Source organism: Metopolophium dirhodum, chromosome 1, assembly GCF_019925205.1.
Source record: "Metopolophium dirhodum isolate CAU chromosome 1, ASM1992520v1, whole genome shotgun sequence".
NCBI classification, from domain to species: Eukaryota; Metazoa; Arthropoda; class Insecta; order Hemiptera; family Aphididae; genus Metopolophium; species Metopolophium dirhodum.
Genome location: NC_083560.1, coordinates 112,773,450 through 112,889,456, shown reverse-complemented (window position 1 = coordinate 112,889,456; position 116,007 = coordinate 112,773,450). Strand labels below are relative to the sequence as shown.

The 116,007-nt window shown below is 31.5% G+C and overlaps 9 protein-coding genes and 1 long non-coding RNA gene across 10 annotated transcripts; 7 read left to right on the top strand and 3 right to left on the bottom strand.

Annotated features, from left to right (window-relative positions):
• The first annotated feature begins 23,347 nt into the window (after positions 1-23,347).
• LOC132951162 (uncharacterized) lies at positions 23,348-23,722 on the top strand. Its single transcript, XM_061022911.1, has one exon. The coding sequence runs from the start codon at positions 23,348-23,350 to the stop codon at positions 23,720-23,722; it is 375 nt and encodes a 124-aa protein (XP_060878894.1).
• Positions 23,723-25,250: 1,528 nt separating this feature from the next.
• Positions 25,251-25,937, top strand: LOC132951154 (uncharacterized). Its single transcript, XM_061022901.1, has one exon. It carries the CDS (start codon positions 25,251-25,253, stop codon positions 25,935-25,937), a length of 687 nt encoding a protein of 228 aa, XP_060878884.1.
• A 17,357-nt stretch (positions 25,938-43,294) lies between these two features.
• LOC132951141 (uncharacterized) lies at positions 43,295-44,446 on the bottom strand. The gene is made up of 3 exons (XM_061022875.1): positions 44,360-44,446; positions 44,292-44,298; positions 43,295-44,157 (listed from the first exon to the last, which is right to left on the bottom strand). The coding sequence occupies exons 1-3, from the start codon at positions 44,444-44,446 to the stop codon at positions 43,295-43,297; spliced, it is 957 nt and encodes a 318-aa protein (XP_060878858.1).
• A 7,704-nt stretch (positions 44,447-52,150) lies between these two features.
• On the top strand, positions 52,151-53,885 carry LOC132937066 (uncharacterized). The gene has a single exon (XM_061003895.1). The coding sequence runs from the start codon at positions 52,337-52,339 to the stop codon at positions 53,336-53,338; it is 1,002 nt and encodes a 333-aa protein (XP_060859878.1). The 5' UTR covers positions 52,151-52,336; the 3' UTR covers positions 53,339-53,885.
• A 2,021-nt stretch (positions 53,886-55,906) lies between these two features.
• LOC132933651 (uncharacterized) lies at positions 55,907-60,245 on the top strand. The gene is made up of 8 exons (XM_060999916.1): positions 55,907-55,945; positions 56,038-56,139; positions 57,203-57,256; positions 58,003-58,149; positions 58,395-58,657; positions 59,685-59,843; positions 60,008-60,084; positions 60,157-60,245. The coding sequence occupies exons 1-8, from the start codon at positions 55,907-55,909 to the stop codon at positions 60,243-60,245; spliced, it is 930 nt and encodes a 309-aa protein (XP_060855899.1).
• A 9,000-nt stretch (positions 60,246-69,245) lies between these two features.
• LOC132933620 (uncharacterized) lies at positions 69,246-69,888 on the top strand. The gene is made up of 3 exons (XR_009662913.1): positions 69,246-69,318; positions 69,407-69,601; positions 69,666-69,888. It is a non-coding gene; the product is annotated as an uncharacterized LOC132933620 (long non-coding RNA).
• Positions 69,889-69,910: 22 nt separating this feature from the next.
• On the bottom strand, positions 69,911-70,349 carry LOC132951136 (uncharacterized). Its single transcript, XM_061022862.1, has 2 exons — positions 69,984-70,349; positions 69,911-69,940 (listed from the first exon to the last, which is right to left on the bottom strand). The coding sequence occupies exons 1-2, from the start codon at positions 70,347-70,349 to the stop codon at positions 69,911-69,913; spliced, it is 396 nt and encodes a 131-aa protein (XP_060878845.1).
• A 7,074-nt stretch (positions 70,350-77,423) lies between these two features.
• Positions 77,424-78,514, top strand: LOC132934286 (uncharacterized). The gene is made up of 2 exons (XM_061000571.1): positions 77,424-77,655; positions 78,396-78,514. The coding sequence occupies exons 1-2, from the start codon at positions 77,424-77,426 to the stop codon at positions 78,512-78,514; spliced, it is 351 nt and encodes a 116-aa protein (XP_060856554.1).
• A 6,349-nt stretch (positions 78,515-84,863) lies between these two features.
• LOC132936631 (uncharacterized) lies at positions 84,864-98,297 on the bottom strand. The gene is made up of 2 exons (XM_061003384.1): positions 97,374-98,297; positions 84,864-85,641 (listed from the first exon to the last, which is right to left on the bottom strand). Exons 1-2 carry the CDS (start codon positions 97,400-97,402, stop codon positions 84,942-84,944), a joined length of 729 nt encoding a protein of 242 aa, XP_060859367.1. The 5' UTR covers positions 97,403-98,297; the 3' UTR covers positions 84,864-84,941.
• A 3,608-nt stretch (positions 98,298-101,905) lies between these two features.
• Positions 101,906-105,397, top strand: LOC132951119 (uncharacterized). The gene is made up of 12 exons (XM_061022839.1): positions 101,906-102,012; positions 102,096-102,319; positions 102,745-102,873; positions 102,948-103,007; positions 103,079-103,219; positions 103,294-103,374; positions 103,465-103,509; positions 103,605-103,724; positions 103,805-103,873; positions 104,027-104,274; positions 104,339-104,501; positions 105,243-105,397. The coding sequence occupies exons 2-12, from the start codon at positions 102,121-102,123 to the stop codon at positions 105,395-105,397; spliced, it is 1,410 nt and encodes a 469-aa protein (XP_060878822.1). The 5' UTR covers positions 101,906-102,012; positions 102,096-102,120.
• The last annotated feature ends 10,610 nt before the right edge of the window (positions 105,398-116,007 follow it).

The following is a 116,007-nucleotide window of genomic DNA, read 5'->3' as shown; positions in this document are numbered from 1 at the left end:
AATAATTTTCTTGACAAAGTCTGTTTCTAAATCTTCGGGGTACATTCTTACTAGTTTTAATGCTTGTTTTCTTAAATCATAAGGCTGCACACTGAAGAAACTTGATTTAGAAAACAATTTAAGAAATCATTTTCATGAAACTAATTTCATATTTGCGTACACCGGTGAAACTAAAATGTATAGTTTCGACAATGTTGTCTGATGATGAGGATGTGTTTATGTTATATTGGTGGATTCGTAACAAAAAAAGAAAACGTAGGTATTGGATTCATCCACTTTTAAAAGATAAACAGCATAATAGCTATGTAGTTGCAAAGGAATTAACCGCCGATGAGGATAAATTCCAAGTTTCTATAGAATGTCTCCACTTGCTTTTGAACGTTTAGTGCAGTCAGTTGGACCACATATAACAAAGAAAGATACTAACTGGAGAATTGCGTTGGAACCTGAAGAAAAACTAATAATAACATTGAGGTAAGTTTAATTGTATATTTTATTTTAGAAACAGATATTCAGTAAAAAAAAATTATAAATTTAAAAATTTTCTGGGTTATAAATATAAATGAAATTCAGCAGAAAAAAATACAGTATCCTAAATACAAAATACTAGTTTTTGTTATTCAATTTTCTGGTCTTCTAAGCAAATATGGTTGAAGTTCTTGGTACAGCATATTAGGGTGGTCAATCTCAGAATAATTCTGTTCTGATGTGTGAGAGTGACCATCATATGATGAGGAATCGGAATGATGTTGAAAAGTTGTTTGATAGTTGTTACATGTCAAGTATGGTATTAGTGGTTGTCCAAGTGTTCTGTCAATAAGATTGCCCACATCGCGTCTGAAAGCTCTGAATTGCACTGTACTCATTTCTTCTAAATCTGGAAATAGATTTAATAAAAAAAGTTTTTTCGCATTATCTTAATTTGGTGGTTTATTTGAATTTGACTGAATGTAGTTGATTATGCAATCGTCTGCAGTATCAACTTGTGTTTTTTTTCTTTTTCTTTGGATGCCCCATTGCATATTGGCTGGTAGTTTTGGTATTATCTGTATTGGTATCTGCACTAATACTACAAGACGAAACATCGTATGTGGAATTTTCAATGTCATTGCGTATATTCGATCTGTTTAGTTCGGTTGAGTTTTCTTCTTCAAATTCTTGAACACTTCTTACAAAAGTAATTGACAGTCTTAGAAAAAAAATGACTTCCAACTCAATAAATCATGCCTCTTCCTTATCAATTTTCCTATGGAACGCCAATGGATTAAAACAACACTCCAATGAACCTTCTTCACCATAAAAACATTGATATTGCCCTTATAACTGAGACTCACCTATCCACTACTTCCAATATTAGCTTCAATGGTTACTCAATTATTAGAGCTGATCACCCCGATAGAACTTCTCATGGTGGGGCTGCAATAATTATAAAATCCTCACTCTTTTATAACGAAATGCCTAGCACAAATGAATCATACCTACAAGCTGCTAATATCAAAATTAAAATAAATAATTTCAACATCACAATTTCTTCAGCCTACTTCCCTCCAAACCAACCCATTTCCGAACCTAAAATTCATTCTTTTTTTCCATAGCTTAGGCAACTTTCTTATAATTGGTGGTGATTTTAATGCCAAACATTCTCAATGGGGCAGTAGATATACTAATACAAGAGGCAGGCTATTCCATACATCAATTCTAAAACATAAATTATCATTCATCTCCCCTGATGAACCAACTTACTGGCCATCACATGCAAATAGATCCCCTGACATTCTTGACTTTTTTATTACACGGTTACCAAATAGTTTAAACAAATCTATAACAAGCCTTAACCACCTATCAAGCGATCATTCTCCTGTTTTATTAACTTTAGACGCCGAAATTGCCTCTACCACTACTAACCCGTTTCTCTCATCCGGCCCTGTAGACTGGAAACTTTTCCAAGCTAAATTAGACGAATCTTTGTCCCTAAATACTCCTCTAAAATAACCCTCTCAATATTGACCTAGCAATCTCCAAATTAACAAAAACTATCCAAAATGCAGTTTCTCATTCTTCATTGACCACCCCAAAAAAAAAAACCAATCTAAATCCCACATCTCGCTCCCCTCATACTTAGTCAACCTTATTAAAGCCAAACGTCGTGCTCGATCCTTGTGGCAACGATCGAAATACCCTGAACACAAAACTGCCTATAATCATCTATCAAACGATCTTAAATCTCAATTAGCGAAATATAGATCCGAACAATTTAGTCAATACCTAAGTACTCTGTCTCCTAATAACGGCTCCCTCTGGAAAATAACTAAAAAGCTAACAAATCAACGTGAAATATCCCAAATTATCCAAATTCAACAAGAATTCTACAACCAGCCGACGTTGCTGCTTTCCGTCCTCTAAAAGAGGGTTGGAAAAGGGGAGTTTTTGAATAGCGAAAGCAAAATTCTTTAAGCAGTGCAATAACCAAAAAAGATTTTGCGCCAATACTTGAAAAAGTCATAAATGAAACTATAAGACCAGATATATTAAAAAATGGGTTTAGAGCATGTAGGCTTTATCCATGGAATCCGGATAATATTAATTTTAGTAAATGTCTTGGTAAAGAACAGGTTGTAGTTGAGCCAGTTGATTTCACAAATAACTTATCCAGTGAAATGTTGGACCTAAATGAATTTTGTGATGTTGTTGGTTCTGAAATTGTAACACAATTAAACAATATTGACTTTACTTTAGAACCAATAACTCTGTCTAAAGAATCAGAAGCATTATTCAAATTGTATAAACTGATAAAAAGTAAAACAGAAAAGAAACATGAAGACAATATTAAAATACATATAAATAATAATGAAATGGATAATTTGGCTGGAGTTGGAAAAATTCAAGATAGTATTGGAACAATAAATATGTATGATGATTATTGTTTTATGGATCATGATTTTGTTCAAGTAGATGAAGAAAGTATTTATATAAGATCCAAAAATAATACTGAAATTGATCAATTACTGCCAGAAACTGAACCTATAGAGAACAATCATATGAATACTGTTGATGATAAAAATAATTTGAATACAGAGAACAGTAAACCAAGCAACAAGCAAATCGAGCAAAACCCCATTTACATGATATCAGAAAATAATTTTGCCATTCCAAATACATTAAATCAACAATTAGTAGAAGAATCTGAAGATGATTATAAAATGACACCATTTAATAAAAAAAAAAAACTACAAATATCACCAATAGACGAATGTTTATTATGGCCAAAAACACCTGAACGCAAAGGAAAACGAAATACTGAAAGAGTTCTTTATTAATATCTTCTAAAATGTGGCAAAATATGTATGAACAAAAGGAAGCAAAAAAAAAAATATTGAAGATGAAAAACAAAATAATAGAAAAAAAAGACTTGAGAATAAATTAACAAAATCTTTCAAAACAAGTAAGTCTGTAAATAAATGTTGTATAACTAAGCCAAATATTGTTAGAAATATTTTTAAAAGTGACAACCCTAAAAAAAAATAGAAACTATTACAAGTGGTAGTCTTCAGAATGAACCTCAAAAGATTACAAATGATAGTATGATCTCTAGTTATGATGATTCTAGTTCAAATACTTTTTATAAGACTGAAGGAAATTGTTTAAAATGTAATGATATTATAACAAGTTTCCATACTGGTATTGAGTGTGAGTTTTGTTCACACAAATACCATTTAAAATGTTTAAACTCTACAGAATACTGTGATTTAGATTTAAAAGAAACAATTTTATTTAACTGTAATGTATGCCAAAAAGAGTTAGGTCAATAATCTACATAAATACATTTATAACATTCAAGTATTAAAGGGGTTTGAAAGCGGAGACTTTTTGTGTTAAGGAATTTTTAACTGTTTAATAAATTATTTTATTGTTAGGTATTGTTTTATTCTTAAAGGTATTAACACAAAAAAGAATTTGTGATTTATTTTTATTTTATTTTATTTTATATGCTTATATTATCACAAAAAGAAATTGTGATTGATTTTATTTTACTGGTTTTGTTATTTTATTATTATTAAAAAAAATTGTAATTGATTTTTTATGACTGTTTTTGTTATTATATTACTATTAAAAAAAATTGTAATTGATGTTATTTATAAAAGCAATTGTGATTGATTTTATTTTACTGTTTGTATAATTATATTGCTAAAAAAAGAAATTGTGATTAATTTTATTTTTTTTTTATTTTTTATTCTTATATTATCACAAAAAAGAAATTGTGATTGATTTTATTTTATGGTTTTTGTTATTATATTACTATTAAAACAAATTGTAATTGATTTTATTTTACTCTTGTTCTTATTTTACATACCTACCTATTATAAAAAACAATTGTACATGTTTCAAAGCAGTACTCAAATAGGTACCTAGGTATAATGTGTTATTAAGTAAAATATTCACTTGTTGCATTTGGAGTTTGAAAGGTAGGTGTAATATAAACATTTTTATTTTATATAATTATTATATTTAAACGATAGGTACATTTTAACTATAATAGGTAAATAATATAATTTTCAAGTAATTTTATTTTTATATATTTTTAATTACCTAAATAATTAGTAAGTACCTACTTAGGTACCTACCTATAACAATTAACTAAATTAAATAAACAATTTAAAGAGGGTGTCAATAACTGAAATCTAAAAATCAATAACTGAATTATAGTGCCAATAACTGTAGTTTTTGGACATTTTATATTAAAGTATTAAAAACAAAATATATATTAAATTGATTTAAAATCTGATTACAGATTATGATAGATTACAATATTTTGATTATAATCAAGGAGGTCACAAATATATTAATCACTAATAAATTAATGATAAAATGCTTTTAAATTCAATTTTTGCCAATAACTGTATACTTTACCCTATTATATAAAATCGTAAAAAACAAGAAAATTTGTTTATTTTGTTAACCTATAAATTCACAACATTTTTAAAAAAATAAAAAAAAATGTTAAAACCTTATTATTATATGTTCCTTAGCTCAAATATAAAATTTTACAAACCTACATTTATTTTTACCATGTGTATAATTATTTAAACATGGACAATTGTACGTTTTATACGATTTTTTCGTTATTTTTAATGAAACTTTATTTTTTATTTATCAGGGAAATACAATTTTTTTTTTTTAAATTATTTTTTTGATTTTATTTCCTATATGTGTATTAATTTTATTAGACAGGTAAAAATATATTTATTACATTTTTTTTTTTACAGTCCAAAGTTATTTGGAAATATTTTAAATTTTAAGATTTTTATTTTTTTTTTTGAAGCGTGTAAATAAAAATTACTCAATTTTACCCAAAATCTGATATGTACATAAAATAAAGAATATTCCCAGGATTTTGAAAACGTTATTTTTTTTTTGCGTCCATAGGGAGTTATAGCGTACAGAAATTATTTCTGTAAGGTTTATCGTAATATTTGCAACAAAACATGAATTTTTTTATTTTTCGTCCACACGTCATACATGTACATAATATTTCAAAATATACAAATGAAGTGTATCTATCTTTGTATTTACATATTCACCTATCTAATATGTTGTACATTTATATTTATAAATTATTAAATATGTAAATTTATGTCACGTATCTATATAATTTATTTTCTGAAAACGACGAATTTAATGCATTTGTACTTTTATCTGAGTACACAGGAAACATAAATAAGTTTTGTAAATCATTACTGAATGTGAGTCGACATTTATTCGGCAGTTCTCTAATGGACGATATGTATGGATCTGATGAGACGAGTAGCATGTGTATTAAATCTTTATTGGTATTTAATCTACTATTTTTTCTTGAATGATTTTGCCTTTTATGTACATGTTTTGCATTTGGTTACTGCAATAAGAATCCTTGTTACACCTGAAACGTGTGTTTCTTTAAATGCAACTGCCAAAATATTACTTGACACCTTTGTAAAAGATTATGCTACTCTGTACAGCCAAAAGTTCGTCAATTACAATGTTCATAGCTTAATACATCTACCTTTTTTCGTTCTAAAACATGGGCCACTTGAATCTTTTAGTTGTTTTAAATATGAAAACTACTTGCAAGAAATAAAAAAATTCATGAAATGTTCAAGGTTTCCTCTGCAAGAAGTTTCTAATAGAATTTATGAAAAACTGAACCAAATTAAAAATCTCTCAAAAACAGAATATCCTAAATTTTCTAAAGAATAACATGTAACACAACATTTATCAAGTGACAAAGTTTATGAAAAAGTAGTTTTGGAAAATTTTTCAACAATAAACATAAATTCTATAAATAATAACTTTATCATGTTAAAAAATAATGATTTGGTTTTTGTTAAACAAATTATAATTACTTCAAACAATGAAATCAAATTTCTTGTCAAGAAATGTAATAGTTGTTCATCTTTTTTTGATTTACCTAACTTTTCTTCCAAAGATATTGGCTCATACAGTATTGATCTTCAACTTATAAGTACACCTTATCTTGTTCAAGTATCTGATTTTAAATGTAAGTGTTTTTATATTCAAATATCAGTGCATAAAGCTGTAGTTATTGCATTATGCCATGATTTAGATATACCACAGTAGCTTTATTAAATTACATTTATAAAATATATTGAGAGTAATAAAAAGTAAAATATACTAGGAACTATAATATTAAGTTGACATGTTGTATGATGTCTTATAATGTTATTAAATGTTACTTTGTGTCAATAAAAATTTACTTTGTATGTATGTAATCTAATCTAATATTGGTAAATTCATTTTATGTCTTATTAATTTATATGATTTTAAATGTAAATGTTTTTATTCATTAAGTTTGTTTTGATTGTTTAATGTGAATATTAAAATATTTGATATTGTATAGTATATTAGGTCATATCTGATAAATATCTGTCTATCCATAATAACATTATTTTAAATTAATTATCTTTTAAAATACTAATTATGTGTCGTATTGATATTGATTAACAATTATATAATTATATTAATATTTTATATTCTACTATACTTTGTATTAAAATATTTTTTTCTCAAATAAAATAAAACAATTAGTCATTATTAATTTGTTTCTAAACTATAAATACAATTGTTGTTTCTTTTCATATTTTATAGTAATTAGTAAAAAAAAAAAAAAAAAATGAATACCTGTGAAGAATTAGGTATGAAATTTAACTAGGTATATTATTAAATAGTGAATATTCCCCTAACGAAGACCTCTCAATTGTTGAAATTTTTATGAATGGTGAGTGGTGACAGATTATAACCGGAGTGTCCGCTATTCAGAGGTTTCACTGTAATAATATTTTATTTATATTATTATTCTGAAACATTTTTAGAGTAAAATTGAAGTGTTTTGAAATGTTAATTGGTAACATATATAAAATATTATTTGTAATGTTATACAAATGTTATTTGGTAACATCCATTGAACATTACATGCAATGTGCATGGATAGTTACTTGTAACGTGTTTGGGAACTTACTGGTAACATGTATGGAATAATACTTATAACGTGCTTGGCATATAACCGTATAACTTGTATGGAATGATACTTTGTAATGTGCATGGAACATTAAAATAAAGCATTGTATTCATATTACAATTAAAGTTACTTTCTCCGGACATAAGCAGTTCCATACACATTGCAATTACGCGAATATAACATGAAAAGTAACATTACAAGTTCCAAATTAATGTTGTAAAAACATCGCCGAAATATTCCATTGCACAGTGGGTATAGACCTGTTTACATCCAGATACAAATGCGTTGAAAAACATTTCAGCACGTTATCAACAACTATGGAGTTTGCCTCACTGTTTGGGATCGATTGATGGCAAGCACATAAGAATTAAAAAAATTGGAAATACTGGCTCACGTAATTTCAATTACAAAGGTTATTTTTCTGTTCAACTTATGGCGTGTGCAGATGCAAATGGTTATTTTGTTACTATTGATGTAGGCGATCTTGGTAGAAACAGCGATGGGGGTGTTTTTCGTTCATCTCGTTTAGGTCAATGGTTGCAAGCTGATGGTCTTAATTTACCACTACCAGAACCATTACCACTTGACGAAAATGAACACAGCTTCCCTTATTATTTTTCAGCAGGTGAGGCATTCCCTCTTAAAACCTATATTATGCGACCATATCCTAGAAGCTCTTTAACAGATAACCAACGAGTTTTCGATTTTAGGTCTTTAGGTCATAGATTATTAACCTTTTCTGGTCCATGGACCCCTTTGGAGTATAAAATATAATCACGGACCCCACACCAAAAAAAAAAAAATATATCTAAATAAATGTAAAAATGAAATTTTATTTTTATTATTTTTTAATGATAAATCTAATACATAATACTTCTAATAACGAAATCTATATTAGATTATTATGAATAATCACTTTCTTATAGTCAAATACAATTTCTAATGTGACATTTGTTGTTGTTTTGATTGCAATATTGCCTTGAAATCTGGGACCGTATTGGACAGAGCAACGCGCATATCGTCCTTAATGTCCAATCGATTTCTTGATTTAGTTTTAATTGTGACCATTGTGGAAAATCCAGACTCACAAAGATAGGTAGTAGCGAATGGAATCAAAAATGTCATTGCTGTGGATACAGCTCGTGGATAAGCCATCGTCAACGAACACCAAAATTCGATTAGATTTTTTGTTTGAAAGTCGTGGCGTGCCATTTCTTTTGATCTTAAATCAATTAGTTCATCTTTAACGAGATCTGAATCATCAATTGTATTTAAGTCCATGAGAAAAGGATTGCGTAACCATATTTCTGATTTCGAAAATGTAAAATCGAAATAATTGCCAAATGAATTTTCGAGCACATCAAGATGTTCACAAATTTGCGCTTTCATGGAACTGGATAAAGCAATATTATTTTTTGATAGCTCCTGTTCAAGTGTTGGAAAGTTCGGTAAATTTTCCGATTGAAGTCTTCTTTTCCACAGGGAAATTTTACTAACAAATGCGTTTATTTTTTCGGACGCGTCCATAATTGTTACTTCTTTTCCTTGAATCGATATATTTACTTCGTTCAAATGACTAAAAATGTCTGTTAAATAGGCCAATCCATGAACAAACTCAATACTATCAAAATATTTTGAGAGTGAACTTTGCCTTTCTATTAAAAAATAAGAAATTTCTTCTCGAAGTTCATACAAACGTTTCATAACTTGTCCTCTGGAAAGCCAACGCACTTCTGTGTAATAAAGAAGAACTTCGTGTTCAGATTCCATTTCTTGACATAAAACTTTGAAAAGTCGGTGATGTAAGGCTCTAGCTCTGATGAAATTTACAACTTTGACTGCAGTCGTCATAACTTCTTTTAAATTGGTTGGTAGAGTTTTTGATGCCAAAGCGTGCCGATGAAGAAAACAATGAGTGATGATGATATCGGGAATTTCCTTCTTTGTCGACGCTGTGAAACCAGATGATTTACCAAGCATCGAAGGAGCACCATCCGTGCACAGCGAACCGAGTTTTTTTTATAATTTAATTTATGTTTAGAAAAAAAATTAGTAATCATTTCAAACACGTCAATTGCCCTTGTAGTTTTCAAAAGTGGTTGACAAAATAAAAATTCTTCTTTACTAGTTCCAGAATATATGTAACGTACAAAAACTAATAATTGGCTGCATTGAGAGATATCTGTACTTTCGTCCAACTGCATACTGAATGGGAAAAGGGGTTGAATCTAATTCCCGAATTACTTGTTCCAAAATGTTAGTGGACATTTCAGAAATCCTAGAGATAATAGTATCATTTGATAAAGGTATAGCTTCAATTTTTTTTCGTTGTTCCAAACCACATAATAATTCTACCATTTCTAATGCACATGGTTTTATTAGTGACTCGCCAATTGTATGTGGTTTTTTACTTCTAGCAATGCGGTAAGCTACTTTGTTAGATGCTTCGAGACACGGTTTTTGCGGAGGTACAAATCCAAGTTTGGGTAATGTACCGGATTTTTCAAAACGTGCTTTTTTTATTTAAAATACTTCCAGACTATCTGACGCATGTTGAGGATGTACCGAAGCAAGATGTTCTTTAAGCTTTGTTGGTTTCATGCTGTCATTTGCTAGTATTTTTCCGCAGATAAAACATTGTGGTTTTTGTGTACCATCGCGTTTGGTAATAGATGTAAAACCAAACGACGTATAAGAGTATTTTTCGACATTGTAATAATTATTAAAATGTCAAAAATATAAAAATAAAATGGTGTGAAAACTAGAGTGAATATTATAACGACGGTTGAGACGGACAATGCACAACGCGACGGCGACAGGTCAACTGAAGTGATGGGTATTGGGTTTCCATGTTCAATTGAAATGCTCGTTAGATTGTATTGTTATATGCCCGTATATTATTTTACGATTTCGATAACTTTATCGTTTATATGACATAATATAAGATTATCGTAATCTAAATTATTTTTCATATGGCAGAATGCTGCCCGCATTTTTATTGTTATCTTAAAAACACTATCAAAACAAATTTAGTTTTGGCTTTTTAAAAAAAAAATTCACAGTCACTCCGTGGACCCCCGAGTAATCATCTACGGACCCCCAAGGGGTCCATGGACCCCCGGTTAAGAACCTATGCTTTAGGTCGTAAAACAGTCGAGTGTGCCTTTGGAATGCTCACATCTAAGTTTCGTGTATTTGAAACGCCTATAGGTTGCACAGAAAAAACCGTGATATCTATTATAAAATGTGCATGTGTTTTGCATAATTACATTCGCAAAACAGAAGGGAAAATGTATACGCCAAGAAATGATGTTAATATTGATGAAAACACTCAGATGCCGAATGTAAACTTAGAAATAAACAGAAACGTTAATTTAACAACAGCAAAGGGAATGAGAGACTACTTCAGTGATTACTTCTTAAAACCTGGTGTTGCTATTCCACCTAAATGGTCAAGAATTATGGGAAGTATAGAGTAATCACATGGTTATTAAATATGAAAAAACATATACTTATATTTATATTTATACTTTTACTTGTATATATAATAAAGTAAGTATATGACTAAAAACCATTGTAATCATTAATATTAACAAATATATATCGAAGTTATTTCAAAGTTGCTTACTAACCTGTTCGTCCTACCTCCTTTGAAACATTTTCCCAGGCCAGGTCGACCTTATCTCTATTTCTATAGGTAATCCTTGTTTTTGTAATCGTACAAGCAGACGTATCCTTCGATTGCTTCTATTAATTTTGAATTAAAATCTCGATCTCCTTTCGACATCGTATTTAAATATTTAAATAACAATAAAAATATATAAAATCAATTAATATGGAACTTATATATTTAATTTTTCACTAGCACTGAAGTGAACTCAAGTCAATACTCTGAACGACGTGCGTTATGCTATTAAATAGTAACATTGTATATTACGAGTCCACAAACGATGTTTTGTATAAAATAAAAAAAAAACAAAGATAATATTGGTCAAAACATCGATAACGTTTCTATTATTAATTATTATTTCTATTATGGGGATTTATGTTTTTACTATGAAGATTATTATGGGGATTTTTATGTCGTATATAAACACTATTCAATTAGTACGATAAATACTATTTACTATTGATACTATGCTGTATATACTAGGTAGGTACAGTGTATAGTGTATATAATAAATACCTATAGCATAAATAATATGTATAAAAACATGAACATGTAGGTATTTACAAAATGTATAATATAATTATATTATTTCGTATAATTTATACGAAACTTTATTGTTAAACAAAAATTACAAGTTTCATGAAACCGTGGTTGCGCAATTATGAGAAATTTTTGTTTCATGAAACTAAGTGTGCGTATCTATTTGATTTTCAATTGAATGGTTTCATAAAAAATAAAAGTTTCACATTTCATGAAATTAGTTTCTTAAAACTAGTTTCTTCAGTGTGCAGCCCGGTCTAGACTTCATTTTTTAAACGTCACTAAAAAATTTATAATACAATTCTGTATATGCCATATTTATTTTCTTGAGTTGCGTGATCAATGCGTTCATGATTGGAATAAATGTTTCATTTTTCATTTTGTCTTAACTAGAACATAGTATTTCACCTTCCAAATTTTCATCAAAAAAAGTTTTTCTTCATTTTTTTCTGGCCTTGTCCCCGGAAAATGTTGCTGGGTCTTTACTAAACAAATTATTGTAAATTAAAGTATTGTAACGTCACGGAATTTTTAGCCTTATTTATTATAATATTATTCCCTGAACACACCTATTGCTAACGTTGTTGACAAGTCAACGTACCTTTATTATTATAACCATTAGTAATAAAACGTAGATATCGCGCGCTAATGCACTAATGACCACAGTGTTATGCAATAATTGTTTCCCATTCCTCCCTTCATCATGCAGTGACCGTCGATGACGTGCCGCGGTTGTCCGCCACCCGTCGCCACCAGCGCTTTTGTCACGTCCGCCGGCACGGCCGCAGGCAATACTGTCTCGATACACCAATAATGTAACAAATCCCGCATCAACACGACACTGATCCACCCCACCACGGCAAGAAAGCTCCGACCAGAAAAGCGGCCTAACGGCGTACTCACGTCTCACTGTCTATTCACACTTTTTACTTTTCGCACGGCCCGTGCAGCGGACGTCTTCCCGATCGGCCTCCGAAATATTATTTTTTTTGGCAATACATCACCTCGTGGCCAGTTTTTCGCTCCACGGCCCTGAATCGGTTCAATGACACCTGTACATGAATATCTACGCGCTGTTCTACAACAACATGATGGACTGAGACACGACTACAGGCCCGATGTTAGGGCGAAGTATTCGTCACCCACGTCGATATAGTCAGTAGCAGTCACGTCCATGTATCGTAATTATATTTTCCCCTTGGTCCCCCCTTTCAATGCACGATTTAGAGGCGTCGCAAGACGTGGGTCCTTCTTTTTTTATCCCCATTCCCCTTAGTATGAAACATCCCGGCTGTAACGAGCCTCCACACACACATTTTCCCGGTAACCCCGTGAGGACACACCATGAATAATATGGTGTGCCGCCTCCAGTGGGCCGGACAAAATGTACTGAAAATTCTTATACTTATTGTAATTGCCATGTGCCATTTTATACTTATATTATATTTGCCATGTGCCACCTTATACTGTATTTTGTAACGAAAGTCTGAAAATGTTATTATTAAATTATTTATTATTTAACTTATGTAAAATACACCCACGTGATTACCTTAAAATTATAACTTATTATATCTTTATTCATCCACCCTTTCCCCAAAATGAATCTTGGAGTTTCAATACCCCATGCGTGTATCAAAGCCTGTGAGTTCCACCGACTTGACCCTCGGGTCTCACGCGGTGCGGCTCACAGGTCACGAGGAAAGTGTTCCCCTTTCTTCATGGGTAGTTTTTGTGGAACTAAAAAGCCCAAATCCTTACAGTATAAAAACCTAATTTTTACATTGATTAAATATTTAAATTTAATACAGTTACATCAATAAGCATTATACATTTATTATCCAAGTTTTATTTACAATTCTGTTTTCAATCTAAATATTTATTGATTGACCTTAAATGTGTTGTGTAATTAACTATATATTTCATTAAGTATGTAATACTTACATTTTCATCAGCTTTCAATTTGATTTCCTGAATAGTGTTATCAATTACTTCTGCAGACTTTTCATTTAAATTTACACTATCTTTTTCAATCTAAACACAAAAAAAAATTACTATTAATATTAACTTATAACAGGTATCTAAATTTTAAGAGAGTACTTTGGTAATATGAAGTATTATAAAATATTCTACTATTGTCCAGTCCAAATACACTTAAATTTAATATTGATACCTATAAGCTATAGTAACTAAAATATTCTATACTTTCATATTTAAATTTTAACGTTACAATTTTAAAGTTATTTTTCTCCAATTTTGGAAAAACTATTGTGAATTTCGAAAATCGTCAATAGATATTACATTTTAGGTATTACTGTCAGTAATATAAAATATTATTACTTGATATATTAATTTACTGTATTAGTTTTAAATATTATCAGTTCAAGTTTAGATATATAATATGGAGGGTAAGGTGGTCCTTATTTTTTAAACTTAATTATACTTGGTCCGTACCAGCTAGATTTATTAAGTCACATTAGAAATTGATTTGGGTAAAATTTGGAACACATTACTCAACCCCTTCTGGTGCCGATTTAGGGTTGAAAAATTGCAAAAGAGGGTAGTTTAATTGTTTTTCAAATTTATTAAAAAACTATAGTAGTTAGCATAAAAATGTATAGAAACTTAATTATAAAGCGTAACTATGTTTATTAAAAAGTAAACAAAATTTTTCGTAAATTCATTATTTTCCAAGAAAAATATTAAAAGACAAAATACAAAAAAAAATTTTAATAATAATAATAATAATATTTATACTCATAATTGATATGGTTTACTCATCGTTTCGCGGTTGTGATTAGAATACTTTCTACGATAATCTTGAACTGTCTGTAAAAAATTTTGAAATTTAATATTAGCTTAAATAGTTATTGAAAAAATGTATTTACTTGCAACAAAAACTGCTTTTGTTCTTCATTTTTGGTAATTTTCTAATTGAATTCTTCCATCAGCTTAACATGGCGTTCAGCGGTATCGTTAACGACTTTTAATGATCCAAATATTTCTTTTCCTTTTTTATACTCTTCATTTTCTTCCCAGTATATTGGATCCAGTGATAAAAAATTAGTCTGAATATTAAATCTATTAAACAGTTTTATTGATTTATTTGTAATTAAATCAACTGGTAAATCTTGGCGTATGAAATTAGGGATGTCTTCAATTTTCAATAAATGCTTTTTTTTAATTTAACTTCCAATTATTAACGAATCTCTTAAAAAGTGGTATATCTGGGCCAGATGATGGTGCAAATTTAGCTTCAATAAATACTGCTTTTAATATTATTTCGAAAATATGGTGGCGGCAAGCTAGAAATAATACATTTTTTCCTAATTTTTGCTCTAATAGAACGCAAGCACCATTTAATCTACCAGAGTTGGAAGCTGTTGTATCAAACACAAATCCTTGTATTTTTTCTAATAATCCCCAGCTTTCTAATTCATCATATACTGCCGAACATATTTCATTGCCCGTGCCACTTGAAAGGTGAGGAACCCCCAAAAGCTGTTCAGTTTTTAGGGACGTTATAACAACGGGAAGTCTATCACACTTTTCTTTTCCAACTAAAGTAGGCAGAATCTTAGAGTCCCAATGTACAATACCATAATTTAAATTTAGATCAATAAACTTAGATTTTATGTTACTTGTGTTGTTTTTTCGAAATATTTTTCGGGCAATTCTTATTGACGTTCGGTTTACTGCAAAATCATTTGTATCTAATGCTACTGCTTCAATGCATGCTGTTATTAAATGAACAGCGTCTCTATCGCTTATTTTACATTTGTCAAGACATGCTGAAAGGCGAGGTGTCAAAATATCTCTTCTTGCTCGTTTTTTAACTGGAGTACTTGAAGACGGAATATTTAATTCAATTTCAGATTCTTCAATTATTGTTTCTTCAAACTCAGATGTGTCAGAATCAAACTCATTCAAAATATTTGCTAAAACAAAAATAATTTATATTTATAAATAAAATATAATCTAAAATGTAAGTAGTTATGATTTTAAACAAATAGTGATTACCAATTTTTAAATATCCAGAATTTTGTTGTATATCTTTTCTTTTATATTCTGCGTCTTTCCGTGTGGCTTTTCGTTGTTCCTTTTCAGCTAATTTTACATCTCTACCAAGCATACATCCAACACGTCCTTTTTGTCGTTGTAATAATAAAAATTCTTTGTCTTCATCAATTTTAATTGTGTTCATTGCATTTGAATGTGCGATGTCAAATAAATCATCCAATGTTTCTTCAAATTGTTTTTCTCTCAGTCGATATAAATTTCCAATTTTAGTTTTATTTTTTTCTAAACTGAGTAAGTCTTCATACAACTTTTTCAACTTTTTTGCACAATTATCACGATCTTGATTTGGAATTCGTGCCTTCTTCCAGTATATTAAACATTCGTCAATAGTTAGCAAGACACTCGAGTTCAAATTTAAATGTACATTTTGCATATTATAGTATAAAACACTTAAACAGTTTCGTTTTGAAGGCAATTTACTACCTGTAATTTGATTATTCATAGTACCGACTATAAAAATGTTATTTCGTGACATTTTAAACATTAAACACTACCATAGAACAATGCTCTCGTGAGACACTCGAACCGTAATGGCGTAAGGATTAAATACGTTAGTATTAAACGTCTATCTACGAATAATCAGTATATTATTATTATCTGAAAATAAATTCATATATACGATAATAAATGAAATATAAATAATATCAACAATTGTAGATTATATTTTATTGAAATATCGGCCAGTGAACCGTAATCTATTTATAATCAACGATAATAAGTATCTTTATGACGGTATAATTATATAATAATTGAAAAAATCGACTTGTCAAAAAAACATTTTATTTTTGTTTTATTTATATTTTTCTTAGAAAATAATGAATTTACAAAAAATTTCGTTTTATTACTTTTTATAGACATAGTTACGCTCTATAATTAAGATGCCATACATTTTTATGCTAGGTGCTATAGTTTTTATAATAAATTTGAAAAACAATTAAACTACCCTCTTCGGCCATTTTCAACCCTAAATCGGCACCTGAAAGGGTTGAGTAATACCTTCCAAATTTTACCCAAATTACTTTCTCATGTAACTTAACAAATCCAGTGGGTACGGATTAAAATATATTTAATAAAATATATCACCTATGTATATAAGGACCACCCTAATGGAGGTAGTTTATTAAAATAAGAGTATTACATTAAATTATGCATTATGTACTTACAGTATCAGTTAGAGAAGTAAAATAAGTATGTAATTTTGGTATTTTTATCTTTAGTTCTTCTTTTTCAATTTTTTTTCTTGATATTTTTTTATTTTGAGCCCCAGTTGTTCTTTTTTTGGCCATTTGTAAATAAAATAAAATACAAAACTAATAAGATAAATATCAATTACTAAAACAGAACTAATATTATGATTATTACGCCACGAATGTATAATGTTAATAGCTAGGCATAAATCATACGTTCTGCGCTGCAGTGTGTGGTATGTCCGTCAAGTTGGCACCGGCATTTTCTCCAAACAACTCAAAATTGGTATCAACATTTTGCTACACTATTTTTAGAATTTGCTACAATTTGGTTTTTTCCGAAATCCGGAAACAAACATGCCGGTGCTATCTTGACGTAACACCGGCACTTTCTCCAAACAACTCAAAATTGTTATCAACATTTTGCTAAGTATTTGCTACATTTTGCTACAATTTGGTTTTTCCGGAAATCCAGAAAATAGAAAATTTCCCAGGACCGGCACTTTTTACAAACAACTAAAAATTGGTATCAACATTTTGATATGAATTTGCTACATTTTGCTACGTTGTTCTCGGAATTTTCTACCCCCTGGTTTTTCCGGAATCCCGGAAAATAGAAAATTTCCCAGCACCGGCACTTTCTCCAAGCAACTCAAAATTGGTATCAACATTTTGCTACGAATTTGCTACATTTTGCTACACTATTTTCAGAATTTGCTACAATTTGGTTTTTCCGGAAATTCGGAAAATAGAAAATTTCTCTGCGCCGTCACTTTAACCAAATACCACGATATAATAGGTATTAACATTTTTTATTTTCATAGATTATTGTTCCATTCATGCGCTATAATGCGTTTCACAAATAATGAGACATATTAAATTCAGAACTTTCTTCAGCTTTGTAAGTTTAGAATCTTGAAATACTTTTAGCGCCAGCACTAATTATACATTTTTAAAGCCTATAGCATGGGATATCAACAACAAAAAATAAAATAAAATTTAAATAGATGTTATCAATACTTTAAATTTCCAAATTAAACATATTCCAGCCAATATAATATGTTTAAACCTATTTTCAACATATTCATTTTATAGTACTGGACAATCGTTGTCTAAATATAGTATATATTATAAATAAATGAACTATAGAAATTTAATTTAGTTTTACCATTTATTTGATTCAATAAAGAATATAGTAATATAAAAGTGACCGTATTATTTAGTAAATAAATAATAACAATCAAAAAGGAATAATAATATTAATAATAAAACAAATAAACAGCTTGGTTGGCATATAACTAACAATTAAAAAGTGAATATTAATTAAACGGACAGCCTAATTGGCATATAACAGTAACAAACAATAAATATAATCTAAAAATGCTTAAAAATACTCAACTTGGTGAAACAATTACAACATAATAATGGTAATTAGATAAACAGTCTAATTTACATATAACAATATCAATCAAAAAATATAGTCATACAAAAGCTTAAATGGGCTTCAAAAGGTGTAATAATTACATGGAAATAATAATAATGCTAATGAAATATACAAAACATATCATAAAACAAAATATATACAAAAGATTAATAAACAGAAATATAAGTACTTTAAATTTATTTAAATTTAATATTTCAATTATTATCATCTATTCTTTAAATTAATATAATTTTACTCTTTTACATAAAATAAAATATGGGGTTGACCTTCAATTTTTTCGGTGTTTTATATGTTAATATTTTGTTTACCAAGTCGTCGTGAATATTCCACAGGCCATTAGCTCTTTTAACATTTGAAGTGTAACGAAACCACGATGTACACCTGTCTAGACCATGAATACGACTAAAAATGGCATTACCGTACAGTTCAAAATATACCACTTATTAAGGCCTGCTCTTATCTTATCTCAGGCTAATGAGCTCATTAAACTCGTCAGTCGGCTCTGCCGCACCCAGTAACAGTTTAAAATATTTTATAATATATTATAATATTCCTGAGCTCCCAGATGAATTACAAATTAGGGATTGGATTAAAAATTATATACAATTAATTTACAATCGTTTACAATTTGTCCGAAAAAATTTGCACAAAGTGGGAAAGTGGGGAGCCCACTTCGTGTACGTGGTGCGGCCACGTGAATATGGCCTTGGAAAAACCAGGGAGTAGAAAATTCCAAGAACAACGTAGCAAAATGTAGCAAATTTGTAGCAACATTTTGATACCAATTTTGAGTTGTTTGGAGAAAGTGCCGGTGCTACGTCAAGATAGCACCGGCATGTTTGTTTCCGGATTTCTGGAAAAACCAAATTGTAGCAAATTCTAAAAATAGAGTAGCAAAATGTAGCAAATTCGTTGCAAAATGTTGATACCAATTTTGAGTTGTTTGGAGAAAGTGCCGGTGCTGGGAAATTTTCTATTTTCCGGGATTCCGGAAAAACTAGGGGGTAACAAATTCCGAGAACAACGTAGCAAAATGTAGCAAATTCGTATCAAAATGTGGATACCAATTTTGAGTTGTTTGTAGAAAGTGCCGGTGCTGGGAAATTGTCTATTTTCTGGATTTCCGGAAAAACCAAATTGTAGCAAATTCTAAAAATAGTGTAGCAAAATGTAGCAAATTCGTAGCAAAATGTTGATACTAATTTTGAGTTGTTTGGAGAAAGTGCCGGTGAACAACAGACAACACTACAACACTACAGTCAACATTGTAGATTGTACATTTGTACAAGTGAATAAGCGATGATTATTTACAGAATTCAGTCGAACTACTCTAACTCGATTTATTTTTAGAAGTGGGTAAAATTGATAATGAGTTTATTATTGAATACTAGTATTTATAATCAATGATAAATTGATAACTAATAATATTAATACCTCTATACATTGTAATAAAAAATAAAGAGGTAGAAAGGTATACCTATATTTTTTAATTAACTTTTCCTATCAGAGGAAGTATTATTGTTGGGGTCGTGAATTATGTTACAAGCAACTACAAAATTACCTATGAAGAACACAACTGTTCTTCTAAGGAACCCAGTTTATTATATATATGAATATAGAATACCTTATAAAACTCACCAATATATATATGATTGAATTTTAGAACCAAATTGCCAATACAGAGAGATTAGGTTTGTAAGTAATACAACCTTTTACCTTTTGCGAAGATGAATGTGTATTTGCTTCGCGCTGCACTGATGATGAAAGTTGACGAGTTCCAGGGATAAAAGGGAGATAGAATCTGAGTATAATTATAAAGAAAGAAAGAGAATACACTTCTTTGAATTAAAACATAACTACGATGGTGACGATACGTGAAAATAATAACTGCAGCCTTCATGGGCGTCCTTTACACATTTACGCACTGAAAGTGTACGTATGTAAGACGCTAGAAGACTGTCTGACAATGAGCCAGTGGGATGGCGTTTTATGCTACTTTTTTTTTCGTCACTATCGTATTTTTATTTTCATTATACTAATTGTTATTGTGAAACAAAGTATGTTTACTGTGATTATAGATTATTTAGAATGTCAATAGTAATTTGATATGTACAATGATTATATCATGACATTTTGTACTTAAACTTTAAAAATTAGTAAATTATACATAAGTGAATAATAATTACAATAATATGTCATATTAATTGACTATAAAAAAAATATTCATTGTGTATGATATATGGATATCATTACAACATATATATATATATATATCTTTGTGTAATAAACTAATATTAATAATATTAATAATCATGATTCACAGTCAATCACAGATAATATTGATATTTATATATAATTGAAGGCATATATAATTTGATAGGTACTTATCTTCGATATTACAATATAAAATGAAAATTAATATCTAAAATAAAAACAACATTTTTCTTTTTATTATTTTTTTTATGACGCCCCCTAAGTTCATAATACTTTTGACGCCCTAGGGCACTTGCCCCATTTGCCCCCCCCCCCACTTAAGACGGCTATGTTATTAACAACATTTTTTGCTTTTATGTCTCTTAGTAGTTAGTATAGTTCGTAACATTGTGCGTAAACAGTTCGTTCTTATGCATTTTATAACGGATATAATAGAAATAATTAAAACAAAAAGAGGTGGTAAAAAATCATATTTCAAAATTTTGTATATGTTAAACAAAAACGTGCTAAATTGGGGATACGTTGGAATTGTATAAAAAAATCTAAAAATAATGAAAATAGTTGTCAAGGAAGTATTACAATCGATGACTGTATTATATTTATTGTTTCTACAACTGACCGTAATAACCATAGAGCCTGCCAAGTTGAAGTTGAGTTAATAAAAACGTTATCATCAATGAAGAATAATGCAAAAAATCACTCTGAGCCGCCTTCTATTCTATTTTCCAAAGCTACAATAAATTTATCTAACGAAGCAAAGTTGTTAATGCCAGCCGAAAACAGTGTAAAAAGAAGATAAAGAAGAATTAAAAATGCATATTATCCACCCTTAGTACCAGTAACTGAGTTGAAAGTGACTGGTATATAGGCAACAACAGGAGGTGAAAAGCCATTGTATGACAATGAAAAAAATGAAAAGAGAATTATAATTTTTTCATCTCCTGAAAGTTTGGTAGTATTGAAAACTTCAAAATATTGGTTAATGGACACTAGTGCATTCACCCCAGGCATCCATCGGGTATTGCCGGAAAGTATCTGGTATTTATTCTTCGATTTTTTTAGTTCTGAAACCGGAAAACTATAGTATCAGGACTGCTGATCAATTTTTCCATTTGACATTTTTGGGGGAAAGTAATATTTAACACAGTTTTTGGCGATCCTATGTACATTTTACCACGTAATCCTGCACCAGGTACCGTCTTCTGGACAACTCGACCACACCACCACTTTATGCAAATTTTAAGTATCCAAAATGCATTTCCCAAAAAGGGGACGTCTCTCACGAAAGCACTCTTCCGACATCGTCAAAAAGTAATACATTAAATGTAATACTAACACAAATACAGTTTTGTAAAAAAAGCTTTTTTGTTTCAGGTATACATAATGACCTCAAATGTTGACACCTGACGCATTTTACAACTCCGCACATATTTTCCTAATCTAGTCTTTGACTAGATAATGCACAACTTTTATCGTGTATAAGGTTAAGTCATAACTAATAATAGGAAATAATTTAATAGAAAATGTATACTACTTATTTCATATTTATATAGGATTCTGATACTGATGATGATATTATTCCTTCGAATAATTCACCTGAAAATCATGAAAATTACGCTTCTAATACGGATAATATTATTGCTTCAAATAGTAATACAAATGATTATGCTTCTGCTTCAAGTTCGTCTGATTGGGGTCCAATAAACAATCATACTTCTAGTCCTGTGTTCAATCCTGAGTTTTTTGGAATTAACCCAGACATTCTCGAAACACTTTATGATGGTACCCCATATGACTTTTATTGTTTATTTATCGATGACGAAGTTTTAAATTTATTATTAATTGAAACTAACAGATATGCTCGTAATTTACTTTTAACTCCTCGTGCTCCAAAATCAAGACTCAATAAATGGGTTGATGTTGACATATCGGAAATCAAGACATTTTTGGGAATAGTTATGTGGATGGGGTTAAATCCACTACCATCTTTGGCAAGATATTGGTGTAAAAATGAAATGTATCAATCAGATATTCCTAAGTATATGACCAGAAACAGATTCGAGTTACTTTTGAGAACTTTTCATTGCTCAAACAATCAAACATGTCCTAGAGGTGACCGATTGTATAAAGTTCGTGGTTTGGTTGATATGCTAGTGAGCAAATATAGAGTATATAACATACCAGGGGAAAATATGTGTATTGACGAATCGGTGATTCCATTTGTTGGACGTTTGTCGTTCCGCCAATACATAAAAAATAAAAGGCATCGATACAGCATAAAAATATTTAAATTATGTATAAATGATGGGTATACTATTGGATTTAAAATATATGCTGGTCAAGAAGCTATCCCGGGAGTGGCAATTTCAGCAAAAATTGTAATGGAGTTAGCTGCAGATTATTTGGATGAGGGAAGAACCATGTTTACTGACAACTGGTACACATCAGTCAGTTTATCAAATTAACTTTTAAGCCGATCTACAAATCTTGTAGGTACATTACGTTCTAACAGGAAGTTTAACCCAAAAAACGTAATAAATGCTAAATTAAAGAAAGGTGAAATAAAATCAAGCCAAAATGATAATAATATCGTAGTTATGAAGTGGAAGGACAAGCGCGATGTACTTATGTTGTCAACAAAACACAAAGACAATTTAGTAGAAACAACTAACAAACGTGGTCAAAAATTATTCTAACCACAAATGGTAATGGATTATAATAAGGCAAAAGGTTTTGTTGATATTTCTGATTTGAGAAATTCTTATCATTCACCATTTCGACGATCTATAAAATGGTATCGAAAAATAGCATTCGAAATTCTACTAAATTCAAGTGTATTAAATACATTAACATTATTTACTGCTGTGACTGGTAATAAAATGGGTGTGACAGAATTTAGAGAATATATAGTTCAAGCTTTACTAACGAAAGCCAACTTCCCAATGATACCCACACCAACTGAAGGAGAAATGCATAAGATTGTTAATTCTAAACGTGGTAGATGTTCAAATTGTTACTTCGAAATGGTTCAACAGGGTGGAAGGAAACACGCACAAAAAATTACACGCAAAGTATAAACAATGTGTCCAGGCTGTTCTAAATATCTCTGTTTGGATTGTTTTTTCAAAACGCATTCAGCGAAGCATTTAGCAAAACGATTGTAATTTTAAAATTCGTATTATTCTTTTGTAAGTTATATTTAATATATTTATGTTTGATTTATTGATATTTTAACTAAAAAAGTTGAACGAGTTAATATTAATACAAGTTGTATATTATTTTTTTTTTTTATAATTACTTTTTTATTTTAAAAAACATTAAATTTGGGCGCTGTTTGCGCTATTCAGTTTGAAATCTTCTCCTCTTTCTCTTCCATTAAAAGAATTGAGCATCAGAAATGGTTCTCAGTGACGTAATCATGAAAAGATGTGAGTACCAAAACTGACCCTCAAAGCCTGAGAGTCAAACCGTGTGAGTACCAGAATTGATACTCAAGGCCTGTAGAACAAAGCGTGTTTAAAATGTGTGGCGCAGGAGACAAACCATGTGAGTACCAAATATGGTACTCATGGCAGTCAACTTGTTAAACAAAATATTTTCAAGAACACAAGGAAAACATATGTCTACAATATAAATATTTTCAAATTGCTGTGTGGGTAGTATTTATTAAAAGTATTATTATTATTCTATGATTCATCAATCAAATATATATTATATTATACAATATTATACATATCCGTAAATGAACGGACTTCATTGCGAACTACAAACAAATAAAGACTTTCATAATCCAACACTCGTGTTTTAGGTTACTGCTAATTTATATCACCTCATTTCATCCCCTCAATATAGCCAGTGTTTCCCGATTATTGCGTGATGCTGTCCTGGAGTCCACGTCACGACCAAAGAGATGTGATATTAGATTGTACTCCTGAAGTCAGCCATTCTGAAAAAATGTAATTTACTATAAGATTTGTGGACGAAAATAATGGCAATTGCCAATTTACAAGTAGCTGAGCATTTTATTGGTTTTAGAAAAATTAGTGAATCTACTGGAGTAAGCCTTACTGAGTTATTGCTTAAGACGCTAAAAGAAAACAAGCATGATATAATGAACTGTCGTGGTCAGGGTTACGACAATGGCGCGAATATGAAAGGTCATAAAAAAGGAATTCAAGGAAGAATTTTAGCTTTAAACCCTAAAGCGGCATTTATGTAGTTGTCATTCTCTTAATCTCGTTATATCTGACGCAGCTTTGCAATCCAAAGAATCTATCACACTTTTTGGAATTGTACAACGGATATTTGTTTTATTTTCGGCTTCTGTTTACCGTTGGCAAGTACTAAAATCACACTTACCTAACTTGACGGTTAAGCCATTGTGTACAACCCGTTGGGAGAGTCGCATAGACAGTGTAAAAGCAATTCGATATCAAACCAAAGAAGTATACGATGCATTAATTGAAGTGGCAGATGCTGGTACAAGAAATGAAGCCAGCAGTTTAGGAAATCAATTACTTGACTTCAAGGTATTGATTTCATTAAATGTTTGGTACGATTTATTGTTTCAAGTAAATCTATGCAAGGGTTCACATGGATATAGAAATGGCGTCTTCATTATTAGATAATTGTGTCAAATATATTAACAAGTATCGAGAAACAGGGTACACAGATGCGTCAAACTCTTCAAAAGAAATAGCAGAGTCATTAGGTATAGACCCAATCATAAAAGAAGTACAAGTACGACGTAAGAAAACTGTTTTTAATGAAAACAACGATCAAGATTTTTCGATTAGCGCCGAAGAACGTTTTAAAAGAGAATTTTTCTACACTCTTGTAGACACAGTCAGAGAATCTATAAAAGAAAGATTTACTCAATTTGAAAACCATAAGCAATTATGGGGGTTTCTGTACAATTTAGAAAAATTACCACCTTCTGAACATCTTTTTGGGCATGCTGTAAAGATCTGCATGGAGCACTCTCGGAAGGGAGATAGTGCTGATATAAATTCCGTAGAGCTTTTCAGTGAACTTAAACATCTGAGCTCACTTTTACCAATTGGCAAAGGATCACCTAAATCAGCGCTCCAGTTTATACATGATATGAAATTAGTTGATGTATTCCCTTACACATGGATATCTCTAAGAATATTGCTGACGATTCCAGTTACTGTAGCGTCCGGTGAACGAAGTTTTTCTAAACTTAAATTAATAAAAACTTATTTGCGCTCCTCGATGACAGATGATAGACTTTCTTCTTTAGCAATATTTTGTCAATTGAAAATGATTTAGCCCAAAAAGTAAACTATGTAGAAGCCATCAAACAGTTTTCGGAATTAAAAGCTAGAAAAATTAAGTTTTAATATTAATTTTAATTTTAATTTTTTCTTTTACGCAATGCGGCAATTTTATAAGTTAATAAAATAATATGTGTAACCTTTTTACAATATTGTACGATCAGGTAATTAAGTTCAAAATTATGATACAAAATACATTACTAATTTTATTTAACTTACTAAAAAACTTAATTTTACTACTACTCAAACTATGTGTGGGAGGGGGGGGGGGGGGGGGGGGGTAAGGGCGCCAATACTTCTTGCGCCCGCCCTGAATGGAACGGGTGACTAACTAATTGTGTCCCGCGGTTAAAAATTTCTTCCGAATTGCGGCCCGAGTTTTTTTGGGTTACATACGAAATGCGGCCCAAAATTTAACATTAAATTAATTTAAATATGTAAATTTAAATTTAAAAAGCTTCATTTTCCTTCACATTTTTATACAGACTTAGGGGACTGGCTGTAGCATCAGTTGATACTGCAAGTAGGTTAAAAATGATGTTTTGTTTTAAACATTTTGGCACTGGTAAAAATATATATGATATTACTAAAGGTTAAAAAGTTTTTTTGACATAAAAATCTGATATTAAAAATGTTTTTTTTTTTATTAAAAAATTTCGGCACTGGTAAAAACGTTTATGATATTTATTGAAGTTAAAAATGTTAGTATACTTTAGTATAATGTTATATAATTCTTAGGTATTATGGCACTGGTAAAAACTTGTATGATAGTATTTGTATAAATTCAAATTTGTCAATTTGGTTTTCTTCTAACCGTTTCATAGCATTTCTAATAAATGTTTCTTTTTCTATTATATTTGTTCTGCGAGTATTTAAGTGAGTGCTTTCTTAATTTTATATAGGTATCCTTCTGTACATTTTTCAGAACATCGACGAATACAAAAATATTAGGATGAGCACTGTAGAAAAAAGCGTTGAATTTCGAATGAAAAGCCTCACAACTATTAGTAGTGCGCATAGTAGACGCCGAGTATTCTGCCCATAAAAAAGGAGGCAAATTGGACTCGTTTGAAATGTATGTTTTCCAATATATAATCAACAAATATTTCTACTTTTTCATTTCTTGGTTGAATAGCCATTATGTAATCTGTTAAAACAGTCACTCACATCGTTCAAATTTAAAACGGTAAACCAAAAAGTATTTTAAAAATTACCGATTTCGATATTTTTTTTATACTCACTACTTAAGCCAATTGTCTGTATTTTTCGCCACCAGCTTTAGGCTAAGTGAAATCGGCATACTTTTTAAACTAATAGAAGGCCAAACTTTTAATAGAGTTTAATGAATCGCCTTTTCAAATACAGCAAAAACTGTTTTTGGTGAAAATTTTATGTTGAGTTTGCTACATTCAGATATGATGTGCATAAACGCCTTTTCATATGTTTTTAATTTCTTTATTGGGAAGTATAAAAAAATAAGAGTGGTACATAATTACCATTTTGTAAACCATGAACTGTAAACATTTGGGTAAATAATTTCGGACAACTTTTAAAGGTCCCATCTACAAAAATTGTATCAACTTTTCTCAAAAATTTTAAGTTTGTTTCAGTAGAAAATAATAAAATGTTTGATGTGTTTGTCATTTACAAGTAAAAAATTTTCGTTACGATTTGTAACTAATAAATGACTCATATTATTTAGAGAGATGTGTTATTCATTCAAGTCCACAGGTAACTTTGGCATAATAGATGATCGAGCATGATGAATATTTTTCCTTATTAATGTTAAATCGTATGTTGTCAAAGTGTTTACGTCTTGTGTAAGGTGCTATGAATAATTTTACTTGGCTTCTCATTAATATCATCAACAGCTTTACGTTTCACTTGATTACTTACAGTCTGCCTATTTATTGTTTCAACACTATCTTTCTCGTGGTTTTCATGATTTAAAACTTTTTTAATAATTACGTTATTATTTAAATGAATATATATATGCCTTACAAGTCTTTTTAGTACAGCAATATCGATCAATATCATTTTTTAAATTTTTATGGAAACGAAATTTATATCCATCGATTACATATATACTACGATTTTTTTCACTTAACATTTCACTCAAAATCTCAACATTCGACATTATAAATAAATTAAAATAGAACAGCACAGAAAAGCGACGGAACGTTCTTAGCGGGTAGTAAAGCGGAGGCTAAGGTATACTTATTTGGTATACTTATTGATATCTACATTATATTGTGATTATATTTTATCAGTCAAGATTAAATTATCTAGAGTTAGAAAACCCGGGCCGCAACTCGTCTGTACCCAAAATAAACTCGGGCCGCAATTCGAATTAGACCTTTTTTCGTTGATATCTTTGGGACGCAACTAGTATGCAGCCAATGGAAGTATGGCGTAACGAGTTCTGACCGCCGATCCAGCCCGCGATGCATAACCTGTTCTTTATAATCGTGGCAGTGATACAAACATTGATAATGCTCTAATTTGATTATTGATAACACTATATCGTTTGTACTCAAGTTACCTACCCATATGTCCAAAGTAACCCGGTTTGACGGTACATAGATTTTTTAAATATTAAAATATGTCCTAATTGTTATAAAACTAATTTCATTATAGAAGTAAGTTGTTTCGTAGCTTTATTATTCTTTTAAACTTGTATACAAGCATTTTGTTTTTCATTGTTCTGATTATAATTATTGTTAGTTGTTACTGCCCCTCTTCACACTTTCAGTTATAATTGATGTATACACTAGAACACAAGATACACACTTAAGGGGACGTAGTACCGGCGTTTTTGGTATCAAAAACATCCTCGTTTAGATTTCAAATTAATCACTCCAAGAAGGTTTTAGGACAACAACACCTATTATCAAAATTAAAGATAACAATATTATTGAGGGCCCCACGTAGCCTTTTTTCAAAAACTTTATTTTATGAAAAGTTATAGTCATTTGAAAATGTTTAAAAGTCGATACTTCTTAACGTTGTAATGGGCCTTAAATTTGGAATACAAAAAAATTACTACGTGGGGCCCTCAACAATATTGTTCTCTTTAATTTTGTTCATAGGTGTTTTAACAATAAAACCACTCAGAAATCTATAATCTTTGAACACGCAAAACATGTTTTATAAGAAAATCGCATTATTTACTATCGACTAGTGCTGCCCCTTTCCTATTACGGCAGCGTTCGATAACGTTCGTTACCCACGACCCGCAAAAACTACCGCCTAAAAGTGTATGACCAGTTTTTGTCTAGTACGGTGCGCCAGCGACAATCTATAAATAATTTTACAATTATCGATAACGGCGACATAACAATAATAACTATATTTTATTTTATCGAAACCATTACACGCACGATTAAAGATATATCTTTAATCGTGATTACAGTTTTACGAAAATAACGTACGCATCGCTCCGTGTGTAACCAGCTATTTATTTACTGTTTTGTTCATCGTTTTTTTTAAGTATGGCAAATAAAAAAAACAAAAAAAATAAAAATACCAACAATAAACGGCTAACTGGAAAATCACTTGTACATCGACGTTACAGTAAAACTAATAAGTAAGTTCGTATATTCCTAGTTTAAGCATGCAAATATCATCGAGTGTGAAGTCGCGGTTATAAACTAAAACACAGGCGACAGACACATAGCACAATGTAAACACATTCTATAGTCTTTCTGATAGTAGCATTGAAGTAGTCAGTACTAAGTAAAGTAGTATAGCTTATATAGTAGGTATGGTAGGTTTAGCTAATAACTATGGTATAGCTCCTAGTATATTGTTTCAAACGCAGATAAAAAAAAATTAAAAATCCCTAGTCACAATTTTTTTTATAAGCATTTAAAGTTCAAATATTGACAAAATACGTAAGAATGACGAAAATGTGCAAATCAAGTATTTACAAATTATTTAGTAGTTAAAAATTTATAACATTTTCAACTTTTATAGCTAAGGATTTAAAATGTATAACAAGGTTCCGCGTAATTAGGTTAAATATAAACCACTTTATTCACAATAATTTCATCAAATATACTTAGTTATATAAATATAACATAGGCTGGCTGACCGTCTTCGCTCAGAATCGTTTTTCGTATACAATGATATTATATCATTGAATTCAAATTAAATACCATCCATTATGCAGTAACCAACTTGTAACCTACTGTACAGCAGAGCGACATCCACTTTCCCACCTTTTTTTTCTAAATTTTAAATCAATAAATAAATGTAACTATTAATTATATAAGTAAAATATAACACGCCACTGTCTACCTACTTATTTTATTTTATCAATAACGAATACTTAGATAGGATTTTACTATACGTATTTTGTAAGTGTTATTGTATAAATATTTAGCTCAAAACAATGTATCTATGAAGAGGAAGAAAATACTCATGAAGTTTCAGCACCAAATGAAAATGGTAACTTCAATATTATTGACTGTCAACCAAGTACATCAACACAGTACGTTAGCTCGTACGTTCACTCATCTCCAATGTAGGTCGCTAATCACGTATTATACATACCTACGTGTTCATGTAAAAATATATTTTTGGCATTCAGATTTAATAAATTAATTATTTTATACGTTTCTGAATTTATTATTTAGTGTAAATTTATTAGCAAATAATAATTACATGACTGGCATTAGCCATTTAAGTCCGATCGAAAATGTATTGTGCGATGATGATGATAATAATTTAGATATGCGAGAAGATTTCAGTGGAAATTCATGTGAGAAAACAATGTCTCTGTTGAAGTACACAGATATACAGAAGTTAAAAGGTAAATAATAATATAATCGGATATATATAATATAATAATAAGTATAATGATACGATGTACAATAGTGTTACGAGGCGTAATATAAATCAACGACTAACTATGTATACCCGGCTACACTACGCAGGACATATAATATGCCGTAGTATATAAAAATGTATAGTCAGCGTCTGATGAACTACAGTGTGAATATATTACTTATACACTACATTATATAGGGTGTTTTGTTTATAATTCCAAACACTTTCCCTTAAACAATATACCCTTATACATCAATATTTATAACTCCTAACATCTCCCTTAGCTCATTGAACCGCGTTCGTGGAGTTGGTTTTGTCATAATGTCCGCAATCTGCTCCTTGCTGGATATGTACTCCAATGAAAACAATCCCTCATTGAACTTTTCTCTTATATAGTGGTAGCGAACATCTATGTGCTTCGTTCTTCTATGAAACTCTGGATTTTTTACGAGTTTAATCGCACTTTGATTGTCTCCATACATTGTTGGCACCGTTTTTGGCTGGTCCAGCAATTCACCTAAAAACAATTTTAACCAAGTTAATTCTTGTACTACTTGACTTAAAGCTATGTACTCTGATTCAGTTGTGCTAAGGCTAACACACTGTTGACGACGTGAACTCCATGCTATACTTCCAGATCCTAATGTAAATACTGACCCTGATGTTGATCTTCTTGTATCCAAGTCACCTGCATAGTCAGCATCACTGTATCCTTTTAACATGAGTTTTTGTCTATAACTAAATACCAATCCAAAATTAATAGTTCCCTTTAAATATTTTAAAATTCGTTTCACTGCTGTCCAGTGTTGTTCCTTTGGATCCTCGATGTATCTACTAACTAGATTTACTGAAAAAGTTATGTCCGGTCTTGTAATCTGACTGAGATATAATAAGCTTCCGACTGCTTCACAATATGGGACTTTACTAGTTAAATTAGTATTTTGTTGCTTGTCATCTAATGAATGTTGAGGGTCTGCTGGTATTTGAACTGATTTTGCTTCAGTCATATTGAACTTCTCCAATACTCTTTTACAATACAACCCTTGGTGCATTACAATTGATCCATCAGATTTTCGCTCAATTACTGTACCTAAAATTGATTCAATTCTCCTTCGGTAATATTGAAATGTTGTCTCAAATATTCCATTAATGCATGTACATCCTGACTCGATGTAGCTGCAACTAGACCATCATCAACAAATATAGCGACGATTAATACTTTGTTATTTTCTCTATTAACAAAAACACAGGGATCTGCTTTTGTTTCTAATAGATTAAAGTTAAGAAGAAATGTTTTGAACTTTATGTTCCAACATCGTGGTGACTGCTTTAGGCCATATAAACTGCGTTGAAGTCTGCACACCATTTCGGTACCATCGTTGAACCCTTCTGGTTGTCTCATGTAAATTTCTTCGTCCAAATCTCCATATAGAAAGGCTGTTTGAACGTCAAATTGTCGAAGTTGTAATTGTTCTGCTGCTGATATAGCTAATATAGACCGAATTGAATCGAACTTTACTACAGGACTAAAGGTTTCATTAAAATCAATACCGAGCATTTGACTATACCCTTTTGCTACTAGCCTAGCCTTGTATCGATCAACATGTCCATGAACATTATATTTTGTTTTATACACCCAACCACAATTTACAATAGTTCTGTCCTTAGGTAAACTTACGAGCGACCATGTTCCGTTTTGTTCAAGAGATTCCATTTCATTGTTCATGGCTTCTATCCATTTTTCTGAATTTTGTGACTCCACAGCTTCCTTGAAATTCACTGGATCGGATTCGACCACGAAAAAGGCTGAATTATCATAACGTAATGGTTTCTTAATATTACTTCTGTCTCGCAAGTTGTACACGTTGACATTTGATCCATTTTCTTGTTCATGTTCTTGTTTTTCATTGTCATCTATACTTATTGACCCAAATTTATTTTCCATGACTTCATCTCCTTCTGATGTATTGCTGTGTTCTAAAGAGCCGTCTTTGTGTAAGCTAAGAACATCAATGTTATTACTATCATTTAAATTATTAGAACCTTCTACACGTTGGTCATTTACAACACTTTCATCCTTGAAAATAACGTCTCTACTAAGTGACACCTCGTTATTTTCTTTATACCAAATACGATACCCTTTTGAAGTTTCTGAATATCCAACAAAGTATCCTTTTCGACTTTTTGCATCCCACTTCTTTCGTCGTTGTTTTGGAACTAAACTATATGCATTTATTCCAAATTCTACAAACTTTTCTATTTTAGGAAGTTTATCAAACCATAACTCATATGGAGTTTTACATACTTTCCCTGAATTACCAGTATAATTGAATGAGAACACTACTGTATTGACTGCTTCTGCCCACAGTGATTTTGGAAAATTCTTGGCATAGATCATTGTTCTGGCTGCCTCACAAATAGTCCTCATTGAACGTTCAGCTTTTCCATTTTGTTCAGGAGTATAAGGTACACTTGTTTCATGCTTTATTCCAAAAATATTTAGAATTGATTGAACTTCAGAATTCTTATATTCTAATCCACAGTCACTTCTAATAGTTTTAATAACATTTTTAGTTTGAGTTTTAACCATACTCAGAAAACAATTAAGTTTTTCTTTAACCTCAGATTTATGTTTCATATAATAAACATAAGTATATTTAGAATAATCATCTTTAAAAATAATGAAATATCTTTTACCTCCTAATGAATTCTCTTCCATGGGTCCACATACGCCGCTGTGTATTATTTGCCCTGGTTCAATAGTTATTGTTTCGCTCTGAGTGAACGTCTCCTTATGCTGTTTGCCATAGATGCATGGTTCACAGAATAACTGTCCTTGTATATCTTTAAATTGTATTTGATTGTGTTTTAAATACTCACGAACATGTTTGACATTCTGATGACATAGTATTTTGTGCCAGTGTTCTAATGTTAATTTCTTAACTGCAACGTTAGCACAGTGTCCAATTTCCTGTGAAATATCTGTTTTGATTAGCATTGAAAACCATTTATTCTCACGAACACCGACTGCAATTACACGATTATCCATTTTAAATGTACAACCTTTACTGTCTGTCACCATTGTAATTCCTTTATCAAGGCATGCCCCACAAGAAAATAAATTTACTTTTATATCAGGTACATATAAAACATTTTTTAAGTAGCCTTTTATCCACTTATTGTTAACATAAGTATGAATATTTATGTTACCTTTTCCGACTGCCATAATGTGCTTACCATCTCCAATACGTACAGGCGAATGCACATCAAAATTTTTATAATCGACGAACCACTCTTTCCGATTTGTCATGTGGTCGCTCGCACCTGAGTCCACATACCATTTGTCTGAGTCGTCGATTTCTTCAATTTTTCTTTGTACACCAATAAGCGCCAAACCAGAAGTTGATTTCTTTTCTTCTTGTTCCCTTTTGAATATCCTGCAGTCCCTTTTCCAGTGTCCTGGTTTTTTACAGTGGTTGCATTTTCCTGGTTTTGTATTATCATTTTTGTTCCCATATTTTTGACTTTTACTATACTTGCCTTTGTTTGCAGTCAAAGCAATACTTTCAGCACCATCGTTACGGACCTCCTGTCCTTGCACTTGTCGTGTTTCTTCCACCATCAATCGAGTGGTTAACTGTTCTAGCGTTCTATTTGTACTATTCATTGAGTCCCATGCACTGTAGAAGTGCCTATAGCTATCAGGTAATGCCATCAACATTTTTGTAATCAACATTGATTCTGAGATAGGTTCTCCCAATTGTTTTAGTTGTCTACTTAAATTTTCTAGTTTCGAAATATGACCGGCTATATTGTCCTTAGGATCCATTGTATAACGATAGAATTTTTGTTGTACTATTGTTATGCTTATGTCCGACATTTGTTCGTACACATTAAGTAATTTGTTCCACATACCATTTGCTGTGCCACAGTTCATAATGTATTGTAGAGGTTGTTCATCTAGCGAAGTGACGATACATTTTTGAGCCTTATTATCTGCCCTTTTCCATATTGAAAAATCAACATTATGCCTTTTTCTCGCTTCATCTTCAGTTTCATTACCGAATTTTGCTAAAATTGGTTTCTTTGATTTTCCTGTTACTACATCAAATATTTCAGCTGCATTCATGATAACCTTAATTTGAAATTTCCACATGTCCCAATTTGATGCATCTTTGAGTTTGTTGATTTTATATTGTTCGTTCTCCATATTTAAACAAAACGTAGATGTACACTATCTGCACACTAAGAAACGCACGCACACTACACTGCACTTACTTCGCGAATTATTATTGCTGTACACTGTCTGTACACAAAAAACACGCAATTCGTTAATCAATTATTATTTTACTAATTATTCACGACTTTATTATAAAGACCTTACTCTGGGCCCATAACCTGTTGAAGTACACAGATATACAGAAGTTAAAAGGTAAATAATAATATAATCGGATATATATAATATAATAATAAGTATAATGATACGATGTACAATAGTGTTACGAGGCGTAATATAAATCAACGACTAACTATGTATACCCGGCTACACTACGCAGGACATATAACATGCTGTAGTATATAAAAATGTATAGTCATCGTCTGATGAACTACAGTGTGAATATATTACTTATACACTACATTATATAGGGTGTTTTGTTTATAATTCCAACAGTCTCCACTATCACATAAATTAGCTGTCGAAACTGAAGATTCTAACACGTACCTATGTTTTATTTTTATATTCTCTGTTTTTAAAAATATTTTCATCTATTGACCTATGTATATCAATTTTAAAGTGAAACGCACAATAAAATATCTGGGAATAGAATTGTTGACATATCGTATCTATTCAATCAAATTCAAAATAATAATCACGATGGTGGATTTGGATGTAATTTTATTAACATGGAATTTTTATATGAGATTCGTTTAGGATTTTATTCTGAATATTGGTTTATTTGCAAAATGTGTAACATAAAACAAAAAATACAATCTATGAAAAATTCATCTGAGTGGTCAATAAATAAATCTGTTGTTAACAGTACAATAGCTATCGGTGAGTATGATAAAATATTATTATTTAAACTACATGAGAAACCTAGTTTTTACGTGATTTCGTATCAGTTCAATACTTTCAAACGCTCATACAAGTTTTTAGTTTTATTCAGGAGTTTTGTTTATAGATATTTAAAGAAAACTTATGGAGAACCTTGTACCAATTTTTTTTATAAGCATTTTAAGTTAGAACTTTTAAAAAAATACGCAAAATATTTTGAGTCGGAAATTCAGAAAAAATTTTATTTTTAAATCTAAGTTTTAGAAATTAAATGCAAGATTCCTTATAAGTTTTTCTACCTTCACTTAAAAAACAATGTCTACTGGAAAGTCAAATTAAATTTTTATGAGCGTTTGAACTTAAAATGTTTACAACATTATTTATTCACTCCATTTCTCATATAGCGATTTTCTTATGTTGTTGTGCTTGTGACTCCATTCAGAATATAAAACTAAGAAATAGAAACTATATAAATATTTGCAACCGTTAAATTCATTTTTTATAAATGTCTAACCAAAAATAATTTTAATAATTTAAAAAAAAACACATAATTACTGAATAAATATTTTTATATCGCTCCACTAAGAATCTCAAAATATTATTTTTAAAAAATGTATAATGATAATATTTTTTGATAGGTATTGGCTATACCCAAATAAATGAATTTTGTGCTGGAATAGAAATACCGTCAATGTCTCCTAAATCATATACTTGTATTGAAAATGAATTACAAAAAGACATAAAAAAAACAGCTTGGGTAGAAATGCAAAAAGCAGATGAAGAAGAAAAAAGAATAGCTTTGGATTTAGGTAATGTTGATACAGATGGCGTCCCTCTAATAACCGTAGTAGCTGATGGACAGTGGTCCAAAAGAAGCTACAAAACAAAATATGACGCTTTTTCTGGAGTAGTAAGTAATTATTATCCTGATCAAATTTAATTTTGAACAAAATTAAACATTTTTAGGCAAGTATAATAGGCTACCAGACCAAAAAAATTGTATTCGTTGGTTGTTACGAACACGGAATACCTACATAAAAGACTAACGACGCGCTACCTAACCATTGACCGCAGTACAAATATATAGCTAGCCGCTCACCGTTGCCCGTAGAGCGCGCCCTTTTCAATGAAACAATTGCGTATCAATAACGAACGCATTGGCGAGCATAAGAAATCTCGTTAATTCAACACGCACGGTCGGCTGTCTAAGTACATATAAGAGAGCCCGGCCAACACCGAAACTGACTATCGTTAGCTCCAGTAGCCACTGGTTAATGCTAAAGCGGTTCTCGGCCACCCTTGGGAAGGCTAGAACCACCGATGCGTTCGGCCTAGACTACTCGGAGATAACCCTCACACAGTGACACCCGCCGCGTAATACGGGTCAGAGCGAGCAGAGCACCTGCCGTCGCCGCCGATACTCGCTTTCCTCCCACCACCGCGTACCACGTTCTCGGCTACCCTCCGTGGGCAAGCTAGAGCGTGCCGACCCATCGCTGCTACGTACATTGTAATAATATCGGTCGAGCACGTCTTTTATTGACGACCACCGTATTTCCCTGCGATCGTTCCGAACAGTATCCAACGTTATCGCGTGTTCCGCCGCCGTGATTGTAGATCGTCAATCTTATCGGTTTTAATCGCTTCCATTACCACCGCCGTAGAACGAATTGATATCATTATCGTTTATTACGACATCGAGTGCGACGCCCAGTGTTGCCAATTTAGCCATTTTATGGCTAAATCTAGCATATTTCGATGCTGACATAGCCACTAGATTTTACATCTAGCAACTAGCTATAAATCTAGCATATTTAAAAAAAAATATTTGGCATATAACTACTTTTTTTGCTTTAAAGGGACATTCAACTAAACAAAACATTTTTTAAAAATGTGTGTCACGACTCACGAACGCAGATATATATAATATGTATTTTATGCATATAGATAATAAAAGATCTTATCTGTGATTTTATATTATATCAGCCTGCAGCTGCAGAAAGCTGTATCAGTTCTAACCTCTTGTAAATGATAAGGGAATTCGTGATAAGCCAACTTCCCCCCCGAAAATATATATTTAAATATCTTTGTATAATAATAATTATTAAAAGTCGTAAAAGTCACAAAGTACTGAAGTAGTTATGTAGTCTGAGTAGTCAGTTCATACTACACACATAATTCTTTGATATCATTTATTCGTTAATGTTTTTACATTTTAGTTTTATTTAATTTTGTACATGCTAATTAAATATAAATTTGAAATGGGTAAGCCTACTAAGCCTCAGTACACTCAAAAGTTCCGAAAAGAATGGTTGCAGAATACATTATTTAAAGATTGGTTGGTAGCAGTTGAAGGTGATGATTGCAAAGGTCGGTGTCGGTACTGCAAAACGGAGGTAAATGCCAAATTGTATGATATTAAACAACACGCTAAAACTTCAAAGCACATTTCGACTACACAATTACTGTCCAGCTCAAGAAGTTTAACGAATTTCTGTAAACCTCCGTCGATAAAAGTTAATGAAGCTGAAGCAAGTCTGAGCTTATTTATCGCAGTATACTGTTCAATCTTACCCGTTGACCATTTAGGAACTCTTTGTCATAATACATTTGGTGACAGTGTAGCTGCTAAGGATTTTAAGCTACACAGAACCAAATGCACAAATATTATTAACAATGTCTTAGCACCTCGTTTTGAAAGTTCTCTGATGCAAAGTATTGGTGAAAATCCATATAGACTCCTGATTGATGAATCAACAGATATCAGTGTCACCAAATTTCTCGGCATTACAATAATATATTTTGACCGAGAAATGGGTAAAACTATTTCTACATATTTATCATTGGTTGAGATCACAAACTGTGATGCTCAATCAATTACTGATGCATTAAAGGATGCAATTCAAAATAAAGGGCTGCAGTTAAAAAACTTAGTAGGAATTGGAACGGACAACGCATCAGTTATGGTTGGTGTAAACAATGGAGTTTACCAAAAACTTAAACTAGAAATCCCGTCACTTATACTAATTCCATGTGTGTGTCATTCTCTGCAACTTGCAGTTTCAAGTGCTGCATCTGAAGCCTTACCAAGGTTTATAGACTTTTTAATTAAAGAAACATTTAATTGGTTTTCACATTCGACACTTAGGCAAAGTCAGTACAAGCATCTTTATAAGGCAATAAATAATGGACATAACCCTTTAAAAATTGTAAGAGCTTGTGGTACAAGATGGCTATCCATAGAAACTGCAGTTTCTAGAATTGTGGAACAATGGCTTGAGCTTAAGACTTTATTTGGTATTGCTAGACTAAAGGAAAAATGTTACACTGCAGAACTTCTGTATAAAATGTATTCTGATAATAAAAATTTAGCGTATTTAAGATTCTTAAAGCCTATACTCGAAGAAGTGCAAATCGTAAACAAATCATTCGAGTCAAATAATGCTGATCCATGTAAATTACTTTCTGATTTAACAAATTTAGTCAAATCAACTGTAAGAAAAATTGTTACACCTATGTGCAGGGAAGATTTCCTAACTGTAAGGATTGAAAATTATTTAAATCCTAAACCTTACCTAGGGTATAGTTTTGAAAAAACTGTAGAAGACTCAAATATTAGCCCTGCGAGTGAAAAGGTTTTAAGAGATAGATGCGTGTCGTTTATTTTACACCTAGGTAATTAATTACAACAAAGACTCCCGCATAACATTAATATACTAGAAAATATTTCATTGTTATCAGTATCAAACACACTCTAAGTAGTAAAAGATACACTTATACCACTCATGGAAATGATGGATATTGAGATTGAAACCATTGGTAAAATAAATGTGCAATGGAATAATATAACAATTAAATGGCTGGAAAAAACTGATACACATTCATTTTGGTATGAAGTGTCAATATACAGAGATTCATCGGACACAAAACCATTTTATGAATTGAGTGAATTTGCATTGAAGCTATTAGTGCTTCCATGGTCCAATGCGGAAGTTGAAAGGCTTTTTAGCCAAATGAATATAATAAAAACAAAAGCCCGCAATAAGATGGGTACAAAATTGTTGGACTCTATCCTTACAATTAAATCTGGCCTAAGGAGAAGAAACACGTGCTGCTTAAAATATCAATTTCCACCAGATGTACTAAAAAAAATTGGTACCTTACAGACTTATAATTCAATTTCAAATCCCAATTTAGTTACTTCAACAATGTATGCTCCTTAGGGTGGCCCTTAAAAATAAATATTTAAATTTTCTTTGTGGCACCCACCTGTTTTTTGTAAATGCCCAATTTAATATTAACTGCAAAGTTTGAAATCAATTGTTCAGTTTTTAGCCGTGCCCCCGGGAACTTGAAGTTCAGTAGTTTTGTAATTTCTTACAAAAATCACTGACATTAGGTTATATTTTTTTTTTCAACCAAAGAACATAAAATATCAATTGATATAAGTAGTCAAGTTTACCCTACATTTTATGACGATTTCAAAAATGTCACTTTTTCATTATTACATCATTTATTACTGGCACAGTTACAATTTTAAGCAAATAAGTAAAAACTAAACATATCTGGCTAAACCATTTTTTATTGTTTTATATGTATGTAAGCCAAACGATTCATTAAAATTACAAATGTAGAACATTTTTAAAACTAAGTTTTCTATTAAAATGTTTAAAAATAATTACTTATATGCTTTGTCACAATTTTTTTTTTAATGTTTCCTTTTTGCAGTCAGGAAATATTTTTCTGTAATCACTTACAACTTGTAACACAAACTGTTTTTGTTCCTCATTGGTGGTGAGTATTGAATTGTAGTCTTCAATCAATTTTATTCCCCTCTCGGCCGTATCACTGACAGTTTTCAGTTTAGAAACCATTTGCAATGCATTTTGAAAAGATAAGTTTTCACTCCAATCTGCTGGGTCATTTAAAAAAAATTCTGTATCCAAGTTAAATATTTTGAAAAAATCTTAAGTTTCACTTGAGACGAAAAACTCTATTTCATTTTTCACAAATTCTGAAATTTCTGATTCTTTTAAATTTAATCGTTTGATATTCTCGTTTGAATCTGTTTTATAATTTAGTTTAACGATCATTTTTCTTTTTGATTCAATAGAAATACTTTTATCGAAAAATGCCAATGCAACTGCTTCGGGTGTTAGATACCACAAATGATTTCGAAATTTATTCATTGCTACTCTAGATATATTATTATCAATTGAACTATAGTTGTACAATTTTTGTATAAAAAGTAAATCTTGATATAGTGCGGCTGCAGCAGTAGGTGCTTTAAACCATGCTTCGATATAAATTGTAACTACAAATATACAAATATCACGAAGTCCGTTTTTTTTCAAAACTACTTAATTCAAATTCATTACGAAACATGTATATTTTAAGAGAATAAATAGCTTTTGCCATCCATCTTGCATGGTGAGTTGCATCGGGAGTATGGAAAAAAGTCGTATTATTTGGTTTAGCGCCAAGAAAAATCATTGTTAACTCGAGTAACTCCTTGTAATCGTTTCGAGGTTGTACAATTTTCAAATGTTCTTTTACAAACTCTAAGACTCTTGTTGAATGTGGATTAATAATTTCTTTAATTTGTTTGTCCGAAATACCTGGAGAAAAATTGTCCTTGTTTATTTTATTCTTCTTCAAAAACGCTTCGTAAAATTATTTCATAAATATGATGTCTGCATGGAAAATAAAATAATTTTTTTCCTAAAAGCCTTTCTAATAATACACAAGTACCACCCAATCGACCACTATTAACTGCAGTTGTATCAAACGACAGAGCTTTAACTGAATTTTGTATATTCCATTCAATTAAAGTTATGTAAATAACTTCTGCCTGTTTATTTGCCGTTGCTTTTTGTAAAACTGGAATACTTAAAATGTTTTCTGTATCACCACTTGAAATTACAATGGCTAGCCTATCAATAATATCTTATCCAACCAAATTAGGAAGAAGCTTGCCGTCCCAGTATAATACAACAGCTTTAAGATCACTTTCTTGAAATTTATCTTTTATTATACTCGCTCTCTCCTTACGCAAAATCTGTCGACAACGTTGAATTGATGTCCTATTAATAACAAAGTCCTCCACATTTTTTTCTAGAGCTTCTACCACTGCCATAATGATATGAATTGCCCCCCTATCACTTACTTTACAGTTGTTTAGTGCACAAACTAATTTAGTAGTAATTATGTTCTTCTGTCCTCTTACTCGTTTTGATGATGAAGGTCCAACATCTATTTCTACGGAACTAAAAGATTCGTCCATCTCCGAGTGACTAGAAAAGTCGTCTATCTCTAAGTCACTCGATATTTCGTCTATTTCCATTAAATTGTCTAAGAAAAAAAAAATAAATATTATTCCATTTATTGAACCAAATATATAAAAACATAAATTAACATTTACAATTACCTTCAGATTGAGTACTTCGCTTTTCTGTTACAAGTGTTTTATTTTTTCTTTGCATAGAAAGTTGCTCTTTTCACATATTTGTATAATCAATGCCATACATAAATCCTATACGTTCTTTTTTTCGTTGATTTATTAAAAATAGTCTATTTGTTTCGATTTTCATAATTTGTAGAGCATCAGCATAACATTAATACTGATATTGATGTAGCAATACATTAACATTAGCTACATCAAATAAATCATTAAATGTTGAAATAAACAGTTTTTCGTGTTCCTTATGACTTTCTGTATTTCTTGTGGCATGCTTTTGAAGTGTTATCCACTCATCCTATTAAGATTCAACTTTAGATATACAGTGTTTTTCTAATCGTACTGGAATACGGGCTTTTTCCCAAAAAACAAACACTTCTCGAATAATTAATCTAGCACTTTCACGAAGATTCAATTTTACGACTCTTAAATTAAAAAGCAAAGTCTTCAATACTTCTAAATTAGACGGTAATTTACTTCCTGATATTTTATTTGAATAGTTGTTAATTAAATAAATTTTCTCTCGTAAACATATCGATGGTCAAAAGGCCAATTGTCGTAACCTTCACTTTAGTCGAAAATGGGATTATCATGAAATATTAAATTTCATATAATTTTCTTGTGTTTAACCAATTGTCGTAACACATCGTACTATTTAACTACTATAATTTTAATATTTATCATTTATTTTAATGTCGTAATCCATAATGATAAATAATGACAAATGCTGTAAGCCACATAAAACTGTTATAATAAGAAAACGTAAGCCTCGAGACTTTTTTCTTCATTATGCCACATTGTTGTAACCCACATGCTGAAACCTAAAATGTTAATCAATTAATATTATTCAAAATTTGTTCGTATATGAAATAGGTACAGTGCAACATACAATAAATCTACTAATTCTGATTGTGACTTTATATAACTACTAGATACTCTAAGTATATATATTATCACTTGACGTTGATGGTTTTAATGAAATTTGATCCTCTACAACTGCTGGTGTAAATTACTGTTCAAAGCATTGATTGTTATTAACTTCATATGCATGCATATCTAATGATTTATGTTGAATAATATTTGGTTGCTTAATTGTTGAAACTGAAGGATCATTACTGTCTTCATTGGCTTTACATTTTAAGTATTCTTCAAGATCAACTGGGTCAAATTCATTCACAGGAAACTTATATTTGTCAAAAGGAAACAAACCAGTTGTAGAAAATCCAGATATAATGTTAATAGGGTTGTTTGCATTACTCCACAATTTGCCTAACATCTCTGAAAACATACCTTTAGTTAAACGGCCGGCTCCTTTACCTATCATATCTTTTCCAAACTGTATTAAAAGTCTGTTCCATGCAGTCTTTAGAGGTCCAAACACACATTTATCTAATGGTTGTAAATGATCGGTTAAATGACTTGGAAATCTGTCTAATATTATATTATTTTGAATTGCAAGTTGAACTATGCGCAAACTTGAATATGAACAATGCCCATCAAACAGTAGCACAACCTTCTGTTGTTCCATATTTCGTTCTTTTCTTAGAGCATTGATATAATCTACAAACATAGTATTTAACCAGTTATAAAAAAGTGTCTCTTCCATCCACCCATTATTTGAAACTGCATATAATGTTCCAGGATAAGATTTATCTGATGTCCATCTGGCCTGTACTGCTTTTCCTTTGAATATAATAAAAGGTGGTAAATAAATTCCATTAGCAGCACAGCAAGCCAACACAGATATTGATTCACTACCAGATCCACCTGAAATACGACTTAATGCAATACCTTTTTGTCCAATAGATGGATCTGTTTGGAAACCACTTTCATCACAATTGAAGACAAATGAACTGTCAGAAATATTATTATCTATGTAAACCTGTTGTAATTTATCATAAAAGTCATATATTATATCAGGTTTCCTTGCATCTTTTCTTAGCTTTTGCAATTGTTCTGGTTTTTTAAAACTCAGGCTTGGGTGACGCTTCATAAATAAATAGTACCAATCATCTACGGGTGTGTTATTTGTAAACGGAGTAGAAATATTATTAATAACAACTTATTCTCTTACAAGTTCTTTCAACTCGGCTTTATCGCAAGGTTGTCCCATTTGTGCCCGAGCAATTAAACATTTTTCAATGTCGTTTTCAACATTCATTGCTAAAGCTGGTAACCGTCCTTTTTTAGTACATGTTATTGCAGTTTGACGTCCTTTTAATCTATTAAAAATCACAGTTATTAGAATATTATATTCCTCTGATATTTTTTTGTATGTCTTATTTCCTTTTTTCATTGCAGCAACGGCTTTTTCGACATCTTCAACAGTATATTTTGGTCCTGATGTTTTTTTGACGTAATTGCGCTTGCGCACCCTTGAGTTTAAAAAAAAATAGTTAAAAAGACTAAAATATTTCAAATTATATTTGTTATAAATATTTACATTTACCCCAAAACCAAATTTACATTTACCCCGATTGACTTTAATTTCGTATTTTACAAAACAACTATAATTCCATAGAAAAAGCGATTATAAACTGGTTTTAGGACTGTATAGTAAATAAGTATAAATATAATGATAATTTAGTTCAAACTATAATGTTCTACTTACATTTTTGATGAAGATATCTTTCTCAGAAGCCGTTGGGCAGAAAATATAAACTAAAATAATCATAAACACTTTTTCGAGCGATAACGATTTGTACATAACCTCAAATTTTCCATGTTTTTATCATTGCACACTATTATAACATATGTTTACTGTGGTAACCATGATACCAAATTCCATAATCACTAATAATTTATTTTACATAATATTTTTTTCCTTTTGCCCCTATTTCCATTTACCCCACTTGACTCTATATTGATCATATTTATAATACGCGTAATAAAACTAATATTAATCTCAATGTACCTCTATACCATAAATAGTTTAGCATTATAAGTGCATTTTCAATTGCAATTAGATTATGTAGAATACTAAAAATAAATATATGTAATTTTAAAAATGTAAAAGATTTGAAATTGTACTTAAAAAATGTTAATCTTATACAAATTGATAGAAGATTATCGATTAATAACATATGATGTAATTTTGTAAATTTTTTTAGAAATATGTGTCAATAATTGAATTCAAATGAAACTCCCCATCACAAGCTATGCTTATAAGGGAGTTGCAAATGTTGCTAACTTTGTATTTTATCTTATAGATATACCATTTGTACATGTTTCTTTGATTTGCGTAATTATATACAGGTAAGTGGTTACTATATTATATTACCTGACAGTGGCGTAAATTGGGCTAAATTGTAAGGGTTGCAATAAGTTTCTAGGTTGGACAGACTTTTGGGGGGCTTAGCCATTCACACCTCCCTAAAATGTTCTATTTTATTCTATATTTAAGTACAGTATAAGCATAACAAAACTATTTTAACCTTAAAGGCTTAAACACATATTGTCATATTATATTGTATGTATTGGTAATTGGTACATATATATTATGAATATGCACTTTAATTAATAGGGTAATAATTACTTACCGACTACCGTCAATAAAATATGTACACTTAGCTAATTTTCTTAAAGAATATATGAATACAAAAAATACAACAATTCTTTTATTTTATAAAATTTATATTTTAAATAACAACTGCCATTTAAATTTTTATAATATGTACTTATTATATTTGTATTTGTATGTTTAAATACATATTTATCACTTTTATATTACACAAATTAACCAAAACATTTACTATTATATATATTGCGTACGTAACTAGTTACAGAATTTTGACTTTGAATTAATGTAAAAGTAGGTATTTAACAAAATATCCTTAAATATTTAATGATATTAAATTAATATAAATATAATTTCAATAAATTGTATACGAATTCTAATTATATGATATGAAATTAATTATTCACTATATTTAGGTAATATACCCGAGACAAAATTCCGACCCCCGCGGTCGAACTCGAATTTCCGTCAGGTTTCGTAACAGCCCTATTAGATTCGCAGGCACAAAAATCGTACGTAAACCCGACAGTAGCCCGTAAATACGGCAAAACACCCACCCACGGACCAACGAACACAGTCCGGATGGCGGATGGTCGCACTGCAACAACCAGTGGCACCTCCACATTCGAAGCTAGGATAGGTGCACACGATATAAAATTCGAAGCGACCATCCTAGACAATTTGTATTGCGACGCGTTACTAGGACACGACTTTCTTGTTAACAATGAAGTCTCTTGGGATTACGCCGCGTGCACAATTCACATGGGTAAGCAAATTCGTACGTCGACATGTTGGAAAGGGAAATCTCAGCCACCCGCCACTCGTCCCGACCTGTCACAATTAGAATTCGGAAACGACCCCGAAACACGCGTGAAACTAACCAAGATTTTAAATAAATACGCGGTAGTATTCAGCGAAAAAGTAGGACGTACCAAATTAATTGAACACGAAATTCTGCTAAAAGACCCGTCCCCAATCGCGCTCAAACCATACCCATATCCGCAGCAGAAGCAAACTGCTATCGACGATATGGTACGCGATATGGAACTCCAGGGGCTCGTAGAACCAAGCCCCTCACCATGTGCCGCACCAGTAGTAATGGCAAAGAAAAAAGACGGAACTTTTCGTCTCTGTGTCGACTACAGGAGGCTTACTGACGTTACGGAATCCGACGCGTACCCTATGCCAGATCTCAACAAAATGATTAGGCAAATGCGGGGCGCGAAAATTTTCAGCATTTTTGACCTTAAGTCGGTACTGGCAAGTGCCGCTACACGAAAATGCACGAAAATACACGGCATTCCGAACACGTAGAGGTCTATTTCAGTTCAGAGTCCTCCCTTTCGGTCTAAAGAATAGTCCAATGACTTTCGTGAGACTCATGAACGAGGTCATGAGGGGGGTACCAGGATTATTTCGTACAAGTTTACATGGATGATATTGTAGTATTTTCAAGGGACGAGTACGAACACCAGGCCCACTTAGACAAGGTTCTCGAGCGGCTCAAGAGGTTTGGACTAACGTGCAACACAAAAAAATGTAAAATCGGCCTACGCAAAATTTCATTTTTAGGGCATATTGTAGACTCGGAGGGCATACAAAAACAACCGGAAAAATTGGTATGCATTGACAATTTTCCGGTTCCCAAAAAGGTTAGGGACGTACGTAAATTTTTGGGCGTGTGCAACTGGTACAACGAGTTCTGCATTTTTTGTACTTCGTGAACTTTCATTGTACCCATCAAATACGATTGATACTTTTTTTCCAAAATGTTTTTCAATATAAAATACATATAATTGGCAAATTTTTTCAAAAGTTTGATTTATTTGCCAAATTACTCGATGTAAGAGAAAACCTCCATCTACAACATACGTTTTGAAGTTTAATTCAACATTTGTATTCTCCGTTGGTTCTATGTAATCGTATAACACAGATTTTTTAGTTTTTCGCATACCACCTTCAAAAAATAACGAAAGAGGGTATGGAGATAATTCATAATTAAAACACGTTTTAAGTTCTTCATCATTTTGTTTCATAATTGAAATTCTTTGGAACAATAACAGGGGGTCTATTGGTATTAATTCATCTCTTATTTTCACGGAAGATGTCATAATCCCTAGAGGCAATACTCTACTGCTCCTCTTAAGCGTCACGGATCCATATGTGCGTCCAATCATCTTTTTCATTTCGATTAAGCCTATTTCGTTGGCTTTATAACAATTTACTCGTTTGTCTCCTACAATACCAGTAGCTATTGAAATAATATTATTTACTGTCGGAAAAGGTGGATGAGACGAGAACCATTCAAGTAGCTTTTTCAAATCACTTTCATCTCTTGAAATACGTGAGGGCCGCGCGTCAACATGTTGTTCGGAATTGGCCATATACACACCACAATATTTCTCCAAGGTTTCACATACATCATGAGCCGATGGTAAGCCTTGAACCCATTTTGTCAAGGTGCTATCAGTTATTCCTCGGCCATGCGTCAAACCTCCAATTGTTTTCATTGATCGCATTAATGTTTGTTCAATAGTCATATCCGTAAAATTTCCACACCAAAATTGATTTGTCCGCCTTATTGTAAAATTGCTTTGGTCAACAAACTTAACATATTCGTTTTTGGTCATTTTATTTTTTAAATTTGCCATATCATTTAAATACAATTGACATGCTTTTGCGTAGGGAAAATGTCCACTAGCGTGGAAAAAAGGTAACATTTTTTGTATACATTGAATATGTAAATTCCAGTCACCCATTCTTTCTGCCATTATAAATTCTTTCATTAAACATACCATGTGAAAATATTGTACCCACAGTTTAGAAGTAGCGCCATTTTTTTCTAGATTACATAGTTGTATTTTCAATTTTTCACTTAACTGTGACGTATTGTTTTCATTACAGATTTCGTCAAGTAGAGGTGGTTCCGAAGAAAAATTTTTTAGTATATCAATAATTTGTCCCTTTTCTATATCGTTGATTTCAATTGATTTTAAAATAATTTTTGATAAAGCTAAATGTACCAACCCATGTCCTCTAACAGCTCTTGCATATGCATGGCCAGTAAACATTTTTTCGACGGTGTTTGGTGCATAAATAATACTAAAAAGTTCTTTCAAACCACTACCGGTCATTATGTACCCGATTGCGCCCATAAATGACATGAGTAAATGAAAACCTCCAAGCCTCACTATCACATTCGACAACATTGGAGTTTTTTCGACTATATCGCGAGCTTTGATATAAAGTGATTGATCAAACGTGACGAAGCAGGTGTTTTGATCCATCACTGTGCATTTCTTTGATGCAAAATTTAAAACTGTATATATAGTATCGTAATTACTAGGCGGAGAGTTTACAAATTGAAGTGGAAGTATGCTTGTTCGCGAAAATGGTTCATTTTTTGTAATTTCTGCCATAAATGCAGACCATCCTGGAATAACAGGAATGTTCATAAATTTGCCCAATATCCAAAGTAAATGAGGTTGAGATATTACGTATTCAAGTACAGTAGAAAAATTAATTATATCATCAAAAATTACGTTTTTAAGACCTTCATTATTAGTAGGTTCGAAAGTTTTAAATGTTATTTGTCTGAAATTACCCATACTTTCTGCTGATGGTAAATTTTTCAATCGATTTATCTTACTTGCAGGACAAACAGCAGAGCTAGGTGTAATACACTGTATACCACCCATGCTATGGAACGTGTGTAAACCGTCTAGAGTATTGACGTTAAAATCGGCGTTATCGAACACGAATTGTGTAAATGAATCTGGTAAAATATCTGGTTGTGGGTGAGATATGGACGATGCTTCAAATAATAGTGCTTCATAATATGTTGAGCAAAATCCGAGACTCGACAAAATGTTGATAATATTTTTTGACTCAAATTTTCTGTGTAAAAATACAGAAAGACCGAGTTGTAGAGGTGATATAAATGACTTGGGCCTTGTTGCAGACATTATTGAATGAGCAATCGCAGTACATTTTTTTTGGATATTTTCTTTTTTTGACTTTTTTTTTTTAAAAATTATACTCTCTAAAAATATTCTTAGGGAATCTGGTACAACATTGTCGACATTCTTTAGAAAATCAATAGGTGATTCGTAAGATGAACATTCATGAACCTGTGACCATAGATCTTCCCTAATTATTTCTGCAGCTGCACTAATAATTCGCAAACGTTCTTCCTGAGCATCTGAATTTCTATTGAAATACCAGTTTTCATTTAACAGTTTATCACCAAACATAATATAGGCTGTTTGTTCGAATTTTCAGATATGATAACGTTATTGCCATATTTTTCGATTAACCTCGATTTCACAGTCCTTACGTCTGGTTTATATCCATTAAGTTGGTCGATTAAATCAGAAATTGAAAATTGACATTCTTCACTATTTTCAATAATATCAAAAATAGTATCCATAGCTTCAGATATATTCTCCTGTTTTGGTCGTCCCCTTTTTTGTCCCGAAGTAGCAGTAATTAAAAAAAAACTTACGTAACAATCGTGATGATAAATGGCCTCAGCGGATACTAGATCTGGTTCACTGATAACTCTTTTCCAAACCGTTTTTCCAATATCATCACCTCGTTCTACAGCCCTCTCTATTATTTTTTCGCGTGACGATAAACTTCGGACATTATACACTTTTACAACGTTTATTCGCCGGTTTTTTCCGTTCATTTATTAAAAATGCGTCATCAATTTTTTTTTCACAAAAAAAACACGACTCTTTAAAATTAAATGTTGGTTTAGTGGACCGCAATTTCGCTTTAACGGGTGATCGAACTGGTGGCTGGTCAAAAGTGTCTTGTGGATTAATTCGATCAATTCTCGAGTATCGTTTTCGACATTCTTCGTGCACTTTCACGGAAACGAGATTTTTTATAACATCGGCTTTACCGTCTTTACGAATGTAACTCGAGTTTAAAAATGTTAGTATACCTTTTCGTTTTACTATAACGCCATTACCCTCGGTAAACCCTTTGTCACAAATAAAACACGTATTTAACGACATGACGAACAACACAAAAAACACGAATCATACACTGTTTAATTTTTAATAAATGCGTGGTTACGGTACTAATGACACAGACAACGTATCGGACGGTGTGACAGTCACTAACTAAATGTAAAAATGTCTAGACAGTAGACACTTAACAGTATAGTGACCATACACCGCCGTGTACGGTGTACCTACCCTCCGTAAAAACCGGTCATTATTGCCAAGGCTATACATTCCTCGCGCCAGATGGGGATAGCGTCCCTTGCAGCTAGCCGGGATAACACACGAGACTAAACATATATTCGTATATATACAGAGTGACCCACGGAGATCTGACATTATTTTATTTGTCAGAATGTCATATATCTGTGGGACACTCTGTATATACGCATATATTCTACGTTTCTTGATCCATTTGCAAAATACGTGTATACTATATAGGTACACGTCATTATAATAGCGCGCGGCGCCTCATTCTATGACGGGCGGATAGACTTTGTCGCTTATCTATTACTCTTACGCTAAAAGTGTATAAATCTTTTCTTGTCAAAAATGTTACGATCTTCAATTTACGTATAAGCTATTTTTATCATAGAATTAATAAATTTAGAGATATTGTAAAAAAACCGTAAAAAAGTGAAAAATTTCACCTAAAATCCAAGATGGCGGACGGTTGCGGACCTTGGAGGGATGGCGCATTTTTTTTGGTCAATCAGGGCCCTAAGACGAAACTTTTTGCAAAGTTTCAAAACTTTAGTATTTTTTGCAAGGCAACGCGTTTTTTGGAGCCCTATTGACTGGACTAATATAGCCGCCGTCAGTTGTTCTTGTTTTTTTTTCTTTAATATCTTTTAGTATACATATATTATTTATAATTATATACGTGTGAAATAAACACCAATCTTGTCACCTGAAATTGTGTTGTCGTTTTCTTTTTAAACGTTCGAGTGTGCCACCCATTCTACCCCATCAACGACCGGCTCTCCGCGGACCATCTACCACCACCGTCGTAGCCGCGTCAATATGTTTAAAATTAGAAACCAAATTTATAAATAACAGACACCATGTTCAGCTGCGCGACTGTTTCGGTCGTCGTCTTATCGCACCGACCGACCAAACCACGCACACGCTACACAATTATTATTATTATTCCTTAAATATAAAAGTATGTCGTCCGCTATTTTTGTTTTTCAATTATTACGAATACCCGTATTACGGTATCGACAAGCCTGTAGTCTTATGAATATTATAATTATATTGATTCGATTATTATTATTATTATTATTATTATTATTATTATTCTATTCTAATTCTATGATGTTCGTTATCGTTTTTACATTGTCCGTGTTCTTCCGTCTTTTATAGGCATTACGCGTTTATTGCTTATAGTTGTTAGTTGACACTGTTCGCTGTTGACATTCGATCAGTGAATTCCTTTCCGTAAACTCATTTTGTATTTTGAAATTGACGCGTAGTGCGTACCTATCGATATTTTTTCTAATTTTTAAAAATAATACCTAAGATGCCCAAAAGACGATGTAGTTTTAATCTAAAATTAAAAACGCAGTTTCCTAATTTAAGAGATGCTGACGAAATAGGGAAAGTTCTGTGTACCGAGTGTAAATCTGTATTCTCAATAGAACATGGTGGGATATCAGATATCAAACAGCACTTACAAAAACGCAAACATGTATTGGCCGTGTCTAGTTCTAGCAGTGCTAATAAATTAGCGTCATATTTTATCAATAAAGGAAAATCTGGGCTATCAGATGAGAGCAAACATATTGCGGCAGAAGAAGGTATGTTTGCTTTTGATACTATAATGCACAATCATTCTATTCGATCCATGGATTGTACGTCCTCACTGATAAAAAAAATGCACGATAAAAAATTTTCTTGTGCTCGAACGAAATGTGAATTGATTATTTCAAAAGTAATTGCCCCTTTTGCAATGGAACAAGTTTTAGAAGAGTTAAAAAATACTAAATTTGCAACACTTATGGTGGATACATCAAATCACAAAAATCTAAAACTTGTACCAATTCTTATCCGATATTTTAATCCCAAAGAAGGTGTACAAGTCAAAGTTTTAGAATTTACAAATTTACAAGGTGAAACCGCGGATATTTTAACTAAATACATAATGGATGTTTTAAAAAAATATAATCTATCCGATAAAATAGTTGCCTTTTCGGGTGATAATTGTAATACGAATTTCGGTGGCGTCGAAAGAAAAGGCATAAAAAATGTTTATGCAATTCTTAACGAAAATTTAAAAACAAATATTTCAGGCATTGGTTGTGCGGCTCATATCTTACATAACGCAATGCAAACCTGTACGGATATTTTGCCAATCGACATTCAATCCATAGTTAATAAAATATTTCAATTTTTTCATATATATACAGTTCACGAGGAGCAATTCAAAGAATTTTGTGATTTTGTAAATGTCGAGTTCAAAAATATTTGGGCACTGTTAAAACACGATGGTTATCTTTGTTACCAGCTGTTACTAGAATTTTAGATTTATTTCCAGCATTAAAAACGTATTTTCTAACTCTAGATAAATGTCCTACAATTTTGAAACAGTTTTTCGATAACCCTGTTTCTATTGCATGGTTGTATTTTATTCAAAGTCAATTGAAGGTAGTTTGCGTCACAATAACGATAATTGAAAGCGACAATATTTCAGCAAGTGAAGTATATGAAGAACTGGAAGTGGCATGTGGAAAAATAAGGAACAGGCGAGGCCAACAATTTTTTATATCAAAATTAGCTTTAATCATTGAAGACCTTGATAAAAAAAAGATATACAGCAAAAATAATTTTATAGAAAAAGTTGATGATTTTTATAGTGTTTTCTTATCTTACGTAAAAAAACGGAGTTTTCATTTTGAACCATTCAACATTTTTCGAAAGATTCAATTATTAAATATTCCTACTTGGGTAGACGTTCAAGAAAGTATTCAATATTTATTTAAAAATAAAAAACTCAACCTAGATTTGAACATGGACGAGGATTTGATGAATATAATCATGTAGTTCATGTGATACAAGTTAAAATTATAGAATGGAGAAATTGTTCAAAAAAAGTAACAGAAAAATGGTGTGAAGTATTTAAAATACTAGAAAAAAATCAAATTTCTATCAACAACTTATCAACAATTATTGAATACTCATTGGCTATTCCTGGGACAAATGCATCTGTAGAAAGAATTTTTTCAATAACAAATGTATTGTGGACAGATGAAAAAAACCGTTTTAAAGTCGAAACCATCAGTTCAATAAATATTGCAAAACATCACTTTAAAAGCTTTATTTGTTCACAATTTTATGAATTTCTTTTGAAGCACCCAAAATTACATTATTATATTATTATTTTGTTTATTTCTAGTTATTTGAAAGATAATATTTTATTTATTGATTTTTGATTATTTAATAAAAAGATTGTTATTTTATTTTATAATATTGGAACAATTAAGTAAAAATAAAAGTTTGTTGTTTGAATTATGTTTATGTATAAAATTATTTTAATATTAATGCATTTATTCTGATTTAAAACATAATAAAAAACTAATGAACAAGTGTATTATACTTGTGACTTGGTCACTTTTTAAATGACCAAGTAAAACCCTTTTTCACTTGGTCACTTTTTACCATAAAATTAAGTTAGTAATTTATAATTTAGTAATCATAAAAATAATTATTGAGTAAAACTAGTATACTACAGTGTTAAGTAAAATATTGCGGTTTTATTGGTATCAAGTTCATAAACATTGGTTAAATTCTCGATTTTTAAATAAGGCCTCAACTTTTAAAGTGGCATTACTCAAAACTATAAAAAAACACTTGATCACTTTTGGCACGAGGGCGACGATATAGATATATTTATGTACACGACGCATAAATATAGAAACAGGAAAGTAGTATCTAATAAATGATTGACAACCATGGACACAGTGATAGGACTTTTTGCGCAACTAAGCGTGCAGAATATAGATAGCACTATGTGAGCAATACGGATAAATCGATAGGCAAGGGGGAAAGTAGGGGAGTAGGAGACCCCTATAAAAGCGGACCTAAAAAGGCCTGTATTGAGACGTGTACACCCATTGCCATCACTAGCATCTTCACGACACTCAGCACCAGAATTATAATATTTGGACTTATAATAATTTTCACCAAAGTACATCTGAAATAAACGTCTTTTACAACTCAACAAGTTTTATTATTTCAATAAACAAGAAGAAATCCTTTCTCCACGGTCTTGCTACCTGCAACCCGCTAAACCACACAATCAACCTGATTGTCAGTTTACCACAATATGAACAACTTAGATATGTAATTTACCCCATTCTATTATTGATATGGCAAAACAAAATATTGTAAATTTTACAATTATAACAACCAAGGTGATGCGGACCTGTGGGGAGCCATGTGGATGGTGTGGTGAGGTAACCAATTAAATAAAGAAAATGCGAACACAATTTTATGTCGAATATGGTTGGTGGTTTAATTAGTGGTGTCACCGACCCAAACGAATTATTATTAACAATATTATGATAAATAATATAGTTAATAAAAAGAAATATACAAATAACAAGAACACAGTATTATCCGTTCGATTGGATGGGTGTGCGACTCGCGGGGACGTGGGTAGGCCGTCTCGTGCGGGTCGTCGGAAAACTAGTGACATTCACAATCCGGTTCACCGAACGGCCGGCCGACGGTTCTTGGCGCGGGTGTCGCGTGCCGGCGTCGTCCGTCGTCGATTGGCGGTTTGTTTGAGAAGCGCTGCGCGGCTTTCCGCGTAAAAGGCTATTTGAATTTAAACGGCTATTACGCGGGACCGCGTCAAAGGATTGGTGGCAATTTATAAAAAAATGCGAAAAAAACATTAACAGAATATTTTACTCGCATTGATATCGACCAAAGTTAGTGTAGGTACCTAGTAACCTTAAGTTTATTTATTTTATATTTTATAAATACTTTATTTCAACGTTTACGTTTAAATCATATATTTTGTCAATAATTTACCTTGGGAGTTGAGTGAATTTTTTATTACCGTCATCAATATTTTATATCACATAAAATGGCTCAAGTAAAAGAATGTATACAAAAAGCATATGAAGTACGTTCAAAATACAATTATATTTTAACTAATTACGTGTTACAGTGTTAAATTGTTATTGTTTATTTGGTATTTTACTAACAATACTTTAGTGTTCGAAAGTACGTGACACCGTCGTTCCGAAAAGCTGTTTACGCAAACAATCCAAGCATAATTGCAGATGTAAAAGTATCACAGCTTGCAAAGCATTAAAGGTATAGAAATATTTTAAACAATGATCCAATTTTTTCATGATTTGTTGGTTGTATATTTTTGGTAAAGTCTTCGTAGTTAAGCGTGTTTTTGTAATTCAGATAACTAATATTAAGTATATTCTCATTTTCATTGCGTTGACATTGAGATGGAAATTTCTGTAGGTATACGATTTATAATATTCTAAATTTTAACTATTCAACATTTTTTATTTTAAATCCGACGCTTCCAAAAAATATGTATGTACCAATTAAACATAATTTTAGATGGTAGAGAATAACAGAACAAGATAGTTGAAAATATGTGTTGGAATATGAGACATTTTAAAATATATATGTGTAAATAGGTACCACAGGACAGTTGATGATAACCACAAATTAAGATAAATTATATTATTTTTGTGTATCCAACAAGCTACACATATATAGTGCTCAGTTTACATAAAAATCATGAGTAGGTGCAGTAAGGCTCGTGCAATTTCACTGAAACTTTTCAAGTACATACTGGATAGGCGCATTGGATGGGTCCTAAACCGTCAAATCATATTTCAGTAAAGGAAACATGGCCAAGGGAAGAATAGAGAGCGGTATCAAAGTGAAATTATTGATGCACTCTGAACATTAACATCAAACCCTAACATCAATGCCTTACAAATAATAACTAAACGTATTTATTAATCTACCCTTCCTACTAAGTACCATATCTAAATGTATCTATAATATCTAGATTCTAGACTACAGATTTTCCACATCTAGTAAAGTGATACCCACAGTGCCTACTCTGCGTATATTGCGATGTAGTTTATAAAGTAAATACCCTTATAAAATAAACATGTATACCATACATAGGCGCATAACAATTAATTACATTTAGAAATAGTTTTAAATGTTTATCCAATGTCAGTATACATTATTGGCAGTTAGTGGTTATTTAAAATATATTTTTAGTTTTATTATTATAAATTATTATAATAATTTATAGGTTATCATTATATTATTATAATAATATGTATGTTGTATGATACTAAGTATAGGTATTCTTTAAAAGTATACATTTTTTTTTCAGAATGAATACAAGTACGTGCAGCCATGTCGGCCGGATCTGTGTATACCAGCACCGGTAAATACATACATATATCCATATGCACATAGGTACACATTTTTGTAAAAAAGATGGTGACATTAATCATTCAATATTATGTTCAAGTAGTACCTTTTACATACAGTTAAGTGGTTGAATATTGAATAGCACCTATAAAATAAAAGTTTAGAAATTTAAGCCAAATGACATAATATTCCCTTAAGATGCCTGCCTGCTGGCGTGTCTTTAATAAGGAGCAATATTTAGCAATATGCAATTTCGTTGCCGCCGCCGGTAATTTATGTTATTCGTCAATGATTATTAGTTTGAGTGTGCTTGTACACCGGGCTATCTTAGCGCACACTGAATGTGGCCGCATGTCAACGGCACCGCCGACCAATAATGAAAAGCGTGATTATTTGCTCAAAACACGCTTTACAGGAAAAACTCACGCATCGTAGAGAGGTCTTATTTTTTTTGTGTTAGAAAGATGATGATTTTTACAGGGCGCATTGTACTTCAATTCTTAATTCCATTGCTTAAAACCAACATAATAAAAATATCCATTCATATTGTTAATGATTATTAAATTAATAAAATATTCAAAATATATAATGAAAATTTGTTACCGTAACACCAATGTTATTTGTTCACATGGGTACACAGAAACAGATATACACATTTACACACATATATATAATATATAGGTATATATTTTAAATGTATACATATATAAATAATTTCAACCCCTTTTATAATAGCAGTGTACTACCTACTATTTACAGCAAACTCACCTGAGCGATGCGCGGTTCGCTGACGATTCCATCTACAGTCGTTCATTCTACCAACACGACGTCTGTCGTGCCAAGCCTGTCATACATCCTGACCATATAGTAATGGCCGGTGAATTTCAGGACGAAACGGTGCACAAGGTTCGTTTAGTGTTTCTATTTGTAATACAAATAAAAAAAAAACCATTCCACAAAAATTATATTTTATTATATTATTATTACCTACCAATTATGGAGCTTACGTTTAAAGTATTTGTAGCATAATTCACAATAGGCGTGTCTAGTGTCTGTAAGTGAATTTATACATGAACATATTTATAAAAACATATTTTAGTCCCCAGTAACTTGGATTATTTATTGGTAATTGCGTCGTTTAACTACTGTAGTTGAGTTACCCAGTACAATGTGCGCCAGTTGTGCAAAAAATCACGCCTAAGGACCATTGTTTGACGGGCACGGGACCAATGCGGCTGATAACCACTCAACAACATGATTATTACGGGCCATGCGATGCTGGCCGCCGAAAGAACATTATACCGATAAGCAATCTTATCCGGTCTGAATGTCCGATGGCGGGGTTGACCACGACTAACTTATCGTACCAGCCGGTGTGCGCCGGGCCGATGGAGAATTACAAACCACACACCTGGTATGCGTCATAGTGACACCCGGTAGAGTTCTGGTTCAGGTGCGAGTGTATGTGGGCGAGACACTATTCTTCAAAACAACATTTCCCTTTTCACCCAAATTTCTACGGTGAACATTTCAAAAAGCACTTGAAATAATTTATTTCTGTGTAGTAGCTTAAAAAAGTAAATTAGCATTGCTTAAACACGTAGGTATACACATAACAAATAGGTAAGTTATGTATTATAATATAATACAAATATGGGTACTAAACTAAGTATATTTTTTGTTCATATTATGACCTATATCATTATTGTTGAATATTTAAGTCAAATAAACCCACCTACTAATAGTAATAACATAAACACATAATATCTTAATAAATTATAACATAACATAGGTAGGTATAAATAATTGTTGAATAGTAAAATCTAGCATGTTAAAGTATAAAATGTAGGTTAGTACCTACTGTTTATGTTCATTGTCATATTAATGACAAATATAATTTATAACAATAAAATACTATAGATTTTAAAAATATGATATTATATTCCAGGAACTCAATTCTTATAAACTACATTTTGAAAACTAATATCATAAACCATATACTCAGTCAGAATAAGAACGTACCTTGCCAGCGGACCAAAACAGGTTCGTAGCACGCAGGTCGGGTTTATGACTAAAATATATGTTTATAACTATAAGAACGTTGCGGGTGGGGAACCAGTCACCGCATGTATGACGAGGTACGCTCTTATTCCGGACGGAGTATAACTAATTATGAAGGCAGTGCTTATTAAGATTTAGAAGAAATAAGGAAACAATGATTTATTTGAATTCGGGCAAAAACTGTTAGGGGAGTCGCAGTGTTTAAAATATTATCTCCTAAAACTAAAATCCTGTTTTTTTTAAAATTAACATCTCGAGGAAAACCAAATCCCTCTTTACCTCCAAAAACTATCGAACCCTAGCCCGGTGAAAGCAAAAATGCGTTACTATTTTCATTTCCAGACATTATATTATAATGTGTACAATATTAACATATATAGTTATACCGTTCCTGTGGAAGGCATGGATATGAATACCGTGCAAAGATGCAGCTACAAACTTGTCGAACCCAATGAAAAACTGCCTACTCCGTGGGCAGAAAAACTGGAATATTGTAAGCCGGATGACGCAATAGAATGCTGTACGGTGTACAACTATAGGTAATGTTTTGTCTCAAAAATCTAAAAGCATTGCATATAAAACTATATATTAATTTCAACACTATAAAACCGCCAACGCTATAATTGATCTAACTTTACTTGGCCAGCAACTTCTTATCAAATTTATATACTTTTCTAATAAAACTTTGAAATTATTATTATAGCTATAAGGAACCGGGTGCATATATGTTGGACGATGGTTGTGGCAACACGCTTGATATTGTCGCAGAAAGTACTTTAGGTAAGAAAATATTATAACGGAACTTGCCCACTAACTATATAATGTGTATAATACCAATTTTTTTTTCGGCAGAAAACTGTTGTCCGCCTAGCTGCTTGGCTGATAATGTGGATGACGAATTTAAATCGCGATTCATTAAGGCTCATCAGTTTGATGATTAACCATTACAAAAATGACATTATTTATAATAAAATCAAGGTCTATAGGTGCAATTCTTTAACTAAATACAAATTTTATAGCAAGTTAGCTCAAGATTATTTTACTTTTTGTATTTAACACTTTAACGCTCGCACTTAATTTTAAATTCAATGATTGAGGTAACTGTGTCATCCAAAGAAGCCACCAGTAATAATGAAGTATGTGCCGGATTTTTTAAGCTAAAATAGGTTTTACAAAGCTGTGGCATATAATATAGTACCTAGCCACTTTGTAATCATTGAAGAAAACGTGTTTAAAAGATTTGGAATTTGATTAGGTATGATTATAAATATCAATTATATTACAATCTCGGAAAAAGTGCTGTATATCCCAAACAGCGCTCATCCATTGTTCGCTTATTCCTAAATGGTTTCCGTTGAAAAAGGGTTCACCCAAGTTTATCCAAAGTACAATTTGTGTATTTATAAATTTTTTTTAACTCAAAAATTAAAAAAAAAATTAACAAATTTTATAATATCAAATATTTTAGATTCTGAGCGGAGTGATGAATGTATTAATTTTACAATGAAGTGTTTTTTTTTTTTTTTTTTAATTTTTGTGTCTGTCATCACCTTTTGGGGCAGCAAAACTGCTTCGATTTTCTTCAACAGTATCTTTTTCGATGAGAAAGTGAATCTAGTTGGTGCATTCGGAAGGTCAAAATTTTAAATTCCCAATAGTTTTCAAAAGCCGGTATAAACAAAACTTAAGGAAAAACGGGAATTTTTTGGCGGAACTGTAAAACAAATGACTGAACATTTATATTAGAATTTGCTATACACTATAAAATATTCAAAATATTTCGACTTGTTTTGAGCTGTTTACGGACTTAATCAATTTTAAATTTAAAAAAAGTTTTTTTTTTCTATGAATATCAATGAAATGTTATTTATTGGGTAAAAAAGCTTGAAATTTAATAAGACAAGGCTCTTAATATATTGTAACACTAGCATTTGAAAATATTAAAAATCCATGGTCACAATTTTTTTTCTAAGCATTTAAAGTTCGAACTTTGACAAAAGACGTACAAATCACGAAAATGTACAAATTATTTTGAGTTAGAAATTCATAAAAATTTTCTTATTAAATCTAAGGTTTGAAAAGTAATACAAGATTTCTCATAAGTTTTTCTACCTTTGTCAAAAAAAAAAATATGTACAGGCAAGTCAAATTAAATCATATTTTTACAAGATTGAATATTTACTCGATTTCACATGTTCCTAGCGATTTTCTTATTTTTTTTGTAATTAAAAAACGAAAAACCGTAGACATTTGAAATGTATATCATATGTTTATTTTATCAATTCCTATACTTAATAAAATGTTGAAAATATTTTGAGTTGTATTGAGCTGTTTACGGACATTTATATTTTAAATTTTTCTAGTTTTTTTTTCTATAAATGTCAATAAAATGTTATTCATTCCGTCAAAAAGCTTGAAAATTTAATACAAGTCTCCTGTTATTTTTTTAATAAGCATTTATAGTTCGAATTTTGACAAAATGTACAACATTTAATAATTATTTTGTAGATAAAAATGTATTAAATGTTCAACTATTATGGCTAAGGATTGAACATTTAAAACAAGGCTCCACGTAAATAGGTTATATATAAATTACTTTTTTCCCAGTAATATCATCAAAATATATACTTAGTAATATCGGCTGTAATATAATTTTCGCTTAGAAACGTTTTTCTTATAAATTTGTACTATATCCTTGAATTCAAATTTAATACTCTCCATTACAGTGACCCACTGGTAACCTACTGTACAACAAAGTGACACCCACTTTTGCCCATCTTTTTTTATTTTTAATTCATAATATCAAATTTTTTTTATATAATTGTATTAACACATTTTATAATATAAAATATTTTTTTATCACAATATCACAATAGGTAACAACTAATAAATAAGTACAGTGGAACCTCGATTATCCGGGGTAATGATGGGGAGGGGGTCACACGGATAAATGAAAATCACGGTTAATCGAGACTTTTTATAATAATGAAATTTTTATTTAATTTTAATAAGAAATACATAGGTACAATTTTATAATAATGAAATTTTAAAAATTTGATTCAATTATAATTAGAAATATGTATACATACATAATATACATACAATAATTTTATATAACAAGTTATTAGGGCTTAAAATATAAAGTTATCAGTCTTTGTTTTTTTTGGTTTGAAATAATTTTCCTTACTTCACTTCTAATTTTTCTTAAGCCAATAATGTCATGGAAGTCAAAATCGATGTACAATATTGCTTATCTTCATATTATTATCGTCAAAAATGTCATTAATATAATTGTCGATATCGTGTATTATGTAATATAAAATGTTCGATTATAACTACATATATATTTACAGTCCATACTTATTTTTAAATTTTTGGAAGAGTGAGCACGGTTAATCGCAAACACGGATAATCGAGTCACGGATAATCGAGGTTCTACTGTATATGATTTTTATATAATTTTTACAATTTATATACTATATAAAATTTCAAAAAACATCAACACGATTTTAAGTTTGAACCACACCTGTTATAAGACAGTCCTAAGTCCATAAAGTGGGAATGAATTTGTGTTGTAAACAACTGGAGCCGTTTGGTGGGAAATGACCTTTTTGTAAAACGGGAGCTAAATGGGCTACGTCCAAGAAGTGTTTACATAATACTATTTATAAAACGAAGTGATAGTATTATAAAAATACATTTATATCAAAAGTGACATGCATTCCACACAGAACTCGTCATAATCTTATATTCTTATCGCAAATTTGAAACAATTTTATAATAAAATTATTCACGTTTTAATTTCTGAACCACTAAAGCGAAGGCCGAACGCTGATCGCTGAACAGTGAACACTGAACTGTCGCGACCTTGACACAGAAATGGACAGAACACCTTCAAGACAGTTAATATTTTCTAAAATATAATTTGGACTTTTTGAATGTTTTCTTATAGAAATAATTAGTACTTAGAAAAATATACGAGTGAATCGAATATTTTTCTAAACACTTATGATTATTCTGAACGGACTATTCTGTCGTCATAGTCATAGTAATTCACAAGTGTGAATGTTATAATGTTAATCAATGCAATAGTATAAATTTATTTATTTCTAAACCTAAAATATACAGATTCAAAATCGATTCATTTGTCGTTTGATTATCATTATGTATGATAACTGAATGAATTAATTCAACTCAGTTTATTGTATTGGTGAATCAAATGAATCAAACGAACGATTCATTTGACTGAATCAATTTACTGAATCGATTCAAATGATTCATTTTTCCCAACCCTATGTTGAGTATTTCAACTCTAGCTGATTTTGCCACTTGTTTTTATATTTGGCATACGCCATACTGCGATTTAAAAAAAATCAATACATAAAACTTGGCTCTCTTAAAATACTGTAGCCAATTACGTAATTGTAAGGGGGACAAGGAGCCAGGAGGTACTTGCCCTCCAAGAAATTTTTGCGGAGGGTAATAGTATCATTATCCCCCCACCCAGCGACGGATTAAGAGTTAAAGACGCCGGGGGCAAAATAAATGTAACGCCTCTTTACCAATATTTCTATAATAATTTATTAATTTTAAGTATTAAATTAATAAGTGGTCAGTGATTAAAAATATATAATTAAAAATGTGTGCTATAAAAATAAACTCAAGACTAAATCTTTTGAATGTCATTTATCACCACAAATAGATTCTGCAGATGATTTTGTATCATAATAGTGTCAAAAACAGTTATCATTTTAGACTACTCATCGACTAATAAAATAAAAATGTTTGAACGCAAAGACCATCTTGGTTGAACAAATTGTATAATGAATTTTCCTACAATAGTAGCGTAAGTGCGTAAGGTAGAGTTATAGAAATAGGCTGACATGCTCAGCAAAAATGTGCGATATATTGAATTCATATTATATCCAATTTGCAGTACCAAGTTTAACCTATGCAGTACACCCCCACCTACACCTGCTATAGTCTATATTCTATATTAATTATATTTTGTTATAATATGTTTCTTGGTTACCTAGGTAGGTATTATTTTTCTACATTATTATCTGTCTGCAATTGAATCAATCAGTGGCTGCTACCCTATACTTATATCAACGGATACACATGATATTGGTTGGAGGGTGGGTAGGTGCTTGCAGTGTATTCAGATGGCTGTGTAAAATGGTACAATATGTAGTTACATATAACACAATAACAATAATTATTTTCTGTAGACTGGGTAATGATTTCAAATTATCAAAATGGCTAATGTTAATATTTAAGGTTTGACATAGTTTTAGGCCGTTATATAAAACACTCATTTGACCAAAAACTTTACTATAGTTAGGTAGGCATATATTAATATTATGTTTATATCTTGTATAATGATCATGATCAAAAGGGATAATTAAATTTTTATTTTTATAAAGTACAATTAGTGTATTAAAATTAAAAATATACCTAAAATCCTTGACTTTTAGTTCTTCATAAATTAATGTAGCTATTGATAACATTTTCAAGATTATCATTTGGCGATCTATATATACAGATTAAAGAAAACAATAATACATTAGATTTGATTTTAAGATGTATTGAATTACAATTTAATATAACATTTTTTTCAATTTGAAGAATATTTAGGGAATTTTTATTTAATATTGTGACCCCATCACTTTTATTTAACGTTCCCAGCGAGTTTATAGATTTATAACCATTGAAAGAAAATTCAACATCATTCAAAAGCCATGTTTCACATAATACAATAATACTATAATAATTTTTTATAGAACCTAGCAACATAGCTAGTTCATTGAAATGATTATTTATACTTCTTATATTTAATTGGAAAATTGATAGATTATCATTTGATAGGGGGATATCTGCTATAGAATCTACATAATTTGAATTAATATTATTTATATTTAAAAGCTTATCAATGTTTAATATATTATCATTCATTGGAAATAGAAATTATTATTCTTATTCTTAATTATATTGAATGTAAAAATTACTAACTATAAATTTTCGATGTCTTGAGATGATTTAATTTTTATTATTTTGGAAGCCTCGTTTTTCCTTACTAGAATATCAGCATTAGACAGCCATACAAATTTGATATTTTTTTCTTTAGCAGTGCATCTAGTTTGTGAAAAAAGTGTTCTTTTTGATTTTGTAAGACGTTCATTAATATATATTTTTTCCTTCGGCCAATTATTTTTTATAATATCCGCTGTCAATTTCATAGATCTAACTTTGTGAATTAGATCTTTGCACATGCCCAGTGTTGATAATTTCGCCGTTATAATATTATGCTTGGATACCAAAGAATTTATTCTATAGGCTTCAGTTACTTTACATTCAGTATTCGTAATTTTACCAATTTCTTCCACAATATCAATACAATTTTCATTAGTTGTCTTAGGTATACCTATTATGTCCACAGATATACCTAAATTATGTTGTTCAATTTCATCAATTTTATATTTCAGTATACAAACTTCATCTGAGAGCCGTTTATTCTCAGCAATTATTTTTTCATTTACCAGTTTGATATTTTTTAGTTCACTCACAATAGTATCAATTTTTATATTAAAACTGTCAAATTGTTTGCTCATAAAAGAAACTGAACTCATGGGTTCCTCAATATTTTTTCCATAGGATTAACCGAGCTTACCTTGTTTTCCGTTTTTTGGTTTTTAGGAGATTTATGAGATTTTTGAATATCAATTTGGCACTCAGTGCAATTGAATCTTGCCTTCTTATTATTTGATACGGTTTGTATATTTGTCGCGGTCCTGTGGGAAGCCGTGAGGATGGGATAGTGAGGGGTCAACTGACCAAGTGAACAAAAAAAGATTGGAAGCGACACAAACGAATTATTGGTCTAGGAACCGCACGGGTTCAGGTAGACCGTATCGTCCGGGTCGTCGAAAAACTAGTGACATTGCAATCCGGTTCACCCAACGGCCGGCCGACGGTTCACGGAGCGGGTGTCGCGCGCCGGCGTCGTCCGTCGTCGATTGGTGGTTTGTTTGAGAAGCGTTGCGCGGCTTTCCGCGTAAAAGGCTATTTGAATTCAAACAGCTATTACGCGGGAATCAATGTTTATCTTGTTTTTGTTATTGTGATTATATTAATGATAATTTCTAAGAATAGACACCATTAATTGATCGAACGCTCTACTTGGTATTACCAAAGTTTAAAAATTACGGTCTTACGGACATTGAAATGTAAGTGGTAGTCGTTATAACGTAGACTGATGTATATATATATTTTGTAATTGTTTTGTGTTGAAATAGATGTTTTTTGCTGTTTTTAGCTTTAAAATGCATTTTTCAAGACGGTCAAAAAAAATATTTGACAAACTGTTATTTGCTGACTGTAAGTACCTAACCTAGTAAATTTGATAAGGATACCATTATGTTTTATGTTTTAGTCTTACCTGAACCACCTATAGTTCTAGAGTATATAGGGGAAATAATAGAAAATGCATCACCTCGTCCCATGATAAGTACTAATCCAAAGGTTGTAAGAACAAAATTAAAATTATGAAAAAAAAGTACTATTTTACTAATGTAAGTATAATTAAACAAAGAATACATTTATCGATCTCCATGTTTATGATTTATTATTTCTATAATTATTGTTTGGAATTGAATAATTGTTTAAATGCAAATCTTTTAATTTTTCAACTAAATTAATTTGTATGTTTTTCATACACTCAAATCGTCAAATAATTTAAATTGATAACACATGTATTTTACTACTTTCAGGATACAACTGGAATCGTTGGTGCTGGCCTTTCAACGGTCATTGACAAGTTCAAAAATAAAATAATGAACGTTAAGTCGTTAAAATTATTTATTGAATCAACTGGTCATTTCAACATCAACGTGGAGGATGTGTTAAATCAATATTTGATACTTGTGAATACTAGTTGTTTTAAAAATAAATTAAAAGTGGACACCAAAAAATTAAAAATTTTTAACATAGTCAAAGATGAAACTGATATTAACAAAAAAAGTGTAATTGATAAGGTTGTAAATTTAAATTTAAACCTTAAGAAAAAAAATAAAAAAACAATTAACACCGAAAAAAAATTAAATACATAAAATTATAAATGGTAATGCATTTAAATGTCTCGTACAATTTGAAAAGTCTCTGTAAGTAAAAGCAATTATAATAATAAATAAATAAAATAATAATAATAAATCCATGTATAAAATTGTTTTACAGCATATCTACAGTACCAATGAATGATTATGATTATTTGAATATTTATTCTACATTAGAATATAATGAGAAAAATTTAAAGCCAATAAGTAATTTATTGGCCATGAATATAATTACTAATTATTTATGGAAATTATTTGCCACGCTTTCCTATGATTATCTTTTTATAAACCGTAAAAGCGGGATACTTTGCTCCAGAGGTTAAACATTGCTCCAAAAAAAATATATATTGATATCAATCGTCGCACATTACGATTTTGTGATAAGCGATTGTAGTTTTTTTTATTTTCATGACAAATGTTTTGAAACGTTTCAAACATCAACCTGTCAGTTTGCCTCCAAGGTGTATGTCGTGATAAGAGTTGTTATCAAAAACAAAAAAATCGCAACGGAAAAGTTGTCCAAAATCTACAAGATTGAAATTTAATATCCAGGTAAAACGTATTTTAATTAGTAACATACCTTCTGAACTTCAAAAACATATATAGTTTATTACAATTTTATTGTTATTTTTAAATATTTATCTGTATTTTGATAAATAAACCAAAAATCATAAAATTTCATGTAACTTTGCTCCAAACATTTTTTTTATTTACTATTAAGAAAATAAAACTATTCAGAACACACATTGAAACGTTGTTTACTTGCTGTGAAGACTTAAATTATTCATTAATTTTATATACTCTAATAAAGTGAATAAAGGTATAAACTATAAAGCTACAAATTACAATAAGTAACTAATAATATAGTATACTTTATTAATTACTAACCAAATTTTGCAATTAAATAATGTAACTTATTTATTATTTTAAAAACTTTAAAAAAACAAAAAAAAACAAAATGTGTACTGTTACATATAAAAACCTTTTATAAAAACAAAATGTGTACCTACTGTTACATGAGGTTATAAGCAGATTAAAAATATAAGTAAAATTTTATTTTAAATTACAATTTAAAAAAATGATTTGTTCTACTCTTTTACTAGTCAGTCTACTACGTTTTTCTGTTACAATTTGACAACCTTTTGAAAATACGCGCTCACTCGGGACTGATGAAGCTTGAACACATAAACGCCGTTTCATTATTTCAAATAATGTAGAATAAATGCTTTTATTTTCGTTCCACCACTTAAGCGGATCTTCAGTTCTTGGAATCGGTGGCTCCTGGAGATATTTATCAACTTCATTTATAATTACAGCTGTAGGATCTCGAGACTGAATTATATCGCTTACTTCTGTGTCAAATTCGTTCCAAATAGAATCTATGTTCCGGTTCATTTCAACGTTTATCGGTTCTGACAAAGCTGGTACAGGTAATGCATTATTTTGCTGTTTTTGTTTTAAAATTAATTTTCCTTTGTTTATAATAGATCGTTTTATGTCTTGGAAAGCAAAATTGTTTTGAAAGCCATATTTTTTAAATCGAGGATCCAAAAAGGTCGCTTCTGCAGCTAACGGCATTTGTCTTTCTGCATGTCCAAATCTATTGCCAACTTGTTCAGATAATTTTGTAACAAAATTTTGAATTTCAGGGAGTGTTTGATATTCTGATTTTAGTTTACTGCAGTAGTTACACAATGCCTGGCTAAATAGAACTGTTTTGGATATGGTTACACTATTTTCACTGCTCATTACGATGGTGATTTCATTGAACCGTTTTAATATATTACACGACTTAGCTATTATTTCCCAATCATTAGATGTCAAGTTATTGTCGTGGTTCAAATCAGCTAACGCAGAGAGCAGTGGTGTTTTCAATTCTAAAAATCGTTGAAACATAAAAAAGGTAGAATTCCACCTGGTAACAACATCTTGAATCATTGAACGTACAGGGGAATAACCTAACTGTTGTTGCATTTGATTTAATTATTCAGAGCCAACCGTACTTCTTTTGAAGTATTCAACAATACTTTTCACTTTTTCCCTTGTGACATTTATTTCCTGCAAAGATGATTGGACAACAAGGTTAAGACTGTGAGCAAAGCATGATATGTGTCTCCAATCACACAATTGAATAGCTTTAGTAACATTTGCAGCGTTATCTGTTGTGCATGCTGTCACTTTATTTTGTAAGCCCCAATCTTTTATAGTATTTAGAAGAGAATCTTTAATGTTTTCACTTGTGTGTCTTAGAGGAAATTTTGCACATTGAAGGAGATAATATTTTAATTGACATGACTTATCTATAAAATGAACAGTCACTGCCATATAACTTTCATTTTTCAAAGATGTCCATGCGTCAGTAGTTACAGAAACATATTGTGCATTAACAGCTATATCTGATTTAATTTCATCGGAAATCTTGTTATATAGAACAGGAAGTAATGAAACTGAAAGAGTCTTTTTAGAGGGAAGTGAATAACCCGGATTCAACATGTTTATAAGTTTCTTAAATTCATTATCATCAACTATACTAAAAGGGTAATATTCTTTGACAATCATTCTTATTACCTGTTGATCAATCAACTGTCTTTTAGATGCTGAAACTGGTTTGCGAAGAAAATTAGAAATCTGTTGTTGTTGACTTCGTGTTGGCTGGTGAACAAGAGGGGGACATTCTCTATCCAAAGAAATTGAAGTTGACGGGTTTTGAATGGACATTGGAGAAGGATCGTCTATGTTTTCTTCGTCCACGTCATCATTTGGCCTTCTTCGTTTAGACAAATCAATTGTTACATGTTTTGATCTAATATGTCTTAATAAATTAGTTGTTGACGATTGGTTAAATTTAAGCACTATTTTACAAAAATTACATTTAGCTCTATCGTTTTCAACTATTGTAAAATAATCCCAAATTGCACTGGTCTTACGATTCATTTTTATAAAAAATAAATGTACTTAAAACACCTGTAATTTTAACTTAATAACCAAATGTATTCAAAACTATAAATTAACAAGGAAATAAGGAAAGGAATAGAACAAACTTCAGTTGTCACTGGTGAATTGTGAATGATTATTATTAAAATTTAATAAAAACAAAATTATAAATAGTTATCAAACAAATCAAATATGCATGAATATGTTATTTATAGTACATAATTATATATGTATATTCTGCAATGTTTTCTTTATGATCATGGAATAAATGATTTTGATGTAAAAACTGAATATTATAGACTAGAATATTTTATTTATATAAAATAAATAATATACAACTAACCATAACTAACATGACACAAGATTTTGTTTTGACATATCAGATCCCTATGTGTAATTATAACAATATACCATTCTTATTTTACATTGTGTAGTCATTAAAACATTTATTTTTATTTTAGTGGGATGGGGGCAGTGGTTAGTTTTTAAATCTTTTATCTATGTTCAAGATTTTTTTTTAGTGTAAGATTACAACATAACTCTGCTTATACTCCTGACTATGATAGTGTACAATGTACATAGTTATATTATTTTAGTATTCTCCACCTCGATTGTATAATACTATACAGTACGCCGTATGGCTAGTATAGTAGTATAAATTAAGAAATTGTAAATAACCTAGTCAATTTTTATTTGATAAAACGTCTATCTAGTAAATTCTAGTTAATTGTTTAACTTAAATATTTTTTTTCTCATCAACTTACTAACTGTCTAATTACCAAATAATAAATTATTTCAACATTACAAATAGGTGTAGCAAAAATATGGCAAGTATTTGCATTTCTTCTTAAATCATTTTTCTGAATGGATGTTTTTTGTGGACATTATATTATATTATACTATGGTATATATTATGTCAAGTAAAAACATTATAAATTTGGTAATTTATTTAATAAAATTGAGTAAGGCCGGTTCTTACAATGTCCGGTTAAAGTTAACGGACACTTAACCAGACATTGTAAGAACCGGCCTAAAAAAAATTAAGGCGTATCCTTTCCTCCCTATTCATTGAAGTGGATATGAATTCCGTTGTGATTGATGTAGCCTCGTAAGCCTCGGACTACAACACTTTCCATTGTATAGACATGACCCGAAATCAAGAGGGACAGGGAGTACTTCGCACTGATAATAATTAGTATGGAAAACCTTTATATACTAATCGTTATGAACCAGCCATCACAAGTGAGAGCTAGACTAAAACACTCAAAACACGTCATCTAGTGATTAAAAATATCGGTTTATCGATATTAACCTAACATCGGGAAAATTGTTGCCATCCCTACCTTATAATCATGTCTTAATTCAGTTTTATCTGAATATTTGTAGTTGAGTAGTTCATTGAATCGAGATGAATCACTGAATCGATTCAATGAATCGATTCAGTTGAGTGAATTGAATCAACTGAATCGACTCACTCAACTGATTCATTTTTCCCATCCCTAACAGGTACTAAACATTGCACCAAAAGAAATTATATACATTAAAGTAAGGTAATTGTAATCATGGTGCAATGCCACCTGCAATGTATTTTAACTTTGCTCCAAAATTTTGGGAAAAAATAAGTAAGTTACTAGTACAAAAATCGGATTTTTTTTTAATTGTTCTTACCCTTCAACATGTATACATATAAAACAACACGAACTGGTAATTTTTATCTTTGTTATTGAAGCTATAATATAGGTTTAAACTTAAAAAGTAATAAATTTGGAGCAAAGTATCCCGCTTTTACGGAACCAAAAATCGAATTATATTCATACCTATTTCACGTTTGGTATGCCAAATGTATTGTACACAACTGAATACGAACCACTGTAAGAATTTGGTTAATAGTGTGTAGATTTTAAAATCACCCGTAAATAACTGTGTTTTGTTTTTTACATTTTTTCTTATAGGAACCAAAATTCAGAAGTAGGTGCAATTCTTCACGAAATATTTAAGAACCTTGTATTGTGCAGTAAATATAACATCATCAACGATTTTTTAAATACTTATTTCCAATGTGAATGTATAGTGCTTACACGTACTGGAAGTTTTGTTTATGAGTATTGTGTGCTATATAAATTTGAGCAGATGCTGAAAAAAATTGATGATTTTAGCAACAATTTAAGTTTTGTTCTCAATCTGGTATCGTAAGTATTGTCAAACAAATCATATGCATACAAATAATAATACCTTTTATATACAGGAGACCAGTTATCAATGAAAACGAATTCTTTATTGATATGAATCATAAGTACTTAATGGTGTATACTGGCTTTGAGAATGAATACTTGGAATTCGATGAAGTTTTAATTGTGGCATGTGTACATAGGCAAAACAAATCAAATCCTAAATGTTCAACGGTATGCATAAAAATATACATTTTTTTAGTGATTTTAAGTTGTTAAACTAGTGTACTAATGTACTAATGTACTAACTAATGTAATTTTAGGTCTTTCACCATTTCAATGCATTCATTGTAATAACGTCCATACTCCATTTTGATTTAAATACAGATACTAATCAATGCAATTTTAAAAAACATTAATAAAATTAACTTTAAAAAATTTTATTTTTAGACAACGGGACAACAATAAAAAAGCTCATGAATATTTTATAAATTACAAAAATCCTATTATAACTAAAATACTATCCAGCAGCCAATTAGTTAAAATGGTACTTAATATAAGTGACATAGCAATAACAAATTACGCTAACATTTTTAATTTAAACACTACTCTTTTAGACGATAAATCACCATATTTTTATACATCATGTAAATATAATAACGGTATTATCGAAACCGAACAAATTAAATTAAAAATATCACGTAGGGGAACAGGGGGCTAAATGATACACTTTTGGTCATTATTGATTTTACTCGGAACCAGTTCAAAAAAATGTCACTTTTTTTTCTGTTTCAGATATATATAGGTATAATGATTAAAGTCACTGGACATTGAAAACTTAGAAAATATTTTTTATATATGAAAAAAATTCTTCAAAAAAAAAAAAATAATGTAACACATTACCCCATGGTGGGGCGATGTGTTACAGCACCCGGGGTAAATTGATACAAAACATTTATAATGACTACTAAATAGAATAATGACAAACTATTGTAAATTAAAACATTTTTTTTTAATCAAATACATTTTCCGTGCATACAAATATTGTTAACATTGTAAATATACATGTATATAATATACCTTTATTTCAAAATACATTTTTCAAACTACCTTTCTTAGGCAAATAAATTATTAAACATGTGTCAACATTTTATTAGAAAATTGAAAGTTAAACATAAACAACCTAAACAGAAATAAATATAATAACAACAACTAGATACTAGAATTTATATCAAATTATCTCTTAGGTAAACTTAATTATTAAATTAGGTAAATAATTAATTAAAAACATAATCAGTCCATTAGAAACACTTTCTTTGGTAAATAAAACATACTTTTTAAATATTCATAATTATTAAAAATAAAATCATTCCATTAGACACACCTTCTTTGGTTATTAAAAATAAAAAATGTAGACACCATTAAATTATTGTAAAAAAAAATTAGTCCATTGAACACATGGCACAAGTAAAAGTGTCAAGATTTTTTTTAGTCGTGCAAGTTACATGAGCCCAGAGCTTGCATTGTAAACATTGTACCCAATCTTTTTCAGACTTTCTCGACTGTGAATATGGCCCACTACACATCAGACAAAACGTTTCCATTTCTTCATCTTCTGCATCTACTGTAGTGTGTGACTTAGCAAGTTTCAGTTTTTTACATGCTTTTACTTTTTTTGGATATTTTATTGCCATTTTGTTTTTCTTTTCTTGTCTTATATTATACTCATTTTGAATTTTTTCCTTTTCAGGAGTATCTGTTAAAATAGTAGATTTTCTTTTTCTCACTTGACGTTTACCATCCATTTTACGAGCACCAGCTTTTGGAAATGGTCGAATTAGTTCAGGTGACACATGATTGTCAGATGTTTTATTCTGAACCAATTCTGAAGTGGTAGGAGGTTCAATTGGCTGATCAATATTATTGTTATTATTTTCATTAGTTTTATTATTATTAGTTACATCATAAGAAACATCTTGTGAACCGTCGTTCATTTCTTGTGGTCGATCGACTAGACCAGCATTATTTTCAATGTTTATATTATTAGTTATATCATAAGAAACATCTTGTGAACCGTCATTCATTTCCTGTGGTCGATCAGTTACATAGCTCGGCATGAAATCTTCCTCAGTAAATATATCCGGATTGTAAGGATATATTCCTGATACTTTAAAACCAGATTGAATGTTGGACATTGTAGCAGCCATTGGTAATGCCTGTTTGACAATAAATGGTATATCGTAAATAGTCATTGGTCTCCCATGGTTAGAGCGCATCCAAGAATCACTGAACTTATGAGTAAACGTTTTAAATGACCTAAAGACAGATCGATCCAATGGTTGCAGCTTATGGGAGCAATGAGGAGGGAAGGATAATAATATTATACTATTGGATTTACAATAATTTAGTACTTCAACGTTTAAATGAGAATCGTGATTATCTAAGAGTAAAAGAACTGGTTTCTCAATAGATGGTTTTACATTTTTGGCAAAATGTTTGATGAAGATTAAAAAATCATTTCCAGTCATCCACCCTGATTGGTTTGCACTACCTACAGATCCAACTGGGGCATTTGTTAAGAACCACGGTTTCATTTTCTTTCTAGGGAAAATTAACATTGGGGGCACTGTGTTTCCTATGGCACTTACAGCTAAAGCTACCGTTACTAGTGTGCCTCTTTCCCCTGATGTTATTGAACCCACTTGTTTTGTCCCTTTGACAGCTATAACTTTAGCTGGCCTATGCACAGTTGTAACTCCTGTCTCGTCAACATTATATATATTATGGGGTTCAAACTTAAAACGATCATATAATGAACATAAGTTATCAAAAAACTGTTTAACATTATGTTTGTTAAAGCTTGTGGCTCTGCTTAGACTTGTAGCTTGAGGTGTCCTCACTGATAAATCATTATTTCTTTTCAAAAATGAATACAACCAATCTTCACCAGCACAAAGATTATCATACCAATTACTAGGCATTTTGCAATTATTTACTTGTCCATATTGAAAAGCCAAATTTCTTAGATCAAAACCAGTAAGCCCAAAATATATTCGAGACGACTGTTTCACATACGCCGATAATTCTACTTCTTGTTCTGTCGAAAATACTGTTTTTTTTTGTCCAGCCAATTGTAGCAGGTAGTTTTAAATCTAAAAAAAAAATATACCAAATAACTACCTATAATTAAATGACATTTAAAAAAAATGAATATAATATAATATAATAAACATACTAGGATCAGTTATTTTTTTTTTATAACGTTGTAATGTCATGACATTTACATTATGTTTTTTAGCAGCATCACGGAGGCTCATTTTACCATCAATTACTTCTTGGACCGCTTTATCATAGATAACTTGTGGTGTTGTACCAAAACTGGTCTTTCTTTTGTAATTTCTTACCATATTAATCACTTCTAAATATAAAACAAAATATCAAATAGGCACCAAGATAGGTAGGTAAACGGTTTTATGATTATAAACTGTGGTCGGGGTTAACTGTTACATCAAATTGTATAACAGTTTACCCCGTAAAAATTGGCCCCGTTCGGCCATTTTAAGTTGTTTTAGTTATAACACATTGAATATTTTACATACAAAAGAAATTCCAACATAATTTCATTGAGTAGATATTGTGTAAGAAAATTAGTTAAAAAAAACTTACCTTTCGTGACAATTTGATGGGAATTAGTTAACAAGTCTTGGACGTAAAATTATTTTTTTTTTAATCAAAATTCATGTTTTGTGTAATAACTGTTTCTATTTATTTGTGTTCGAGTTGGCTTATCAATATCTAATTGACCATCATGGAAGCCGATAATTTGGTCAAAAAATTAGTGTTACCAACATCGTACAAAAAGTAACGGCTATTGTAACACCCCACATAACATTTTCCAATGTTAAAACTTCTATAAACGTTGAAGTTGAGTTGAATTTGAAAGGTTCGATAAACAATATTTAATAATACTAGATTAAGTGTTAAGAATTAAACGTTTACATTAAAGTAAATTCTTAGTGCTATATAAACACTTGATTTAGATTAGATTATAAATATTAAAAAGTTAATGTGTATTCAATGCTAAATAAACTTACAATGACTAACATTTAAATAGAGTATCATAAATAATGCTTATTAAGCCTAGATTTATAAGCATTAATAATAGGTTGTTAAGTTAATACTATCCAAACATCAAATTAGAATTACATTGTTAATGTATTCGTTTAAGTATTTATTTAATGCTTGGTAAAAGTTCGTCCCCATTAATTCCAGTATATAGCGGCTGCTAGCCAGCATGTGCCCTGTTAGCTATACGCTGTGCACTGCAGTATAGCTGTTTCCCCATATTATTATTTAGAGTACATAATATATTGGCTATAGCCTGTTACTTATTATACTTATTCAGTTTAAATATTATACTGATCATTAGTTGTGCATTCACGGGTAACATCCAACTATCCAATATTATAATCATGAACATTATTAGATAATAATAATACAAACATCATATAAGTCCTAACCCGCAAGGACCTAATATGAATATTTAAAATAGTTTTTGACATTTGACGATTTTAAATTAATAATATAAACTACCCAACAATTCATGAAATACGATTATAAATTATGATAATTAAAAAATTGTAAACGGCGTATAACAAAATTAATTATAATTATGTTATGCGTATAGTCGTTAAGGTGGGTATCGACTATGCGCGGCAAACCCTCGAACATTGGCTCGCGCGGCAGCCGCGACAAATGGATACCGCGTTGCCGCGCGAGCCAACTAAAAAGTTGCCGCGCTCGAACACGCTGCGTGACGAGCCAAATTGCGTCGGTATTTAGGCACGCGGCAAAGGAATTTCAGTTAATTGCTCGCGAGCAGTTGGGACGCGGATTATAGTTCATCATGGATAATGAAAAGTGTCTAGTTTTAATTCGATTGTATGGCGCTAAAGATTTTTTGTTGAACAGTAAATCTCCACTTTACCACAATAAGACTGTAAGGGAAGATGCGTGGAATGAAATAAGTTCACTAATGAACTTACCTGTTGCTGAACTAAAGAAAAAAATGACCACCCTTCAAGCATCTTACAGAAGAGAAAAATCCAGAGTAGCAAAAAGCCTCATTACTGGTTCTGGTAAGTAGGTATTGCATAATATACTTTCATTTATTTTAGAAAACAATAAACTTTAAACATTTTTACTAGCATACATTCAGAACCGTAGGTGGGGCCCTAAATTGGTGAGACTGGTCCAGGCTAGGACCGCAAAACCCAGATTAAAATATGCCATATTATGTTATAATATATAATAATTAATGTCATTATTAATAATATAAAAATAGTTATAGTAGCTACTATAGGTACTCTATACAATATAGGTACTAATGTATACATATATCCCAATTTACAAGTGTTTACAAAATACCAAGTGATAATATGATATGTGTAAGTATTCTGTATTAGTCGGCAATTTTAAAAAATCTAGTATCCTTTAAAAATAACAATCGGCAAATATAACTATTCAACTATTTAAGTGATATAATCCTATATAGTTTACTCGTAATAAATACATTATTTTCGGGAGTCAGATAAAGATAAGTTACCCATATGGCCATATTACTGTGTTTATGTAAATTGTTTTCACCGATATTGATATCTAAAAATAGAAATGGTAAATAAAATACTACGATAATAAAATGAATGTACCCATGCCCAAATACAATTTAATTTAAATAGTTAATACCAAATGAATAAGTCATTTATTTTAAGAAATGTTTGTAACAGTCAGTATATTAATAGTATTTTTAATTCGAACACAATTAATTAAACAACTTATTATAACTTTTTACACTTATGAATTATGAATTATATTTTAGGTACACATCAAGTTTACGTATCAAAGTGGTTTGCTTTTGACGAATTTAATTTTATGAAAGATAAAGACATACCTAATGAAACATCCGACACAATGTCGGAGCTGGAAAATGTAAGTTAAAATTTTAATATCTGTTTAAATATAATAATGTAATAAAAATAATAATTTAATAACATGATATAATGTAATATCTGTTTTAATATCTGTTTTGCCACGGTATTTCACCATTGGTAACAAAATGATTAGCTAGATGTGTACGTATTTCTTGTGCGTGGTTTCCCGCTCTTCGTGGAATTGAAGGAATAGGCAGTAGTGATGTAGGGGCAGATTCATTTCTCCAAGTTCCAGGTCTAAGTTCCCCATTTGTCTCACTGTCTAGAGATCCAGGTGGTGTATACAGTGATCGTGTATTTGGTTTTTTCCTCAAATAATTATGCAAATGAATAGTGGCTAGGACAATTTTAGTAGCTGTTTTTGGTTCTAGTAACATAGGCTTCCGTAGTACTCTAAATACTGAGCTGAGAATTCCGAAAGCGTTTTCAACGACTACGCGCTCGAGACAGCCTATAATTAAAGATTCTTTCCTGAGAACCTCTGGCCGGTTCTCCGTGGAATGGTTTCATTGTGTATTCATTGAGTGCAAAAGCTTTGTCAGCCAGAATGACATAAGGTACTTTGAAACTATAGGGGACCTGAAGTATTGATGGTGGGGGGACTTTCATAGATTTTTCTTCGAGTTTCTTGTACAACTTAGTATTCTTGAAAACACCCCCATCAGAAATTCTACCCTGACAACCAACATCTACGTACCTAAAGCAATAGTCTGCGTCGACTAAAGCCATGAGTACTATACTAAAAAAATGTTTATAGTTATAAAAATCGGTACCACTGTTAAAAGGGGCTTGTAACATTACATGCTTGCCATATAACGCACCTATTGCATGAAGAAAATTCCATTTTGTTTCAAAATCGTGTGCTAACTCTAACCATTCTGCTTCTGAGTCGGGTGCCTGAAACAATTTAATAAGCATAATATTATTAATTTTTAGATTCTGAACGGATCTGAATGTATTGGTTTTACAATTATTTAATTTTTTTTTTTTGTCTGTCACCACCTTTTAAGATTTTGACTGAATATTTATATTGGCATTTTTTTTACACTATAATATTTTCAAATAAATTATTTCGAGGTGTTTACGGACATTTTTAGTTTCCAATTTTATTAGTTTTTTTTTTATAAATATCTATAAAATTTTATTTGTTGGGTAAAAAAGCTTGACAATTTAATACAAGGCTTCTTATATATTGTTTCAAATGTGGATAAAAAATATTTAAAGTCCGTAGTCACAAATTTTTTTATAAGCATTTAAAGTTCAAATTTTGACTGCATTTATCAAATTTAAAATTTAAAATTATTTTGTAGTTAAAAAATATAAAAAACACTCTTATAGCTAAGAATTGAAAATTTAAAATGAGGTTCCACAATTTGTATAAAATATGTAATAATATAAATTATCCTAGGCTGACAATCGTCTTCGTTCAGAATCATTTTTCGTACACAAGTATATATATCATTGCATTCAAATTTAACACATATAGTGAACTACCCACTGAGGTCTATTCGACATCTACTATACAGTAGAGTGAGTTCCTAGTTTTTTCTTAACGTTATTCGTTGTTTTATAGATATCAACAACTCAAAATAGTTTTACAACACTTGAAAACAATGATAATATAGAACCTATACAATTATCAGCCATAGACAGTACAGATAAACATATAGAAGAACCGACAGATATTTACAAAGCTCCGAATACTCCTACGGTCAAAAAAACAAAAAGAAAACAAAATACTGATGAAGAGTCACATATGCTGAAAAAAGCATTTCAAATTCTAAATGAAACGTCATCGGCAACTGACTCATATTTTACTTACGGCCAGCACATTGCAAACGAGCTCCGTAAATATGATCAACGAACTTTAATTTACGTGAAAAATGCAATCAACAAAGTGATTTTTGAAGCTGATTTGGGATACTACACCTATGGACATACACAAGACACCACTGCTCAAAATTTGACATCGTCTCCTCAGCCTCCAGTTCCGTCTCCTAAAACTTCTGCAGTTCCATATTATAAGTCTCCAGTCCCGTCTCCTCATACTTCGACAGTTTCATAACCTCAGACTCCAGTTCCATCTCCTCAGTCTCTTCCAGTCAATTCTCCGCAGCTGTCAGTTCCTTCTCAGTCTCCAGTTCCGTCTCCTCAGTCTCTTCCAGTCAATTCTCCGCAGCTGTCAGTTCCTTCTCAGTCTCCAGTTCCGTCTCCTCAAACTTCTGCAGTTCCATATTATAAGTCTCCAGTCCCGTCTACTCAAACTTCGACAGTTTCATATCCTCAGCCTCCAGTTGAATTTTTTCTACAATCATCTTCTGAAAATCCGGTTGACCATTCTTTTACATGGTCTATCACTGATGAAGAAAATATGTTTTCCTAAGACGAAAGTTATAAAAAGATTTAATATTTTTTTAAATGTTATAAAAAGGATTTAATTTTTTTAAGTTTTATAAAAAATATTTAAGATTACGTTTTTTTTACGTTTTATTTGATTAATACATAGGTATTATATTATATTTTATAATATACAATTTTTATACGATTAAATATTTCAAAATTTTTTTAAGTTCAAGCGATTGCTATAGGTATACAATAAAAATTTTAATTAAAACTGTGAATGATTTACTTACCTTTACCCAATCTTTCAGAGCTACACATAGTGCGTCACAAACTTCTGGAACTATTCGTGAAATTGATTGTTTTGATACTCGAAAAAGATATTGCAGGCTTGTATACGAGTCTCCAGTTGCTAAAAATCTTATAGCCAATCTTTCCGTTACTGAAATTGCCTCTCGGAATTGAGTGTCAATTTTCTTCACCTGTGCCTCAATTAATGATTTCAGGTGCTCAAACTCTATAGTTGTCATTCTTGTAAAATTTTTTATTGTATCTTCAATGGCTTCATATCTCATGTCTTCCATAAGTTTCACCCCATACTGCATTCGATTTAAATACAATTTCTTCATCCACCAACGTGGTTTTCGTTTAGGCTTTTTTTTAATAATTTGATGTATCACGATGAAAGCAGCAGCAGCACGGGCACGTGAAACGTCCATGGTTGATATTGGACCACAACTGAACGGGATCGCTCGGGCGAACAGCTGGATCACCTGCCGCGCGAGGCTGCCGCGCTCTAATAAAAGTTGATACCTAAATATGGCTCTCGCGGCAAATGTCTGGTTTGCCGCGGTCGAACATGGCGCGCGCGGCAGCCGCGAGTAGTCGATACCCACCTTTATAGTAACTATTATATTAGGTATGCAAGCGAAATTATTTAATGATAATATAAAATAAAATAAAAATAGATATGAACATTTAACAGCGGTCGACGAGACGCGCGTCTCATAATAGTGCAACCCACACCTGTTTGTGCACGGAAAAACCAGACGCCACATATTAGTATTATATTTAATTTTATACTATAGTAGATCGTGTACTATAGTGTAGGCATTTGCATGTTTACTGGAATAACCCTCCAACGACCGGTATCGATCATAATTCGTAGCTTTAGCTACGTACGCGGCTACAGCCTGCAACCATTTAGTTATAATTTATATAGCAGTATATTTCTAAGAATACCTACTATAATCATAATGGCATTGATTAAATATATTATATAACACAAAAAAAAGGTTTTGACAGTTAATATTGAAAAATAATAATAATATATTATATTAATTATTATAAGAGTTATAATATAAAGTTCGAATTTATAAAATGGATATTTAATCAAATTTGAAATTATTTGACCGTATTTAAAATAAATAAGTGGGTAGAAGTTTTCTTGTTGTGTCCTCGCTATGACGCTACGACAGTTCGCCACTGCGAGTATAATATTATTTTTATATTATAATTTATAAGATATCAATGTTAACATAATATTATAGTAAAACAATTGTATTATTCGCAACACTTCGAAAATAAAAATATACAGTAATCAATGTTCAATAAAATTTATTTGCATGACGTTATAGTTGTTAATTCTAATAACTAACGTCTAACTTAGTTGTTACATAATATTATAAAATATTATAAAATAAATTATCTAATACTATAAAATCGCAAGAAAAACAGCTGATCTATAGGGAATTCATGGAGGATCTCATGGTGGAAAAAATTAAACACCGCTCCGTTTCCCCAGTCCGCCGGACCGATCCCGTCGATTCCCTATAGCGCAGCCAATCGCGTACCTTCGCAGCGGCGGCGGCGGTCGGTTTTTAAACGTTTTCGAAAAACGTTACGCTTTTTACGCTGTTTTTCGACTTTTAGACATTTTCACATATAGTTCGTTTCTTTTAAAAGCCGCGTGGTTTGTACGCGATATCGGTCCATAGCCATCGCAATCGACGCCAGCGTAGGTCGTTATTATCGCTTTTCGTTTCGTCTTTTCTGTAATGGTCTCGACAGCTTGGTACCTACTATCGTAGTTCTAATAGCAGATAAGTGGCTGCCGAGATATTATAGTTGCGGGTCGCAGACAATTTGTTTGATGTTGTAGTCGTGGTTGATAATAAATAAAAGACAGTTGTTGTTTTATTGTGAATTTTATTATATTGTTGATAATTTTTCTAAGTCCAAAATATGCTCGTACAGAGTGGCGTGAAGGTGCTTGCACTAATGGGTGGTAGTACACGTCTGAAAACAGGCCGATTCGGGCTCCCTTTTATATGCAGTTCCCCGTACCCCTTGCCTATAGATACTGTATCTCGGCTCACGGATGTGGTTTGTGTGAACATCGTTCCAGCCCACGCCTTTCATGACTTCCAGTATAATTCTGTGTATTCGGTTTGAGATAATCACTAATATTTTTTATATTGGATATCGTCACGTACAGCGTACAGCGTTGTAATCAAAATAATCATATAGTATATATTTTTATATTTGAACATCTTCCGTACCCTTACCATAATTATGGTTCAGTGAGTTCCTAATATCTACCGTCTCTTCCCCAAGACATTAAAATGTAATATACAGAAAGAACCCTTACCTCCGTCTCTATTATCCGATGTATGCCGAATTACAGTATCTAAATTATAGTATAGTATAGTTATGTACCTGTGGGATTTGTTTTATTGTTAAGTAGTAACTTGCTTACTACATCTCCCCCTTTAAAAGTTGATTTTTATCGTCTAAATGAGAAAAATTAACTCAAACTTCCTCCATTAGTTCAAGCACTTTCCTATGATTACAAATTTTACATATATCAATTATTACATTACATTCAATTATTACATGTTTACATTTTATGTTTTACATCAATTACATCATTATATTTATATGGTACATTTCACCATATTAATTATTATCGACAGAATACAGGTTATGATTCACAATATTACAGTATATATTTTGCTTATTATCTAGGTTAGTATCTTATGTGATTAACAATATATTCTTTTTTTTTTTTTTTGTGTTTTTGTTTACATCAATAATCTTATCTTAGTGTTAATATAATATGTGTAATAATATTTTAATATAACATGAATTCTTAAAATCTATTACAATATATATTTTTTTTTCGTGCAATATATATATATGATAAAATAGTGGTGTTTACTATATTTTATTTTCCATTACCATGTTAATTATATTTTAAATAAATTAGATTAATATATTTCTTATTCCATCACCATGTTAATTACGCCAATATATGCTAATATGTTCCTAACTTTCTCTCTTTTTTTTTTTTTTCATTCTACGTTTACGTTTACTTCTATATATATATTTTCCATTAATCGCTATATCATTATATTTTATGCCTAGTTAATATTACTATCCCTATACTGTAATTAGATTGTATCTTTTTACTACAGGTCCAGACCAACAATAAACTATTGTATTCAAGTTTTATTACATGATCAAGACTAGTATTAAAACGATTCTATTCTATTCTATTTTCGTAATGATCTCATCTTGCTAATTGAACCCGTGTCGCCAGAGTGTGCTGCAAATCAAAGCATCCTCCCGCGACACTGGCTAAACTAATAAGATTTTGTAATTTCTTATTGTGAGTTATTATGGCCATTTGGTCCCTTGGTGATCCCGTTAAAAAAATCTGCTATTCACACGATTTTCCCAACCAATCACCAAACGATCAAATTCCAACATTTTTCTTAAGTGGTCAAACCGTTCGGTGCATAATAGTGCACCATTTGTCAGTCTCCAATAAAATAGACAAAATATGCCCCTATTATTTACCGCCCGATTCCTAATGTTATTTCTTTCTCTTTTGTTTTTCTGAAATTAATGAAATTAAAATTACTATTTGTGGTATTCTGTTAGTTAATTATTAATATCTAGCGTTACTTTTTTTTTCTATATATATTTACTTTAGTGTGTTAATTAAGCTACTTTGTTATTTGCTATAATAAAATTTATAAATTCGTAAAAAATTATATTTTTACAACGTGGTGCTAGGTGCGTGGTATTGTCTATATAGGTTGGAATTGTTTCACCAAATTTTGGTACCCATATTCCTTAACCATTCTGTTAAATATGCATTTTGTAAATCTCACATCAGTCTTTGGGTCGTGAGCGTATGTTATTTTATGTTTTTGTGTACATACGCCGCTATGCGCTTCCGTTAAGTTCAATAGCCTACCTCTTTTCTGGATTCTACCTACATTAAATTCGAAAATTCTTTCAGTTATTTTTCCCCTCAATTTTTCTAGTATCATGTAGAAGTCCCCATCGAAATTCAAATCATAGCATCTGATATTTAGAACTTCTATGTGTCCTAACCCTAGTCTACTTAAAATATTCCTATCGTATGATCCCCCGAACAATACCACTACATTTATTTTATCTCCACGCAAAATATAATTTTTTATGAATTCTGGTGTTAGGTTATTTAATTTCGAATTCAGACTTTTGTTAAGTTGCGCTAAACAGGTCGTCTCCACTTCCTTTTTGTTGTGAAAAATCCGCCTTATCGATTTCTCTGCCAACTGTGTTTCACGAACAGTCATAATTCTCATCTGTTCGTGGAGTGGCAGGAGAAGCGGTTTCCCCTCGAGCTTACGAATTTTACATTTGTTTAGGCTGTTTGAGATTGCTCCTGATATTAGTACAATGTCTGTTCTCCTCATATTGGTAAATTCGAAATCCATGACAACGAACTTGACTTCCCTTCTAATTCAAAGTCGATAATATATTTAATGTCATTATTAACTTATAATTAGTGTATTTTATTCTAATTTACTATTTCTAACTACTTGTGTAAATATTTTCTATAAAGTTTCTAACACTTTCTACATATATATTCTAATCATATAACAACCTAACCTAACCTAATTATACATATATATTCTATCAAAATATTATTATTATTTTTTTTTTTTTTTTTTGTTATTTTATTTGAGGTGGTACATCCTCCCCTCCGAGTGTATTTTGCTCGTCTACCTTATTAAACTTTTGTTCAGCTTTGATATTATCCGTACAGAGTTTACTTCTACCTAATCGTACCATTTCATATTGCGGACGTCGCAACGAAGTAAGCCTACATTTATACGTTATGTATATAAAAATGATTAACATGACCGAGAATACTATCAAGCCCAATGTTAAATAGAATAAATAGTTACGCGTATCGCTTACTTCTAACTGTCCTGATTGTGTTAATATTTCATTGTCGATTTGTTGTTGCACCTTATCTAACGATTGTGCTATTTCGTGTATTTTTTCGAGTTTATGTGAATCTTGGTTAACCATTATCTTAGGTAGGTTCATGCTCTTTATTCTATCGGATACTTTAAATGATATTTTTCCCTGTCCTACTTCGGGTATAAAGTTAACATAGTGTTTTGATTTTATTTCTTGTGTCGGATTTAAAATGATATCGTTTCCGTACGCCCTGCATTTTGAGCTTAACCAAATTAATCCTTGCTTCCGTATTTTTGTAATATATGGTTCCGAGTTTTCCCTACACGCAATAGTCAATGTTTCACCCTTTGTTGTGTATATCCAGGTGTTTGCATGTTTTAATTTATAAAATATGTCTTTCGATAATACTAGGACTCCCGTCTCGCATGTTTCTGGCAAGACATCCGGATTTTTGAATAAAGCTATCTCACATGGATTTTTGTTGTTCGAGTGTACGACTGGTGAAAACTCTGGACATATTGTAAATATTTCTGTTTCCGTACAATGTAAAAGCTGAGTTTCTGTGAACGTGGTATATTGTTCCCTATTCTTTGTAATCGCTACATATTGGAATTCTGGTTTTAAAACAATACTATGATTTTTATTCTTCATTCCGTTTATCATTGTTTCGACCGGCTGTGGTATTGGAAGTATTCTGAACAACGTGAGCTCCAATTCGGTAACCAGCGGAAGTTTTATTACGAATACTATTTGACTATCCTTATAGAACACTGCCATTTTTGTAATTTTACTTAACTCGTAAATTTCATTCGGATTTGTGCCCATAGGCAAATTTAAATTAATAGGTAAAGTTAACTTAATTTGCGTTAAATGATCTGCCATTTCTCGCGGTGTCATTAAACTTGGGTGTATTACCCCTGTCCTAGCCGCAGTTATAATAGCACCTATCGATTGCGTTTCCATTGAATATTGCGATAATAGTGCTGTGAATATACCATGTATTTTATTTGATAAAACTAATGCTTCTAACGTGTTTGTTTTGTTAATTACTTCGTTTATTATATCTTTTTTATTAACTAACTCATTGTATAATTTATTTATTTCATCCGATGTGGTACTAATCCCCTTTACAGTAGATTTAACTACCGTAGTTTGGTCTTTAAGTATGTGTAACATGCGTTCGTTAGTTCGTTCTATTTTACCTATTTCCTCCACCGATTCTTTTGCACATTCTTCGTCACATACCCCGAATAATGTTTTCATGGCCGATCCTACGAAATTTATTAGACCCCGCCTTTTCCTACTTGTGTACGTGGTTGTTTCCGATTGTTCGGTGTACCTACCTATCGATTCGTACATTTTTTCTCGTTGTAAGGAAATTTCTTGAAACATTACTTTAAAGATATTGTCTAGCCTAGAACACATTTCAAGTGTTGTTGCGCTGTTTTTACAAAGATTAGTTATTATACCTATTTCCAATTGTAATTTGTCATGCCTAAGGTCATAATTTTTTAATGGTAAATACGTGATCAGTTGCCAGGTCGCTCCTGTCAACCGAACTGTACCGTAATTTTCATAATACATCAGTGTTTGATTTCTAAATTCTTCCACCTTATATGGAATTTGACCATGTCCTGCCGTAATCAGAGATAACCTAAAACAATATATATATACACATTAGTTTCAAACTTGTTTTATCTTGTTGAAATAATCTCTAATATATATATTATTTTCGTTTCATCTCATCGGCCTGGACAAAATACGCGTACTTATTGCGTCTGAAATTGAACTAATTAATTTATAACCTGTTGTTAGTGAGTTCCGGTGGTTGCTTGTTCGTTCAGAATATGGTGGCAACTCCCACCGTTCCTATACCGCCAACCGTCAAAATTAATTAGCTCCATCCCATTTTTTTTCTATCTTTTTTTTTTATTAATTTTTTTTTCATTACTGACTATCATTATTATTCCTAACTATGTACCTATCTTCTACTTCATTAAAAATACTTTCTATAGCTATATTACTAACATTAAGTAAATTTGTAACATTGTTTTCATAATCACTACTATTTATGTTCCTATAATTGTCAATATTACTGTCGCTATCGCTAAATCCGTCTAACTCGTCCATATTACTAATTGTATTATTCGGTGTTATATTTTCTAAACTATCGTTATCACTATCACTATCCGACCACCACAGTCCAGCTGCTTCAGTCATATTAATATTTCTAATGACAGGCTCCCGTATCCTATTGTTAGCCATTTCCCTACTAATACTACTATTAATGCTTATATTATTGTTATTACTAACATTATTTTCAATATTGTCGCTATTTTTTAGTATATACAACCTATGATTGTTAATATTCAAATACTGTGCCCATGTTACCCTGTTTATTCCCTTATTCAATTCCCAAAATTCATTGATGACCCTTCTTGCCAGTGCTATATTGTCATTTAATTGTTGTTCATCTTCATTGCCCGTGGTTACAGGTGGTTCCGTGCGGTTATATATTATGCTCGCTACGCCTATTGGTTTAGCTCCGCCTCGGTCAGTCATTCGATTGATGTTCAGGTGGTAACAAAATGGTATTGTTGATACGTTACACGCGTATGGGTTCCGGAACCAATCCCATAACGTTTGACATAATTCAACGATTTCCGCTTCCGGAAACCTGCCAGGAGGGATGTTATTCCTATTTCCGTAGTAATTGTCAATTAACGTCCTAAGATTATGTGTAGTCGGTCTCATAGGCTCCTCCCCCGCATATCGGTATATCTCCATTTCACCCACGTACGTATCATTTTTTTTTAATACTATTACCACCAGGCGACCTCCCGCCTGAACGCTCAAAATCATTTCGAATTCCGGTTCTTCATTTGCACTGTTACTGAATTGCACTAGTAGCTTAGTCCCATCTGAATCAATGATCACCAGTGCTGTTATCTCCTCTTCCCTACAAGTTTCCTTTTATTATTATTTTTTTTTCTATTTATTTAATGTTAATCTAACTACTATTGTGTTTACTATTTCTACTTCCATATTAAAAATAATTTCTATCTACGTAATTTTCTTAAAATGAAGCTTGTGTCATGCTTGCATGTACTAATTTACTAGGAATCTGTTACCATGTATACTTATCCTATAATAATTCTATTTTTTTTTTCATACATTAATTATACATGTTCCAATAATAATTCTGGTTCCGGTATACACTTCAGGTGTTCGATTAATTCCCGACAATATCTATTTCTGATTCTGCTTCTTGACATGTCGTAAAGATATGTTGCGATGCTTTGTTCCATTCTTCTTATTTTGTCCTCTGAGAAAGGTTTAGTCAATTGGCTGTTTGCTATTTGTATATGTTTCGTAAAACATGGTGGCATATTGCTTCCGTCACCTATCGTATTTTTGTCATGTTCCCCGTTCATAATGGCGAGTTCCAGTTTGGTACAGAATAATTTGTATGTTTCCCTATAATTAGATTTTCTATTAGTTAATTATGTACTACCTAACTTTGTTTGAATTTGATTAATCCTAATTTAATTTAATCTCTATATTATATATATATATTTTTTTTTTTTTTAAAGTTGCGAATTTACTATATCGTCGCGGGCTCGTATTGTATCCATTTCCGTACATTCTAACGTTCGTACTAGGTATCGATATCTCTCCTTCCTGACTAATCTATAGTGCTTCACTACAGTCGTCATTATCAACAGCATTATTATTACTATTATTCCTAGTATTCCGCATAATATGTATAGGTAATTAATTACACGTTCCTCTGGAATGCACACAACTGCTTTCTCATTATTTTCCATATAATAACTGTCCTTCGTTGTGTCGTAATTTATATTTTCACTTTCTGTGGTCCTCCAGTGTTGCATTGATGTTTCGTCCGTAATATTATTTAATTCGTCATTCGATATTGTACGTCCGGCTCTTGCTGCCCGTGTAGTGTGACCTACTGTGCTAGTTACGCTCTTATAATCATTGTTTACTTCCGTGGCGTTGAACTCGATTGACCCAGTTGTCGTTGCTGTTATGTTTATTTGCATTGCACTGTTTTTGTCTACTTCTTCCATATCTCTTATCTTAATAAAATTTAAAAAATAGTCTGATTCCATTTTGAATTGTTCATAATATGTTCCATTTTTATTTTTTATTTGTACTACACATGATTTTTCCATGAGGTACTCATTTTCAAAGGGATATGGTTGAGGTACACTTCCGTGATATGGCGTGCTACATATAATTTGTAACGATTCCATATTACATTCATTGTATTGAAATTGTGGCATGATTATTGTGTCAGATTGATAGTAGTCTATTCCTACCAGATTTCTTCTATAATTATCTTCGTTTTTATAATAGATCTTGATTTCTGACCCCTTGCCGGAATTTGCATTTTCCTGGCTTTTTACTGTTCCAATTGCTATCGTTATTAATGAAATCCACCTATAATATCCATATATTTTATTCTTCATATTAAAATGCTATCGTGAGCACATCCCACGCCAACTTATCGTTTAATGTATACCTAATTTGTGTACTATAAATATTCCGTATCCTACGCTATATCTATACTATATATATGTATATATTTTACTGTGTTGTATAACTACATTTTATCTTATCCTATTATTACTTAATTATTTATAATTAAAATTTTGTTATGTGTTTATTCGATTTCTTCGTTATTCACATTATTGTCTTCGTAATATAGTTTCACATCGTTTTTGTGTACTGTCACTTTTTTGCGATTTCGCGATATAACTACATTTTCTGAATCTAATACGTCCAGTACTTCGTATGGTCCCTTCCAAAGTGGACTTAACTTATTTCTTTGAGTATGATCTTTAAGTAAAACCATATCATTGATTTTTAATTCTTCCGTATTTGTTTTCCTATCATAATATCGTTTATTTACTTCTTTATTCTTTATTAACCTGTTCCGTGCAATTTGATGAGCTTCCTGGAACTTTTGTTTAAGATCGTATACGTAATCGTCATAATTGTACCTAGGTTCCGGGTTTGCTTTTAGTTTAACTGGTATGTTAATATTCTTGCCATATAATAATGCGTATGGCTGGTACCTTGTGGACGTATGTTCCGTAGAATTGTATACAAACATTGCGTAAGGTAAAAGCTCATCCCAATTGTCTAAACTTTTACTTACATAGTGTCTTAAATACTCTGCCATCGTTTTATGAGAACGTTCCAACGCGCCGTTGCTAGCCGGGTGATAGCCGGAAGTCTTAATCTTATTTATTTTTAACAATCTACATACGTCTTTGAAACAATTTGACATAAATTCGGTGCCCTGGTCGCTTAAAATTTCATCCGGTATTCCATGTATACAGACAAAATTTATTACGAACGCTTTTGCCACCACGTTAGCGGTGTGACAAGGTATTGCTACCCCTAGGCTGAACTTTGTTAAGTCGCATTGCATCGTGAGTATATAATTGTTACCTAAACCGGTTGTAACCAACGGTCCCACAATGTCTAAAAATACTTTTTCAAATGGTTTCGTACTAGTGGTAGTAATTACCATTGGATATTGAATATGTTTGTTAGTATTTTTATTCATCTGACATGCTGTACAATTTTTTATATATTCTTTTACGTCCTGCTTCAAATTCGGCCAGTTAAATTGTTTCTTTATTTTCTTCACGGTTTTGTTGATCCCTAGGTGTCCACCCAATACTGAATTATGTAATTGTTTGAAAATTACTAATTTTTCTTCCCCGCTAAACTCTAATTTGGTACAAATTATTATCTCTATGTTTGTATTACGAAAAATGTATCTTATCATTGATCTAACTTTTGCCCAATCTAGTCCGTCTTGTCGTCCTAATTGGTTCATTGCTAATTTGGTTAATTTATGTTTTTCGCAAAAGTACTTAAGATTTAGTAAAGCAACGTGTAAATTTTGGTACGTGGCTAATTGTTTCTTTTTCGTTTTTGTTATTAAAAATATTATGTACCTATCTCCGCTTTTGAATTTTACGACGTCGCCTAAATCTTTATGAGATTTTAATTGCTTGTCTCTACCAAATCTCATTTTTAATTCGTAATTAATACCTGATCGAAAATTATAATATTTTTCAATTTCAGATACTATGTGGTACTCCGACGGACTATTTATTAGTTCACCGTGTACTTCTTTAACGTCTTTATTAGATATTACTGTTGTTTCGAATTTTTGCATAAAATTATCATAACTTTCGTCCTTAATTTCTGTAATATTATACATACGCGATAACGCGTCGACATTGGTGTTTAACTTGCCCATTTTGTATACTATCTCATATTCGTACTCCTCCAATTGTAGTCTCCACCTTGCCAATCGGGATAATGGGTCTTTCAAATTAAATAGCCATGACAAAGGCCTATGGTCCGTAAGAATTGTAAATTTTCTACCATATAAATACGGTCGAAATGTTTTTACGCCGAATATAATCGCCAAACATTCTAGTTCCGTTGCCGAATAATTACATTCCGCCCTGTTTAAAGTTCTAGAACTGTAAGCTATTGGTAAATCCGATCCTATTTTACCTTGAGATAATATTGCACCTAGCGCCCTACCGCTAGCGTCTGTCGTTAGTATAAATTGTTTTGTAAAATCCGGATATTGTAGAATTGGTTCTGAACATAATATTTCTTTTAATTTATCGAAAGCTTTTTGACAGTCTTCGTCCCAATTGAACTTTACGTCTTTTCTTAATAATTTCACTATTGGATTAGCAATAGCACTATAGTTTTCTATGAATTTTCTATAATACCCACTAAGTCCTAAAAAACTTTTAATTTGTTTAACGTTTTTAGGAACCGGAAAATCTTTTACAGATTTAACTTTTGCTTGGTCCGGTTTGATTCCTTCGTCACTAATTACATGACCTAAAAATAAACATTCCCGTTGTAAAAAACTACATTTGTCCGGTTCTATTTTTAGATTGTGTAAACGTAATCTCTCGAATACGTTTATTAATTTTTCATTGTGGTCTTGTAAATTTTTAGCATACACTATTATGTCATCCAGGTATACTAAACACTTCATTCCTATCAACCCTGATAACACGTTTGTCATCATTTTTTGAAATGTCGCCGGAGCTGAACTTAGACCCATAACTAATCGTTTAAATTGATAATGCCCTTGTCCCGTCGAAAATGCCGTAAGTTCTTTTGATTCTTTAGCCAAAGGTACCTGAAAATACCCCGATTTTAAGTCTATCAAACTGAACAGTTGACATTGTCCTAATTGGTCTAATATTTCCGTTATATTTGGTAATGGGTGAAATTCATTTAAAGTTACTTCATTAAGTGCCCTAAAATCGATAACTATTCTGAATTTTTGTTTCCCCGAGGCGTCCTCCTTCTTTTTGACTAATATTAATGGTGCGTTAAACGGACTCATTGATCTTTCTATGATTTCATCTTTCATCATTTGACCTATTTGTTTTTCTATCTCCGGTTGTTGTGAAAACGGTAAACGATATGGTTTTTTATAAATCGGTTTCAAATCCTTAGGAACCTTTATTACGTGTTCTGCTGCCGTAGTACACGTAAGATTATCCCCTTCTAAATAGAAAATGTCCGCGTAATGTTCACATATTTTTATTATCGAATTATATTCGTGAACTTGAAGATGATCAGTACGTATCAACGCCCTGACCCGACGCGAGCGTTCAGTGTCAATTGTGTTTATACACCGTACGCTATCTGTCAAAACATCCGTGTCGTATGAAATATTACGCACTTGACCTACATTTATTTCCTGTGTCATTTCAGATATATTTAATATGCTTATTGTAGTTTTGTTGTTTTTGACTGTATTGTAAATATTCGCGCAATATACGCCCGGTATTAATTCTTGTTTATTAATTAAAATATTTTTATTATTCATTTCTGTATCGGGTATATCGATTTGTACTATTGTCTCTGAGCGCGGGTTTAATGTAAAACAGATGTCACTATCGCTTCCGGTTTTATTATTATTTATTGTTAGCGTGTTATTAGCAACGTCTATTACTGCATGATTATCTATTAGAAATTTATTACCAATAATTCCGTCTGCCAGAATCGGAAAAATATTGTTTACAACATACAATTGTGTTTCGAATGCTTCATTATTAATTATTAATTCTATTTCTGTTTTTCCTATTGTAGAAACTATTTTTTCATTGATGCCTTTCAAATAAATTTTTTCGTTTTCGTTAATTTCAGTGTTTCCTTTTAATGCATTAATTTTAATTATATTTAGATCCGCCCCAGTATCGACTAATAATTTAATTTGATTCTTATTAAAACTGGGTGATTCTAAAGTAATGTGGTTGTCTATTAATTTTGCTGTGATGTGGAAAATTCTGTGTGTGGGTCTTGAACTATTTCTTGGACCAATCTGACTCCCACTGGTGATGGTCCGTTGGCGTTTCCCGACGTGCTTCTTTCGTTTTTCTGTTTTGTATAACAGGTTGAAATTTCATGACCTATCTTATTGCAGTAACTGCAAAGTACGCCCTGAGTATTGTTATTATCCCTACGAACATTATTGCTGTTGTTCGCATGGCGCGTGCCGTTTACACGATTATTGTTGTACGTATTTTGTTGCGCATTAGGTCGATTGCTCCAGCAATCTCGTGCTATGTGATTAGATCTACCACAAGTGTAGCATCCGGTGCTTCGGTTAATATTATTTTGTTGTACATTATTGCCATTGAAATTCCGTCCATAGCCGTTTCCGCCTCGTTGACCGCCGCGATTAACCATGTGTGAGCCATATCCGCTCTGATTATTATTCCCATAGTTATTGCGGTTGTTGTGATTAACATATCGGTTGTTATACCCGTTGAAATTATTATTTCTATTGCTTTGATTTTAATTACCGTTTCCTCCGCGATTAACTGCGTTATTTGTATTACCACCATTTTGTCGTTTTTCCTCGTTATTGACGTCCGCCTGTTTTCCATTACCGTTTTGTCTCTGCAATTTATCCATTTCTACTTTTGACTCATATTCGAGCATCTCATCGATCGCCGTTTTGAAACATTGTTCCAATGTACTGGGATTTCGACTTTTCAATACTGTATATAAGTGATGAGGTAACCCTGTCATAAATATGATCATCGCCTGTTTCTTTGTTTGTTTTTTCACTATATCTGCCTCGGCCTGAGCTAGACCTATCGTACTTGCCGCGCAGAGTTTATAATATAACTCTTCGATTCTACTAGCGAATTTTGCCACACTTTCTCCCTCGGCCATACGTGCCGTGTTTAAAGCTATTGATAAGGCCCTCTCCGATACTTTTTGTTCGAATGCCCCTTCTAATATTGTTTTTATTGCTCCCCATGTTTCTAAATTTCGATATTTTGTTACTTCTAACGCATTTCCCGTTAACTTAGAAGTAATTATTTTTAATAATATCGGTGTATCTGCTTCCGTTGTTTCTTTAATTGCGATTTCACAAATATTTATAAATTCGGCTACGTCCTTTTTGCCCGTGCAAATAGGTATCATAGCAATTGCTTTATCTAAATCCATTTTACTCATTTTTTTCTTAACCACTGACTCTAACTGCACGTGAATTACGCTTGAGTCTGACCTAGTACCTAAACGACCTACGGTTTGTTTTCGTGGCGCGGTACCTATCTGTTCTGTTAAACTATGTGTTCTTACTAAATTTTTCCTAACAGTTTTAACTATGTTTTTCCTAGTTTGTTCTAAAAATTCTTTCTTTACAGCGTCTTTTAAAACTGCCTCTTTTAATTCTTTCCTAGATTTATAATTTTCAACTTTTATTGAACTGTCCGCAGAACTAGTATCAATATCTGAACTATCGGATTCTGACATATATTTATCTAAACATTACATATATATAATTTTTAATAAATTATATCTACTAGGTACTTATAAATTATATCTACTAAATTTATTAATATCCTATCCGCGTGAGTAATTACCAAAAGTATTTACTCTACATGTATATACTATTATTGATTTATAACTAATAATTCGTAACTACCGTCACCAAAATTAATAATACGTAAAAATTATTACTTATAAAATAAATTTCATGCACAAATAATAAAAACTAATTACGTAAACGCACGACGTACGTTGGACATGGATGAGTACCTATCTAATAACACGTAAAACGTTCGACCGCCTATGTTACGCGTGTTAAATTTCGATACGGTATCCCCTCACCCGTTTCCCTCGCCCTGTTCCGCGATGTTTTTTTATGCGTACGCGCTCGTACTACGCTCGAATAACGAAAAAATTCCCCGGTTAGCTACTCCGTAAATCCCTCTAATAATATTCGACTTCCTATCCCCTATTTTTATAGACTATAGACTATAAAAGTATTATTACTAATTTTTCCTAAATGATTTAATTTCCTAATTTACGCGCTTTACCATTTAATCTTCTAAACACTAACAATTTTTTTTTTTTTTTTTTTTTTTGATTTCTAATAATTATTCTATCAACTTATTCTTAGTAACGTTATACTATTTCTTATCCTAGGGCCCCTATAATTAATCTCTCTCTTTTTTTTTCTTTCAAAACTTTTCAAAATTTGACGTCAATTACTTTAATAAGGTCATCTACTGCCTTTTAATTCAAAATCTCTTTTTTTTCAATATATATCACTTAAATTCTCTCAACAATTATATTTCAATTCAAAATTCAATATTTCACTTTAATCAATTATTCTCATATATAATTCAAAAATGCTACGCGCGTGCATCAATTTCCTAGATCAGCCTATCGCTGTCTACTTTAATTTATTAGATCAGTCTCCGCTGTCTATCACAAAATATCATAAAACACTTAGGTCAGTCCCTGCTGCCTATCACAAAATACCATAAAATTCTTAGGTCAGTCCCTGCTGCCTACCATAAAATACCATAAATACTTAGGTCAGTCACTGCTGCCTACCATAAAATACCATAAAATTCTTAGGTCAGTCCCTGCTGCCTACCACAAAAATCTCAGATCGGTCCTTGCCGTCTATAAAAATCCTAGATCAGTCTACAGCTGTCTATCATAAAATACGTATATAGTTCTTCCCAAGCTTGTTTCCTATTTTTTTTTCTTTATTTAATTTTATTCGAATATTTTTCCCTAATATTTTACACCACCACCAAGTATAAAATAAACGCTGATATATATATGTATCAACGTGAGACGTGCACTTCAAGCTATACAATTTTAATTTTAATTATCTATCTTCACTTAATTAATATACTCACAACAACGTTGTTGCCACTGCTGTGTTCATTTTCTTGATTGACTGCTGGCCCGTCTTGAATTTGTTCGTTGATCCCGGAGTCGCCTTGGTTGATCAGACCTCAACTGTTACCTCCGTGGAGCTGCTTGACGTGGTGTAGCCGCTGCGTCGGTATTGGATCTCCGAAGTTGAATGTAGCCGCCTTGACTGCTAGACTCGCCTTTGGAAATTTAAATCCACCGCTTTGACTGCTCGCCTCGTCTTGAAACTCCTTGAACCTCCTTTTTCGACTGCGCCAGTGTAATGGTCTCGACAGCTTGGTACCTACTATCGTAGTTCTAATAGCAGATAAGTGGCTGCCGAGATATTATAGTTGCGGGTCGCAGACAATTTGTTTGATGTTGTAGTCGTGGTTGATAATAAATAAAAGACAGTTGTTGTTTTATTGTGAATTTTATTATATTGTTGATAATTTTTCTAAGTCCAAAATATGCTCGTACAGAGTGGCGTGAAGGTGCTTGCACTAATGGGTGGTAGTACACGTCTGAAAACAGGCCGATTCGGGCTCCCTTTTATATGCAGTTCCCCGTACCCCTTGCCTATAGATACTGTATCTCGGCTCACGGATGTGGTTTGTGTGAACATCGTTCCAGCCCACGCCTTTCATGACTTCCAGTATAATTCTGTGTATTCGGTTTGAGATAATCACTAATATTTTTTATATTGGATATCGTCACGTACAGCGTACAGCGTTGTAATCAAAATAATCATATAGTATATATTTTTATATTTGAACATCTTCCGTACCCTTACCATAATTATGGTTCAGTGAGTTCCTAATATCTACCGTCTCTTCCCCAAGACATTAAAATGTAATATACAGAAAGAACCCTTACCTCCGTCTCTATTATCCGATGTATGCCGAATTACAGTATCTAAATTATAGTATAGTATAGTTATGTACCTGTGGGATTTGTTTTATTGTTAAGTAGTAACTTGCTTACTACATTTCAATTGCCGTTTGTGCTCTATTTGTTAAGTTTATTTCTTTTGAACCCCGTGAATATGCGGTTTGTACACTTAAAAATTCGCGTTCACGAAATGTCAGTCGGTCTTCGTTCCAACGCACAAGTGCACAATAAATATATACTGTTTTTTTTGTTTTGTTTTTGATTCAATAAATATTGCATTATGTGATTGTAGACGTATTGTTTGGTCCTTAATAACGTAGCTGGTATATTGCTTAACGTAAACACAATTAAATGTATTATTCAAGCATACATAATAACGGTCAGATAAGTGAATAAAATACAATTAAAGTTTAAACCGTGTAGATACATAGAATACGTAGACACACAGCTTAATTGTTGAAGTTTTGACCATGATTTACATCACAAACTGTGGCTCGATAGGTTAGGCGTAGGTTCCCCAAACATAGGATGATAGGTATGTCCGGGTTCGAAACCGTCGTAGCTCTCTTCGGGCGGCAACGACTGTACCCCGTGTATTCTAAGGCACGGCCGCCCGTCAATTGACTTTTTTGCATTTTTTTTCACTTTATATTTCATAAATAATATAATAATATACATGTTAATTTTACATTATAATATGACTGTATATTATATATTATGTACCTATATGTTATTTAAATTATTAGGAATTCAACACATATTATTTTCTTTAAATTGTCTTTATTTTTCATAAGTTATTTCGAATGTTGAGTTTTTGGAAAATACTATTTTTTCTCTTCACTTATAGCAGCTATACATACTAGACTAATTTTCTGCAGCACATTGTTCGCTATCCGACTAAGTCGGATAGCCTACCTAGCTGACGAACTTTAAAGTTAATAGATTTTGACTTGATATGACTGACTTTCTAGACACTCCAACACGGTTTCGACTTTACACTTTTTACATAAGAAAAAGCACCGGACATGTGACGGCACATACCTACCATTCTATCCGCAGTAGACGGATTGCTCATTTTGATTTCGTCTTAGACGGTGCTGACTGACTTGCTTAACACTTAAACATGTAGGTTTTTACATTTTTTTTTTTTTTGATATAATTATATATACATTACAGGTACATGTTTATATGTATTGTATTGGTTAATATAATATTATGTATCTATATGTTATTTTTTTTATGAATTATAATAAATAGGTACAATATATTATAATTGTTTGTATTTATATTGTATAGTTATAGTTTGTATTTTTCGTAAATTATTTTGTAAGTTGTGTAATAGGGTTTTCACTTATAGCCGCCCAACGTCGGGTCTGCAATCCACCGCAGGTAGATTGCCTACTTGATATGCTGTAGCACATTGTCCGCGATCCGACGAATTCGGATTGCCTACGGCCGCCCGTAAATTGACTTTTTTGCATTTTTTTTCACGTTATATTTCATAAATAATATAATAATATACATGTTAATTTTACATTATATGACTGTATATTATATATTATATTATTATATACTATATTATTAGGAATTTAACACATATTATTTTCTTTTTGTCATTGTTATTATATCATACTAATTTGTTTTATTTTTCGTAAGTCATTTCGAATGTTGTGTGATTGGGTTTTTGGAAAATACTATTTTTTCTCTTCACTTATAGCAGCTATACATACTAGACTTATTTTCTGCAGCACATTGTTCGCTATCCGACTAAGTCGGATAGCCTACCTAGCTGACGAACTTTAAAGTTAATAGATTTTGACTTGATATGACTGACTTTCTAGACACTCCAACACGGTTTTCGACTTTACACTTTTTACATAAGAAAAACTACCGGACATGCGACGGCACATACCTACCATTCAATCCGCCGTAGACGGATTGCTCATTTTGGTTTCGTCTTAGACGGTGATGACTGACTTCCTTAACACTTAAACATGCAGGTTTTTGAATTTTTTTTTTTTTGATATAATTATATATACATTACAGGTACATGTTTATATGTATTGTATTGGTTAATATAATATTATGTATCTATATGTTATTTTTTTTATGAATTATAATAAATAGGTACAATTTATTATAGTTATAGTTTGTATTTTCCCTAAATTATTTCGTAAGTTGTATGATAGGGTTTTCACTTATAGCCGCCCAACGTCAGGTCTGCAATCCACCGCAGGTGGATTGCCTACTTGATATGCTGTAGCACATTGTCCGCGATCCGACGAATTCGGATTACCTACCTAGGTGGCTAATTGGATGTTAATCGATTTTGACTTGAGATGACTGACTTGCTAGACAATCCAACTCGGGTTTTGACTTTACACTTTTTACATAAGAAAGAGCCACCGGACATGCGACGGCACATACCACTCTATCCGCCGCAGGTGGATTGCTTATTTTTGTTTTGTCTTAGATGGGTAATGACTGATTTGCTGGACACTCTAACATGCAGATTTTCGAATTAACATTTTCTTACACGTATGAAAAAAGCACCGGACATACGCTGGGGGATAGTATTATCATTGAATTGCCGGTTTTCATGGGCCATGGGAGATTTCTAGACACTGAATCTTGACTTTCAAACGTTCCCACCTTCGAAACGAGACCGCCGAAGAGCCAGGCCATACAGAAATTCTTATCACCTTCTACATGTTTAAGTTCAACATTTATAATTCTAATGTGTCTCCAAAATCGGTACTCACTTACAACTAACACGGTCAAGGGGTCCAACTATTTTTTCGATTATTCACCTATCTACGCAACTAACGGGGTCCACAATCCACCGCAGGTGGATTGCATACCTGATGATATACGCTTCGATATAGTCCGCGATTCCGATGCAGTCGGATCGCCTACCTATGTGATTTTATAACTGATAGCTAGACATTGATAAACCTATCGACTCTACACTTTTTAACAATGTTAACAACCAAAAGCAGCGGAGAAATGGGAGATGATCCTGGAGATCGTATCCAGCCTATCCATTTACAACGTTCGTGACGGATTGCTAGACGCTCAAACTTTTAAACATTCCCGCCAAAGCGCCAAGCCTTATCTCCAATCCATATCACTAATCCTTATCAGAAATCCTAAACTTTCGTCTTACAGCTTTTGACACTTTTATAATTCCAACGACATTGTCTCCAAAATTGGTACCCACTCTCATTGAGTCCAACTTTCCCAGAGTTTCACTTAGAGCTAGTTATATTATAAAATATAAAAGGTATACCATTATAGGTATTTCTTATTTTCTCCAATAAGTTATTTTTTTCAACCGCTCTGTATCTTTAAGAAATACCCTGTATACCTACATCAGAAACGACAGAATCTAATTTTATTTTTATCACTATTAAAGTGCAAGCGCGTGGTACAGGATATTATGATCAACAATATTATCATGTTATCGTCAATAACGTGGATATATACGAAAGTAATAATAATCGAAATATTGTTTACTGATAAGTGATCGCCCATTAATGATGGGAAAATCCTAATATCACACTGCGATTAGCGGGTACTGAACGGTCGCACTGTGCCTGCAGTGTCGCGTAGCTTTAGTAGACACTAGACCGTATAATATGTACTCATGAACACGTCTCAGTCCGTCTTAAACATTTTATTTTATTTTTGGTTTGGCTGTTCAACGTTCAACTTTAACTTTGTTAGCAACTTAGCACCGTCGTGTGAAAGGTAATTATTATACTAATTATTTTCATAAACAAACTATAAGAATTGTTTTATTAGTCAATATTATTTCGTACCTAATTTTATAGATTTTAACTGTTGTGGTGAATTGCGATGACCTGGTCAATCGTTCATTTTGTAGTTGACGATACTGTGGAGGTAGTTCCTTCACAGTGGATAAAAAAAAATGGTTACTGTGCATGGCCTAAGACTTTAAAAATTAACGATGTCAAAAAACTAGTACAAAATAAAGTACGACCTAATAAATTTGATTTTAATTTATTCAAGGCTCGTTGTATGGCTGGTGACATTGGTAAGAATAATTATTACTTTATTTTATTGATATAATTTTAATTTTAAAACAAATTCAAGATAGTTTTCTAAATCAAGTAAAATAACAGGTAGGTAATACTTTACCTTTGTCAAAATTGCCCTAACAATAGCTATATGATCTCAGTGTTTTCCTGATTGTTTGCTTCAAAACATTGCACTTCATATTCATTTCGGCTAATTATTTTATTTACTGTGGCAAAATACTTGTATTTCAGATTTCTTTTCCTAACCGATAAAATAATGTCAGCAATATTTAAATTTGGTTGATCACTATAAATTAGTTGAACCTGATCTGACCTTCATCAAAACTAACATCCATTTTTGAATTCCAATTTCAATTTTTGAATAATTATTTTTTATGACAATTAGGTACAATTAACATGTATTTAATTAAAAATGTTCTAGATAACTATTTAAGTGCTCAAAAAAAATGTGATATCGCTAAATACAAAACGGATCTTTCTTCTACCGAAGAAATGATAAAGAAACGTAAAAAGTTTAAAAACAAAAAGCAAGTTTCCAGCTCAGAATCTGGTATGTTTATTACTTTATTGTAATGGTATGTATCTTGTATCAAACTGATTATTTTATTTTGCAATTTCTTTTAGACTGTGAAGAATCTGATGATAATATGTCAAAAGGCAGTAGTATTCCTCGTTATCTTTCAGGTAATACATTTACATATTCTATTATATTTTAAGATCATTAATTTATGTGTTTTTTATTTCTTCATAACTAGATCCGGAATCTAGCCCTCAAACAAACTCTCAACGAAAAAATAAAAATCTTGTACTCGATGGTGGCAGTAGTAATTTGGTCAAAAGACGCCATGGTTGGTCTCCATTAAAACCATTAATTAATAATGACGATTTGTTATTAGGTTTGTGTATATATATATATATAGATGGAATAATATTATTTTATTTACTATTGATTTAAATATATTTTTTGCAGCTGAAAAAAGTATTTTGTCGGATATAACTGAATCTCCTCTGCAATCTGTAGATAACAAGTCTCCACAGTTATTTTCTGCGGGTATGATACTTTTATTAACTTATAATTTTGGTTTTACATTTATGTTAAATATAATAATATTTTGCTATTTGTTATTGTTATTTTTATTAGAAAAAAACCGTGAAGCATCATCAGACACAAATCACAATTCTTATGGTGTGTTTTCTTATTTGAATTATTACTTATGTATTCTTTTTTTCTTTTTTAGTATTTTTATTTAATATATAATATTATGTTTGTTATTTAAAAAGTAAAAAGAAGATTATTTGCGGCTGATCCTCATAAAAAAAAAGAAGCTACTACAAGATCACCAGGCATTATCTCAAAACATCATAATGGTGATTTTGACTGTTCTCAATTGATAATGACTCGTTAGTAATGACTAATGATCTTATTGAATTTTTTTACCCATTTATGTGTGTATTTTATTAATTGTGAATTTTGTTTGTAGAAAATAGATCTTTGCCTAAGACACTGAGTGATGATTCAAATACTTTAAAATCAAAAAAATTTATACTTGGTAATTTCACACTTTCTTTTTGCTTTTTGTTTTTTTTTTTTTGTGCCCTATTTTTTATGAAGCTAAATTATTAAATTTCTAGAAACTATTTATTTGTTATTATGTGAAAAGTACAGCTGTAACTATAATATTGTTTATTTAAATCATTAACAGATGATAATGATGCTTTCAAGAAATCGGTTCTCCATCAATTATTGACAATTAAATTTGAAATACGTTCTATGGATGAAAAGTTAAATTTTATATTAAATGTAGTTGAAAATGACAAAAAAGTGTCTCATGCGAGTGAAAAAAATCCAGATTTAACAAATTTTGAAACTGATTTTCCAATAAAGTCATTTGATGAGTTGGATGATGTTGAAAATAAAATATCAACCAACACCACATATCGTTTGCATTTGGTAGGTATTCATTCAAAGGGATTTAAAATTCATCAATTTTTTATAAACATGTACTATTTTCTAGGTTCAATATATTTCCTCTGTGGGAGGACTCACTGTGAAAATAATGGTCAAACGTATAATAGGTTTATTATTCATTCCAGAATTGCTCACAAAATTTTCATACAATGGTCGCGGTAATAAAAAAAGGTGTTTTTATGCGTTGTTGATAACAAAAATTATTTTTGGTTAGTATAAATTTAAAAACAAAATAGTTACATAAGATTTACAGTAGTGTTTTCAATTTATTATATTGAGCTATAATAACTATATTATGTATACATACATTTTGATTTGAACTTCCAAATAATTAACTTAAATAATTTTGTTGTTATTATTATAGCTAGAAGGCAGACTTTTAAGTTCTTAAAATATCTTATGGATAAATTGTCTACATTTTTCATCCTTATTGTGCTGCATATAAAGCAAATAAAGATATGTAAAAACCTAACACTCAGCTCTCTAGTTATAACCAAAAACTTGTTTGATCTATAAAAATGTATTTAACGGATTAACAAAAATTAAAAATTTTAACGTGAAAATTCATGAAATAAATGTTTGTATTCATTTAAGAAATTTTTATTATACGTTGCTATTTGAAAATCAAAAGTAGATAGTCGTGTACGATTAAATATAAGGGTGAAAAAAATAAAAATATTGTACAATTCTAGAATAGCATGTATATATAAAAATTTGGAAACAATTAAATACTTTTTGAAATAATGAGTGTTTAACGATAAAAAAATCATCCTGTATAGCTTATAATTAGAAAATTAATTTGTTTATATGTTAAAACTATAATAAAATTTTCATATATGATACAGATTGTAAATTTTTTCTATTCTAATAAAAAAAAAAAAAAAGCGTACACTATATATTATTTTTAACATGTTTTGTTTAGTAGTAAATTTTATAATTATATTTTTCAGAATCTGTGCTGAAAATCAAAAAGTTTTCTTCTTCAGACAATTCAAAAAATGAAATTGAACAAGTTTTAAAATATATTTTGATTCAAACCCCATTCAAATTAAAAAAACAAGATACCGCCAAATATAATATTCAGATCATTGCCGAAGAAAATTAAATTTTTAAATTTTTAAATTTTATTTAGATATTTGTTTGTAATAAAATAATACATTTTATGTTGTCCTTATATTTCTAATATTTTTTATTACTATATTATCCGGGACCTATTATAATATATATTATATATGATTATTTTACTTAATAATAGGTAGTATTATTATATAACCCACTTAAATATATTATAAATATAATTTCAATAAAAAGTAACAGCAAATAGAACACCTAATAGTTAAACTATAGTTTTAATAGGTATGCAAACTAGGTATTAATCTAATGATAATCAATTATTGTTTGAACAAATGATATCAGTGGTCGAGAAATTTTATTATATAACAGTAAATATAGGAGAAATGTTTATTCTAAATTTGGAGGGCCTGCATTTTTTTTTAAGAAAAAACTCGAGGATACATACAAGGTTTGCTTGAAAGATTTTGAATTTATTTATGGGGGGGGGGGGGGTGTTTCTTATAGTTGATTTTGAGAGGGTTAAGCCTCCTTAATTGCGCCTATATATATGTCAGATGGTATAATTCAATTAAGTATAACTATTGCATTTAGTAACATTGAATAAACATATAATACTGATATTATAAACACTTTCTAAAGGTTGGTATTTCATTATAAAACTAAATTTCAATACTTATTTAAGGTTAAGTAAACACTAACCCAACATACAAATTATATTTAGTAAAGGTTTATGTTACAATGCTTATTAAATGCTGATGTTTGAATGTCGATTCAACTTCATTTTCTGGTTCAACTCACCTTTATGGAATCTTTATTATAGATTAATACGACCTTCGTTGAATCAAATCTCAACATTTATTCAATGATCAACATTACAAATTAAATATTTATTAAAGGTCCATTATAAGTTTGTATGTTATGTGGGACATTGCCCCGTGTAACACTTAGCCCCCTGTTCCCCTACTCCATAAAACAATTAAACGTAATCCTGGAGTCACCCCCTCCCCTAGGTGTATTTTGGAAAATATTTAGTTTTTGTACGACGTTCCTGAAACTCGAGATTTGTATAGTTTGGCGGTTGGTGATCAAATTCGGCGTCAGGTGTCGAGACCATAGGAGCCGTTTTTCTCCGTATTTTGGGGCTCCGGAAATTTAAAATTTGCGTTCTTCGGGGTTTCCGGTACGGACACTTAGATTTTGGGCGTGGCGAGCCGTTTTTTGTAGTTGGACGTTATAGAAGACTGCGCCGCATCGATGTATACTGACATCGAGGTTATCCCACTTTTGGTTCGGGAGTTATGATTTTTCAAGTGTTTTTTGTACTTAAAAAATTACGTAGTTACGTGTATTTTGGATTTTGGGTTTTCGTTTGATCAGTACGAAACTCGAGATTCTGGTCTTTTGGTGTACGATGATTCAAAAAGGCTCTATGGTTGAAGTACGTGCGACCATTATATTAAAAGTTAAAAAAACGCAATATGTGATTATTCGTATAACCAGACGTTTCCTTATGGTATACGTCTGTATGACGTTTTAAGTAATTGTTTTTGAACTTTTTTTTCACCACTTATTTTAGTAGGCGTGTTGCTCAATTATTTATTAATGTAAATCGATAGGCATATAAGAATAAAATATTAAAACCTATAAAATAATAGGTGAATTAACTCTAATATAATATTTGAGCTAACAAGTAACAACACAAAATTGTATGTACATTTTCAAAAATTAGCTCTTTTAATATGGGTTGTATCGTTTTGAAATCGTTTTCAATGCAGTGACACCTCTAGATCAAATTTCCTGTTCTCGAAAAAGCCACGTCTCGTATTTAAATTTGAAAAAATTGGTAAAACAAAAATTTCCCGCTAATTTTTTTTTAGAAAAATTCAAATTTTGATCACAACATTTACCCCTTTAATAGTTGAGTTAATAATCTTTTAAAAACTGGTAAACTGGTCTGGAGACGTTTCTGCTTCGATCCTCAAAAGTTTCAAAAATATAGTACTTTTTTTGAAGGATTTGGTTTTTTTCAGAATCGTAATATATCGAGAAAACCTAAAAACCTACAATATTGATCGTATCGTCATGAAATCTTCAAGGTTCAATGCAGTGACCCCTCTAGTTCCAATTTCTGTTCTTAAAAAAGTCGCGTTGACAAGGTTGGAAAATTGACAAGAGAAAATTTCCCGCTAATTTTTTTTTTTAATAATTCAAAAATTTTGAACACTTAATTAACCCCCTTAATATTTGAGTTTAAAAAAAATTTACCAGATGGACAAATGATCGTCGAAGGTTTCATTAAAATAGGACTTTTATAACAAGGATTTAGGTATTTAAATATGTTTTTTAAATTCGTATTTTATTGAAAACCTAAATCATTCAATATAAGTGCTATCGTTATGAAACTGTAACGATTATCGTCCATCGACATCGTACATTACTCCCTACGTTGAGCACGGCCAATATGCTGAGTGTTAGTAATGACAAATGTGTATATATTATGTATGAAATATATATTATGCTGACGTGATGTTTAGCTCACATCATGTAAATAACCGACCGGGACGCCTGGCGGGAGATAGTTATGATAGACTCTACAGTGAGGTAGTCGATAGAGTCTATAGTCGACGGTTGATAGTTGGATGGTCAAGAATGAAGAGTCATAGTCGGTGGTCGATAGTGGAACTCGAGGACTGACAACGACCTGAAGAGGACCTGCAGACGACCAGCTCAACCCACATTTGGACATCGGCACTCACGACACACCATGGCCCGATCGGTAGCCCGGAGTTATAATTTATAAGTATACTTTCGATGTTGTAACTTGTAGTAGACAATAATAATACATTAATAATCAATAACAGATATACATATATAAATTACGTTGAGTACTTTGCTTCACATAAGGTAACCCTGATCCCTAGAAATAATATCACACACCGAGGTCGAGTCTCCGAGACCTCGTTAATAGAATCAGAACGACACCTGAACGGGTAAGACCCCAGGTGAAGAGGAGACGTTACAAAACCTTCAAGTATCAAAGCAGTCAACCCTCGAGATAAAATTTCTATTCTCGAAAAAGTCGCGTACCGACCTTAAGTTTGAAAAATATACAAAAGAAAATTTCCCGCCAATTTCATTTTTGAATCGTTCAAATTTTGAACACGTAATTTACCCCCTTAACAATTGAGTTAATACACTTTTAAGAACTAGAAACTGGTCTAGGGACGCTTCTGCTTCGAACTTTGAAGGTTTCAAAAAAATAGGACTTTTATTGAAAGATTTAAATTTTTAAATATGTTTTTCAAATTCTTATTATATATATTATATTCAATATAAGTTCTTTCTTTAATAATTTAACGAGTTTTTGAGACCAAAAGATTTACAACATCTAGGCATATTTTAAATTATATTTATATTTACATTTTTCTAAATCTAGTATTAACATTATGGTTACATATTATTGTTACAATATTTTTATGTTTAGATACAAGTAATAATTATGGTGGCCAGACGTCCCGTATTATACGGGAAAGTACCGTATTTCAAAAGTCTGTCCCGTTGTCCAGACATATGCTTCCGGGACGCTATATTGTCCCATTTTTTAAAAATATGAATATTTTCATACAATAGAAAATATGTAAATAAAATTAAAAATATAATCTTCATCTATCTGTATTAAATATCAAATAAGGTCTACGGAGTAAATGTATATCGTATATAATTATGCATTTGTAGAATAATGATGTTTTTGCTATATTATTATGATAACCGATTTGTAAATATCGAATTCGATTATTCGAATATAAAGTTATTTTTGGTCTTCGTCGTAATGGATCACAGCCCGCATAGAGACGATTACGATCACGACGTCGCGACCGACGATAAGACATAGTATTATAGCACAATATGTGTATATTATTTGTAAATAGATAATGATTTCTCTCATAATGTCGGTCTTAACAAAATACTTATAATTTTATGTTTTCTGTTTTTCAGTTAGCGTTCAGCGTTTCGTGTGTGTGAACATTTATCCGTGTATATCTTAAAATCTATCATACCTACTGTAAAACATAAGTTGAACTAATAATTAAAATAACAATTATGCTTTTTAACGAAAGTTTACAAAACGAATTCAAATTTATTACAAAATGTCAAAAGATGGGCCAAGAAGATAAGTATTTTTAGTATCGATCACGGCGGCAAGTCAGATATCAACCAACACATCAAAACAAATCGACATAAATTAACCAGTAATGCAAAAAAATCCCAAAAAGTAAGCGACTTTTTCAATACAAAATCTTTTAACGAAAATCAAAATAATCTAGCCGCCGATGAAGGTGTTTTTGCATATCATATATGTGGAGTTGAGTTGTCTACCAGAGAGAGGGTCGGTTCCATGATACAGCTAAGGCGGTGGGTGGGTGGGTGCTAAGCGTCAGTGTTGTTTTGACGTGCGAGTGCTCAGTTAGTCGTTTGTTGTTGTTTATAGTGTACGTCTGTATTTTGTTATTTGTACATTAATAAAGAGTTATTTCGTTACTAGTGTACTGTTGGTTATGTAAGTGTATATTTTGGTGCCCAATCCCACATTTTTGGGGGCCTGTCCGGGATCCGCTCCGATTTCTATACTTTAATAATCGCATGGTTGTGTTTTTGTACGTGATTCGAGTTTGAACCTAACCTCACTTTTATCAAGTTTGGTTACGCAGAATATACCGCAGGTATATTGTTGATAGCATAGTGTGAAAACTGATAGTATTGTTTACTAAATTGTTGTGATAATGCCGCGACCGCGGAAGAATAGGCAAGCGAGTCAAAGGCTAGAAGAAAGTGTCGGCGATCGTGTTGATGATCGTTTGCTGAATGGGCGTAGTGTTAGCGTTACATTCGCAGATGTACAGGATTCATTACGTCCATTCACCGGGGACGATAGTGGCAGTATTGTGAAATGGGTAGAAGATTTCGAAGATTTGGCAGATTTGTGTTCTTGGTCGGAACGGCATAAGTTTATATATGGTAAGCGACTGCTTCAGGGCACAGCCCTTGATTTTGTACGAGGCGAAGGTGGTTTGCGATCGTGGTCCGAGTTACGCGACAGGTTGCTAAATGAATTCCGTTGTCGGCTCAGTACGGCCGATGTTCATCGACAGTTATCGTCTCGTCGGAAACGTGCCGATGAAACATTGTTACAATACTTATATAAAATGCGGGGAATAGCAGCGCACGGCAATATAGAAGATGAACATCTTCGCGGCGAACACTACGTCCTAGACGTCGTCGGGAACTGCGTCCGTCGCAGTTCATACAGACGTTGCCATTCTTGCAGGTCGGCCAGCAATGTTGCGGTAGAGCGGTGGTCCCTGCTCATGGCATACACTGCCAATTCTTGTGACCAGATGCCCATGATGATGTGGTCCCGCGTTTCGGTCAAGGAGAGCTGCAAAGCCTGGCACAGACGGAGCTTGTCATAAAAGTAATCGGCTATATGTAGTGTAAAAAAGAGATTTCTGGAACCTCAACCTGCTGGCTCAACTCTATACCTGATGGCGAAACCCGCGAAACCCTGTTGCTCAACCCGTATACATCTCTACACCTCTGATCAACCCATGGGTTGAGCAGATCTATCGCATACGTACACGATAATCCCCCCGCTACCCCGCTCTTCCTATACTACAGGTCTGTTAACGCTGATGACGTTTACAAAGGAATGTGCGTGTGTGTGTGTGTGTGTATTATATTTCTGTATGCTATGCAGGAAGCTACATGTTCGTTAAGGTTGTTTACGTTTACAAACGTAAAAATTCTCGAAGACCAGGCGTGCGAAAACATTTAAAGATTATGCTAACGCCAATGTGATAACTGATAACATAGATATGATAACGCGGCGGCCCTTTGTAAGGCGTATTGGTAGTGGTGGTGGTGGTGGAGGGAAATTATAGAATGTTTATTGTTAGAAATATCAGTGGAATATTATATGTTCAAGTCACTGTGAATCTAACCTAACCTAACCTAACCTATGTATATTGTATATTATATGTAGACTGTATTATAATTTATTTGAATGTGTGTGTTTGTTTGAGATGTATAACGTGTATGTATGTATATATGTATGTGTGTTTGTGTATGTGTGTGTGTGTGTAAGTAGGTATTTATAGATATATGTGCGAATGCTTAAACGTTTGATGGGTTTAGAGTCTAGACGAAGGAATACATATAAATAATATCGAAGAGTCTCGCTAGAGACTCCTTTCTGTGCATAAGTAACACCGATAAGAAACAGCACACCGACAACCGATAGCGATACTATTATACATCAAGTTTCGTTTCGGCGCTCGGACCTCTCACTCGCACGCGATGGTTGAATTCAGAGTGCGAGAGAGACAGAGCTAAAAATTGCAGTTTTGTGAGTCTTTTTCTTTCGTCTGTCATACAGCGAGATGCGGCCGCCCAAACTTCCCCTTCCAACGCCTCTTCCACAACAACAGCTAGCTAGTCTTCTATTCTATTCACTCTGCGAACGCCGTGGAACATACTACGATTTGTAAATTTTGCTGTTACAATAAGTATAATTTTTTTGTCACAAATTCGTATGATTGACATTAGCAGGTACGTTTTACGTTTGCAGAATTATTATTAATTATTATTTATTTTTATTAAATTATAAAATATTTTTACGTACTCGCGTTGTTGCGATACCGAGGTCTCGTGCATTTACATTATTACATACGTTATTTTACGCGATTTATTGTTACAAAACAACAGCTACGTAAATATGTACCTATTATTACTATTTTAATACTATAATAATAATTATTATTATTAAATAATTGTATTATTAATATAAATTTATAATTAATAATTATATATTATATGGCAGATACAGCATAATGATCAGGGAGAACAAAACCAACTGGGTACAAATAAAAACCAAATCACGAAAATACAAAAGTGGCCCCAGAATTCGAAAAACGCCCACATTTTAGTATTCGAAGCAAAATAATTACATTGTCCTGAGATATCACAGTAAAACGTGCTTCGGAAAAATAATTGAAATCCTCAAAAAAACTTCTTCGGAGTTGTTGACTTGTTTACAACAATATAATTGATATCAATTTAAATTATGGCTGTAATATATTATATTATGATTATTTTACACGATATTTATACGATAAACAATAGTATTATTATAATGCATAGGTATTTACAATAATTACAATAAAGTATATAAGTACATGTTTGCTTGTCTTTAATATTTTAATTTATAATATGTAAGAAATATATTTCCAAATAAAATTAAATATAATAATATATATAATCCTCAGTATATCACAGTACAACGTGCTTCGGAAAAATAATTGAAATCCTCAAAAAAAACTACTTCGGAGAAGTAAAAAAGGCTTTCTGTGTGTAAGTTGAAGAGATTGGGAGAAAAGATAGAACTTTGGTGTTAATAAAGATATGAAATCAATCTCAAAGTTCTGTGCCAAAAAGGGCCACGGTTGAAAAAATAGAATTTAGGGCTTAATAAAGAAGTGAAATCAATACCCAAATTATGTGCCTCAACTTGAAAAAATATCTTATTCAAAAAAATTTCAAGATGAACTGTACAAACATTAAGAAAAAATATTAGCACAGAACGGCGTGAATTACAGTTTGTCAACAAAAATTCATACTAATGAGAAAATTAGCACAAAGCGGCCCTAATTACAGATTATCAACAAAAATTCTAGTCAGACAGATTAACTCGTAAACAAGTCAACAACTCCGATTTATGGCTAATTCATCATTATTGTACGCCGTTCTGTGCTAATATTTTTTTTTATGAGATAGAATATACACTGCAAACATAAGTGAGTAGGTTGCACCGCGGTGTGGTTGTATGGGAAGCGACCGGTTCGAGTCCAAATCCCGGTTTGGTAAAAAAATTTTAAATTATTTTCCTCGCGCGGCGGCGGCTAATTGATAGTGAAGAGCGGCGGGGAGAATATCGTATAAAGGCTCAGTCAAACAAAACGCGGGCTGCCCGCGTGGGCAGCCCGCATTGACTGCGGCGGGCACTGTATTATCTACGATTGCATTATCGTGGTTAAAAATAGCGCGGGCTGTCGAGGCAGAATCATGTCGACCGCCGCGGTATGCGGTCAGGTTTTAATATTTTACAGAGAACGCGGCCAGTCACAAATTATTCATTTCTCATTATCCATTACTATGGCAGATGAGACTGAAAAATTAATTGATTTGGTGCACAATTATCCATATTTATATGATACTAGTCACGGTGAGTATATAAATACTGTAAAAAAAACAGAGAAGTGGAATGAAATTGCCGGGATACCTACTCAATAAGCCAAGTAATCATAGTATAGTATTATAATAATATAGTAGTAATATAATATAATATGTGTATTATGTATGATATGTATAATATTAGTAATTTATAAAATGATAGATACTTAAATAATATAATGAAATAAACATGTAAAAATAGATTTTGTTTATTTATTTTTTAATTTTTATCAGTACTTATATTATATTAAATCAATACTGATAATATAAAGTAGTATTGTACAAAAACGATTTTGAATGAAAAAAACATAGTGTTATATATCTATATAATTTAAATAATTTACAAGTTCTTTCTAACAGAAGAAGCTGCAATACTTGATCTCTCTCTTATTCGTTGTGTATTAGAAAACACATTAGTAGATGAAATAGTGTCTTCTTCTTCTGGTTCGTTTTCAATTGTAGAGGTACTTCGCAGATAATTGTGTAAGCAACAGGCTGCTTTGACAACATGTTCTGCAGTGTCTACTTCTAATTCAATAGGTCTAAAAAAGACTCCCCACTTTTGTGCCAAAATACCAAAGGCATTTTCAACAACACGTCGTGCTCTGCTTAGTCACTTATTGAATACTTTTTTAGCTTCATCTTGTGCGACTACAGCTCTCGGAAAGGGGCGCATTAAAAAAGTTTCTAGTTTCGTCACCTACGAAAACATGTGGGACTGGGGTGGTTGTTCCAGGTAAAGGTTTAGGTGGTAAAATAGTTTTACCTTGTATGAACTCGCGATAAAAGGATGAATTTTCAAAAATAGACAGTAGGTCACTATGACGGCCATAACTACCAATATCAACAATTCAAAACTTGTAGTTAGGATCTACTATGCCAAGCAGAACTATTGAAAAAAAATTTTTGTAGCAAAAAAAACTTGACCCAGTCTTAGGAGGACATTTTATTCTCACGTGTTTTCCGTCCTATGCAGTTGGGAAAATTCCAAAGCTTTCTAAATCCAATTTCTGAATTTTTCCATACTTCTTCTGTAGGTGTAGCCAGATATAAAGGCTGTAAAACATTCCATAGCTCTACGCATACTTCTTTCACTATGCTAGAAACAGTATTACGTCCGACTCGGAAAGAAAAACCTATAGTATGATGTGAATCTCCTGTTGCCAAATATCTGAAATAAATAAATATCAATAAATATCATATAGCTATAAAAAGGTTTTGTAATTCAACTAAAAACTTATAACCGTAGATACTTTAAATACTATAAATTTACTTTAAATAAAATATAATTTACTTTAAATACTGTAAATTTTTTCTTTTAGTATTTATGTACCTATTTATTGTATATACTTTGTTCTGTATGACAGCTGAAATTGTGAAACAGAAATGGAAGAATCTGCGTGATTCTTATATGAAATATTTAAAGTATTTAAAAGGATCTACCGGATCTGGCAAAAATACAAAAATTGGCCATGGGCGGCTCATTTGAAATTTTTGAGAGATACAGTAGCACCACGAGCAACCACTTCAAACGTATCAGTATCACAGATCCACGAAACATCGATCACTGATGAAGATTATGAGCCGGGTGAGTCTAACAGTGCAAATGTAACTTCCCCAACGCAAATGCCACCACCTAAGAGAACAACCAAACGGAAAGAACTAACAGAAGATGTGGCTGCGGTAATTGGCTATCTTGAAAAAAAAAATAGCAATAAAACTCATACAAAACTCGATCACATTGACAATCTCTTCTTGTTGTATGCACATACGTTTAAGACATTTTCGCCAAGAACGCAAGTTATCCTTAAAATGGAGATGTCACAGTTATTTGGACGAGCTGAACTTAATGAGGTTGACGGTCATAATTCAACACGCTCCTCTCCAATGTACTCCACAACTTTGTCTTGGTCAGATGTCAACCCAAACCAAACTGCTGAAAATGACACTGGTAATACTATTCAAGCACTCAACTATTCCAACGTATACACAGATGACTACACAAGAGAAGGTGATAACGATACTCGTGATAGCATTCAAAGACTCAATTATTCAAACATACATACACACCCCAAATCAACAAATTCTTTGGTACTATGATCATACCCGGTTCGTACTCAGTCGACTAAAGATTTGTATGAAAACGTATCAATGTTTCTTGATACACAGCCGAAAAACAACTACTAAAAATTATTAAAATTAAAATTCATTTTTATGTATATTTAAAAATACTACTTATTTAATTATAAACAAACAATATATTCTTAAGTCATTCATCATTTAAAATACAAATTTTTTTATAGTTCATATACCTAGTTCATGTATATATTTTATAAAGACTTATTTACCTCAAAC

Bases quoted from the DNA above. Each gene is read 5' to 3' on its own strand.
- LOC132936631 (XM_061003384.1), bottom strand. From the start codon at position 97,402: ATGAACACAGCAGTGGCAACAACGTTGTT. The intron at 85,642-97,373 runs GTGAGTATATTA...ACTTTGAATTAG, and splicing joins GCAGTGGCAACAACGTTGTT to AAGGGAAGTCAAGTTCGTTG.
- LOC132934286 (XM_061000571.1), top strand. From the start codon at position 77,424: ATGGATAATGAAAAGTGTCTAGTTTTAATTCGATTGTATGGCGCTAAA. The intron at 77,656-78,395 runs GTAAGTAGGTAT...ATTATATTTTAG, and splicing joins AAGCCTCATTACTGGTTCTG to GTACACATCAAGTTTACGTA.
- LOC132951141 (XM_061022875.1), bottom strand. From the start codon at position 44,446: ATGAATGTTGAAAACGACATTGAAAAATGTTTAATTGCTCGGGCACAA.
- LOC132937066 (XM_061003895.1), top strand. From the start codon at position 52,337: ATGCCCAAAAGACGATGTAGTTTTAATCTAAAATTAAAAACGCAGTTT.
- LOC132933651 (XM_060999916.1), top strand. From the start codon at position 55,907: ATGGCTCAAGTAAAAGAATGTATACAAAAAGCATATGAA. The intron at 58,658-59,684 runs GTATGCGTCATA...TAACATATATAG, and splicing joins AATTACAAACCACACACCTG to TTATACCGTTCCTGTGGAAG. The intron at 59,844-60,007 runs GTAATGTTTTGT...TTATTATTATAG, and splicing joins TGTACGGTGTACAACTATAG to CTATAAGGAACCGGGTGCAT.
- LOC132951154 (XM_061022901.1), top strand. From the start codon at position 25,251: ATGGCGTCTTCATTATTAGATAATTGTGTCAAATATATTAACAAGTAT.
- LOC132951162 (XM_061022911.1), top strand. From the start codon at position 23,348: ATGGTAATGGATTATAATAAGGCAAAAGGTTTTGTTGATATTTCTGAT.
- LOC132951119 (XM_061022839.1), top strand. From the start codon at position 102,121: ATGACCTGGTCAATCGTTCATTTTGTAGTTGACGATACTGTGGAGGTA. The intron at 103,008-103,078 runs GTAATACATTTA...CTTCATAACTAG, and splicing joins TATTCCTCGTTATCTTTCAG to ATCCGGAATCTAGCCCTCAA. The intron at 103,510-103,604 runs GTGTGTTTTCTT...TTATTTAAAAAG, and splicing joins CACAAATCACAATTCTTATG to TAAAAAGAAGATTATTTGCG.
- LOC132951136 (XM_061022862.1), bottom strand. From the start codon at position 70,349: ATGAATCGTAAGACCAGTGCAATTTGGGATTATTTTACAATAGTTGAA. The intron at 69,941-69,983 runs GTAATAAGAATG...CTTTTAGTATAG, and splicing joins GACAGTTGATTGATCAACAG to TTGATGATAATGAATTTAAG.